This window comes from Lepidochelys kempii, chromosome 14 (genome assembly GCF_965140285.1).
Source record: "Lepidochelys kempii isolate rLepKem1 chromosome 14, rLepKem1.hap1, whole genome shotgun sequence".
Classification (NCBI taxonomy): domain Eukaryota; kingdom Metazoa; phylum Chordata; order Testudines; family Cheloniidae; genus Lepidochelys; species Lepidochelys kempii.
Genome location: NC_136393.1, coordinates 45,451,441 through 45,554,726, shown reverse-complemented (window position 1 = coordinate 45,554,726; position 103,286 = coordinate 45,451,441). Strand labels below are relative to the sequence as shown.

The window sequence follows — 103,286 nt, the reverse complement described above, 5'->3', positions numbered from 1 at the left end:
TTTAAGGAGGGCTTCTCCCGACATTCACAGGATATTTCCTATCTCTCTCGTTATTTGGCTCTGTTATTGACGAAAGTTTTAGCATCATCGCAGAGAAAGAAAGCTAAACTAGCATCCTTCCCATCAGCAAATAGTCTGCGCATGGCAGACAGAAGCCCACAGCTACTTTTACCAATAGATGGCAACTGGGATTTATCCTCAGGAAGATCACCCCCGCGGTGGGATTCATTACATTCCCTCTCCAGGTCCCGTTTCGTTCCCGGCCCTTGAGAGTCTGCTTTAGGATCCAAGAAATCAGAGTGTGGTTCCTAAGCGTGGCGAGCGGAGAACGCTGTGGAATACGAACAGTCTGGGAGTGGTAGGGATAGAACGGGGAGCGGATGAACGCTCCAACGCTGGGACAGACACCGTGGTGTCGAAGGCAGACCCTGATACTGAGGCAGAAGGAAGAAATCTCTTGGCCTCACCCCCATCATGCTCAAATAAACCAGAGGTTGAAATTGAGCTTTTTACTCTCCCTGCTCAAGCTCTTTTAGACTCTGTTTTATTCCGTTTATACGAATGAGAAAGGGCAGAGAAAATAAATGTTTTTCAGCACATCCCCAACTCAACGGGACAATAATCAGGGATGAGACAATCTACCCCAAAGGGGAAACTTAGCAGCTCTAACATTCACTCTGCTAAAGGGGGTGGGGGCCAGAGCAGACTAAATGAGATGTTCAGGGTCGATCTGGACTAGGAAAAGTGGTGGAGGGTCAGGGGGAAATGTGCGAGTTAACCCAACCACTTTTCTCAGTCGGGACAAACCCAGTTTCCTGCTGAAGCAGAGGTAGGATCCCCCAGGCCTCTGGGCCTCTCACAAAAGGCACTGTGGGAATTAGTCCCTCTCAGCAGTGCTGTCTGAATGCAGAGGGGACAGGGAGAAAGGCCAGAGGGGGTGAGTGATAAGGGTCTTATTTATGATCCCCAAATGTTCAATAGCCCCAGCACCCTGCTCCTTCTGATTCCCAGCTCCACCAGCCCCACCCATTCAATCCCGCCATTCTCTGCCCAACATCCTCCCTCCTGGTCCCTTAGCATTTAATCCCTCAGAGCGCAGCGCCCTGGGGGATTTGGGGAGGGGAGGAGTTACCAGCCCCCAGGGACACTCCCCCTGCAGGGAACAGCTCCAGGTAATTGGGGGAGCCCAGCCTAGGGGCTGGTGGAAGATGTGGGGTGGGGACAGGTGTATAGAGTGAAGGTGAGGTCTGACGCAAGTGCCCTTCTCCTCATCTCTAAAGAAGGGGGATCCCATCTGGGAGGGGAAGGGAGAGGGGGGAACTTCAGCCAGGCAGATGGAACGGCTGGAGGCGTTTCTCTCTCCCTTCCCCAACCTGTGGCCCATCAGCTCAGCAGCCAGGGCTGCAGTGGGAGGAGAGGTAATGGGGGCTTCTCCTTCTCTGCCTGGGGTTGGAAACAGGACCCCAGCACAGTGGTTCTTGGAGTTAATGCTCTATTAGGTTGCATGGGGCAGTTCTGCCCTCTGTGGTCTTAGTCTCTCTGCAGACTCAGGCAGATCTTGCTGCACCAGTTATGGTTGGGTCTCGGTTTCAAGTTTTCCGCTGCAAACGTGAGGGCTCTAAACTTGCTCCAGGGTGGTTTTATGTAATTAGTTATTTTATTTATGAAAAGCAAAATGCTGATCTAATCAGGTGACTCCAGGAGGTGGGGCCTCATTGTCTTCTCTACTTTTCCTATTCCCTCATTTTGACTCCTTTTCTTGTAATCTGCTGTAGATAAAGTTTCACTCCTTTAAATTATTTTAAAATGTTATTTTTATTCCTCTAAGCACTTCATCATTAACGTCGTGAACATTGTGCCGATGGATGTTATTGTGCTATTTAATTTGTATTTTTAATAGCAAATAATCATGGGAAATACTAATAATTGCTAGCAGCTTGAGCAACGAGATTTCACAGCGTTTCTAGTGTAACATTTCCTGTTTGTATTGCAGTCTTGTAACTGGCAGTTTTCCTTTCTAAATTTTTGTTCTTTTTTTCTGTTTTTGATAAAGCTCACTCTTTGGGATCTTTTGAGTTTGAGGCTGACTGATTTCCTGGGCTGGTGTCAAAACTGCTTCAGCAAAAAGAATGAGGAGGACTTGTGGCACCTTAGAGACTAACCAATTTATTTGAGCATAAGCTTTCGTGGGCTAAAACCCACTTCATTGGATGCATGATGTGGAAAATACAGTAGGAAGATAGATAGATATATACACACACACAGAGAACATGAAAAAATGGGTGTTGCCATACACACTATAACGAGAGTGATCAGTTAAGGTGAGCTACTATCAGCAGGAGAAAAAAAACCTTTTGTAGTGATAAACAGGATGGCCCATTTCCAACAGTTGACAAGAAGGTGTGAGTAGCAGTAGGGGGGAAAAATAAGCATGGGGAAATAGTTTTACTTTGTGTAATGACCCATCCACTCCCCATCTTTATTCAAGCCTAATTTAATGGTGTCCAGTTTGCAAATTAATTCCAATTCAGCGGTTTCTCGTTGGAGTCTGTTTTTGAAGGTTTTTTGTTGTAATATTGTGACTTTTAGGTCTGTAATCGAGTGACCAGAGAGATTGAAGTGTTCTCCGACTGGTTTTTGAATGTTATAATTCTTGACGTCTGATTTGTGTCCATTTATTCTTTTATGTAGAGACTGTCTGGTTTGTCCAATGTCCGTGGCAGAGGGGCATTGCTGGCACATGATGGCATATATCACATTGGTAGATGTGGAGGTGAACGAGCCTCTGATAGTGTGGCCGATGTGATTAGGTCCTATGATGGTGTCCTCTGAATAGGTATGTGGACACAGTTGGCAACGGGCTTTGTTGCAAGGATAGGTTCCTGGGTTAGTGGTTCTGTTGTGTGGTTGCTGGTGAGTATTTGCTTCAGGTTGGGGGCTGTCTGTAAGCAAGGACTAGCCTGTCTCCCAAGATCTGTGAGAGTGCGGGATCGTCCTTCAGGATAGGTTGTAGATCCTTGATGTTGCACTGGAGAGGTTTTAGTTGGGGGCTGAAGGTGACGGCTAGTGGCGTTCTGTTATTTTCTTTGTTAGGCCTGTCCTGTAGTAGGTGACTTCTGGGTACTCTTCTGGCTCTGTCAACCTGTTTCTTCACTGCAGCAGGTGGGTACTGTAGTTGTAAGAATGCTTGATAGAGATTTTGTAGGTGTTTGTCTGGTGCCACAAGGACTCCTCGTTCTTTTTGCTGATACAGACTAACACGGCTACCACTCTGAAAACTGCTTCAGTTTCCTTTGATCCACCAATGGGGATTGCCTTAATCCACTGTTATTTTCCATTGTGCTTTTTCACATGTCACAGCTTGTGTGTAGAAAGAACTTGGTTCTCCAATGTTCATGGAAGGCCAGAATTTGAAAAGTTGACAGCCACTAGATCCTTTTAAAAATCCTACAAGGCGCCTAAATTCTCTTAAAAATCTGACCCTTAGGGCATTTGTATAAAATCCTTCTCCAAAGGAAATTTCCACTATATTTTTTACTAAACATACAACCCCGAGATGGATTGAGAATCACAAGAACTGAAAACTCATGTTATACCCCCAAAAGTCATAAGATAAAGAAAAAATTAAATGCATTTTTTATTCTTTTTGTTTGCCTGTCCGTGCCTTTAGGGTGCATTCATACTTTTGCTGTTAGTTCTCCCAAAGGACCCATATATCTAAAGTGGTTGTACAATCCTGTACCATTTGATGCCATTTTGCACTTCCAGTAATGTGATTTCTCCCCTTTTCTAACTGAAAATTTCTGTGAGTAACCCTCCATCCTGCACACATTGAAGTACACACTTTACTCTTCTATGACTTCATTTATTGCAGATATAAAAGGCAGTTTTTCTACTGATTTCTTTAGGCTTCCAATTGTCTGTTTTAATTTCATAGCCTTGTATGTGTGTTACCTAGTTTGTTATGATACGTTTCAGGGATGTTCTTCATTCTGACACGTTTACTGATTTGTACTGCCTATATCAAAGACTTTTTCACTTTTTAAAAAAATTATCCTGTTTCTCCTCAGGTGGCGGGAATAGTGCTGACCTCACTTAGTTTGCCTTTTGGTGAAACCAAAGGGCCTTTCCTCCATTATGTTTTTGCAGTGGGATAGCTAAAGCATGTTAGTTAAAAACACCCATTGTCTTAGCACTGCAGATACAGTGACTATAATGTTGACTGTGACGTTAAATGGGTTTGCGGGCTAAAAACTCTGATACGGATTGTATGGCTACTATTCCTGCTCCTTTGGCAGGGGTTGCATCTGAATGTCTGCACCCATTTGTGTGGGTGTCCTGGAAAACCAGTTAAAGCATTTAAAACTAAAGGAATTAGTGCCCCCCCTCCCCAATTTCCCTTGTTCCTTTCCTTTTACTTATTCATGGCTTGTCTACCTGGTGTGACACTGCAGGTGTGAAGTTAATGCAAATAACTTACAGATGTTCTCATTAAGAAGTAAGGTGGCCTTAATTTTGACAGTGGCAGTCAGGGCAATCACAGAAGATTGCAGAGAAGGAGCGAAGCCGTGGGGCGCTCAGCTCATCTTCCCTGAGTGTTGCGCTCTGTAGAAAAGCCATTAGGCTATTTCACAGGTGTCAGTTTTGGCCTGGCAGAATTTCATTAAGGCTGAAATTCAAGGTGATCTCGCTCCTCCTCTCGCTCCTGCAAAGGACAGGACATCTTTCATGAGCAGGAGAATGGAAGCCGGATAGTGTCATGGATCCTGCTGTGCCCACAGAGGTTGTTGGCCTGACTGTACAGTGATCCCCTTTATAAGCAATATAGACAAAGTGGGGGCACTTTTGTCCCATGGCAGTGAACCAGTTGATCCACATATCACTTCCAAGTCTGTTACCCCTCTTACGCTATGATGGCCAGATTAGTAAGCCCACGACTGTGGTATTCATCAAGGTGTGAGGACGCCCCCAGCCAGGCATAGCAAAAGTATTTTCAGCTCACATCAAACATTGTGATGTGTCTCGGCACATATGCAGAGCACGGGGCTAATCTGGCTCAGAAGCATCCACAAATAGGGTACGGCTGCAGTTACTAGACATGCGCTGTGTTTGTTTCTGAAGCTGTGTCGGCTGTTTTCGTTGTCGGCAAACCACCTGGCGTGGCCACTCCCTGTTTTTTCACCTGATAAGGGAGGCAATCAGAGGTTAAGGCAAGGGTTGGGAAAATGTTCTAAATATATCTGCTTAGAACAGCCCTGGGATATCAGCGACTGCTCAGTGCAGGAGCATGCATGAATGCTGGGTGGGATGGGTTTGCTGACAGCGCTGAGCAGTGTTTTGAGAGGAATGAGGCACCATATTCTTCAGATCTGATGAAGCCAGGTGGCTACGCTACTTGTGGTCACGTTATAGAGACTTAGGGGTAGATTCACAATGGTACACAGGCACCCAACGCACCCACACCCACCCCGGCGAAGCTCAGAGGTCTGAGTTTAGGTATTTAAGTCCCAGTTTAGGATCCAGTGAGAGATACAAAACTCCTGACGAGCCCCAAAACCTATACTTTCAAGGTAGAATTTCCCTAAGGAGCCTTAGTTTCTGCCAATGAGCATGAGCCCTGCTGCCTTCCTGTGGGCATCTGGATGCCTGTTTCCTGCCGAAGCCCCAGAGTGATTCAGGAACAAGGGAGAGGACAGGCAGGTGAATCTCTCTCTTGCCTTCAGGACACAATCCGATAAGTGTGCTCACAGGCCCACTGACTGGATTGGGTCCCATTCAAAATCTGGCTGGAAAAGGAGGCCCTGGGGTTGTTATCCAACTTCTAGCCCAATGGTTAGTGCACTTGCCTGGGATGTGAGAGACCCAGGTTCAATTCCTGCCTCAGAGAGAGAGGAAGGCTTTGAGGAGGGGTCTCCGACATCTCAGGCGAGTGTGGTAACCACTGGGTTAAAAGTGATAAGGTGGCACCCTTCTCCTCTGGCTGTTTTAGGAGGCGCCTGCTCTAGCTTGTTCTAACAAGGAACGGCTTAGGTGCTTGAGCCGCCGGACTCCAGGAGCAGGGCACCTCCCTGCAGTGGGGACTTAGGTACCAAACTCCAGGAGATGGGCAGGGTTTAGAACATGGCCCTGTGGTCAGTATCTCCAGTTGGTTAGCTTAGGCCAGTGGTCCCCAAACTGTGGGGTGCGCCCCGCTCCGTGGCTGGAGCCAGGCCAGCCCCACAGCGGTCAGGGAGGGAGCGCCACCCAGCCATGTCCCCGCCACCAACCGTGGCTCCCAGCTCCGTTCCCAGCCCCTGACCCAGACCCATCCCCGGCTGTGGCCCCAGCCTCAGCTCCCTTACCCCGTCCTGGTTCCCCCTCCCGCCCCCCACGAGCCACGGCCCGGCTCTGGCTCCCGAGAGGGTTGGGGCCCAGACAGGAGTAATGAGCGGGCCATCACCATGAAAAGTCTGGGGACCACTGACTTAGGCGACTCCTTGCCTAGTGGGCTGGCTTTTTCGGATGCCATTCTAAGGCACCCATCTCTCCCTATTCACTGTATAGGAAGCCTAGGCACCTAACTCCGCTTTGTGGATCGCAGTGATGTTCCCGTGACTTCCTAGGTGTCTAACAGTTAGGCATCGCGACACTCAGCATCACAACACCTCAGTCCCTTCGTGAGTCTAGCCCAGAGGCCTGTCCGTCACTGCTGAGAGAGGTGGTTTTTGTTCTTTGCTTTGGGGTAACTAAGGAGCAGGAGTGATGCTGAGGTAAAAACACAGCGAGGATAAGGCAGTTTGACTTTCGCAGTGAGGAAAAGGCCTGAGGAAATAGCTGGGAAATAAGATCAGAGAGGAACTTGTTAACATAAGTGTGCCAAAGTACAGACCTGCAGATATGTGTTACAGTGACAGTAGGGGGATAAGTCAGTCTAAGGGTATGTCTACACTACAAAATTAGGTCGAATTTATAGAAGTCGGTTTTGTAGAAAGCGGTTTTATACAGTCGATTGTGTGTGTGTCCACACAAATGCTCTAAGTGCATGTCATCGGCAGAGTGTGTCCACAGTACCGAGGCAACCATCGACTTCTGGAGTGTTGCACTGTGGGTAGCTATCCCACGGTTCCTGCAGTCTCCACCACCCATTTGAATTCTGGGTAGAAATCCCAGTGCCTGATGGGGCTAAAACATTGTCGCGGGAGATTCTGGTTACATATCGTCAGGCCCCCCTTCCCTCCGTGAAAGCAAGGGCAGACAATCGTTTTGCGCCTTTTTTCTTGAGTTACCTGTGCAGACGCCATACCACGGCAAGCATGGAGCCCGCTCAGCTCACCGTCACCGTATGTCTCCTGGGTGCTGGCAGATGCGGTACTGCATTGCTACACAGCAGCAGTTTATTGCCTTTGGCAGCAGACAGTGCAGTTTGACTGGTAGCCGTCATCGACGTATTCCTGGGTGCTCTTTTAACCGACCTCGATGAGGTCAGAGGCGCCTGGGTAAACATGGGAGTGACTCAGCCAGGTCATTTCCCTTTTTAAGTTTCGTTTCATGGCGATTCAGTCCTACCGGTAGTGCACTGTCTTTTAACCTCCAGCCAGCAGAAGACGATGGCCAGCAGTCATACTGCACTGTCTTCTCCCGAGCACCCAGGAGATGACGATGGCTAGCGGTCGTACTGCACAGTCTGCTGCCAGCAAGATGTACAAAGATAGATGAATTTTCAGAGTAACAGCCGTGTTAGTCTGTATTCGCAAAAAGAAAAGGAGTACTTGTGGCACCTTAGAGACTAACCAATTTATTAGAGCATAAGCTTTCGTGAGCTACAGCTCACTTCCTCAGATGCATATCGTGGAAACTGCAGCAGGCTTTATATATACACAGAGAATATGAAACAATACCTACTCCCACCCCACTGTCCTGCTGGTAATAGCTTATCTAAAGTGATCATCAGGTGGGCCATTTCCAGCACAAATCCAGGTTTTCTCACCCTCCACCCCCCCACACAAATTCACTCTCCTGCTGGTGATAGCCCATCCAAAGTGACAACTCTTTACACAATGTGCATGACAATCAAGTTGGGCTATTTCCTGCACAAATCCAGGTTTTCTCACATCCCCCCCATCTCACCCCCATACACACACAAACTCACTCTCCTGCTGGTAATAGCTCATCCAAACTGACCACTCTTCAAGTTTAAATCCAAGTTAAACCAGAACATCTGGGGGGGGGGGGGTAGGAAAAAACAAGAGGAAACAGGCTACCTTGCATAATGACTTAGCCACTCCCAGTCTCTATTTAAGCCTAAATTAATAGTATCCAATTTGCAAATGAATTCCAATTCAGCAGTTTCTCGCTGGAGTCTGGATTTGAAGTTTTTTTGTTTTAAGATAACGACCTTCATGTCTGTGATTGCGTGACCAGAGAGATTGAAGTGTTCTCCGACTGGTTTATGAATGTTATAATTCTTGACATCTGATTTGTGTCCATTTATTCTTTTACGTAGAGACTGTCCAGTTTGACCAATGTATATGGCAGAGGGGCATTGCTGGCACATGATGGCATATATCATATTGGTGGATGTGCAGGTGAACGAGCCTCTGATAGTGTGGCTGATGTTATTAGGCCCTGTGATGGTGTCCCCTGAATAGATATGTGGGCACAATTGGCAACGGGCTTTGTTGCAAGGATAAGTTCCTGGGTTAGTGGTTCTGTTGTGTGGTATGTGGTTGTTGGTGAGTATTTGCTTCAGGTTGCGGGGCTGTCTGTAGGCAAGGACTGGCCTGTCTCCCAAGATTTGTGAGAGTGTTGGGTCATCCTTTAGGATAGGTTGTAGATCCTTAATAATGTGTTGGAGGGGTTTTAGTTGGGGGCTGAAGGTGACGGCTAGCGGCGTTCTGTTATTTTCTTTGTTAGGCCTGTCCTGTAGTAGGTAACTTCTGGGAACTCTTCTGGCTCTATCAATCTGTTTCTTTACTTCTGCAGGTGGGTATTGTAGTTGTAAGAAAGCTTGACAGAGATCTTATAGGTGTTTGTCTCTGTCTGAGGGGTTGGAGCAAATGCGGTTGTATCGCAGAGCTTGGCTGTAGACGATGGATCGTGTGGTGTGGTCAGGGTGAAAGCTGGAGGCATGCAGGTAGGAATAGCGGTCAGTAGGTTTCCGGTATAGGGTGGTGTTTATGTGACCATTGTTTATTAGCACTGTAGTGTCCAGGAAGTGGATCTCTTGTGTGGACTGGACCAGGCTGAGGTTGGTGGTGGGATGGAAATTGTTGAAATCATGGTGGAATTCCTCAAGGGCTTCTTTTCCATGGGTCCAGATGATGAAGATGTCTTCAATATAGCGCAAGTAGAGTAGGGGCTTTAGGGGACGAGAGCTGAGGAAGCGTTGTTCTAAATCAGCCATAAAAATGTTGGCATACTGTGGGGCCATGCGGGTACCCATAGCAGTGCCGCTGATATGAAGGTATACATTGTCCCCAAATGTGAAGTAGTTATGGGTAAGGACAAAGTCACAAAGTTCAGCTACCAGGTTAGCCATGACAGTATCGGGGATAGTGTTCTTGACGGCTTGTCTCAAAACAAGAAATAGACCAGATTTGTTTTGTATTCATTTTCTCCTCCCTCCCTCCGTGAAATCAACGGCCTGCTAAACCCAGTTTTGAGTTCTATCCTTGAGGTTTTGAGTTCTATCCTTGAGGGGGCCATTCTGTTTCTCGCAAAGCCACCCCTTTGTTGATTTTAATTCCCTGTCAGCCAACCCTATAAGCCATATCATCAGTCGCCCCTCCCTCTGTCAGGGCAATGGTAGACAATCGTTTCGCGCCTTTTTTCTGCGCAGACGCCATACCACGGCAAGCATGGAGCCCGTCAGATCACTTTGGCAGTTAGGAGCACATTAAACACCACACGCATTATCCAGCAGTATATGCAGCACCGGAACCTGGAAAAGCAAAACCGGACGAGTAGGCGACGTCAGTGCTGTGATGAGAGTGATGAGGACATGGACACAGACTTCTCTCAAAGCACGGGCCCTGGCAATGCGGGCATCATGATGCTAATGGGGCAGGGTCATGCGGTGGAATGCCAATTCTGGGCTCAGGAAACAAGCACAGACTGGTGGGACCGCATAGTGTTGCAGGTCTGGGACGATTCCCAGTGGCTGCGAAACTTCACATGCGTAAGGGCACTTTCATGGAACTTTGTGACTTGCTTTCCCCTGCCCTGAGGCACAAGAATACCAAGATGAGAGCAGCCCTCACAGTTGAGAAGCGAGTGGCAATAGCCCTGTGGAAGCTTGCAACGCCAGACAGCTACCAGTCAGTCGGGAATCAATTTGGAGTGGGCAAATCTACTGTGGGGGCTGCTGTGATGCAAGTAGCCAACGCAATCAAAGATCTGCTGATATCAAGGGTAGTGACCCTGGGAAATGTGCAGGTCATAGTGGATGGCTTTGCTGCAATGGGATTCCCTAACTGTGGTGGGGCCCTAGACGGAACCCATATCCCTATCTTGGCACCGGAGCACCAAGCCAGCGAGTACATAAACTGCAAGGGGTACTTTTCAACAGTGCTGCAAGCACTGGTGGATCACAAGGGACGTTTCACCAACATCAACGTGGGATGGTCGGGAAAGGTACATGACGCTCGCATCTTCAGGAACTCTGGTCTGTTTCCAAAGCTGCAGGAAGGGACTTTATTCCCAGACCAGAAAATAACCTTTGGGGATGTTGAAATACCTATAGTTATCCTTGGGGACCCAGCCTACCCCTTAATGCCATGGCTCCTGAAGCCATACACAGGCAGCCTGGACAGTAGTCAGGAGCTGTTCAACTACAGGCTGAGCAAGTGCAGAATGGTGGTAGAATGTGCATTTGGATGTTTAAAGGCGCGCTGGCGCAGTTTACTGACTCGCTTAGACCTCAGCGAAACCAATATTCCCACTGCTATTACTGCTTGCTGTGTGCTCCACAATATCTGTGAGAGTAAGGGGGAGACGTTTATGGCGGGGTGGGAGGTTGAGGCAAATTGCCTGGCCGCTGGTTACGCACAGCCAGACACCAGGGCAGTTAGAAGAGCACAGGAGGGCGCGGTGCGCATCAGAGAACCTTTGAAAACCAGTTTCATGACTGGTCAGGCTACAGTGTGAAAGTTCTGTTTGTTTCTCCTTGATGGAAACCCCCCACCCCTCCTCGGTTCACTCTACTTCCCTGTAAGCTAACCACCCTCCCCTCCTCCCTTCAATCACTGTTTGCAGAGGCAATAAAGTCATTGTTGCTTCACATTTATGCATTCTTTATTAATTCATCACACAAATAGGGGATAACTGCCAAGGTAGCCCAGGAGAGATGGTGGAGGAGGGAAGGACAAGGCCACACAGCACTTTGAAAGTTTAAAACTTTAAAACGTATTGAATGCCAGCCTTCTGTGCTTGGGCAATCCTCTGGGGTGGAGTGGCTGGGTGGCCAGAGGCCCCCCCACCGCGTTCTTGTGCATCTGGGTGAGGAGGCTATGGAACTTGGGGAGGAGACGGTTGGTTACACAGAGGCTATAGCAGCCGTCTGTGCTCCAGCTGCCTTTTCTGCAGCTCAACCATATGCTGGAGCATATTAGTTTGATCCTCCAGTAGCCTCAGCATCCTGCCTCCTCTCATCACGCTGCCACCACCTTTCAGCTTCAGCCCTCTCTTCAGCCCGCCACCTATCCTCCCGGTCATTTTGTGCTTTCCTGCACTCTGACATTGTCTGCCTCCACGCATTCGTCTGTGCTCTGTCAGTGTGGGGGGACAGCATGAGCTCAGAGAACATTTCATCGCGAGTGCATTTTTTTCACCTTCTAGTCTTCGCTAGCCTCTGGGAAGGAGAAGATCCTGTGATCCTTGAAACACATGCAGCTGGTGGAGAAAAAAAAAGGGACAGTGGTATTTAAAAAGACACATTTTATAAAACAGTGGCTACACTCTTTCACGGTAAACCTTGCTGTTAACATTACATACATAGCACATGCGCTTTCATTCCAAGGTCACATTTTGCCTCCCCCCACCGCGTGGCTAGCCCCTCATCTCTCCCCCCTCCCCATGGCTGACAGCGAGGAACATTTCTGTTCAGCTACAGGCAAACAGCCCAGCAGGAACGGGCACCTCTGAATGTCCCCTTAAGAAAAGCACCCTATTTCAACCCGGTGACCATGAATGATATCACTCTCCTGAGGATAACACAGAGAGATAAAGAACGGATGTTGTTTGAACACCAGCAAACATACACTGCAATGCTTTGTTCTACAATGATTCCCGAGTACATGCTACTGGCCTGGAGTGGTAAAGTGTCCTACCATGGTGGACAGAATAAGGCTGCCCTCCCCAGAAACCTTTTGCAAAGGCTTTAGGAGTACATCCAGGAGAGCAGCGAATGCCAGGGCAAATTAATCATTAAACATGCTTGCTTTTAAACCATGTATAGTATTTTAAAAGGTACACTCACCAGAGGTCCCTTCTCTACCTGGCAGGTCCGGGAGGCAGCCTTGGGTGGGTTCGGGGGGTACTGGCTCCAGGTCCAGGGTGAGAAACAGTTCCTGGCTGTCGGGAAAACCGGTTTCTCCGCTTGCTTGCTGTGAGCTATCTACAACCTCATCATCATCATCTTCCTCGTCCCCAAAACTTGCTTCCGTGTTGCCTCCATCTCCATTGAAGGAGTCAAACAACATGGCTGGGGTAGTGGTGGCTGAACCCCCTAAAATGGCACACAGCTCATCATAGAAGCGGCATGTTTGGGGCTCTGACCCGGAGCGGCCGTTCGCGTCTCTGGTTTTCTGGTAGGCTTGCCTCAGCTCCTTAAGTCTCAAGTGGCACTGCTTCGGGTCCCTGTTATGGCCTCTGTCCTTCATGCCCTGGGAGATGTTGACAAAGGTTTTGGCATTTCAAAAACTGGAACGTAGTTCTGACAGCACGGATTCCTCTCCCCATACAGCGATCAGATCCCGTACCTCCCGTTCCGTCCATGCTGGAGCTCTTTTGCGATTCTGGGACTCCATCATGGTCACCTCTGCTGATGAGCTCTGCACTCACCTGCAGCTTGCCACGCTGGCCAAACAGGAAATTGAAATTCAAAAGTTCACTGGCCTTTTCCTGTCTACCTGGCCAGTGCATCTGAGTTGAGAGTGCTGTCCAGAACGGTCACAATGGAGCACTCTGGGATAGCTCCTGGAGGCCAATACTGTCTAATTGTGTCCACAGTACCCCAAATTCGACCCGGCAAGGCCAATTTCAGCACTAATCCCCTTGTCGGGGGTGGAGTAAGGAAATCGATTTTAAGAGCCCTTTAAGTCGGAAAAAAAGGGCTTCGTCGTGAGGACGGGTGCAGGGTTAAATTGATTTAACGCTGCTAAATTCGACCTCAACTCCTAGTGTAGACCAAGGGACAAAGACAGACTTTCTGCCTAATGGCTTGTGTTTACAAGGTATTCCCAAGACTGTCTAGAAAGCATTACACCCTTCACAGTGTTTTGTGTGCATTAAATGTTTGTTCACTATAGAATCATAGAATATCAGGCTTGGAAGGGACCTCAGGAGGTCATCTAGTCCAACCCCTTGCTCAAAGCAGAACCAATCCCCAATTTTTGCCCCAGATCCCCAAATGGCCCCCTCAAGGATTGAACTCACAACCCTGGGTTTAGCAGGCCAATGCTCAAACCCCTGAGCAAATGCCCACGGGAACAGGACAGTAGTCAGTTCTCCACGGCAGAGGGAAGGTGATAGAAACAGAGAGTGAACAGACTGGAAGGGGCAGCAGGAACAGTAAGTGGGGAGGGAGGTTCCCAGCTCCCAGCCCTGCCCAGATCCATTCCCTGCACACCCTGGGCAGACTGACTCTCCTGGAAACAAGGTGAGGAGCTGACAGAGCAAAAGCCACTTCCTGTCCCAGACGAGTGCTGGGGGGATGCGCTGCCCTCTGGGCCAATGTCAGGGGGATCCCCAAAATGGCTCCTTTGATTCTGCTCTTTTTCCAACATTCTGCTCAGAGATGCTCTTATGAGGAGGGTTTAATGATGTCCTGGTGGGGTTAGTTCTGCTGGGAGGGGCCTTGCCTGGGTGGTAGTAAACTAACTGGGTTTCTTCCCAGCATGGCAAAGTCCGGAGAGTCTGTCTCCAGGGAGAGAGCCTGGGGGGAATCAGGCTGTGACATGGACTCAAGCCCCTTCTGAAACCTCCCCCATCGCACCTCTCGCCCCAACAGGCTAAAGAATCACATCTACATTTCGCTCCAGATTGTCCTGTCTTCCGGGAGACGAGGAAGAGAAATGGCTGTGATGGAGCCAGCTCAGGTAGGGGATTTTCAGGGAGCTGCAGCGGGGAGGGGTGCTGCAGATGAGGAGGGGCAGGAAACACACAGGGTGAGGCAGGGAGGGGACAGGGTGTCATAAACCTGCCATGATATGTTCAACCCGGGACCTGATTTTCTGAACAGGCCCATTGGCGGGGGGGAACATTCCCCCATTTCTAAACCAGGAAATGCCACCCTGGGCAGGGCTGCGAAAACTGACCAGACTCCCAGTGCTGGAGCCTAAACCAACTTGGAAGAGGCTGCTGTGAAATACAAAGGGAAGCTTTTGGAGTTCCTGTCCCCGGCTCAGAGCTCTGCTTCCTGTATCAGCCTGTGTCTGGCAGGCGTGTGGTAAATGAGAAGACCCTGCCCTGCTCCATGTGCGGGGGGAACAAGGTGTCTGGCTGGTCTGAGACCTGGGGTGAGATTCTGTCTCTGGCCTTTGTTGTTTCAGATGCCGGTGACCTTCGAGGAGGTGGCTGTGTATTTCACGCAGGGGCAGGGGGCTCTGCTGGACCCCGCTCAGAGAGCCCTCTACAGGGACGTCATGCAGGAGAACTATGAGACGGTGACCTCGCTCGGTAAGGGTTTCCTGTCCTCTCAGTTATTAGAAGATGCAGGGTCTGCATATCTGAATCTAGACAGGTTCTTCCCTGGTCAGTTAGATCGGAGGGGAATGGGCTCCATAATGCACAGCTGCTGTGTGAGAGAAACTTGCATCTCCGTGCCCTCTCCAATGGGACTAACTTAATGGACATGCTAAACCATCACCACCCCTCCAGCTTTCAAAGGGGCAGAAGCCATGTATTGTCCTATCTATATTGTTTCTCATTTCCCCACAGAATCCCTGGTCACCTCCCTCCTTGGGAATAGCTCCAGCCATGGGGAATGCTCTGCAGGTTTAGAAATAGGAATGGATTTAACATTAGAGCTCTGTGTGTATCAGCAAGGCCCACAGAGTGCACAGATCCTGGAAACTCCTAGTGAGGGCATGACAATTCTCCTCACCTCCCCAGACATCTGCCTCTCCCAAGGGGGTTCTGTGACCATGTTCCCGTCCTCTTGAATTGCATGATCCCCCATCACAGACACAGGTTCAGCTCATGGAATGCCCTTTGTGTCAGAAAAAGAAAAGGAGGACTTGTGGCACCTTAGAGACTAACCAATTTATTTGAGCATAAGCTTTCGTGAGCTACAGCTCGCTTCATCGGATGCATTGTGTCAGATGCTCTCTCAATCCTCTGTGCACCCTGATCTGGTCTGATTTCACCCCCTATGCAGGATTTCCCATTCCCAAACCTGAGCTGATCGCCCAGCTGGAACGAGGGGAGGAGCCGTGGGTCCCAGATCTCCAGGCCTGCAAGGAAAGAGAGATCCTGAGAGGCACCCGCACAGGTGAGGACTGACACAGAAACCATCTGGGGAATAAAGGAAAAAGCTGAGCATCCCAAAATGTGGTGTGAGTGAGTGCCCCCAGTTCTTCCTCATCTCACCCAGGGCAGGGCTGTAGTCAGCAGATATCGCTCATGACTTGCTACCCATCCTGTTAGCTGCAGGAGTTTACTTCCCAACTTTTCTTCCCTGTGAGTGTTTGGCTGGGAAGTGGAGGCAGAATCCAATTGCTCAGTCTTCACAGCATTAGCATGTTGGGTTTTCCCTCTGTGCTATTCCTCTTTCTCCCCAGCACAATGACTCCTTTCTGGATTGTCTCTCTCCCAGCAGGTGATGAGCGAGGGAGTGAGAACGAGGAGGGGAATCATCATGAGGATGTTCCTAGGGAAGTGGAATCACAAGGGACCTTTGTGGGAAGATCTGAAGGGAATTTTTCCCAGTGCTTGGAACAGGGAGAAGCCTGGGGAAATTGGCACAGGTCAGAGAGGCTGCTGGGAAACCACCCAAGGAAAAAAGTGGATGAATCTATTATATGTGGGGGAGGAGACAAGGATCCCACAGCCCAGCAGACAAATCCCAAGGAAGAGAAACCCTACCACTGCCTGCAGTGTGGGAAAGGATTCATTCTGAGATCACAGCTTGTTACACATCAAACAATCCATAACAGCTCAGACTTTAATACCCATGGGAGAATCGACACAGGAGAGAGATGCTATCAATGCCTCAAGTGTGGCAAATGTTTTAATTGGACGTCAGCACTTATTACACATCAGGCAACCCACATGGGAGAGAGACCCCATAAGTGCTTGGAGTGTGGGAAAACCTTCAGTAACAGCTCAAATCTTACTAAACATCGGAGAATCCACATGGGAGACAGACCTTATAAATGCCTCGAGTGTGGGAACTGCTTCAGTCAGAAGACCACCCTTATTATGCATCAGAAAACCCACACAGGAGAGAAACCCCATAAGTGCTTGGACTGTGGGAAAAGTTTCACACAGAGATCAGCCCTGAGTACACATCAAACAATCCACACAGGAGAGAGACCCTATAAATGCCTCGACTGTGGGAAAAGTTTCATTCAGCGCTCACACCTTCTTCGACATCTGAGAATTCATACTGGGAATAAACCTCATAAATGCCTCCACTGTGGGAAAAGTTTCATTCAGAGAACAAACCTTATTTCCCATCAGACAATCCACACAGGAGAGAAGCCCTATAAATGTTTGGACTGTGGGAAAAGTTTCAAGAACAACTCCTACCTCACTAAACATCGGACAATCCACACGGGAGACAGTCCCTATAAATGCCTCCTCTGTGGGAAAAGTTTTGTTCTCAGTTCTGACCTGATTGTGCATCAGAGAATTCACACAGGAGAGAAGCCCTACGTATGCTTGGACTGTGGGAAAAGCTTCAAGAACAACTCCTACCTTACTAAACATCGGAGAATGCACACAGGAGAGAGACCTTATAAATGCCATGATTGTGGGAAATGTTTCAGTCAGAAGTCATCCCTTAGTACCCATCAGACAATCCACACTGGAGAGAGACCCAATAAATGCTTGGACTGTGGGAAAAGTTTCACCCAGCGATCAGCCCTTGTTATACATCAGAGAATCCACACAGGAGAGAGACCCCATAACTGCTTGGACTGTGGGAAAAGTTTCACGCACAGATCAGCCCTCCTTAGACATCAGGCAATCCACACAGGAGAGAGACCCCATGAGTGCTTGGAATGTGGGAAACGTTTCATTCAGAGATCAACCCTTATTAGACATCAGGCAGTCCACACAGGAGAAAGACCCCATGGGTGCTTGGATTGTGGGAAATGTTTCACCAACAGATCATCCCTTATCAGGCATCAGGCAATCCACACAGGCGAGAGACCCCATAAGTGCTTGGACTGTGGGAACAGTTTCATTCAGAGATCGAACCTTATTATACATCAGAGAATCCACACGGGCTATAAACCTCATAAATGTCTGGCCTGTGGGAAAAGTTTCAGGAAGAGCTCGTACCTTACTAAACATCTAAGAACTCACAAAGGTGTGGGAGACCCCAGGAACAGCTTGATTGCGGAAAAAGATTCAATCCTAGCTCACACATCAGTGATCCACAAAACGGAGCGACCTTAAACATGGGGGAAGCTTCATTTGGTGCTCCCAGAGTATCAGACATCCGCGAATCCGCACAGGGAAGAAACCGCTGAGATGTTCTCAGTGTGGAAAATGCTCCGAGAGGAGCTAACACCATGTGGGACATCAGAGACGCCCCCACACAGCCAGGAAATTCTCTGAGTGCCCTGACTGGGGCTGGCCATGGAGACCAACCCATTTCCTCATTTCCCACACACATCAGGGACGTTTGGCTTCCAAGGATCCAGCAGCCCATTGCTGGGGTGAGGATCCAGCAGCAGCTGAGCATCAGCTGGTCAGTGACCTTCTGGCTCTGCCTGGTCTAAGCAAACCCCAGGCAGAGGAGAAGCTCCCATCAGCCCCTCCTCCCTGCTGCAGCCTTGGCTGCTGAGCTGATGGGCCACACGTGGGGGAAGGGAGAGAGAGAAACTCCTCCAGACACTCCCCCTGCCTGGCTGAAGTTCCCCCCCCTCCTTTCCCCTCCCAGACGGGATCCACCTGCCATGGCGATGAGGAGAAGGACACTTGGGCCAGGCCCTACCTTCACTCTAGACAGCTGTCCCCACCCCCCATCTTCCACCAGCCCCTGGGCTGGGCTCTCCCACTTACCTGGAGCTGTTCACTCCCCTGGGGGCTGGTAACGCCTCCCCTCCCCAAATCCCCCAAGGCGCTGGGTTCTGGGGGATCAAATATTGAGGGACCAGGGTGATGGATTCTGGGGTAGGAAACTGGGGATTGAATGGTTGGGGCTGGTGGAGCTGGGAAGCAGGGGGAGCTGGGTGCTGGGGTATTGAGTGTTTGGGTTTCATGGATAAGGGGCGAGGGAGAGCACAGGGGTAGAGAGGTGCCTCTCCTCACAAGCCTCCTCTGCCCCTTCCCCCTGCCCCTTCTGCATTCAGACAGCGCCGCTGAGAGGGGCTGATTCCCACAGGGCCTTTTGTGGAAGGCCTCGAGATCCCACATCTGCCTCCGCAGCATCAGCTTCTGAGCGTCTGTCTATGGTAGAAAATGTGATCGGGATCAGCCAGAGTATCTCTATGACCCTGCACCAGATTTTGTGGTGTAAACTGTGTGACACTGGCCGACCAGATGCCAGCTCCTGCCAGAGCCCTAGGCCAATTCACTTGTGTATTAGGCTAGATTAAAGAGATGGTTAAATATATAAGAGTGTATTTGGTGTTTAAACTTCATGAAAAGCAATGGGATGTTACTTGCATTGTTTTCACTTAACTATATCTTGTTATAATGTAGTAGTGAATATTTTGCATTGCGTATACCCCTGTAACGAAATAACCCATCAAATGCGGAAGAAGCCTTGTGGAATGCAAATGAACTTAAACAGAAAAAAGCTAATTTCAACGCAAGTGGGCATTGTGTGTTATGACCGGAGGTCAAAGACTCAAAATGCGTTCCTCGCTCTCTGTCATCAGAGGAAGAGCCAACGTGGGTAGTGACCCTGTCAGCCTGTTTTTTGTGAGAAGAAGCTATAAGTATGGATTTAAAGAAAGATCCTGGATCTCTGGACTGTTTGGACTCTTACAGGGAAGTGTATCAGATACAAAGCTGAGACCCCAAGGGATAATCTGGATGCTCTGAAAAGACTTTTGGGAAACTGGCAGTTTATTACATCACTGCCACCCTTTGGAGTAACAAAGTGTGACTCACCTGGGCATGCATCTTACCTGCTTTAACCTCTCCATAACTCTCACTTCCTTTTCTTAACTAATGATCCTTTACTTAATTTACTATAGAACTGGCTACCAGCGTTGTCTTTGGTGTAAGATCTAGGATACCAATTGCTCTGGGGTAAGTGCCTAGTCTCTTGGGACTGGGAGCGACGTGATGTGATTTTTGGTGTAAGTGACCTTTCATCACAAAGTCCAGTTTCTCTGAGTGGCAAGACAGACTGGAGAGTCTAAGGGGACTGTCTGTGAGTCTAGGGTAAGACTGGGATAGTGATCCAGGAGTTCACATTTGTCACTGGCTTGGTGAAATCTAATTACAGGATGAACCAGCAGCTTGGGGGGGTGTCTGCCCGGTTTTCTGCCAGTCTGCCTGGAGGTCGGCATGCCCAGTTGTGAACCACTCCAGACAGTGTGACAAACTCACCTGGAGCATTTTATCTCTTCGGATCTCTCCCCCTCGCCCTCCCTCATTAGCAGTGATCATTAGTCCCTGAGTTTCCCCTGTGGGGCTGGATTGTCTCATTCCCAGATAGTCTCACATTACTCCAGGCCCTACTGAAAAGCATTTAGTGTTCGTACATTTTCTCCCTTATGGGCCAGAATTAAAAAACATGTTTAAAGAATGGGAGCAGGGACAGTGAAATGTGGTGTTTTAGCTTCTGTGCTATTTCAGGGTGATAGGGTGAGACTGAGGGATTCCCTCCTTCCCCCAGCACCGTCACACTCCACTCTCAACAGAGCAGCCTCTGTCCCAGCAATGGAGAGTTTTATCCTGTCCCCGTTCTACCCCTCCACCTCCGACGGTGTCATTTACCACCCTGTCCCTGGCTCTCCATGCCTTGGAATCACAGTTTTGATGTCTATGATCCTAAGTCAGATCCCTGAGGGCTGGAGAAAGAAGGGTCACAGACCTGGAAGGGAATCCAAATGAACCTCAAAGCACATTTTGACCTTTCTGATCTTATATCCCCATTTGCCTTTCTTGGTAAAATTGCTTCCAGTTTTTGTCTGGGCTAGTCCAGATCATTTGTAGACGGGAAGCTGGTTTGTGAGGTTTTGGTCTATTAAGATGATGCAAAAACTTTTGTAACTAACATGACCAACTGTGGTCGTGGTCACGTGGTCATGAGGTGAGAAGTCAAGCAGGTTTAGCCCCTTTAGAAGAAAATGGGTTCACTTATTGTCTGGATTTTGAGTCTTCAGATTCTCTGGAACTTCACTTTCTGAATATGAAAGTGTGTTGTAACTCGCCCTGCATTGTGGCTTTTTCTCTGTTCCCGAAGACCTTTTGGTCACATACAGTAACTCCTCCCTTAAAGTCGTTCCGGTTAACGTTGTTTCATTGCTGATTAATTAGGGAACATGGTCGTTTAAAGTGGCTCAAGGCTCCCTTATAAAGTTGTTCGGCAGCTGCCTACTTTGTCCACTGCTTGCAGAAAGAGCAGCCCGTTGGAGCGAGCTGGTGGGGGCTTGGAACCAGGGTGGACCAGCAGCCCCCCATCAGCTCCCCGCTCCCCTAAGTTCCCTGTGTGGCAGCCGTCCAGCAGGCTATCAATTACCTGGAGTTCAGCTGTCCCTCCCCACACTGCCATGTGCTGCTCCTGCCCTCGGCCTTGGAGCTGCTCCCGGAAGCCTCCTGCTTGCTGGGGGGGGGAGGGGGTTGGGGAAGAGGGGGGCAAATGTCAGGTTGTCCCCCTCCCCCCTGTTCTTGCCCCCCGCTTACCACATCTCTACACAGCTGGGGCAGGGACACAACAGGGCTCAGGACAGAGGGAGCTTGCTGGCAGCAGTTGCTGTCTCAACTTGCTGATCTACTTAAAAAGGCAATGTACTTAGGGTTGGGTCAGTGTACTTAAAGGGGCAATGCTCATCTCTCACACACAGTGTGTGTCTCTGTCTGCCATGCTGTGTCTCTTTCCTCCACTTGTGCTGCCTTGTAGAGTGAGAGGCTACATTAACAATGTGTTAACCCTTGAGGGCTCAGCTGAGTGCTAGTTCATCATTTAGCAGTAAGGCATTCCCTGGGAAATATCCCACCCCCTTCCACCCTCTAACTTCACCACCTCAACCAAGCTTCACAATCATCGTTGCTGTGCATAATATTAAATGGTTTGTTTAAAACATATACTTTGTGTGTGTGTGTGTGTGTGTATATATATACATATAGATATATATATAGATATATATTATATAAAATACAGTCTTTTGTCTGGTGAACAAATTTTCCCTGGAACCTAAGCCCCCCCCTCCCCATTTACATTAATTCTTATGGGGAAATTGAATTAGCTTAACATCGTTTCGCTTAAAGTTGCATTTTTCAGGAACATAACTACAACATTAAGCAAGGAGTTACTGTACTTGGATATTAGATTAGTAGCTCAGATTTGCTGAAGGCTTCATGGGGCAAATTTTCATTTGCCAGAACAGTCCTTTTCAATTTAATTTTGAACTTTTTCTACCCTTATTGTGTGATTTTTTTTTCTTTGAACAATGACAGTGAACAATGGCTGAGGGTGTGAGCTAGATTCACACTCCCAGAGGCAGACACTGAAATGGGGAAGCAAGTTACTGCCTGGTCCCTGCAGTGATGTGAGACACAGTCAGGAGGGGTAGAGGGTGGCAGATGGATATGAACAGAGCTGGGAAACTGTTGGGTTTGTTCCTCAGAGCCAGGCAGCTGAGGCTGAGAACTGTGAACTTGCTGCATCAAAGCCAGAGAGACACAGGAATTATCCTGCGAGTGTCGGGTCAAGCCCTACCTGAATTGTATAATGTTGTGAGTCCTGCCCAAGAGGAATGTTGTGTGGAGGGGGCAGCATCTCCTGATTGCTGAGAAGACAAGGCTGGGCCGAGACGAGAAGGCCAGGGGTGTCAGGGGACCTGGGCAGCTTTGAAGCCAGGCAGACTCACATCGTGGAAGCCAGAGGGAGATGAGGAGCCATAGAGACCAGCTGCTCACCCCTCCCCATCTACCACTGTGCCCTGTGCGGGGACGATAGCAACTGTCTCTGCCCCACTCACCTCACACTGCATCCCTCTAACTTGAGCTCTTTGGATTCCCTGCTTTCGGGGTGTTTGCTTTTGTGATGGGTTCTCATCATTCTTCATGGCTTCTCGGCACTTTTCTCCCCATGTGTAGATGTTGCTCGTGCATGGGGGAGTTGGGTGGAGCAGTGGGCTGGGCTGGGACTGAACTGGGCTGGGCTGGGGGTGGGGAAAGGAGTCTGTCTTTTGCTTGTCTGTTTAAATAATAAAGTAGAATTTAGTTTCTCCCACTCCCGGTCTCCGTTGTTTTGCATGAAATGGCTGCCAACTGCAGAGGTAAGGTGAAAGGTTAAAGCAATGCAGACGTGGTCTGGAATGGAAATGCACAGGGAGGTCACCCAGCCAACCTCATCCCTGCCCTGTCACAGGCTCCTCAAACTCCCCTTAGAGATAAAACTCTCTTAAGTCTTGTGCCCCTCTCCCTGACCCCAGTACAAATCAGGAACACTTTGACAGCTCATGGGCTCATCCCCTTCTCCCTCACCCAGGTGCTAGGCAGGAGTAATTCCACTAGGCCACGTGACCTGTCTACACCAGTGTGAAGTTGTTGTGAGGGGAGAATCAGATACTGGCCTCTAGGTCTGTTTGCAGGAGATACAGTCACACATTGTGCGATGATGATTCTGATCGCTGAGCTGGGCTTCAGCCCAGTGCCCCTGTTCTCACAACCTCACCACCTGCCTACTTCTAGCTCAGTCCCATTGCAATCACTGGGGCTAGGGGCTGAAAGACTGGAAATGGGAGGAAATGTTATAGCTGAAACTACACACGTGTGTTTTGAAAGCTTAATGTTAATAGGATCTGCTTCACTCTCCTGCTTGGAAATTTTCTCTGGAGATCCCGGGGACGTAAAGGAGCGAGCGTTACCATCTTGGCTGCGAATCCCCACTGTGACTATCTACACCAGTGGCTCTCAAACTATGGGGTGGGCCTCCCATGGGAGGCACGACCAATGTCTCTGGTGGGGGTTTTTAAGAGCACCGGCTGTCTGCCCCGGGTGGCTGCGGCTCACGACGGAGGGCTATGCACATCTGGAAGGCGGGGATAAAAGGGACAGCTGGAGCTGTGCCACTCAGGCTCGGGCTCTCCTCCCTGCCCTATCCCTCACCTGGAGGAAGAGGGGCTCGGGCTGTCAGCTCCAGGTGGAGCAGCAGCAGAGAAGTCAGGGTGGCAAGGGGGTGATAAGTCTGCTGTGAACAGCGATATTGAGGAATATCACTTTTCACGTGGCCACCCTTCCTTCTGGGCTGCTTCTGGCGCTGATGCTGCCTTCAGAGCTGGGCGCCCGGCCAGCAGCCGCTGCTCTCCGCTCTGCCTTCAGAGCTGGGTGGCGGTATATGTACTTGGGAGGGTGGGGGCGTAATGTCCATGGACACAAAGAAGGGGGCCCGAGGAAATAAATTGGAGACCCACTGGTCTACGCTCTTATGGTCCCCACTTTTACAAAATGATGATAAATCTTGCACAAAGTATGTCTTGTGAGGAGGGATAGTTCAGTGGTTTGAGCACTGGCCTGCTAAACCCAGGGTTGTGAGTTCAATCCCTGAGGGGGCCATTTAGGGACCTGGGGCAAAAATTGAGGACTGGTCCTGCTTTGAGCAGGGGGTTGGACTAGATGACCTCCTGAGGTCCCTTCCAACCCTGATATTCTATGATCCTCTGAAAAGTCATTGTCTGTTGAATATTATTGTCCTGTTAAAATGTGTGTGTCAATGTTATGAGGTTTTGTTATATGTTTGTTACTGAAACATGCTGTAAACCAGGGGTCTCAAAGTCCCGGCCTGTGGGCCATGTGCGGCCCAAGAACCTCCCCACTGCGGCCCACGGAGGAGAGATGCCGGCAGACACGCGGCTGGCAATGTCTGCTGTAGGCACCGCCCCCTGCAGATCCCATTGGCTGCGGGAGAGGGACAGTGACACCATCACTCGTCGCCGGGCAGAGTCAGCCATGGAGGCAGCATCACTTTTCCCCACAATGAATATAAACAAGTCCAAATATCAGACACAACTCTCTGATGTCCACCTCGCTGCAGTCCTGACAGCTTCAACGGCCCGGTCACCGAGGCCAAGCAGCCACAAACTGACAGAACTGAAGCGTTGCCAGGTGTCTTGAAAACACTACAAACTCTGGCATGCGAAGAACTGTATAAAGTTGTACGACAGTTTTATTATTTCTAAGAAATTTGAAATCAAAGCCACAATACAAACGTTGTCTTTTCTGAACACCATCTTCAGTGACATTATTGGCCCGCTGGGAGGAGTTGAGGACTAGCCCTGGCCCTAAGGTAAATTGAGTTTCAGATCCCTGCTGTAAATCTTGAAAACGCCCACAGATTCGCTCCTGAGAGCCAGGTGCTAGGTGGGCATTAATTGCTTAGCCAGCCATTCACCAGTGGAGTTGGGGGAGTCGTGAACAAGAAATTTGCAATTCACCTGAAGGATGGTTGGAAGCTCACATGTGCCACAGACTGATTGTCGCCTGCCCCCTACATCTGGGGGTGAACCTCAAAGAGAAGAGTGGTATAAAAGCACAAGGGAGAATTGCCTCCATTTTCACCTCTCCTCTCCCATCTTTACAGAAGGCAACAAGATGGCTTGAAAGACAAAAACAGGAGCATTGAACTGGGGAGGGTGGACCAAGGCTGGAAGGAAGTCGGCCTGGATGCTAAGAACTGTAAACTGTCTGCAACATCGGGCGGGTTGAGAAAAGCTGTTTGGTACAAATCTTACTGAGCGTGGTAAAGTTTGGGATTTAAGATGCGTGTTTACCTTTTATTTTTGCGGTAATCAATTCCAACCTTTTACGCCTTTGTCACTTGTAACCACTTAAAATCTACCTTTCTGGGGTTGATAAACTTGTTTTATCTAAACCAGTGTGTTTTCATCGAAGTGTTTGGGGAATTTCACTTCAGAGAACAAGGCTGTTGTCTGATCAGCATCCTTTGTGGAGATGACAAACTAACTAATGAGCCTGTACAGCACAGTGAAAGGGCTGGACACTATGAGACTCATGTTTCTGTGGTGCAAGGCCGGGACTAGGGAACTGGCTGGTGTTGCTCTGTAGTTTACTTCATGAGCGGCTGTGAGCGGCTGCACTCAGTCCTGTGTAGCTGGGAGTGACTTTGAAGGCTGGTGGCTGTGTGGGAGAAGAGCCTAGAGGGGTTTCTTGTTCACACAGGGAAGCAGTGTGAAAGATGCCCTGGGGTGGAGAAATCAGCAGTTCAACAGTCCCAATTGTACCCTAGGGTATGCCTGACACCCGCTGTCCCCTGGGACTCAGCATGGCACCATTGGGCTCTCATCATCCTGATGCTGAAAGACGACCTGAGCAAGGCTAACCAGAGAGGGGGAACCAGTGGACATCCTCAACTCCACTGACTTTGGCTAAATCCTGAACTTCCCCCTGGGATATGAGACTTGGGGGTCTGCTGTCACCCTTCCCCTCCCGCATCATTTCCCTTCCCCACCTTACTTCTCCTCTCTCTCCTTTTGCTTTCTGGCTCAGCCCGTCCAGTCAACGCCACCTTTTGCACCAGTGCTGGTGGCCTGTGACCGGAGAGGCAGCTCAAAGCAAAGCCTTAACCTGCCCAAAGCGAGAAGTTTTCCAAGTCTCACAGGGACTGATCAGCTGGTGGCCTGTGCCCGGGTTTCTCCTGCAGGGAGGCTGCAAGTGAGACTGAGCCATGGCAACAGAAGCCTCTATGCAGGATGTCCCCTTAATGCTGAGAGAAGCTGGCCAAGCGCAGGCCAGGTGGGGGCCCCGGGAGGCAGTGTCTGGGGCAGGGGGCTGCAGCGCGGTGGGTTGATCGCTAGGACCCAGGAGCGGCTGGGGGGCGGCTCTGGGGGGAGGATCGCGGGGCTCAGGCCCGGCCCAGAAGTGACTCGCAGCCGCTGCGGGGACTCTGGCTCCCGGCGAGATCCCGGAGCCCCGGCGGCTGGTGCTGGGAGCCCGGAGCCCGGGCTGCAGCCGGGAGAGGGGAACCTCCAGCCGGGCCCTGCCCGCTGCTCCCCGGGAGCCTCTCCCAGGGCAGAGCCCCCAGCCCGGCCAGGGCCCCTTCCCGGCCCGGCCCCTGCCCCGGGGGGGCCCCGCTCGGAGGGAAGGTAAGAGAGACCTGCCCCCGCCCCGGGAGCGGTGCCACCCGGGCAGCAGGGGGCGGTTTTGTCCCCAGGCTGCTCCCCGCGGAGCCGGCTGCGATTCCCTGCCCTGGTTCCGGGAAAGCTGCCGCCAGCCCCCGGTGTGTGCGGGGCGGGGGGAGCCAGCCCGCACCGTGCTGGGGGCTGGGACAGCGACATGTGTGGGGCAGAGGCGGGGGAGCCGGGAGGGGACGGAAGGGGGGCGGGTGTGGGCAGAAGGGGATTGAGGGGGGAACAGGGATGCGTTAGGCGACAGAAGGTCCTGGATGGGGACGCAGGGGATAGGCTGGGGGGCAGGGAGGATGGGGCGATGCAGGGGAATCGGGGGGGGGGGATTATGGGGCTGAGGGGAACGAGGCTGGAAGAGAAGGAAAATGTGACTGGGGGGCACTGCGAGGGAAAGGGGGGAGGTGGGGAGGGGACGGTGAGAGCAACAGGAGACAGGCCTGGGGAGGGGAGCGCCCGGGGGCAGGGAGCAGGCAGAGGGGTGGGGAGAAATACAAGGCAGCTCCCCCGCCCCATGGGGTAGGACAGGGTGGGGGGCTGCCCCTCCCAGCAGCCAGACGGACATTTTTTCCTCTAAACTGGTCAAACTAACATTGTGCTGGGCGGGGGCAGGAGACTATCCTCTCACGGCTCAGAAACTACAGGGCAAATATCCAGCCTCCCCCCAGTTTGTTAAAGACACACCCGTGCTGGTGGGGTCTGTCTCCTGAGCGTTCGGGGCTGCCCAGGGCCCTGGTCTGATTTCCAGGCAGGATCCAGATCTCAACCACACCGGAGTCAGACCGGAGTCACTGCTGGCTCTGAGCGCGGTCGGGCCAGCGGGATCCGCCTCCGCCTGCATGTCCCTGGGGGCTGCAGGGGCAGGACAGGGAGGCTCAGGCATGAGCTGCTGCCACCAGAGGGCTCCCGGTCTGGCTGAGGGAGAGGAGGAGGCTGGCCCGTGGGTCTCTCTGCTCAGGATACAGCTCTGGAGTGGAGCTCCCTGGGTCAGAAGCTGCTGCCTCCTGCATTTAGACCTGGGAGCCCAGACTGAGACGCTGCTTGTTACCCAGCAGAGGAGAGACCTTTGTTAAAGCCTCTCTGTGCCCAGCCCAGGTGGGGAATTTCTCCGGTGGCTGGAACCAGCCCCTGGGGCAGCCCCGGGCTCTGACGACACCAGCCCCTGAGCTGCAGCCTGCAGGTGATGGGGAGACCCCGGGGACAGGGCTGAGGCCGGGCAGGAAAGTGACTCTGCACAAAGGGCCACTTTCCAGGACCTGCTGGTGAGTTTGGCCTATGTGGGGAGGGGGCTCCCTGTGTGTCTGCAAGTCCCAGAGCTGCTGCCCTCATGGGCACAGCCAGGTTCAAACCCCTGTTAGCCATGGCAGTGGCTGATCTGCCTAATGAGAGCAAAGGCACATGTCAATGGGGGAGTCATTTGTTCTCCCAGGGCGAGGGAAGATGATAAAAAGGGAGAAAGGAGAGACTGGAAGGGGCAGCAGGAGCAAGAAGTGGGGAGGGAGGTTCCCAGCCCTGCCCAGATCCATTCTCTGCATCCCCCTGGGAAGACTGACTCTCCTGGGAACAAGGCGAGGAGCTGAAGGAGGAAAACCAGTTCCTGACTCCGCTGAACACCACATGACTTGGGGGAAGAGTGGGAGTTAGAGGGGGTGACACGACAATGTCAGGGGGTGACATGAAAATGTCAGGAGAAATCCACCAAAGTAGCTCCTTTGAGTCTGCTCTTTTTCCAGAGTTTGGCTCAGAGATGGTGTTACGGGGAGAGTTTAAAAGTACCTCGATGGGTTTAGTTCTGCAGGGAGGGGCCTGGCCTGGGTGGTAATAAACTAGTTGGGTTTCTTCCCAGCGTGGCAGAGTCCAGAGTGCCTCGCTCCAGGGAAAGAGCCTGGGGGGAATCGGGGTGAGAAATGGACTCAAGCCCCTTCTGAAACCTCCCCCATCACCCCTCTTGCCCTGACAGGCTGAGGAATCACATCCACATTTCGCTCCGGATCGTCCCCGTCCCGTCATCTGGGAGACAGGAAAGGGAAATGTCTGTGATGGAGCCAGCTCAGGTAGGGAATTTTCAGGGAGCTGCTGGCAGCGGGAGGGAGAGGCAGGGAGGAGACAGGGTGTGAGAAACCAGCTGATTTTCTGAACAAGCCCATTGGCGGGGAACATTCCCCCATTTCTCAAACAGGAAACAAACCCCCTGGGCAGGGCTGGGAACATTTCCAGTGCCAGAGCCTGGACCCACTAGCCAGAGGCTGCTGTGAAATACAAAGGGAAGCTGTTGGGATTCCTGTCCCCTGCTCAGAGCTCTGCTACCTATATCAGCCTTTGGCTGGCAGGCATATGGTAAATGAGAAGACTCTGCCCTCCTCTGTCTGCTGGGGAGGACAAGGAGCTCTCACCTTCTCCCCACCCCCTAAAGCCTCCTGGCTGCTTTGAGCAAGGTGTGGGTGAGATTCTGCTACTCTGGTCCTCCCAGAGCTTCCAAGATGTTTTTCTTTTTCTTTCTTCCTTTCCCATGTGACTAGCTGGACTGTGGCAGGGGCAGCAGGTGCTGAGAGGGGGACTCCTGTTGTTTCAGATGCTGATGACCTTCGAGGAGGTGGCTGTGTATTTCACCCAGGGGCAGGGGGCTCTGCTGGACCCCGCTCAGAGAGCCCTCTACAGGGACGTCATGCAGGAGAACTACAAGACGGTGACCTCGCTGGGTAAGGGATTCCCGTCCCCTCAGTTATTAGAAGCTGTGAGGTCTGCTTTTCTGACTCTGGTCAGGTTCTTCCCTGGTCAGTTAGATTGAAGGGGAATGGGTTCCATAATGCACAGCTGCCGTGTGAGAGAGACTTGCACCTCCATACCCTCACCAAGGGTGTCAAAATCTAATGGACATGCTAAACCCTCCCCACCCGTCCAGCTTTCAATGGGGCAGAAGTTGTTCATCGTCCTCTCTGTATTGTTTCTTCTTCACACACAAAATCCCTCTTCACTTCCCTTCTTGAGAATAGCTCCAGCCCTGGGGAAGACTCTGGGCTCGGCAGGTTTAGAAATAGGCAGGGGTCTAACTCCAGAGCTGGGTGTGCATCAGCAAGGCCCCAGAGCGCACAGATCCTGGGAACTCCTTGTGAGGGCGTAACAATTCCACTCACCTCCCCAGACGTCTGCCTCTTCCAAGGGGGCTCAGGGACCAGATTCCTGTCCTGATGGAGTCCATGTTCCCCCAGCAGAGCATGGCCACAGGTTCCACTCACGGAATGTCCTGTGTGACAGACACTCTCCCAATCCTCCATGCACCCTGATCTGGTCTGATTTCACCCCCTGGGCAGGATTTCCCATTCCCAAACCTGACCTGATTGCCCAGCTGGAACGAGGGGAAGAGCCGTGGGTGCCCGATCTCCAGGCCTGCGAGGAAAGAGAGATCACGAGAGGCACCCGCACAGGTGAGGACTGACACAGAAACCATCTGGCAAATGAAGGAAAAAGTTGAGAATCCCAAAAATATAGTGTAAGAGCCCTCAGTTCTTCCTCATCTCAGCCAGAGCAGGGCTGTAGTCAGAAGATATCATTCACACCATTCCACCCAGCCTGTTAGCTCCAGGAGTTTCCTTCCCATCTTTCCTTCCCTGTGAATGTTTGGGTGGGAAGTGGAGGAAGAATCCAATTGCTTAGTCTTCACAGCGTTAGCGTGTTGGGTTTTCCCTCTGTGCTATTCCTCTTTCTCCCCTGCACAGTGACTCCTGTCTGGATTGTCTCTCTCCCAGCAGGTGATGAGCGAGGGAGTGAGGAGGAGGAGGGCAATCATCATAAGGATGTTCCTGGGGAAGTGGAACCACAGGGTACCTTTATGGGAAGAGCTGAAGGAAATTCATCCCAGTGCTTGGAGCAGAGGGAAGCCTGGGGAAATTGGCACAGGTCAGAGAGGCTGCTGGGAAACCAACCAAGGGAGCAAGAGGAGGAATCTATTAAATGTAGGGGAGGAGATAAGGATCCCACAGCCCAGCAGACAAACCCCAAGGAAGAGAAACCCTACCACTGCCTCAAATGTGGGAAAGGATTCATTCTGAGACCACACCTTCTTACACTTCAGACAATCCATACTGTAGAGAAACCACTTCAATTCTTGGACCATGGGGAAAGCTTTAATAACCATGGAAGAAGCCACAAGGGAGAGAAACCCTATCAATGCCTCGAGTGTGGGAACTGTTTGAATCAGAACTCAGCACTGATTACGCATCAGATAAGCAACACAGGAGGGAGACCCCATAAGTGCTTAGAATGTGCAAAAACTTTCATTCGGAGGTCAGACCTTGTTAGACATCAGGCAATCCACACAGGAGAGAGACCCCATAAGTGCTTAGACTGTGGGAAAAGTTTCATACGGAGGTCAGACCTTGTTAAACATCAGGCAATCCACACAGGAGAGAGACCCCATATGTGCTTGGACTGTGGGAAAAGTTTCACACGAAGCTCATCCCTTCTTCAACATCAGGGAATCCACACAGGAGACAACCCCCATAAGTGCTTAGACTGTGGAAAAAGTTTCATATGGAGGTCAGACCTTGTTAAACATCAGGTATTCCACACAGGAGCGAGACCCCATCTGTGCTTGGACTGTGGGAAAAGTTTCATTCAGAGGTCAGACCTTGTTAAACATCAGACAATCCACACAGGAGAGAGACCCCATAAGTGCCTGGACTGTGGGAAAAGTTTCATACGGAGATCTGACCTTGTTAAACATGAGGCAATCCACACAGGAGAGAGACCCCATAAGTGCTTGGACTGTGTGAAAAGTTTCATATGGAGGTCAGACCTTGTTAATCATCAGGCAATCCACACAGGAGAGAGACCCCATAAGTGCTTGGACTGTGGGAAAAGTTTCATACGGAGATCAGCCCTTGTTAATCATCAGGCAACCCACACTGGAGACAGACCCCATAAGTGCTTGGACTGTGGAAAAAGTTTTATTCGGAGGTTTGACCTTGTTAAACATCAGTCATTCCACACAGGAGAGAGACCCCATAAGTGCTTGGACTGTGGGAAAAGTTTCATACAGAGGTCAGATCTTGTTAAACATCAGGCAATCCACACAGGAGAGAGACCCCATAAGTGCTTGGACTGTGGGAAAAGTTTCATACGGCGATCAGCCCTTGTTAGTCATCAGGCAATCCACACAGGAGAGAGACCCCATAAGTGCTTGGACTGTGGGAAAAGTTTCACACAGATATCACACCTCACTAAACATGAGAGAATCCACACAGGATCTAAACTTCTGTGACACATGGCCTGAAAGGGTTAAGAAACTTTCAGGCTAATTGACCCAGATTCAACCTTTAGAGACACATTCGAAAAGTGTGTAAATGGTATTGATGGCTATTCCACGTTAGATAGACTGAAATGTAAACTTGTATTGTTAAAGAATTGGAAGAAGATGGTAACTGTAGTAGTCTATATTTACCTATATCTTGTTAGAGATTAACAGTATAATCAAACGGTTCCTGTCTAGGGCTCTATTCTGTTAATTTAGAGATCAAAGGGAAATATTAACATTTAGATGAAATTTGTGTGTCGTAATGTCATTGCCTCTTTTTTTATTTCTGGTAAACTCTCTATGAACTGCTTTATGGATAAATGTCTTACGTTAATGCCTATAATTAATTACCGTTGATGTTTAGGAACTAGACAGTTACTTCAACAGCCTATTGTTCACCCAAGGGCTGCGTGCTGACCGGAGGCTGCAAAAATCTCTTGAAAAGCTTTTGGGACCTGATCCTTTTCTCTCAGATCTTTGTTAGCTTTATTCAGGGGGGTGGGGGGGTGGGGGGCGTTTGATTCGTAAGACTGAGATCTTCCGTCCCATCCTCACTGCCCTGATAGTGAACATTTGGACATTGGACTAGAACGTGATTAAATGATTCTGAGAAGGATTCTTTGCAATTCTAAAACACCATCTCTACTATGAAACGGCCCTAAGGACTCTAGGCATGTCTGTATGTATAATGAGCTTTTAACCAATACATTCTCTCTTTTCTTCTTTTAATAAATCTTAGTTTAGTTAATGAGGATTGGCTGCAAGCGTGTATTTGGGTAAGAACTGAAGTATTCATTAACTTGGTGGGTGATGTGTCTGATCCTTTGGGATTTATAGAACTTTTTATCTGATGAACCAGATTTTCCGTAATCCCTATCATATTTCACTGGGCTGTCTGGGAGGGAACCCAAGGCGGGGTTGCTTTAAGGGAGCCGTGCTTTGGCCTCTGTGTAGCCGGTAAAGCGTTGTAGAAGCTGTTTTGTTGCTGGCTTGGTGAATTGAAGTATTGGAATATCCACCAATTTTGAGGATTGTTGGCCCCATTCTTTACAGTTTGCCTTAATTGGCTCCCAAGGATCCAGCTGTCTAAGCAAACCCCAGGCAGAGGAGGAAAAGCCCCGATCAGACTCTGCAGCCCTGGCTGCTGAAGTGATGGGCCACAGGTTGGGGAAGGGAGAGAGAGAAACTCCTCCAGCCCCTCCCTCTGCCTGGCTGAAGTTCCCCCCTCTCCCTTCCCTTCCCAGCCGGGATCCCCCTGCCATGGCGATGAGGAGAAGGACACTTGTGCCAGGCCCCACCTTCACTCTAGAGACCTGATCCCAACCCCCATCTTCCACCAGCCCCTGGACTGGGCTCCCCCACTTATCTGGAGCTGTTCCCTACAGGGGGAGTGTCCCTGGGGCTGGTAACTCCTCCCCTCCCCGAATCCCCCAGGGCGCTGGGCTCAGGGATTAAATGGGGGAGGTGATCAGCTGTTTCCTGCTGTCGAGGACTTGAACCCCAGTCGGCAGGGTTTGTTGTCTGTCTGACCGGAGAGAGACAGGCAACACCAGCAAGGTCTGAACTCAAAGCTCTTTATTGAAGAGTGCACACAACAATAGAGAGCAGCCCGTCTCCAAAGAGAACCAGCCAGCCTCGAAGTAAAACTCATAGGTTTTTATAGACAGTCCCGTCGCGACACAGATTTATTCATAAAGCAGCCCACCCCACCCCATGTTAGTTGAAATTGGTAAAAATGCTAAAGAAAAAGAAGTTTTACTTCGAGGCTGGCTGGTTCTCTTTGGAGACGGGCTGCTCTCTGTTTTTGTGTACACTCTTCAATAAAGAGCTTCGAGTTCGGACCTTGCTGGTGTTGCCTGTCTCTCTCCGGTCAGACAACGAACCGTGCCATCTTGGGTTCGAGTCCACAACAATTTGGCGACTCCGCCGGGACCCGTCTGACTCTCCGGCGTGGGGTCAGACTCTAAAGCAACGCAGCGTACATCTTCCGGTTTCGAGGAGCCTTGCCAGTGATCTGATCCCTGCGTCGGCGATAAGGCGTGTTCTGTGAACCAGCAGGAGCCCATAGAAATCCAGCAACGTCCACCTACCGGTTGACTAGGCTCCAGATTCAGGTCTTCGGGGTTTGAGTCCCTGGAGGAGATCTTCAGGGTTCGAGTCCCTGGAGAGGTAAGCGATCGCTTGATAATAAGAGTTGGGGATTGTGGGTTTGAGTCCCCTTTCCACCTAGGATGGGACAATTTGGCAGTAAATGCCAAGGGGACGTCCCGTTGTCTCTGATACTCAGAGATTGGAAGGGAATCTCTGGAACTACTGGTTTAACTAAATCAAAAATGAATAATTTATGTCAGGTTCAATGGCCAGCTTTCACCACTCATTTGTCCCTGACTAAAGATTGGCCAGCCTATGGAACTCTTTCCGCAGACAGGATGGATTCCTTAAGAGATATTTTGGTGGATCTTAGACCGGGACAAATGGATTATTTGTTTGTATGGTATAATTATAAGCCAAAAGAAGGACGTCCTCTTTCCTCCTCCTTTTCTTATTCATCTCAGGGGTCTCCAGCCCCGCTCTGTGCTATGCCTGCTTCTGCCCCTCCTCCGGCTTTCCCTCGGCTTTCTGACCTACGCCCAGGACCAGTTGCAAGCCTTAAGAAAGGACTTCCAGGCAGAAAAGGAATCACTGGCTAAGCAAGTACCAGTCCTTCAGAGACTTGTCAAAATTTAACCTTTTGTGCTCAGCATATGCCGTAACAACAGTGTGTCTGCCATAAGAGGAACTTATATAGTTAAACCGTCAATTGGCCGTGCATTCTGTCCAGGTGACAAGCCTCCCGGGGGAGGACTCGGGTAGCCCTTGTGAGTGAGAATATTTAAGAGAAGAGACCAGGAGGGCTGGGGGCTAGTTAAGAAGCCCACCCTCCTTGTGAAATTGGTAGTGGAACAAAGCTGGTGCTCATGGAAGGGACAGTTCGGAGAGAAAAACAGGATCGAGCCCAAGCGGGCAGGCAACAGATAGAGAGATTGGAAAACAGGTTAGAAACTTGGAGGGCGTAGTGAAAAAAGAGGAGTAAATAATTACAGGAATGGGAAACGTAAATCCCGAAATAATACCTGGAATGGTAAAATCTGAGTTGATTGGGGTGTCGTTTTGGAAAATAAGCAAGTGATTTAAGGAAAGAAAGTGAGAAGTGAACTCTGTAGTTGCTGGAGGGAATTATGCTAAAGAAAAAGAATTTTTGGTTTCTTTGCAGCCATTCTGAAGGGAAAATGGGCCTTTTTTTCAAAGAAATGTCTGTAAATAAATCCAGGCAAAGAGACTATGTGATTGAAATCATTTGGCTCTGAAAAATTTAGTCAAATTAGCTAAAAGAACATAAGGGGTTTTATTGGAACTTAACCGCCCAAATGTATAAAGGAATGTAAATATATAGTGCTACTTAATTAAGATCCTATTAGACTCTAAGGGGCTACAATGGTTGGTGTTTTCCTTTTTAGAGTTGTGTGTTGTGAAAACAGGAGTTAAAAGTAAAAGGCAATCAAAAGTCTGGTAAAGTTTATTGTGCCCTTTTAAAGTAAAAGTCTTTAAGCTGTGGATCCAAAAGCAAGCCGGAAAGCATTTGTTTTAATGTAAATTACCTAACTGATAAAGCCACTGAAACCTGGGCTGCCTATGAAACAAATACAAGAAAATATGGGTAATTCCTCTGTTTTGCCTGCAATTAACAAGGGTATTTGTATAAAAAGGAAATATTTTAAGCAATGACTGACTGCCCAGAAGGGGTAGATCTGTGTTCTTTTTGTCTTTCAGAAAATCAGAGAAAACTGATGCCAGCTGAAAAGCAATTCAACATCTCATGAATTTACAGGCACAATAGGAATTCTGTTCTGTGTTCTATGTCCTGTCTTGTGGTGTTTTGTCTTGTGGCCAGAATTGCTGTGTTTAATTTTTCATAGGACAGTTTAGTTTAAAACTAAACAGAAGGGTTAAATCAAAATGCAGATGCTTGTTTTATTCAACTTGGAATACAAAGTGTTTGGATAATATCAGGAAAGTGTGATATACTAAAGTTTAATACATTTGCTTAAGAAAGAAAAATAAATTTCATTGGCCAGATCTTTTAATTGAAAAAAATTGTTGTTAAAATTCACGCACCAACAGTCTTTGGAAGCAAGGACATGAAAGTTTAACCCACTCTCCATATTATACATGGGATCCTTCTGGCTGCCTCAAATTTCTAGCCAGGCTGAGGAGGGAGGAAAGCTATTGGACACCAGAGGTTGTACCAAGTGGACTCCTCAAAAGTGGGTGTGCTTGTCCTGGCTTGTTGCTCCAAAGCTCTGTAATAAAGTCATTTTCCTCGAAGGGTGTATGTGGCATACATTGAACAGTAAGACGAAAGTGCTGTATAATGGGCAATGTATATGTGTTCATTTTTGAACAAAGGTGTGTGAGTGGAAAATGAAAGTTTCCTTTGCAGGTTAATAGAAGCCAAGAAGGGGAGAAGGAAAAGAACAGAAGACAAGCTAATTCAACGCTGTAGCTGGCAGGCTCGGTCCAAAGATAAGACGCTGGCCTGCCCAAGGACACCACTCACCGCTAGGATTTGGCTGACGGCCAAGAAAGAGGGGGGCTTGAATGTGCCCAAGCAGCTGTGAGATCTGCAAAACACTGCCAGACATTAATGAAATGTGTTAGGTCTCTGTAGTTACAGGTGAAAGAAGTCCTACTCCAAGGATCCTGAGCAAACCTGCCATTTGTTAAAACCGGGTGACTGAGTCTACATAAAGGTCCATCAATGAAAGACTATTCTGGCCCCGTGCTGGAAAGGCCCTTATTAAGTCCTGCTAACTACCAACACTGCTGTGAAGTGCCAAGGACTGACTGCCTGGACCCATGCTTCTTACTGCAAAAAGACCCCTCCACCTCCAGATGACTTCACTTCGACTACTGGTCAGCCTGTCCCTCCTTCTGGGTTTTTTTCTTTCCTCCTTTTGGACAGCAGGGGAAAGGACAAGGTGAAGTGCTAGTAACCTCTCCCTTGTCCACTGACAGAGATAACCTGTATTGCACTGCTAGGGAACCTGACCTGGAAAAAGGTTCCCCAGAATCAGACAGCATCGGACTTCGAGGGAGCCACGCACGTTCACCCCACCGTGAACCGGGTGAATCAGAAGCAGACGACATCTGTGCTCAAGACAAATGGACTGCCACCCCTTTGGGCGACCTGAAGCTCCAGCTGCAGCTAAAAAAACCTTGAGTTGGTGGTGTCCTCTCAGGGAAAGATGGCCCCGTTCTCTAAGCTGTGTTCTTGTGTTTTTAATCTGTTTAGTATTTGTTACCTTTCTTTTCTGGTGGTACGGGGAGTTGAGACTATAGAATCACACAGTTCTAACACATTTATACGTCTTGCCCATGAAATGAAATCTCGTATGCCAGCCCTACAAAACACTTCATGCTGGATGTGCTCATTAATACCAGCAGATAGCCAAAAAGGTCTTCCCATGGTTTCTATTCCCTTTAGTGCAATGAATATGACCTGGACCCCGTCCTGAAAAAATTCTTCAGGTAATTGAAATATTACCTGTGCTGATACCAGCATCTCTGAAAGCAGGTATCTAATAGTTTGGAAACAAGTTAGTCAATGGTGCCTCTTGAAAGAAGGGAAAATAGCTTTGGGTAATAGTGAGTGCAAAGCCTACTTTAATGGCACTCATTTTGGGAGTAAGAGAGGTCCTAATATCTCTCTCCTGGATGGGGCAACCTCTTGTACCTCCGCGTGGCATAGTTTCACGGATGACAAATGCAGTCTGCATGGGGAAGAACACTTTTTGTATAAAGGTCACAAATTGATTGAGCATTACGTTATAAATTGTACACTTGGGTATAACCTGCCAACTCATACTATGTGTTTATGTTCCTCGAATGCCTCCGCGGCTAAATTCTCCCTCCTCCCATCTTGGACCGGATGGTACGAACTTATTAATAATACCTGGTCCAAAGTCACTCCTACCCTTTTTGGAGTATACTGGGTGTGTGGTAACAAGGCATACCTAGCCCTCCCTCCTTCATGGAGTGGATCCTGCTATTTGGCTTGGTTAGAACCACCTGTAGTTTATCGCGCACATCTTCCTACAGGGAAAATCAGATATGTAAGAGGGGCTGAGGAAGATGTTATGGACTCTCGCCCCCTTACTTGGCGTGCCCTAAATGATTGGATGGGTGCTTGTGCGGGATTCGTCTTTGCCTGTGGAGGTGCCACCTGGCATATTGGAGAAGGAGTCATGAGACTTCAGGGAGTGTTGGAGATGATGGCAAATACTACTGCCGATGCCTTGGTAGATCTGGCAACCAAACAAAAAAAACTAAGGCAGATGGTTCTCCAGAACCGCTTGGCGTTAGATATTTTGCTGGCCTCTCAGGGAGAAACATGTGCATTAATCGGACAAGAATGCTGTGTATATGTTCTGGATGTTTATAACGCCACCTGGGAAAGAGCAAACCACCTTATACAAGTTGCAAAAGACCATGGAGGAGAGCGGGTTGACTCGTGGTGGAGCAATTTGTTCAATTGGGTTCCAGACGTAGGTGGCTGGCTACATAACTTGCTTCACAGTGCTGCTGTTGTAATTGTTTGTGGCCTAATAGTTTTGTATGTTATGCTAAGATGTGGCTGTTGGATGGGTACCAAGTTGTGCCCTACCAAGCAGTGAATATTTCTAACTCACTACTCACAGTGGCCAGTGTGTCTCAAGAGTTCCCTTACAGCACTCTGGGGACAAAGGGGGGACTGTTAGGTGAGAATAATTAAACAAGAAGCAGTTATGCCAACCGAACCAAAGTCAGGCCAATAAAGGTTGCTGGGAAAGTCCCTGAACGAGATAAGTAGAATGAAAGAATACTTGTTTAAGTTGCAGGGAGTGAGATAAGGGGAGACCTGCATTCCTGCATTTTTGTACCAGATGTTCTGAGAAAAGTTTTAGATAAGGAGACACACTGTTTCCACTCACTGTTTCTGTTCTATGTCTGTTCTTAACTCCTCGTCTCCTGTTTGACAACCATACTGATAAGAAAGTTTGGTGAGGCATTATGACTTGCTAAAAGCTATATACAATAGGGGGATAGGTATGCATGCATAATAGAGAAAGAGAACTTTTAACTAACATGGGGGGGGGGCTAAATGAATAATCTGTGACGCGAGGGAACTGTCTATAAAAACCTACTAGTTTTACCTAAAGAGGCAGCTGGTTCTCATTGGAGACGGGCCACTCTCTATTGAGTAGTGCACGCAACAATAATGAGCTTGTGTTTGGACCTTGCGGCTCTCTGCGGTCAGACAACGAACCGTGCCGTCTGGGGTTCGAGTCCTCGACACTCCCAAGATATTATTTGGTTGTTTTTTTTCCTCAAGACAGACTCATGGTCTGGGGGCTCTGATTCTTGAGTGTTGGGGGCTGCCCAAGCCCCGGTCTGATTTCCATGCAGGATTCAGATCTCAGCCACACCGGAAGACACTGCTGGCTCTGAGCCTGGCAGGGGGTGAATGTGGATGGGCCAATGAGATCATAGAATCATCATAGAATATCAGGGTTGGAAGGGACCTCAGGAGGTCATCTAGTCCAGCCTCCTGCTCAAAGCAGGACCAGTCCCCAATTTCTGCCCCAGATCCCTAAATAGCCCCCTCAAGGATTGAACTCACAACCCTGGGTTTAGCTCAATGCTCAAACCACTGAGCTATCTTTCCCCCCAGGGATCCTCTTCTATATTTTCCAAGCCGTTCAGTCCTTGTTGAAAAAGAGTATAATGAAGCCAGTCTTTTTTCGTACTTTTCCAACCTATTATACTTTCAGGTACAAGTATTTTATCATTGTATATGCTTTTAAAGTGTGTATTAATGTTGCAATTTCAATTCAACTTTCCAACCAATGACTAAATTGGCAACACTGCGTGTAACTAGTTGACCACTGTGTGTGTGTGTGTGTGTGGTGGGGGGGGGGAGAACTTGGGGGTGTCTGTGTAGGGAAGTCCCTATTTCACTGAATTAAGTCTCCTGCAGCACCTTAGTACATTACACCAGACAGAAAGGAGCTGTAGTGACTCGTCATTGGGATGCCCGTGCCTTTGAGAACCCAGCCCTGGGAAGCCCATGCTGAGAGGCGCTGTCTGTGAGAGGAGAAATAAAAAAGCCCCTCTCCTCCCCCTCCCCCCCGCACCACCACCCTATTTTGCAAAAACTGGTGTCTCAGTCCACCAGGGTAAATGTTCCCCCTCTGACCCTGCCTGTGCCAGGGTTTTACCCTCTGGCAGGGCCTTACCCCTCAGCTTAATCCCAGCTCCTTCCCCCGCAGATTTTGCCCTTCAGCCGCTATCCTAACGCTGCTTCCAGCTGCTTGACACCCCCCCCCCGACCAATGAATTTTTGCCCCCTGCTCAGAATCTGGCCAACACACACACACCCTGATTTGCCCCCCTTTTTAAGCCCTGTAAAAAGCAGTCTGCAGAATCTTATGGCTAATAAAGGCTGGGTGAAGGGCAGTGACTTCAGCAGCTGTTACTGAGCATGCTCGGTTCTTGTGAACACACTCAGTACACCCTAAGTAGCAAATTCCTACAGGGAGCAGTTTCTCCTACTACATATGGCAGGAAAGTGACTCTGCACAAAGGGCCCCTTTCAGGGACCTGCTGCTGAATTTGGCCTTTGTAGGGAGGGGCTCCCCCTGTGTCTGTGAGTCCCAGAGCTGCTGCCCCCATGGATACAGCCAGGTTCAAATCCCTGTTAGCAGTGGCAGGATCTGCCTAATGAGAGCAAATGCCCACTCAATGGGGCAGTCACCAGTTCTCCCAGGGAGAAGGAAGATGATAAAAAGGGAGAGTAGAGAGACTGAACGGGGTAGCAGGAACAGTAAGTGGGGAAGAGAAGTCCCCAGACCTGCCCAGATCCATTCCCTGCATTATCCTGGGCAGACTGATACTCCTGGGAACAAGGGGAGGAGCTGAGAGAGGAAAAGCCAGTTGCTGACTATCTTGAATCACTGCGCTGCTTGTAGAGTTGGGGGACAGGCGCTGCCTTTGGGGATGGTGTCAGGGGGAATCCCCAAAACTGGCTCCTTTGATTCTGCTCTTTTTCTAACATTTGGCTCAGAGATACTGTTACTGGGAGAGTCTCAAAGTGTCCTGATGGGTTCAGTTCTGCTGGGAGGGGCCTGGCCTTGGTGGCAATAAACTAACTGGGTTTCTTCCCAGCGTGGCAAAGTCAAGAGCATCTGACTCAAGGGAAACAGCCTGGCGGAATCGGGGTGTGACATGGACTCCAGCCCTTTCTGAAACATCCCCCATCGCCCCTCTCAACCCGACAAGCTGAGGAATCATCCAGATTTCGCTCCAGATCAACTCATCTTCCAGGAGACAGGGAAGGGAAATGGCTGTGATGGAGCCAGCTCAGGTAGGGGATTTTTCAGGGAGGTGCTGGGGGCGGGAGGGTGCGGCAGGGAGGAAACAGAGTGTGATAAACCTGCTGATTTTCTGAATAGGCCCATTGGCAGGGGGGAGCTTTCCCCATTTATGAAACAGGAAACAGGGCTTGGAACATTTTCCAGATTCCCAGTGCTGGAGCCTGAACCCACTAGCCAGAGGCTGCTGTGAAATACAAAGGGACGCTGTTGGGATTCCTGTCCCGGTCCCCGGCTCAGAGCTCTGCTTCCCGTCTCTGCCTGTGGATGGCAGGTGTGTGGGAAATGAGTAGACCCTGCCCTGCTCCCTGTACTGGCTGGAGGGGCGGGACAAGGAGCTCTCACTTTCTCCTCACCCCCTGAAGCCACATGGCTGCTATAGGGTGGGAGAGGGATTCTGCTTCTCTGGCCCTCCCAGAGCTGCTGCTGCTTCTTTTTTTTCTTCCTTTCCCGTGACTAGTGGGATTGTGGCTGGGGCAGCAGGCGCTGAGTGGGGGACTCTTGTTGTTTCAGGGGCCAGTGACCTTTGGGGATGTGGCTATTTATTTCACCCAGGGGCAGGGGGCTCTGCTGGACCCCGCTCAGAGAGCCCTCTACAGGGACGTCATGCAGGAGAACTACGAGACGGTGACCTCGCTGGGTAAGTGACTCCTGTCCCCTCGATTATTAGAAACTGGGGGGCCTCCGTGTCTGAATGTGGTCAGTTTCTTCCCTGGTCAGTTAGATCAGAGGCGAATGGGTTCCATAATGCACAGCTGCCATGAGAGAGACTTGCATCTCCGTACCCTCTCCACTGGGACATGGGAGTCAAAACCCAATGGACAAACTAAACTATCCCCACACCTCCAACTTTCAAAGGGGTAGAATTCATTCATTGTCCTGTCTGTATTGATTCCCAGTCGCACACAGAATCCTTATTTACCTCCCTCCTTGGGACTAGCGCCAGCCATGGGGAGGGCTCTGGCCTCCGCAGGTTTAGAAATAGGCAGGGGTTTAACTCTAGAGCTGGGTGTGCGTCAGCAAGGCCCACAGATTGCACAGATCCTGGGAACTCCTAGTGAGGGTGTAACAATTCCCCTCACCTCCCCAGATTTCTGCCTCTCCCAACGGGGCTCAGCAACCCTGTTCCCTTTTTCTTGGATTCCACATTCCTCCAGCACAGCACCAGGACATGGAATGTCCTTTGTGCCACGCAGTCTCTCAATCCTCCATGCACCCTGATTTGGTCTGATTTCACTCCCTGTGCAGGATTTCCCATTCCCAAACCTGACCTGATCTCCCAGCTGGAACAAAGGGTGGAGCCGTAGGTCCCAGATCTCCAGGCCTGCGAGGAAAGATAGATCCTGAGAGGTACCCGCACAGGTGAGGGCTGACACAGAAACCATCTGGGGAATGAAGGAAAGAGTTGAGACTCCCCAGAATGTGGTGTGTGGAAGCACCCTCAGTTCTTCCTCGCCTCGGCCAGCGCAGGGCTGTAGTCAGCAGATATCGCTCATGCCATTCCGCCCAGCCTCTTTGCTCCAGGAGTTTCCTTCCCAACTTTCCTTCCCTGTGAGTATTTGGGTGGGATGTGGAGGCAAAATCCAATTGCTGATTCTTCGCAACTTTAATGTGTTGGGTTTTCCGTCGGTGCTATTCCTCTTTCTCCCCTGCACAATGACTCCTGTCTGGATTGTCTCTCTCCCAGCAGGTGCTAAGAGAGTGAGTGAGAATGCGGATCGTAATCCTCATGAGGATGTTCCTGGGGAAGTGGATGAATCTATTATATGTGGGGGAGGACACAAGGATCCCACAGCCCAGCAGAGAAATCCCAATGAAGAGAAACCCTATCAGTGCCTCGAATGTGGGAAAGGATTCATTCTGAGATCACAGCTTGTGACACATCAGACAATCCATACTGGAGAGAAACCCCTTCAATGCTTGGACCATGGGGAAAGCTTCAATAATCGCTCAGACCTGAATAACCATGGGAGAAGCCACACAGGAGAGAAACCTTCTCGATGCCTCGAGTGCAGGAAATCTTTCTACTGGAAGTCAGCACTAATTACACATCAGAGAGGCCACACAGGAGAGAGACCCCATAAGTGCTTGGACTGTGGGAAAAGTTTCATATGGAGGTCAGACCTTGTTAAACATCAGGCAATCCACACAGGAGAGAGACATTATAAGTGCCTCAACTGCGGGAATGGTTTATGTTGGAAGTCAGACCTTATAACACATCAGAGAATTCACACAGGAGAGGAACCCCACAAATGCTTGGACTGTGGTAAAAGTTTCACACAGAGATCTGCCCTTGTTTCATATCATACAATCCATGCAGGAGAGAGACCCCATAAGTGTTTGGACTGTGGGAAAAGTTTCAGACACAGATCAGTCATTGTTTCACATCTGAGAACCCACACAGGAGAGAAACCCCTTAAGTGCTTGGACTGTTGGAAAAGTTTCACACAGATATCGGGCCTTGTTAAACATGGGAGAATCCATACACGAGAGAGACCCCATAAGTGCCTGGACTGTGGGAAAAGTTTCACACAGAGATCACACCTCATTAAACATGACAGAATCCACACAGCATCTAAACTTCTGTGATCCATAGCCAGAAAGGGTGAAGCAACTGGCAGGCTGATTCAACCTTTAGAGCCATGCTTCGTAAGTGTGTAAATGGTATTTAGGGCCATTCCATGTTCTATAGGCTTGAGCTTTGAAATGTATATTTGTATTCCTAAAGAATTGGAAGAAGATGGTAGCTGTAGTAGTCTCTGTTTACCTATATCTTGTTAGAGGTTAACAATATAACCAAACGGTTCCTCTCTAGGGCTGTATTCTGTTAATGTGGAGATCAAAAGGAAAAATTAACATTTAAATAAAACTTGGGTGTAATAATGTCATTGTCTGCATGTCTCTGTAAAGTTTGTGGTAAACAGTCTATGAACTGCTGAATGGATAATCACCTTATGTTAATCCATGTAGTCAGTTGCCGCTGATGTTTAGGAAATATAAGGTTCCTTCAAAAGCCTATTGTTCACCCCAGGACTACGTGCTGTTGAGAGGCTGCAAAAATCTGTGTGAAAGCTGTTGGGACGTGATCCTTTTCTCTCAGATCTTCTTAAGCTTTATTCGGGAGGAGTTTGAGTCATAAGACTGAGATCTCCAGTCCCCTTTGGACTGCCCTGATATTGAACATTTTGACATTAGACTAGAACCCGATGAAATGATTCTAAAAAGGACTCTTCAATTCTAAAGCACCATCTCTGCCATGAAACTGGCCTAAGGACTCTCTTCGTGTCTGTATGTATAATGATCAAGACTCATTCTTTTCTTCTTTTAATACGTTTTACTTTTGTTAATCAGAATTGGCTGTAAGCATGTATATGGGTAAGAACTGAAGTATTCCTTAACTTCTTGGCTAATGTCTCCGATCCTTTGGGATTGGTAGAACCTTTTAGATGATGAACAAGATTTTTCACTAATCCGCATTATATTTAACTGGGCTGTCTGGGAGGGAGCCCAAGGCTGGCTTGGTTTAAGGCAGGGGTAGTCAATAGGCAGTCTGTGAGCCAAATCTAGATACCTGGATGCTTTTAAACGGAACCCTGAAAATTTAGTATTTATTATTACTGTTGTGGGTTTTTTTATTATTATTTTCTCTGGAGTGTGGACCTTGTCTATACCTTGACAAAGAAATTTTGACCTTGACAAAAAAGAATTGACTACCTGTGCTTTAAGGGAACTGTGTTTTTGGCTTTTGGGAAACCAGTAAGATATGCATAGAAGGTGTTTTATTGCTGGCTTGGTGAATGTAAGTATTGGAATATCCACCCGTTTTGGGGATTGTCTGCCCCATTCTTTGCAGTTTGTCCTAATTGATCAAGCTCAGCATGCTCCCCTAACCCCTCTGGGAGCCTGCTCAGAATTTCATAAATGCCTTGCCTCTGGGAAAAGTTTAATTCAGCTATCGCACCTCATTAAACATCAGAGAATCCGCAAAGATGTGAGAGACCCTAGGAATAGCTTGACAGTAGGAAAAGATTCAATCTGAGCTCACACACCAGTGATCCAAACAATGGAGGGAACTTGAATGTGGGGGAAGCTTCATTTGGTGCTCCTGGAGTATCAGGCATCTACAAATCCACACAGGAAAGTAACCTCTGAGATGTTCTCAGTGTGGAAAATGCTCCAAGTGACGGTAACCCCACATTGGACATCAGAGACTCCTCTGCACAGCAGGGAAATTCTCCGAGTGCCCTGACTGGGGCTGGCCATGGCGACCAACCCATTTCCTCACTTCCCACACACATCAGGGGCATTAGGCTCCCAAGGATTCAGCTGCCCGTCACTGGGGTGAGGATCCAGCAGAAGTCAAGCAGCAGCTGGTCAGTGACCCTCTGGCTCTGCCTGGTCTAAGCAAACCTCAGGCAGAGGAGGAGAAGTCTCAATCAGCCCCTCCTCCCTGCTGCAGCCCTGGCTGCTGAGCTGATGGGTCACAGAAGGGAAGGAAGAGAGAGAAACTTCTTCAGCTGCTCTCTCTGCCTGGCTAAAGTTCCCCCCTCTCCCTTCCCCTCCCAGCCAGGATCCCCCTGCCATGGAGATGAGAAGGACACTTGGGCCAGGCCCCCCTTCACTCTAGACACTTGTTCCCACCTCCCATCTTCCACCAGCCCCTGGGCTGGGCTCCCCGACTTACCTGGAGCTGTTCCCTGCAGGGGGAAGGTAACTCCTCCCCTCCCCAAATCCTCCAGGGTGCTGGGCTCCAGGGGATCAAACGTTAAGGGACCAGGCCAATGGGTTCTGGGGATTGAATGGTTGGGGCTGGTGGAGCTGGGTGCTGGGGATATCGAGTGTTTGGGGATCATGGGATAGAAGCGAGGGAGAGCACTGGGGTAGAGAGGTGCTGGCTCTCCTCACTCTCCCCTTCTGCCCCTTCCCCCTGCCCCCTCTGCATTCAGACAGCACCACTGAGAAGGGCTGATTCCCACAGGGCCCTTTGTGGGAGACCTGGAGATCCCACCTCTGCCTTCGAGGGTCTGTCTATGGTAGGAAATGTGGTCGGGATTAGCCAGCCCGTCTCTGTGACTCTCCACCAGATTTCCTATTGTAAACACTCCCTGAGCATCTTATGCGTAGGGCTAAGATTTTGTCATGGATATGTTTAGTAAAAGTCATGGACAAGTCACAGGATCAATGATCAGGGGGGCAGCTCTGAGCCACCACGGGCTGCGTGGGGACTCCAAGGCTCCGAGCCAAACGGGGTGAAGTCACGGAGGTCTCTGGTAGTCACAGATTCCGTGACTTCCGTAACAAAATCGTAGCCTTACTTATATGTTCTGACGCCCTCCCAACTATCGGAGTGATTGTTAGTCCCTAAATTCCCCCTTTGGGGCCAGATTGTCGCATTCTCAGATAGTCTCAGATTACTCCAGGCCATGCTAAAAAGCATTTACTGTTTGTACATTTTCTGTCTTATTATGGAGCAGAATTAACTAGATGCTAAATAAATGGGGAGCAGGGACAGTAAACCGTGGTGTTTTAGCTTCTGTGCTATTTGAGGGTGATGGGGTGAGTCCAAAGGATTCCCTCCTTCTCCCATCCCTCGACACTGTCCCAGCAATGGACAGTTTTATCTTCTCCTCAGTCTACCCCTCCGCCTCTCAAGGTGTCACTTACCATCATGTCCCTGGCTCTCCATACTGAGGAATCACAGTTTTGATGTCTGTGATCCTAAATCAGACTCTGGAGGGCTGGAGAAGGAAGTGTCACAGACCTGGGAGTGGGTGGGGAAATCCCAATGAACCTCAAAGCAGAATTTGACATTTCAGATCTTATAGCCCTCTTTCCACCTACTGGTAGAGTTGCTTCCAGGCTTTTTCTAGGCTGAGTCCAGATCTTGGTCCAGGTTTTTTTTTGTCTTTCTTTTTCTTTTAATACAGTGCTGCTAAAACTTTTGCAACTAATACAACCAAATAATGAGGGGAGAAGTGAAGCTGGTTTTGCTACTAAAGAAAAAATGGGTACATTTATTTTCTGGATTTGAATCTTGAAGGATTCTCTGAGAACATGAAAGTGTCTTATAGCCCACCCTGGATTGTGGGTTTTTCCCTCTTCATGAAGGCCGTTTGGTCACATGCATTGATATCAGTTGAGTTTGACAGAATGTAACTCAGATTTATTGAGAACTTCATGAGACTAATGATAATTTGCCAGAATAGTATTTTTTTAGATTTTATTTTATTTTAATCTTTATCTATCTTTATCTTTATTTATCTTTGTTATGAGGTTTTTTTGGTGGGGTTTGAACAATGATCATTATCTCACAGCACAAACGCTGAAGGTGCAAACTAGATCCACACTCCAAGAGGAAGAGATTGAAACAGAAATGAAGTTGCTGCCTGATCCCTGCAGTGATGTGAGATACCGTTGGGAGGGGGAGAAGGTTGGGGCAGGGGGAGTGGGGGAACAGAGCTGGGAAAATGCTGGGTTTGCTCCTCAGAGCCAGACAGCTGGGGCTGAGAACTGTGAACTCGCTGCATCAGAGCCAGAGAGCCACTAGACTTGGCCTGTGAGTGTCATGGGAAGCTGCCCCTGAACTCTGAAGGACCAAGAACAACACCCCAAACAAGGATTGGGGGAGGGGGCAGTGTTTCCATATTGCTGAGTTGCCGAGGTTAGGTGCAGGCAGGAAGGGAGCTGGGGATGTCAATAGACCTGGGCAGCCTTGAAGCCAGGTCGACCCCCATTGCTGAGACCAGAGGGAGATGAGGAACCTGACAGCCCAGCTGGTCTCCGCCTCCCCCTCACCGCAGTGTCCTGTGTTGGGATGACAGAGACTCTCTTTGCCCCACTCCACCCAACACTGATCCCTCTTGTGACTAACCCCTGCTCTCCATGTTCACCACTTGTGTAGGGTTCTGATATATTGTGCACAAAGTGTGCCTGGTGTGGGATCGCTGGAAAACTCATGATCTGCTGAATATTGTGCCGTTGAAATGCGTGTAACACCACTGCATGTAGGGTGAGATTTCACTGTACGTTTGTTACTAGGGTGACCATATTCCAGGTGCCCAAAAAGAGGACACCGCTGAGGGGTGGGAACTGGGGGGATGGGGAGCTGTGGGTTAGAGGGGTTGTGGTGGGGGTATTCATAAGGTGAGGGCAGTGTCAGTCACTGTCACAGTGGCAGGGTGCTTGAACAAGCCCACAACACCGTGACAGCTATCAGTCAGGGCCTATCTGCAGGCCGCCCTCCTCAGGGCGGGGGCCTGGGGGGTTGGGATCCGGCAGCAATTAATCAGCTGCAGGTGTGCAGGGGAATGGACCAATCAGCTGTGGGTGCAGGAGGGGAGCCCAGTTGGGTAGCTGACCAATCAGGGCTGTTTCTGAGCTACAGTGTGTCTGCTCTGCAAAACCCCCGGACATTGGCTGTTATGGGGAAATTGCTCGGTCAGAGAGAGCAGGCTAAATAAAGAGGCTCTGTCTGGTAAATCCCAGACATACGGTAACCCTATTTGTTACTGAAATATGTCATAGTTCTGGGGAACACCCACAGACTAGCTCCTCAGAGATGACAAAGGACTGGCCGTCGGTGTTAGAAAACTATTATCTGGCCATCCACCAAGAGGAAGAAAGGGGTAAACAAAGACACGTACAATTTATCTGTAGGGCCATAGGCGCTGACTCCGTGGAAAAATTGCTCTGCACCCACCGGCAGCCAAGCTCCCCTCACCCCACCTCGCCTCCGCCTCCTCCCCTGAGCGCGCCGCGTCCCCACTTCCCCTCCCAGCGCTTGCCGCTGCAAAACAGCTGTTTCATGGCATAACAAGCTCCGGGAGGGAGGGGAGAGGAGGCAGGGCCAGGGTGGGGATTTGGGGAAGGGGTTGGAATGGGGGAGGGGGTGGGGCAGGGGCAGAGTGGGGTCAAGCACCCACCAGCGCCAGCAGAAGTTGGCACCTATGGGTAGGATGCTTTAGAGCTCACATATGCCATGGAGTTGCCTGATTCCCTGACCCAGCAAAGACCTTGCCAGTATAAAGGGTCAGAGTATAAGAAGGGGGGCAAAGCCTCTGGCCATCTCCCCTCCCCCATCTCTACTGAGGGCAGCAAGATCCCTTGAAAGGCAATAGGAGCATCATTGAGCTGGGGGAGTGGTCCGAGCTGGAAGGCTTTCCAATGAGCATGGACTGCTGAAAGCTTTTGGGTGAGAGAAATCCTTTTGCTTGTAAGGGTACGTCTACACTCCAAACCTAAATTGACCTATATTAGGTTGACTTACAGACACCACAGTAATGACTGCTGTAGCCAATGTTCACACTATCCTGCTTGGGTCGCTAGGGTGCGTCCTCACGAGGGCCGCTTCCACGACCTAAGAGGGGCAGTGTGGGGAGCTGAGAGCCTGGTCTCTTCTGACTGTCCCACAAGCTCTGGGTGGGCTTTTCCCCCTAAAGAGTGGAGGAAGCCACCTGGGGCTTCTCCCCCTCCCCGCATCATTCCCCTCCCAGATTGACACCAGACCATTGATAACTACTCTGAGTGCAGTCTTTAGTTGTGCACCCACCTTACAGTAATTTATATAGACCAACAAATTCCTCCCTGCTGGTCAGAACTGAGTCTAACCCAGCTTTCCCATGGTTAGTTCCCCCACCATCAGAAAGCAAAAGTTGTCCCCGACGCATTCCCAGCACTTATTGCATATTGGGTGCTGTTAGGGTGGCCAGTCAAAAAGGGGACCTGACACTTGTCTGGTCAAATCTACTGACCGGACATCCAAAGTCTAGTTACTGCGGGCGGGGAGGCACCAGGTCATCACCCTCATCAGCCCCTATTCAGCCGGGCAGCTGCATCTCCCAGCCCTGACTCCACAGGCAGTCCCTCCTAACCTGGACAGGGAGGGGGGAAGAGGAATGGATGGGGGAGGAGCCCCAGGGGACGAGGCAGGACCTTGGGGAGACTAGGTAGGGTAGGGGTGGGACCTTGGGGAGAAGAAGCAGGGCAGGAGAGGTTCTGGCACCCTCCTGTAGTATCTGGTTTTAAAATATTACCTGGTTGGCAACCCATGTTGCTGGCTGAGAGGCTGTGAAAAATATTAACCAACATATAAATATAACTTTTAACAGCAGCAGAGTTACTAGCTAACAATAAATAAATTACAATTATTTTGATGTGTATCTGAGTAAGGGGAATGTTGGCCCCTCACTGAAACTTAGTTGGGGGGGCTTTGGTTGGCCCTCTCCCAAAAGAAAGAGGAAGGGCCAGTGAGAAATAAATACCTTGAGATTAGTCCCAAGGGCCAATGGGGAGAGACTAATGCTCTTGGTCAGTCTCTTTAGCAGGACAGGCCGGCCAATGAGGGAGTCAGGAGCCCATCCTCTGTGTGAGCTGGAGCTGCTTGCCAGAGAAGGGCAGAGCTAAGGGGAGAGCAGCAGCCTGAGCTGTGCCGGGAGCAGAGCAGCACCAGCTAGAAGCAGAGAGGAGCAGCCCAGGGAGCTGAGCTGGAGGCAGAGGGAAGCTGGAGCCGTCCAGAGCCAGGTGCCGTGAGCAGATGGGGAGAGTGAGGGAGACCCCAGGCAGAGGGATCAACACAGAGAGACGCCCCCAGCCAAAGGACCTTGAAGGCCAGACTGGAAGGGGGATTGTAACCCCGACAGGAGGGGCCTGACACTGGGAAGAAGGGTCCTGCCACCTAGAGCCTGAAGGCACGGGTCCACTGTCAGAGCAAATGTTGGACCCACCGCATCTCTGCAGCACAGACAGGGCCTGAGGAGGAGGCCTGGGACGTAGGAGGAACAGACTGTGAACTGCCCTGGCATTCCAGAGATGCTGGTTGTGGTTCCCCCATGCCGGGTGACGTGTTTTCCTTTAGCTTTTCCCATTTTTTCCCCTTAATTTTTTTATTACTTGCTGTTTAATAAATTGCATTTGTTCTGAACTCTATACAATGCTGAGTGGAGACATCAGGGAAGTGTCCGGAGTGAAGAGAGAACCCTGGACTGGGGATACAACACCCTAGCCCAGGGGTTCTCAAACTGCAGGTCGGGACTCCTCAGGGGGTCTCGAGGTTATTACATGAGGGGTCGCAAGCTGTTAGCCTCCACCCCAAACTGTGCTTTGCCTCCAGCATTTACAGTGGTGTTAAGTATATAAAAAAGTATTTTTAATGTATAAGGGGGGTTGCACTCAGAGGCTTGTTGTGTGAAAGGGGTCACCAGTCCAAAAGTCTGAGAACCCCCGCCCTAGCCTCTGTCCTGAGTGATGGCAACAAGATTGGGGATGTAGCCCCCCTCAGAAACCTTGGGTCCAGCATCATCAGGATTACAGAGACTAGAGTGGAAGGGGAGCCCTGGAGGTCAGACAGGCTCTGAGTGAAGGGAGTGGGAGCGAGGACTCAGATCCTTCTGCTATTTAATTCCACTGGGGTGGTGTATAAGCCAGGAAAGTGCAGGGAGGCTGCAAGCGAGACTGAATGCTGACTGAGACGTTTCTATGCAGGATGCTCCCTTAATGCTGGGAGAAGCTGCCGGAGTCCAGGAGTGGTGGGGTTCACAGGGCGCAGGGGGACTTCTGGCTAAGTCCTGGTGCGTTTATCACTAGGACCCAGGAGCAGCTGTGGGGAGCGATCGCGGGGCTCAGGCCCGGCCGCAGGAAGTGACTCGCAGCCGCTGCGGGGACTCTGGCTCCCGGCGAGATCCCCGCGCCCCGGCGGCTGGTGCTGGGAGCCCGGAGCCCGGGCTGCAGCCGCGAGAGGGGAACCTCCAGCCGGGCCCTGCCCGCTGCTCCCCGGGAGCCTCTCCCAGGGCAGAGCCCCCAGCCCGGCCAGGGCCCCTTCCCGGCCCGGCCCCTGCCCCGGGGGGCCCCGCTCGGAGGGAAGGTAAGAGAGACCCGCCCCCCGCCCCGGCACCCCTGGGCTGCAGCGGGAGGGTTTGGCCCCAGGCTGCTCCCAGCGGAGCTGGCTGCGATTCCCTGCCCCGGGCCCAGGAAAGCTGCCGCCAGCTCCCGGTGTGTGCGGGGCGCAGGGGGCAGAGGGGGGTGAGAGCCGGGGCACAGGCCCTGCCAGGCCGTGCGGAGCGGGAAACCCGGGAATAGGGTGGGGCAGAGGGGATAAAAATTCCCCCAGATGGGCTGAGCCAGCTGCAGTGGTTGGAAAAAAATAAGTGGGGGAAGAGGCGTTTTCCTGCCAAGCTTCCCTAGGATTTTAGCTCCCATTTCCCAGGGCCGTGTCCTTAAAGGCCCAGTGCATCGCAGAGCCTGGACAGGGCCGCTCTCCCCCCGGTATAAGATGTTACTGAGCTGCTAAAAGAGACTTGATCCAGTGAAATATTTACAGACACCGCCCCAGATCTCACTGTCACAGCTGCTTCAAGTGTTTAAAAAAATCCAGGTCTCAGTTCCTGTGTCTGCGTAAAGCTCCTAGCCCCTGTCCCTGTTCCCCTGAGTTTCATTCCTTTGAAATCCAGTCTGGGCAGTTTCACTCCTTTACATTAGTTCCTTCTGAAAATATTCTTTTTATTCCTCTGAGCTCTTCATCTTGCATCCGACTAAGCGAGCTGTAGCTCACGAAAGCTCATGCTCAAATAAATTGGTTAGTCTCTAAGGTGCCACAAGTCCTCCTTTTCTTTTTGCGAATACAGACTGACAGGGCTGCTACTCTGAAAACCTGTCATTAATAGTTGCGAGTAGCTTCAGCACTCACATCTCACGGTGACACCGTAAGAGTTCCTGTTTCTATTGCAATATTGTAATTTGAGGGCAGTGCTGACTGATTTAACAGGCTGGTCTCAAAACTCATCACATGAGTGAAGTGAGCTTAATGTGTGTTTGTTACACCTGCCAGACTGTGCCTCACACCTTTGTGAGCATGGCCGTCACAGCCACCCTGATATGACCATCCCCACGTACGACAGGGGTAACAGACAATGCTGTAAAAAGAACGAGGAGTATTTGTGGCACGTTAGAGATTAACACATTTATTTGGGCATAAGCTTTCGTGGGCTAAACCCACTTCATCAGATGCATGCAGTGGAAAATACAGTAGGAAGATAGATATATATACAGAGAACATGATAAAATGGGGGTTGCTATAGCAGCTTTAACAAGACTAATCAATTAATGTGGGCTATCAGCAGGAGAAAAAAAAAGTTTGTAGTGATAATCAGGATGGCCCTTTTCAAACAGTTGACAAGAAGGTATGAGTAACAGTAGGGGGAAAAATTAGCATGGGGAAATAGTTTTTAAGTTCGTGAAATGACCCATCCACTCCCAGTCTTTATTCAAGCCTAATTTAATCGTGTCTAGTTTGCAAATTAATTCCAGTTCTGCAGTTTCTCACTGGAGTCTGTTTTTGAAGTTTTTTTGTTGACGAGTTGCAACTTTTAGGTCTGAAATTGAGTTACCAGGGGGTTGAAGTGTTCTCCAACTGTTTTTTGAATGTTATAATTCTTGATGTCTGATTTGTGGTCCATTTATTCTTTTGCACAGAGACGGTCCAGTTTGGCCAATGTATATGGCAGAGGGGCATTGCTGGCACATGATGGCATATGTCACATTGGTAGATGTGCAGAGGAACGAGCCTCTGATGATATGGCTGATGTGTTCAGGTCCTATGATGGTATCCCTTGAATAGATATGTGGACAGAGTTGGCAATGGGCTTTGTTGTAAGGATAGGTTCCTGGGTTTGTGTCTTTGTTGTGTGGATGCTGGTGAGTATTTGCTTCAAGTTGGGGGCTGTCTGTAAGCAAGGACTGTCCTGTCTCCCAAGATCTGTGAGAGTGAGGGATCGTCCTTCAGGATAGGTTGTAGATCCTTGATGATGCGTTGGAGAGGTTTTAGTTGGGGGCTGAAGGTGATGGCTAGTGGCATTCTGTTACTTTCTTTGTTGGGCCTGTCCTGTAGTAGGTGACTTCTGGGTACTCTTTGGGCTCTGTCAATCTGTTTCTTCACTTCAGCAGGTGGGTATTGTAGTTTTAAGAACGCTTGAGAGAGATCTTGTAGGTGTTTGTCTCTGTCTGAGGGGTTGGAGCAAATGTGCTTGTATCTTAGAGCTTGGCTGTAGACAATGGATCGTGTGGTGTGGTCTGGGTGAAAGCTGGAGGCATGTAGGTAGGAATAGATGTCAATAGGTTTCCAGTATAGGGTGGTGTTTATGTGACCATTGCTTATTAGTACTGTAATGTCCAGGAAGTGGATCTCTTGTGTGGACTGGTCCAGGCTGAGGTTGATAGTGGGATGGAAATTGTTGAAATCATGGTGGAATTCCTCAAGGGCTTCTTTTCCACGGGTCCAGATGATGAAGATGTCATCAATGTAGCGCAAGTAGAGTAGGGGCATTAGGGGATGAGAGCTGAGGAAGCGTTGTTCTAAGTCAGCCATAAAAATGTTGGCATACTGTGGGGCCATGCGGGTACCCATAGCAGTGCCGCTGACTTGAAAGTATACATTGTGCCCAAATGTGAAATAGTTGTGGGTGAGGATGAAGTCACAAAGTTCAGCCACCAGGTTTGCCGTGACATTGTCGGGGATACTGTTCCTGATGGCTTGTAGTCCATCTTTGTGTGGAATGTTGGTGTAGAGGACTTCTACATCCATAGTGGCCAGGATGGTGTTTTCTGGAAGATCACCAATACGTTGTAGTTTCCTCAGGAAGTCAGTGGTGTCTGGAAGATAGCTGGGAGTGCTGGTAGCGTAGGGCCTGAGGAGAGAGTCCACATAGCCAGACAATCCTGCTGTCAGGGTGCCAATGCCTGAGATGATGGGGCGTCCAGGTTTATGGATCTTGTGTAGCAGATAGAAGACCCCAGGTCAGGGCTCTAGGGGTGTGTCTGTGCAGACTTGTTCCTGTGCTTTTACAGAGAGTTTCTTGGGCAGATAGTGTAGTTTCTTTTGGTAACCCGCCTGCTGATAATAGCCCACCTTAATTGATTAGTCTCATTAGAGTTGGTATGGCAACCCCCATTTTTTCATGTTCTCTGTATTCCTACTGTATTTTCCACTGTATGCATCTGATGAAGTGGGTTTAGCCCATGAAAGTTTATGCCCAAATAAATGTATTAGTCTCTAACGTGCCACAAGAACTCCTCGTTCTTTTTGCTGATAAAGACTAACACGGCTACCACTCTGAAACCTGAGACTAAGTTACATTTCCCTGGCAGTGCCTAATTACAAGGCAAATATTCACAGGCAACCCCCTCCCTTCCTGCGCACACACACACTGCTCCAAGCTTACATTGGATTTATTAAAAAAAGAGAAACTCATGATATTTGGGGCTCTGATTCCTGAGTATTAAGGGGTTGCCCTGGGTCTTGCTCTGATTTCCATGCAGGATTCAGATCTTAGCCACACCGGTGTCACTCCTGGCTCTGGCATGGTGGGGAGTGTGGATGGGCCAGTGGGATCAGCCTTTGCCTTCCTGTCTCTGGGGGCTGCCGGGGGAGTCCAGGGCAGCTCATTCTTCAGGTGTTGCCCCCAGAGGGCTCAAACTATTGCTAAGGGGGAGGGGTTTACACTGCAATGGGGGGAAATCCCCCAAAGTGGCCCCTTTGATTCTGCTCTTTTTCTAGTATTTGGCTCAGAGATGCTGTTACTGGGAGGGTCTGAAGAGCCTGGGGGGGAATCGGGGTGTGACATGGACTCCAGCCCCTTCTGTAACCTCCCCCATTGCCCCTCTCGTCCCAACAGGCTGAGGAATCACGTCCACATTTTGCTCCAGGTCGGCCCCTCTTCCAGGAGACAGGGAAGGGACATGGCTGTGATGGAGCCAGCTCAGGTAGGGGATTTTCAGGGAGCTGCTGGGCGGGGGTGGGAGAGGCAGGGAAGAGACAGGGTGTGAGAAACCTGCTGATTTTCTGAGTAGGCCCATTGGCTGCTATGAGACACAAAGGGAATCTGTTGGGATTCCTGTTCCTGTCCCCGGCTCAGAACTCTGCTTCCCGTCTCAGCCTGTGGATGGCAGGTGTGTGGGAAATGAGAAGACCCTGCCCTGCTCCGTGTGCTGGGGGGACCTTCTCCCCAACCCCTGAAGCCTCCTGGCTGCTCCGACGGGTAGGGGTCTGATTTTGCTACTCTGGCCCTCCCACAGCTTCGAGTTTTTTTTCCTTTCCCATGACTAGTGGGATTGTATCTGGGGCAGCAGGTGCTGAGTGGGGGACTCTTGTTGTTTCAGATGCCGGTGACCTTCGAGGAGGTGGCTGTGTATTTCACCCAGGGGCAGGGGGCTCTGCTGGACCCCGCTCAGAGAGCCCTCTACAGGGACGTCATGCAGGAGAACTACGAGACGGTGACCTCGCTGGGTAAGAGATTCCCCTCCCCTCGGTTATTAGAAGTCATGGGTCTGAGTGTTGGACTCTGATCAGGTTCTTCCCTGGTCAGTTAGATCAGAGGCAAACGGGTTCCATAATGCACAGCTGCCGTGAGAGAGACTTGGATCTCCGTACCCTCTCCAATGGGATACAGGTGTCAAAAGCTAATGGACATGCGAGCTCACCCCCATCCCTCCAGGTTTCAAAGGGACAGAATTCATTCATTGTCCTGTCTGTATTGATTCCCAGTCAGACACAGAATCCCTGTTCACCTCCCTTCTTGGAAATAGCTCCAGCCATGGGGAGGGCTCTGGGCTCTGCAGGTTTAGAAATAGGCAGAGGTTTAATGCCAGAGCTGGGTGTGCGTCAGCCAGTCCCCCAGAGAGCACAGATCCTGGGAACTCCTAATGAGGGTGTAAAAATTCCTGTTGCCTCCCCAGATACCTGCCTCCCCCAGGGCAGCTCAGTGACCATGTTCCTTCCTCTTAGATTCCATATTCCCACCTGCACAGCACAGGGACAGGTTAATTTCACACAGCGCCCTTTGTGACAGACACTCCCCTAATGCTCCATGAACCCTGTGCGAAGAGTTCAGTCACAGAGACCCTCTTGGGACTGTTAGTTCCAGCAGACATCTTGGGTGATAAGCAGGGGTCTCCTCACCACAACCAAAAGCTTCCTTGTATAGATTTGGCAAAAGGCGGGAGTCCTTTGTTCCAGCTTGACGCCCTTCCCTGTTCTTTATGGAAAAGTCCACCGTTTAAAATGGATTTAAAAGTCCACGGTTTAAAAGGTGACATGGTCACTGTGACAGGGTTGGGACTCACCACCTCAGCGCCTCCTGTTGTTCACTCTGGGAATTAGCTCAGTTCATGCGGAGCGCCCTCTGCTGGTGGTGTCCCGTCCATCTCTCTCCCAAGGTTGGTGTTTCAACCCGCTTTGCTCCCAGCTTGCCGGGTCCTCTTCAAGACACTGCCCTCTGGCAGTGCCCACTGCTCCACTCTCACCCCCTTTCAGGGGTTTGATGTTATCAGCAGTCCTTCTCTTCGCCCCAGCCACAATGGCCAACTCCACTCCAAAGTCTAACTTTGTTTGGCAGGGGTCTGGTGCAGTCCGTGATGGCCACTCCAAACGGCCAGGTGGAAGTGCAAGGGGGGGACCCAGGCACACCCTCTACTCTGGGTCCCGACCCAGGGACCCTTTGGCAGCAGCCTTCCTACCTGCCCTCCTTCTCTCCCTTTGCCCATCTCTCTCCCTGGGCTGTTTCCCCTTCGGCCCCTTTGCACCAGCTAGGCCCTTTTTCTCAGGGCCCGGCAGGTACCGGGCAGGAGTTCCCTTCTGTTCTGTTCTGCCCTGCCCTGCCCTGCCCTGCCCGCTAATCTCCTCATGCAGGAGATAGACCTTCACCCTCTGAAGACCTGAAAGAGATTGCCTGCTCCTATCCTGAGCAGCCTTTAAAAAGGCTTAGCCTAGCCCTGATTGGCTGGCTGTAATACTGGCCCTGATTGGCTCTCTAACAGGCCCTCCGTGGTTGGCTGCCGCCTTGCACAGCTGCTCTGGCCTGTTGTAGCTCAATCTGGCCTGGTGGTGGGGCACCACCCCACCACAGTCACATGCCTCTGTAAGACACTAGTCTCCATTTTTCATGGGCTGATCCTCACCTACACAGGAAGATTTAAAGGTAAACAAAACCATTCTCAGCCCATTGTTCTGGATAAATGGAGCAAACAAGATCCTAAAGTATCATTAATGACCCTCACTTAGAATAATCACAATAGGACCTTAGATTTGTACTTCATATTCCTAACTTTAAATATAAGAGTGATACATACATACAAATAGGAAAACTATATTCGGTAGATTACAGCGTAGATTACAGCTTTTCCAATGATGCCTTACGTGGGACCTTTTGCATAAAGCATGTTCCAGTTATCTCATGTTCATATTGATAAGCATATTTGCAGAAAGCATATGGAACACCCCGTAACACCCTGATCTGGTCTGATTTAACCCTTGCGCAGGATTTCCCATTCCCAAACCTGAGCTGATTGCCCAGCTGGAACGAGGGGAAGAGCCGTGGGTGCCCGATCTCCGGGCCTGCAAGGAAAGAGATATCCCAAGAGGCGCCCACACAGGTGAGGACTGACACAGAAATCATCTGGGGAATGAAGGAAAAAGTTGAGAATCCCCCAGTTCTTCCTCCTCTCACCCAGGGCAGGGTTGTAGTCAGCAGATATCGCTCATGCCATTCCACCCAGCCTCTTAGCTGCAGTAGTTTCCTTCCCTGTGAGTGTTTGAGTGAGAAGTGGAGGCAGAATCCAATTGCTCAGTCTTTGTGTTGGGTTTTTCCTTGGTGCTATTCCTCTTTCTCCCCAGCACAATGACTCCTGTCTGGATTGTCTCTGTCTCCCATCAGGTGCTGAGCGAGTGAGTGAGAATGAAGAGGAGAATCATGGTGCAGAAGTTCCTGGTAAAATGGAACCAAAGGAGACCTTTCTGGGAAGTGCTGCATGGAATTTTTCCCAGTGCTTGGAACAGGCAGATGCCTGGGGAAATTGTCACAGGTCAGAGAGGCTGCTGGAAAACCACCCAGGGAAGAAAGTGGATGAATCTATTAACTGTGGAAGAGGTAACGAGGACCCCAGAGTGCAGCAGACAAATCCCAAGGAAGAGACACCCTGGGACTGCCTGCAGTGTGGGAAAAGATTCATTCTGAGCTCACAGCTTGTAACACATCAAACAATCCATACTGCAGAGAAACCCTCTCAATGCTTGGACCATGTGGAAAGCTTCAATAACTCCTTAGACCTTAATAACCATGGGAGACGCCACACAGAAGAGAAACCCTCTCAATGTCTCGAGTGCAGGAAATGGTTTTTTTGGAAGTCAGAACTAATTACACATCACACAAGCCAAACAGGAGATAGAACTCATAAGTGCGTGGACTGTGGGAAAAGTTTCAGGCGGAGGTCAGCTCTTTTTAAACACCAGGCATTGCACACAGGAGAGAGACCCCATAAGTGTTTAGTCTGTGGGAAAAGTTTCATATGGAGGTCAGACCTTGTTAGACACCAGGCATTGCACACAGGAGAGAGACCCCATAAGTGTTTAGTCTGTGGGAAAAGTTTCATACGAAAGTCAGACCTTAGTAAACATCAGAGAATCCACACAGGAGAGAGACCTCACAAATGTATGGACTGTGGAAAAAGTTTCATACAGAGATCAGACCTTGATAAACATCAGAGAATCCACACAGGTGAGAGACCTCACAAGTGTATGGACTGTGGAAAAAGTTTCATACAGAGGTCAGCCCTTGTTAAACATCAGAGAATTCACACGGGAGGGAGACCCCATAAGTGCTTAGATTGTGGGAAAACATTCAGAATCACATCAGCCCTTGTTTTACATCAGAGAATCCACACAGGAGAAAGCCCCCATAAGTGCTTAGACTGTGGAAAAAGTTTCATATGGAGGTCAGACCTTGTTAAACATCAGAGAATCCACACTGGAGAGAGACCTCACAAATGCATGGACTGTGGAAAAAGTTTCACACAGAGGTCAGACCTTGCTAAACATCAGCGAATCCACACAGGAGAGAGACCTCACAAGTGTATGGACTGTGGAAAAAGTTTCATACAGAGGTCAGGCCTTGTAAAACATCAGAAAATCCACACAGGAGAGAGACCCCATAAGTGTTTGGACTGTGGAGAAAGTTTCAGAATCACATCATCCCTTGTTTTACATCAGAGAATCCACACAGGAGAAAGCCCCCATAACTGCTTAGACTGTGGAAAGAGTTTCAGACGGAGGTCAGAGCTTGTTAAACATCAGGTAATCCACACAGGAGAGAGACCCTACAAGTGCTTAGACTGTGGGAAAAATTTCGTACGGAGGTCAGACCTTATTAAACATCAGGCAATCCACACAGGAGAGAGACCCTACAAGTGCTTAGACTGTGGGAAAAATTTCATACGGAGGTCAGACCTAATTAAACATCAGGCAATCCACACAGGAGAGAAGCCTCACAAGTGTTTGGAATGTGGAAAATGTTTCACACACAGATCACATCTTCTAGCACATCATAGGATCCACACAGGAGAGAGACCCCATAAGTGCTTGGACTGTGGGAAAAGTTTCACAAACAAATCAGCCCTTGTTTCACATCAGAGAATCCACACTGGAGAGAGACCCCATAAGTGCTTGGTCTGTGGGAAAAGTTACACACAGAGATCACACCTCACTAAACATGAGAGAATCCACACAGGATCTAAACTTCTGTAACACATGGCCAGAAAGGTTAAGCTACTTGCAGGCTAATTGACCCAGATTCAACCTTTAGACACATGTTAGAAATGTGTGTAAATAATAATTAGAGCCATCCACATTAGATACGATAGAGCTTTGAAATGTAAACTTTTATGGTTAAAGAACTGGAAGAAGATAGTAATTGTACTAGTCTATGCTTACTTACATTTTGTTAGAAGGTTAACAGTGTAACCAAAGGGCTCCTGTCTAGGGCTGGTTTTTGTTCAATCTGAGATGGACAGGAAATATTAACAAATAGAGATCACTTGGGTGTAATAATGTCATTGTCTACGTCTCTGTAAAGTTTGTGGAAAACTGTCTGTTAACTGCTTTATGGATATTTACCTTATTTTAATCCATGTAATTAATTACCTTATGTTTAGGAAATAGAAGGTTACTTGAAAAGCCTATTGTTCACCTGATGAAGGGATTCTGAAACAGTCTCTCTTAATTCTAATGCACCATCTCTACAGTGAAACTGACCTAAGGACGCTATTCATCTCTGCATGATCTTTACCCAGGCACTCTGTCTTTTCTTGTTGTAAGAAATCTTAGTTTAGTTACACACTGACAGCCAGTTCCTGTTATTTCGGTCAGAACTGAAGAAATCATTAAGTTGCTGGGTGATGTGTCTGATCCTTCGGGATAACTTAGGCTTGAATAGAGACTGGGAGTGGTTAAGTCATTATGCAAGGTAACCTATTTCCCCGTGTTCCCCCCACACACACACATTCCACAGACGTTCTTGTTAAACCCTGGATTTGTGCTGGAAATGGCCCACCTTGATTATCATATACATTGTAAGGAGAGTGATCATTTTAGATAGCTATTACCAGCAGGAGAGTGGGGTGGGGGGAGAAAACCTTTTGAAGTGATAAACATCCATTTTTTCATGGTCTGTGTGTATAAAACATCCTCACTGCATTTTCCACTTTATGCATCCGACAAAGTGAGCTGTAGCTCATGAAAGCTTATGCTCAAATAAATTGGTTAGTCTCTAAGGTGCCACAAGTCCTCCTTTTCTGATTGGTAGAACTTTTATATGATGAAGAAGATTTTCAGTCTTCCCCATCACGTTTAGCTGGGCTGTCTGGGAGCGAGCCCAAGGCTGGGTTGATTTAAGGGAGCTGTGCTTTGGCCTCTGTGTAGCCAGTAAGGTATTGTAGAAGCTGCTTTGTTGGTGGCTTGGTGAATCTAAGTATTGGAATAGCCACCAGTTTTGAGGATTGTCGGCCCATTCTTTGCAGTTTGCCCTAATTGAGTAATCTCTGTGTGTCTTCCCTGCAGGACCCTGGTCACAAGTTCAGAAATGCCTTGCCTGTGGTTAAAGTTTCATTCAGCTACCACACCTCATTAAACATCAGAGAATCCACAAAGGTGTGAGAGACCCTCGGAATAGGGGCGCTGGGTGCTGGGGCTATCGAGTGTTTGGGGATCATGGGATAAGAGGCGAGGGAGAGCACCTGGGTAGAGGGGTGCTGCCTTTCCTCACTCTCCCCCTCTGCCCCTTCTCCCTGCCCCCTCAGCATTCAGACAGCACCACTGAGAGGGGCTTGTTCAGAGCTGGAAGGCCGTATATCTACTTGTGAGATGCGGGGGGGCGGTTAAATGACGACAGACACAAATAAGGGGGACCTGGTGAAATAGATTTGAGACCCACTGGTCTACGCTATTTTGGTCCCCACTGTTACAAAATGATGATAAATCTTGTACAAAGTACAAGCCCTGTGAGGTGTCCTATGGAAAGTGATGGTCTCCTGCATATTTTTGTCCTGTTAAATCGTGTGCATCAACATTGTGTTTGGAGGTGTGAGATTTTGTTATGGGTTTGTTACTGAACCATGCTGGAAATCTGGAAAATGCCCACAGACTAGTCCTCAGAGCCAGGTGCTAAGTGGCCATTAATTGCTTAGCCGGCCATTCAGCAGCAGGAGTGGGGGGTTGGGAACTAGAAATCTATAATTCACTCGAAGGACGGCTGAAAGCTCACATATGCCACAGCACAGACTGATGGTCACTATGAGAGTTTGCTCTATGTTTGCAAAGCTGGAAAACACCCACAGACTAGCTTCCCAGAGACAATGGTACTGACAAACCAGCTAGGTGCTAAGTGGCCATTTATTGCTTAGCTGGCCATTCACCAGCTGTGGAGCTGTGAACAAGAGAACTGTGAACTGCCTGCAACAGTGGGTGGGGTGAGAAAAGCTGTTTCCTTCCAGTCTTCTTTAGGGTGGTAAAGTTTGGGATTTAAAATGTGTGTTTACCTTTTATTTTTTGTTGTAACCAATTCAGACCTTTTACGCCTTTCTCACTTGTGATCCCTTAAAACCTACCTGGCTCTAGTTAATAGACTTGTTTTTATCCTAACTGGTGTGTTTTCATTTAAGTGTTGGGGGGATTTCACTTGAGATAACCAGGGTGTTTCCTAATCACCATCCTTTGTTGGGATGAGGAACTAATGAGCTTGTACCCCACAATTGATACCAGTCAGCCCTGTGTTCTTTGGGAACCAGGGCCCAGTATCCAGCCTGCCTGACTCATGAAAGGACACCCCCCATCACCACCAGCCTCTGCTTCAACCAAAACGGATCAGAGACAAGACTTGCAGAGGGCAGTGAAGGGTGGGGGGATACACACCTTGACCCCTCCTGACAAGATTAAGGCAACTTCCCTAGCCTCATCTGCATGAAAGATGGGACAGGGAGGCATCTTCATTAGCATACAGAATGGAGACCAGAGATTCCAATGCAAGAACCGCACTGAACTCTGGGACCAGAGGAGCAAGGAAGCACTGCATCATGCGGGATCTCTGCTCCATATGTTAATGATCCTACACCTGCACACACCCAGCTCCGCAGTTATTGGACCAATTCTAGTAATAAATCCTTCATTGATATCCAGAATACTGAAGCAGCCTAATTGCATTGTGAGCTCCCTGGAAGGAACACCACCCATAGCCTTGCATAATGACAGGTTTCAGAGGAACAGCCGTGTTAGTCTGTATTCGCAAAAAGAAAAGGAGGACTTGTGGCACCTTAGAGACTAACCAATTTATTTGAGCATGAGCTTTCGTGAGCTACAGCTCACTTCACTTGATGAAGTGAGCTGTAGCTCACGAAAGCTCATGCTCAAATAAATTGGTTAGTCTCTAAGGTGCCACAAGTACTCCTTTTCTTTTCACCCATAGCCAAGAGTGGTCAGCTCCTATTGTCTAGCCTAAAGAAAATGCTTGAGTCATCGGTTTGCCCATAAACAAATCTAGTGTTTTCCCTTGAACCATTGTATTTTTCCTACAAAAACCCCATCTCACGCTCCAGTCAGTGTTCTGATGCATGGATCCAATCTCTGCAACAGTTCCACTGGGACTCCGTCTTCTCCTGACTGATCGTGCTGGGGGCTCTGCCTGTCTCCAGCACTCAGGACCCTGAGCTACCCCCAACACCTAGGAACCCCAACCAGTTCAAGTTTCATAGAAATGGTGAGATTCTCTCTCTCTCTCTCTCTGTTTTCTTTTCTACCTCAGCCAGGTATAGTTTTCTGTATATAACTTTTGTAGCCTTTAATAATGTAACTGTCTGTTTGTTTAGGCTCTCTTTGTGTAGTTATCACTATTATTCAATAAATAACTTTTATGGTTAAGCTGGTTGCTTCTCTCTCTCTCTGAACTTTACTCTTTTGTGTTTTTAGCTTCCCCATTTACCCTGCAGCAACGCTCGTCTTACCTAAGCTAGGTTTCAGAGTAGCAGCCGTGTTAGTCTGTATCCGCAAAAAGAACAGGAGGACTTGTGGCACCTTAGAGACTAACCAATTTATTTGAGCATAAGTTTTCATGAGCTACAGCTCCCTTCATTGGATGCATTCATGGGTTACTACCTGTACAATAGTGATGTGAAAGTGGGGATAGGGACATGCTGAACCTGTGACATATGAGGGTGGCAGCTTGGAAGTGCGGCTTGATCTGGTCCACTCAGACTTGCTCTGTTAATGTGTGTGTGTGTGTTCATCCGGTTCTGGGGCTGGAGGAGCCCAGCCCTTGGGAACCTAGGCCCTGCAGGATAGTTCCATTGGGAGGGGACTTGCAGAAGGGAATCATAGAATATCAGGGTTGGAAGGGACCTCAGGAGGTCATCTAGTCCAGCCCAATGCTCAAAGCAGGACCAATCCCCAATTTTTGCCTGAGATCCCAAATGGCCCCCTCAAGGATTGAACTCACAACCCTGGGTTTAGCAGGCCAATGCTCAAACCACTGAGCTATCCCTCCCCACCCCATGGAGAAGTAGAACTCCATATAAAAACACAAGCAGTACATTGATAGAATTACAGAACCCCCCACCCCAGAAAAGTAACACTGATAAATAAGCATACCCCAAAGTAACGGGCACATCTGGTAACAGCGTACAGTCTGGACAGTAGAAGACGCTCAGCCGGGGTGCAAGCCTGGAAGTAGAGAACAGACTGGTGTTGCTATGGGCTTTAATTCATCCCTGGTTGGCAAGTCGCACTCAGTGCTGCATAGCTGGGAGTGACTTTGAATCTGTTGGCTGGCTGGGTGTGAGCAGAGCGTGGAGGGGTCTGTTGTTCACTCAGCGAAGCAGTGTAAAACATGTCCTGGGACAGAGAATTAAGCAGTTCAACAGTCCACACTGTACCCTGGGGTATGTCTCACCCACCATCTCCTGGGACCCAGCATGGCCCCACTGGTCTTTCGTCATTCAGCTCAACTTTCAGCATGAGAACAGGGCTAATCGGAGAGAGGGAACCAGCCAACATCCTCAACTGCACTGGCTTTGGCTAAATGCTAAACACCCCCGGGATAGGGATTGGGGCTCTGCAGTCAGCCTTCCCCTCAGGCCTCATTCTCCTTCCTCACCTTGCTTCTGTCTTTCCTGTTGCCTTCTGTCTCCTACAAGTCTCCTACCTTAGTCAGTCGAGACAGCACCACGTTTTGCAACAGTTCAGCTTGCCTGTGACTGGAGAGGCAGCTCAAAGCAAAGCCTTAAGCAGCCCAACACAGAGAGAAATTTTTCAAGTCTCAGAGGGGCTGATCAGCTGGCAGGCCGTGCCCGGGATTCTCCTGCAGGGAGGCTGCAATTGAGACTGAGCCCTGGTAGCAGAAGCTTGTACTCATGATGCACCCTTAATGCTGAGAAAAGCTGCCCACCTGTAACCGTGCCTTTGTGGGTCACAGCTGAGAATACCACATTCAGGTCACACTGCTGAGAAACAGGATAAATACACCCCAAAATGCTGTTGGTTTTTCTCCCAAAAGATATACCAAAAGAAGTTTGACTGTTAAAATAAACTCACAGTTAGTTTTCCAAACATTTTTATAGCTCTACGCATTCTTTTAACTTTGCCAGTTTCCGTAGCGAGTGGGGAACGTAGCTTCTCAAAGTTAAAATGGATCAAAACATATCTGCGTTCAACAATAGTGCAAGAGAGACTTGTTGGACTTGCCATAATGATAATAGAGCATGAAATAGCTGGAAAACTGGACCTAAAAGAACTAGTGACTGAATTTTCAAAACTTAAAGCAAGAAAAGTCATGTTTTAAGAGCACAGAGTGTTTTTTTTTGGAGTGTTTTGTAAATACAGGTTAAAGTTCATTGAAGAGTTTTCTTATTTCTTTCTATATTGGATGTGGTGGTGATGGCAGTTAAAGCAGGATAGGGCAATGGATGATTTTGAATTTGTAATAATAAAAATTATAATTAACATTTCTAATGCATTTTTATTTGAAATCGGACTGAAATATCATCTATCTCTCATGTACAAATCTATTCTGAAAATTTCGTGTCTCTGTTTTATCTGATCTCAGAAACATTGGTTGGACAGATGGACGGATGAACAAACCGAATAGTTTAAAAAAACCCCAATGCTTAAAAACATTAAAGGGAAGAAAGGGGCAAAATGTTTCCCAGTTTACCAAAAGCTGATTGCATGGTTCGCCTAGGGCACCAGTTGCTGACAGCTAGTCTAGGGCCGCTTCTGAAGAGGACACCCTGTGCTGGGTTTGCCTGATTCCCACCTGTCCTGCTGAGAGCCAGCTGGGCTGAGGTCGGGGGCAGGTAGGTGAGCAGCAGTGTCTGGAGAGACCCCAGTTGCAGGGGGCTGTTGGATGAGGAGCTGAGCCAGGTGATTCATCTGGAAGCAGGGGTACCCCACTCCGCCCCTCCCCTGCTCAACTGCTCCTGCCTTTGCCCTCTTCCTCACTGGAGCCCCTGGCCAGTCTGGGCTGGGAGCCCCTCCTGTCTGCTGTGTGTTTGAAGTCAGGGTGTCACCCCCCATCTGGGTACTGGTCTCCAATGCGCTGGGGTGACGGCACAGGGGGATCTGTGGGTGCTGCAGCCTCCCTGGGTCTGGAGCTGCTGGCAGCTGCTTGTGTCCGAAGGGGCCTTCAGGTTCCTAACTCAGACTGGTTTCTTAAAGAGACAGTGCACTCCTACACTCACTCAGGCAGACACATGCTCCCCCACCCCCCACCCCCAACACTGGGGCTCCCTGCATCCAGGTTACTTCCCACCTGGGCTGTGCTATGAGGCAACAGCAGCTGTTGCTCTGCTGCCCTCTGGGGAAAGTGACCTGGAGGCAGGGAGCCCTGAGGGGGCTCCTGGCTCCCCGGCCTCACAGGGTGGAGGAGCAGCAGGTCAGCGAGCAGCGATGCCCACTGCCTTACGCATCCAGGGCAGTTTCCCCACGTGGGGGCAGGAGGGGGATGCGGGGTTAGGGTGAGGGGAGACTCAGAGTGCAAGGGTTAGGGGTGCAAGAGGGGAATGCAGGGACTGGGGTGAGGGGCACGCACAATGGAGGGATTAGGGTTGCAGGATGGGTACAGGCGTTGGGGTGGAGGGGGAAAAGTGCAGAGGTTAGCAGTACAGGAGAGGGGAGGGCTTGGGGTGAAGGGGGCATGCACAGAGCAGGGGTTGGGGTGACGGGGCACGGTACAGGGTTGAGGGCTACATTAGGGGGCAGGAGCAGGGGTTGGGGTAAAGGGGCGATTGTATAGGGGTTAGGGGCACAGGAGGGGAGTGCAGGCATTGGGGTGAAGGGGGAACGCACAGAGCGGGAGTTGGGGTGCAGGAGGGGGCAGGGGTTGGGGTGAAGGGCAATGCACGGTGCGGGGTGCACAAGTGGGGAATGCAGCCTGCATTCCCCAATTGCTGCACTGTGCATTGCCCTTCACCAGGAGTTAGGGGTACAGGAGGGGGCAGGGGTTAGTGGGGAGCCAATGGAGGGCACCAAATGCAAGTTTGCCAGGGTGTCATTTTCCGGTGCCAAGGCGGTGGGTTGATCGCTAGGACCCGGGAGCGGCTGGGGGGCGGCTCTGGGGGGAGGATCGCGGGGCTCAGGCCCGGCCCAGGAAGTGACTCGCAGCCGCTGCGGGGACTCTGGCTCCCGGCGAGATCCCCGCGCCCCGGCGGCTGGTGCTGGGAGCCCGGAGCCCGGGCTGCAGCCGGGAGAGGGGAACCTCCAGCCGGGCCCTGCCCGCTGCTCCCCGGGAGCCTCTCCCAGGGCAGAGCCCCCAGCCCGGCCAGGGCCCCTTCCCGGCCCGGCCCCTGCCCCGGGGGGCCCCGCTCGGAGGGAAGGTAAGAGAGACCCGCCCCCCCCGTCACCCCCGGGCTGCAGGGGGCGGGTTTGGCCCCGGGCTGCTCCCCGCGGAGCCGGCTGCGATTCCCTGCTCCGGGCCCGGGAAAGCTGCCGCCAGCTCCCGGTGTGTGCGGGGGGCAGAGAGGGGACTGGGACTCGCACGGGGTGGGGTGGGGTTGGGGGGCAGAGAGGGGGAGGCGGTGGGGGGACATTAGGGGATTGAGGGGGAACGGGGATGCTTTAGGGGACAGAAGGTGGGTGATGGGATGGGGGGCAGGGAGGTTGGGGCGATGCAGGGGGATCAGGGATCGGGGGGAAAGATTGTGGGGCTGAGGAACGGGGCTGGAATGGGGGGAAGATGTGAGGGAAAGGGGGGATGTGGGGAGGGAAGGCTGTGGGGAGACTGGCGGGGGAAGGGAGAACGGGGGGGGGGACGACACAAGGCAGCTCCCCCGCCTCATGGGGTAAGGGAGGGTGAGGGACTGCCCAGTCCAGCAGCCAGCTGGGAATTTTTTTCCCTGTAGCTGGTTAAGCAGCCATGGGCGGGGACTAATGTCTCAGGGCTCAGAAACTATTTGGCAAATATCCAGACCCCTGCCACGCCCCACTCCCCTCCTTCCAGTGTATTATCGTCAGACACACCCGTGCTGGTGGGGTCCGTGTCTCCTGAGTGTTGGGGGCTGCCCAGGGCCCTGGTCTGGTTTCCCTGCAGGATCCAGATCTCAGCCACACCGGAGTCAGACCGGAGTCACTGCTGGCTCTGGCAGAGGGTGAGCGCGGATGGGCCAGTGGGATCCGCCTCTGCCTGCCTGTCCCTGGGGGCTGCAGGGACAGGACAGGGAGGCTCAGACATTAGCTGCTGCTATCAGAGGGCTCCGGTTCTGGCAAAGGGAGAGGAGGAGGCAGGTGTGTGTGTCTCTCCCTGCTTGTGTGATTACTGCTCTATGGTATTTTTTACTAAGGATAGATCTACAACCCTGAGATTGATTGGCAACCCCAAGAATTCAAACCTCAAGAGTTATGTATCCAAAAGTCTATAAATAAGGAAATCAATAAATTTTGTTTCTTTTATTACCTTTTTGTGTCTGAGCCTTTGGGGTGTACTCGCTTTACAGTTTTACTGCTATCACTTCCAAGGGATCCATATACCTAGAATGGTTGTACAATCCTATAACGTTCGATGCCATTTTACACTTCTGGGAACATGTGATTCCCCACCACAGTCTTGCAATTGAAAATTGATTTTAAAACCTTATTTCCATAAGTAACCCCCTATCCTGCACACTCGGAAGTGCCCACTTGACTTTTCTATAACTTCATTTATTGCATAGATCAATGTGGATTTTTCTAGCGCATCATTTATACTTTTAATTCCCTGTTTTAAGTTCACAGCCTTTTATGGATGCTACGTTTTTGTTGTGATGCATTTCAGGGCTATTGTTCCTTCTGGCACATGTACTGATTTGTACGGCCAAAGTTAAAGAATTTTTAAACTGAATTGTTCAGTTTTTCCTTTGCATTGGTCAGGCCGAGGAACACACTGTGCTGACCTCACCCCTTCCTTTATGTTTCTGCAGTGGAATAGCTAATGCAGGTTAGTTACCCCATGGGAAAAACATCCATTTTCTTATAGACACAGACAGTGCTGCTGACTCTGATGTTAAATGACCCATTATTGTTCATGGGCTGAAAACTGTGATACTGATTGTGTCTCTCCTGCTTCTGCTCCTGTGCCAGGCACTGCATCTGCATGTCTGTGCCCATTTGTGGGGGCATCATGGAAATAAAATTAAAACATGTAAAACTAAAGGAAGTAGCAGAGACTTCTCCCCACCACCACCTATTTCCCATGTTCCCTTCCCTTTACTTCTTCAGGACTTTTCTGCATGGTTTGATGCTAAAGGTGTGAAGTTAATGCACATAAATTCCAATGCTTAAAAAGCCTCTGTGGTCACTTTCCTTCAGAAGTCAGGTGGCCTTAATTTTGAGGGTGGCAGTCAGGGCAGCCACAGACAAGTGCAGGAGACCTTCCCCTCAGCGCTGGAAATCATCAGGTCTTTGATCTCATCTTTGATCTCTTCTTAAACATTTTTAAAGTTTTGTATCGTCCTGGTGTAACCCACATGCAATTTTTCAAGTCCAAAGAGAAGGCGCGAAGCAGCAGGGCGCTCGTCTCGTCTTCCCTGAGTTTTGCCTTGTGTAGAAACGGCATGACGATATTTCACAGCTTTGTCAAAATTTCATTAAAGGGGTTCAGGTTGAAATGTAAGGTGATCTCGCTCCACCTCTCTCTCCTGCAAAGGAGAGGACATCCTTCATGAGCAGGAGAGCGAAGGCCGGATAGTTTCATGGCAGATCCTGCTGTGCTATACAGGGATCCCTTTTATAAGCAACACAGACCAAGTAGGGGCACTCTTGTCCCATGAGAATGACCTGATTGATCCACAGTTTTGGTGCTTTAAACTCTAAAGACTTCTTTGATCTCAGCCTCTCCATGCTCGCTAACCACAGGGCAGTTAAACTATATCTCTTACTAACTAGGCACTGCCAGGAAAATGTAACTTACAAAGGCAGCATTGTCTGTCGTACTTGAGGATGGTCATGTCAGTGAGACTGACTGTGATGCTCACAAAGGTGTGAGGCAGTCTGGCAGATGTAACAAAAATATACTAAACTCACTTCACACATTTTAATGTTGTGTCTTAGCACATGTGCAGAGCTCAGGGCCAATCTTCTGGTACAGAAGCATCAGAAACCGGGTGGGGCAGTTACCAGACATGCTCTGTATTTGTTTCCAAAGCTGCATTGAATGTTTTCATTGTAGGCCAGCCACCTGGCACGGCCACTCCCTCTTTACTCACCTGAGAGCGGAGGCAATTAGAGCTTGGAGGGGAGATAGGTGTTTACGACAGCCACACGTCAAAGAGTCACAGTCTCCATGCCCTGGGTCCGCTCTGAAAGAATGGAGCCAGGCAAGGCTCTGGTGCAGTGTCTTCCCCCCTTGGGGCACACTCTCACCAGGGCAAGAAGCCTCCTGGGTCTGACCTCATAGTGTTCAGCTCCGCTGTTCACACCGTGAGCTCCCCGCAGGGAGTCCACCTGGATGGGACACTTGGGGAAGCCTGAGATGCCCCTCACGGGCCTTCCAGCCTACCTCCCCCATCAGCCATGACTTTCAGCCAGTTTAGAAAACAGAAGGGTTTTTTAGTCACTGCGAGTACAGTGTAGAACAGATATTGTTAGCACGGAATTCAGGAAGACGCAGAAAAGTCCATCTTGGGGGGGAATCCAGCTTTGGGCTCTCCTTGCTGAGTCCCCAAACTGGAGACTGACCAGCTTCCCAACGCCCAGCCTCAGTCAAGCCTAGTTACCCTCCTCTGTGTTTTGCCTCTTTCCTGAGCAAACAGGTCAGCTGGCCTCCCCCCTCCTGCTGTTCTCCAACACCTTCGGCTGGCTCCTTGTAGGGGACAGGCTCCATCCATCACTTGCCAGGATACAGAGTGTCAGCCATTCTCTATGCCCAGGCAGCCAGTCTGCAGCCACCCCTGCCCTCTAGGGGTCTCCACAATGATCACACATCCTTATCCCTCCAGCTTGATATGAGAAACTGAGGCACGCACACCGTATTCAGAGAAAACATTAAGAACACTCCCATTTCCTCACAACCTGGCATATCAGTGGACTGCTTGGCACAAGAGCATGCTCGTCTCTGCTGTGTGGGAAGGGTTTGCTGACGAGGCTGAGAGGTGTTTTGAAAGGAAGGAGACCCAGATGTTCTTCACATCCGAAGGACCCTGGGTTCTTCTGCTTCATATGGCCATGTTACAGAGACTGCAGGTAGGGTGACCAGACAGAAAGGGTGAAAAATCGGGACAGAAGGTGGGGGGTAATAGGTAACTATATAGGACAAAGCCGTAAATAGTGGGACTGTCCCTATAAAATCGGGACATCTGGTCACCCTAACTGAGGGCTAGATTCACAGTGGCACACAGGCACCCAAACCCCAGGCTAAGCACATAAATCTGGCATTAGGTGCCAAAATCCCAATTTAGGCTCCACGGAAACATACAAAATTCCTGACAAACCCCGCAGATGCCAAAGCTCACTCAGCAGTAGCTATGTTTTCAGGGTAGAAGTTCCCTGGGGAGCCTTAGTTTCTGCCTCTGAGCATGTGCCCTGCTGCCTTCTCCGGGTCATCTGGACCCAGAGATTGGTCACGGCTACCATTAGGAAATTGTGCTCGTGGCCGTTTGGGATGTGATGCCAGTGGGGAGCCCCAGGGATAAGGAGGACGTGAGAGGTTTTGCCAGCAACCCAGTGGTGGGTTAACGTTGCCTGAGAAATAACTGCAGTGATTAACAGGGACAATTCCATGCACGGAAGCCTGGCTGGGGCAGACATAAGGAGACTTTGTCTAGAGACCAGTGTCGGGTGAATCGGACCCTGCAAATCACCAGAGAGAACCCGGTGGCAAAGCACTGACAAGTGACACCTCCATGACCAGGCCCAGGGCTAGTAACCAGCGAGCCTGGTGTGGAGCCAAGAGACCCTGTCTGCCAAACTCCTGCCTGATCCAATGTCTCACCAGAGCAAATCACGCACGGAGTCAGTATCACTGCAAAATGTGTCCCCTGCTGTTCTCTCTAGGACCGGGACCCCCTCACTCCTGAATCCCTGTTGGTATTGGGGACTCTCTGGAACAATCAGGGAGCTCTATAGAAATGCCCCTTCTCCCCCGTCCCCAGGATCTGGATGTCTCCTTTCTGTCCTCCCATTGGCTCGGTGGCTTTTCTGGATGATGCCCCCGTAGTGCTGTGGCCAGGGGACGTGGAGGCTCTGAGGGGCAAGGTTTGGGGCGGGGAGGTTTCAGTGCAATGGGTTTTTTGCTAGGGCACAAAAGGATCTGGAGTGGTGTGGGGAGTGTTACCTGCGCACTTTAGGGGCACCCACCTTTACCCAATTCCTCGGGCTCAGGGTGTACTTTTTGCAGGACCTTTTACCAGCCTTACAGAGTAACATCCTTATTCCCTCTTTATTGACGGCAGAATACACATGCTAAGCATACAGTGCTATACTCTCCAAACCAAGGCGAACTTTCCCTATTGGCCAGGCAAGGTCAGTCTGCTCTGGTCTGGATTCTGGTTGCAGCATGTCAGGGTCATGTGGAGGGTTCTTAGCAGCTTTGATCTTAGGCTGTGTCTTAGAGGTGAGTTCTTCTTCTTCTTCGTCTTCTTCTATATTCTTTTGTTCTTTCTCCTTCTTGGACCCCAGTTTCTACAGTGAAGCTTGAGTCCTGCTTAGCTAGACCTTAACCAATCATTTTACTAACCAATCCTAAGATATTGTAACAAAATTCTCTAACCAATCATCCTCCTTCCCCTTAATTAATTTCCACCTCGCAGAATTAACTGTTTATCAGACAGAAACAATCAAAGAACCAGACAGAGCTCATCCAGACAAACGGAAGAGAAGTGGGGACCATAAAGACAACCTGCTCCCAACCTATTGTTTGATTTAAAAGTAAAAAAAAAAAAGCACAGCCATGATCTCCGGGGGTCTGGATTCTGAGTGTTTGGGGTCTGCCCAAGGCCCTGGTCTGATTTCCTTTCAGGATTCAGATCTCAACCACACCGGAGTCACTGCTGGCTCTGGCCAGGTGTGAGTCTGGATGGGCCAATGAGATCATAGCATCCTGGAAGATTAGGGGTGGAAGAGACCTCAGGAGGTCATCCAGTCCAATCCCCTGCTCAAAGCAGGACCAACCCCAAATAAATTATCCCAGCCAGGGCTTGGTCAAGCTGGGCCTTAAAAACCTCTAATAATGGAGATTCCACCACCTCCCTAGGTAACCCATTCCAGTGCTTCACCATCCTCCTAATGAAATAGTGTTTCCTAATATCCAACCTAGACCTTCCCCATTGCAACTTGAGACCCTTGCTCCTTGTTCTGTCATCTACCACCACGAAGAACAGCCGAGCTCCATCCTCTTTGGAACCCCCCTTCAGGTAGTTGAAGGCTCCTATCAAATCCCCCCCACCCACTCTTCTCTTCTGCAGATTAAATGAGCCCAGTTTCCTCAGCCTCTCCTCGTAAGTCATGTGCCCCAACCCCCTAATCATTTTCATTGCCCTCTGCTGGACTCTCTCCAATTTGTCCGCATCCTTTCTGTAGTGGAGGGACCAAAACAGGACGCAATACTCCAGATGTGGTCTCACCACTGCCAAATAGAGGAGAATAATCACGTCCCTCGGTCTGCTGGCCATGCTCCTACTAATACAGCCCAATATGCCGTTGGCCTTCTTGGCAACACTGTTGACTTCTCCCCAGCTTCTCGTCCACTGTAATCCCCAGGTCCTTTTCTGTAGAACTGCTGCTTAGCCTGTTGGTCCCCAGCCTGTAGCAGTGCATGGGATTCTTCCATCCTAAATCCAGGACTCTGTCCTTGTCCTTGGTGAACCTCATCAGATTTCTTTTGGCCCAATCCTCCAATCTGTCTAGGTCCCTCTGGACCCTATCCTCCATCATTAGAGGTGATGCTGAGAGGGGCTCCCTGTGTCAGCGAGTCCCCGAGCTGCTGCCCTCAGTGACACAGCCTGGTTCAACCCCCTGTTAGCAGTGTCAGTGGCTGAGCTGCCTGATGAAAGCAAAGGCTCAAATCAACGGGGCAGTCACCCGTTCTCCCAGGGAGAGGGAAGATGATAGAAAAGGGAGAGAGAAGAGACTGGAGTGGGCAGCAGGAGCAAGAAGTGCAGAGGGAGATTCCCAGCTCCCAGCCCTGCCTGGGTCCGCTCCCTGCATCCCCTGGGCGCCCAGACTCTCCTGGGAACAAGGCGAGGAGCTGAGAGCAGACAAGCCAGTTGCTGACTCTGCTGAACACTGCACAACTTAGGGAGAAGGGGGAGATCTAGGGGGGGTTACACTACAATGTTGAGGGAATCCTCCAAAGCGGCTCCTTTGATTCTTGCATTTGGCTCAGAGATACTGTTACTGTTACGTAAAGATCCCAATGGGAATGGGGATGTGACATGAACTCCAGCCCCTTCTGTAACCTCCCCCATCGCCCCTCTCGCCCCCACAGGCTGAGGAATCAGGTCCACGTGTCTCTCCAGATCATCCCGTCTTCCAGGAGACGGGGAAGGGAAAAGGCTGTGATGGAGCCAGCTCAGGTAGGGGATATTCAGGGAGCTGCTGGCCGGGGGAAGGGAGAGGCAGGGAGGAAACTGGGTGTGACAAACCTGCTGATTTTCTGAGTAGGTCCATTGGTGGCAGGGAAGGAGGCGACATTCCCATATTTGTCAAACAGGACACAACCCCCTTGTCCATGGCTGGTAACATTTTCCAGACTCCCAGGGCTGGAGCCTGACCCCACTGGCCAGAGGCTGCTGTGAAATACAAAGGGAAGCTGTTGGGATTCCTGTCCCTGCCCCGGCTCAGAGCTCTGCTTCCCATCTCAGCCTGTGGCTGGCAGGCGTGTGGGAAATGAGAAGACCCTGCCCCGCTCCGTGTGCTGAGGGGGACAAGGAGCTCTCACCTTCTCCCCACCCCCTGAAGCCTCCTGGCTGCTCTGAGCAGGGTGGGGGTGGGATTCTGCTACTCTGGCCCTCCCGCAGCTTCACTTTTTTTCCCCTTTCCCATGACTAGTGGGATTGTGGCTGGGGCAGCAGGTGCTGAGTGGGGGACTCTTGTTGTTTCAGATGCCGGTGACCTTCGAGGAGGTGGCTGTGTATTTCACCCAGGGGCAGGGGGCTCTGCTGGACCCTGCTCAGAGAGCCCTCTACAGGGACGTCATGCAGGAGAACTACGAGACGGTGACCTCTCTGGGTAAGGGATTCCGTCCCCTTGGTTATTAGAAGCTGTGGGGGGTCTGCGTGTCTGAATCTGGTCAGGTTCTTCCCTGGTCAGTTAGATCAGAGCTGAATGGGTTCCATAATGCACAGCTGCCATGTGAGAGAGCCTTGCATCTCCATGCTCTCTCCAGTGGGACGTGGGTGTCAAAACCCCATGGACAAGTTAAACCATCCCCACCCCTCCAGCTTTCAAAGGGGCAGAATTCATTCATTGTCCTGTCTGTATCGATTCCCAGTCACACACACAATCCTTATTTACTTCTCTTCTTGAGAATAGCTCCAGCCATGGGAAGGGCTCTGGGCTCTGCAGGTTTAGAAATAAGCAGAGGTTTAACTCCAGACCTATGTGTGAGTCAGCAAGTCCCCAGGGTGCACAGTTCCTGGGAACTCCTGCCGAGGGCGTAACAATTCCCGTCACATCCCCAGATATCTGCCTCTCCCAGTGACCAAGTTCCCAACCCCTTTGGTTCCACGTAGCTCCAGAAGAGCACGGGGACAGGTTCCACTCACAGAATGTCCTCTGTGACAAATTTCAGAGTGGTAGCCATGTTAGTCTGTATCAGCAAAAAGAACGAGGAGTACGTGTGACACCTTAGAGACTAACAAATTTATCTGAGCATAAGCTTTCATGGGCTAAAGCCCACTTCATCAGATGCATGGAGTGGAAAATACAGTCGGCAGATAGATAAATACAGAGAACATGAAAAAATGGGGTTTGCCATACCAACTCTAACAAGACTATCGATTAAGGTGGGCTATTATCAGCAGGAGAAAAAAACTTTTGTAGTGATAATCAGGATAGACCATTTCAAACAGTTGACAAGAAGGTGTGAGTAACAGTAGGGGGAAGATTAGCATGGGAAATAGTTTTTAGTTTGTGTAATGACTCATCCACTCCCAGTCTTTATTCAAGCCTAATATAATGGTGTCCAGTTTGCAAATTAATTCCAGTTCTGCAGTTTCTCATTAGAGTCTGTTCTTGAAGTTTTTTTGTTGAATAATTGCGACTCTTAGGTCTGTAATTGAGTGTCCAGGAAGGTTGAAGTGTTCTCTGACTGTTTTTTGCATGTTATAATTCTTGACGTCTGATTTGTGTCCATTTATTCTTTTACGTAGAGACTGTGTGGTTTAGCCAATGTCCATGGCAGAGGGGCATTGCTGGCACATGATGACATATATCACATTGGTAGATGTGCAGGTGAACGAGCCTCTGATAGCGTGGCTGATGTGATTAGGTCCTATGATTGTGTCCCTTGAATAGATGTGTAGACAGAGTTGGCAGCGGGCTTTGTTGCAAGGATAGGTTCCTGGGTTTGTGTTTTTGGTGTGTGGTTGCTGGTGAGTATTTGCTTCAGGTTGGGGGCTGTCTGTAAGCAAGGACTGACCTGTCTCCCAAGATCAGTGAGAGTGAGGGATTGTCCTTCAGGATAGGTTGTAGATCCTTGATGATGTGCTGGAGATGTTTTAGTTGAGGGCTGAAGGTGATGGCTAGTGGCATTCTGTTACTTTCTTTGTTGGGTCTGTCCTGTAGTAGGTGACTTCTGGGTACTCTTCTGGCTCTGTCAATCTGTTTCTTCACTTCAGCAGGTGGGTATTGTAGTTTTAAGAATGCTTGAGAGAGCTCTTGTAGGTGTTTGTCTCTGTCTGAGGGGTTGGAGCAAATGCGGTTGCATCTTAGAGTTTGGCTGTAGACAATGGATTGTGTGGTGTGGTCTGGGTGAAAGCTGGAGGCATGTAGGTAGGAATAGCGGTCAGTAGGTTTCCAGTATAGGGTGGTATTTATGTGACCATCGCTTATTAGCACTGTAATGTCCAGGAAGTGGATCTCTTCTGTGGACTGGTCCAGGCTGAGGTTGATGGTGGGATGGAAATTGTTGAAATCATGGTGGAATTTCTCAAGGACTTCTTTTCCATGGGTCCAGATGATGACGATGTCATCAATATAGCACAAGTAGAGTAGGGATGTTAGGGGATGATAGCTGAGGAAGTGTTGTTCTAAGTCAGCCATAAAAATGTTGGCATACTGTGGGGCCATGCGGATACCCATAGCAGTGCTGCTGACTTGAAGGTATACATTGTCCCCAAATGTGAAATAGTTGTGGGTGAGGACAAAGTCGCAGAGTTCAGCCACCAGGTTTGCCTTGACATTATCGGGGATACTGTTCCTGATGGCTTGTAGTCCATCTTTGTGTGGAATGTTGGTGTATCCATAGTGGCCAGGATGGTGTTTTCTGGAAGATTACCAATGGATTGTAGTTTCCTCAGAAAGTTAGTGATGTCTCGAAGATAGCTAGGATAGCTACTGGAGTGTAGGGCCTGAGGAGAGAGTCTACATAGCCAGATAATCCTGCTGTCAGGGTGCCAATGCCTGAGATGATGGGGCATCCAAGATTTCCAGGTTTATGGATCTTGGGTAGCAGATAGAATACCCCTGGTCGGGGCTCTAGGAGTGTGTCTGTGTAGATTTGTTCTTGTGCTTTTTCATGGAGTTTCTTGAACAGATGGTGTAGTTTCTTTTGGTAACCCTCAGTGGGATCAGAGGGTAATGACCAGTAGAATGTGGTGTTGGAGAGTTGTCTAGCAGACTCTTATTCATATTCCAACCTATTCATGATGACGACAGCACCTTCTTTGTCAGCCTTTTTGATTATGATGTCAGAGTTGTTTCTGAGGCTGTGGATGGCATTGTGTTCTGCACGGCTGAGGTTACGGGGCAAGTGATGCTGCTTTTCAACAATTTCAGCCCGTGCATGTCGGTGGTAGCACTCTCTGTAGAAGTCCAGTCTGTTGTTTCAACCTTCAAGGGGAGTCCACACAGAATCCTTCTTTTTGTAGTGTTGGTAGCAAGGTTTCTGTGGGTTAGTATACTGTTCAGAGGTGTGTTTGAAATATTCCTTGAGTCGGAGATGTTGAAAATAGGATTCTAGGTCACGACAGAACTGTATCATGTTCGTGGGGGTGGAGGGGCAGAAGGAGAGGCACCGAGATAGGACAGATTCTTCTGCTGGGCTAAGAGTATAGCTGGATAGATTAACAATATTGTTGGGTGGGTTAAGGGAACCACTATTGTAGCCCCTTGTGGCATGTAGTAGTTTAGATAGTTTAGTGTCCTTTTTCGTTTGTAGAGAAGCAAAGTGTGCGTTGTAAATGGCTTGTCTAGTTTTTGTAAAGTCCAGCCACGAGGAAGTTTGTGTGGAAGGCTGTTTTTTTATGACAGTCTCCAGTTTTGAGAGCTCATTCTTAATCTTTCCCTGTTTGCTGTATAGGATGTTGATCAGGTGATTTCAGTTTCTTGTAGAGCGTGTGGCACAAGCTGTCAGCATAGTCTGTGTGGTAAGTAGATTGTAATGGATTTTTTACCTTCATACCTTTTGATATGATGTCCACCTGTTTGCATTTGGAAAGGAAGATGGTGTCTGTCTGTATCTGTACAAGTTTTTTCATGAATTCGGTGGATTTCCATTTCATACTGGTAAATGCACTGCCTTGCCTTGCTTATGGTTCAGTAAATTTGTTTGTCTCTAAGGTACCACAGGTACTCCTCGTTCTTTTCTCTGTGACAAATACTCTCTCAATCCTCCATGCACCCTGATCTGGTCTGATTTCACCCCCTGCGCAGGGTTTCCCATTCCCAAACCTGACCTGATCGCCCGGATGAAACAAGGGGAAGAGCCGTGGATGCCCGATCTCCAGGCCTGCGAGGAAAGAGAGATCCCGAGAGGCCCCTGCACAGGTGAGGACTAACACAGAAACCATCCGGGGAATGAAGGAAAAGGTTGAGAATCCCAAAAATGTAGTGTGAGTGAGTTCCCTCAGTTCTTCCTCATCTCACGCAGGGCAGGTCTGTAGTCAGCAGATATGTCTCATGGCTTTCCACCCAGCCCGTTAGCTGCAGAAGTTTTCTTCCCAACTTTCCTTCCCTGTGAAAGTTTGGGTGGAATGTGGAGGAAGAATCCAATTACTCAGTCTTTGTGTTTGGTTTTCCCTCAGTGGTATTCCTCTTTCTCCGCAGCACAATGACTCCTGTCTAGATTGTCTTTCTCCCATCAGGTGATGAGAGAGTGAGTGAGAAGGATGAAGGGAATCAAGATCAGAAAGTTCCTGAGGAAGTGGAACCACAGGGGACCTTTGTGGGAAGAGCTGAAGAGAGTTTTTCCCAGTGCGTGGAACAGGGAGAAGCCTGTGGAAATTGGCAGAGGTCAGAGAGGCTGCTGGGAAACCACCCAAGGCAGAAAGTGGATGAATCTATTAACTGTGGGGGAGGAGACAAGGATCCCACAGCCCAGCAGACAAATCCCAAGAAAGAGAAACCCTGCCACTGCCCCAGATGTGGAAAAGGATTCATTCTGATATCACAGTTTGATACAAATCAGAAAACCCATACTGGAGAGAAATCCCTTCAATGCTTTGACCGTGGGGAAAGCTTCAATAACCGCTCAGACCTTAATAACCATGGGAGAAGCCACATGGAAGAGAAACCCTATCAATGCCCTGAGTGCGGGAACTGTTTAAATTGGAAGTCAGCACTGATTACACATCACGTAATCCACACAGGAGACAGAGTCCATAAGTGCTTAGAGTGTGGAAAAAGCTTCATACAGAGGTCAGGCCTTCTTAAACATCAGGCAGTCCACACAAGAGAGAGATCCCATAAGTGCTTGGACTGTCAGAAAAGTTTCAGAAACAGATCAGCCCTTCTTAAACATCAGGCAGTCCACATGGGAGAGAAACCCCATAAGTGCTTAGACTGTGGGAAAAGTTTCATATGGAGGTCAGACCTTGTTAAACATCAGGTAATCCACACAGGAGAGAGATCCCATGAATGCTTAGACTGTGGGAAAAGTTTCATACGTAGGTCAGACCTTGTTAAACATCAGGCGATTTATACAGGAGAGAGACCGCACAAGTGCTTAGACTGTGGAAAATGTTTCATACGGAGGTCAGACCTTGCTAAACATCAGGCAATCCACACAGGAGAGAGACCCCATAAGTGCTTAGACTGTGGGAAAAGTTTCATACAGAGGTCAGACCTTCTTAAACATCAGGCAATCCACACAGGAGAGAGACCCCATAAGTGCTTAGACTGTGGGAAACGTTTCATACAGAGATCGGACCTTGTTAAACATCAGGCAGTCCACACAGGAGAGAGACCCCATAAGTGCTTAGACTGTGGAAAAAGTTTCATATGGAGGTCAGACCTTGTTAAACATCGGGCATTCCACACAGGACAGAGATCCCATAAGTGCTTAGAGTGTGGGAAAAGTTTCCTACGGAAATCAGACCTAGTTAAACATCAGGCAATCCACACAGGAGAGAGATGCCACAAATGCTTAGAATGTGGAAAAAGTTTCACACAGCGATCACATCTTATAATACATCAGAGGATCCACACAGGAGAAAAACCCCATAAGTGCTTGGACTGTGGGAAAAGTTTCACAAACAGATCAGCCTTTGTTTTACATCAGAGAATCCACACAGGAGAGAGACCACATAAATGCTTGGACTGTGGGAAAGGTTTCAAACAGAGATCACACCTCATTAAACGTGGGAGAATCCACACAGGATCTAAACTTCGGTGACACATGGTCTGAAAGTGTTAACTTTCAGAATAATTGACCCAGATTCTACTTTTAGTGCTGTGTTAGAAATGTGTGTAAATGGTAATTAGGGCCATTCCGCATTAGATAAGCTAGAGCTTTGAAATGTAAACCTGTATGGTTAAAGAACTGGAAGAAGATAGTAATTGTAATAATCTATGTTTATTTGCATCTTGTTAGAATATACTGTAACAAAGTCACCAAAAGTTTTCTGTCTTCCACTGTATGTTGTTAAATCTGAGATGAATAGGAAATATTAACATATAGATAAATCTTGGGTGTAATAATATCATTGTCTATATGTCTCTGTAAAGTTTGTGGTAAATTGTCTATGAGTTGCTTTATGAATAATTACCTTATGTTAATCCATGTAATTAATTTCCACTGAGATTTAGGTAAGAGAAGGTTACTTCAAAATCCTATTGTTCACCCAAGGGCTGTGTGCTGTCAAAAGGCTGCAAAAATCTGAATATGGGATATGATCTGGGACATGATCCTTTTATCTCAGTTGTGCTTAAGCTTTATTTGGGGTGAGTTTGAGTTATAAGATGGAGATCTCCAGTCCCAGCTGGACCGCCCTGATATCGAACATTTGGACATTGGACTATTCCTGATTAAATGATTCTGAAACAGACTCTTTGCAATTCTAATACACCATCTCTACAGTGAAACTGACCTTGTCATAAATATAAAGGGAAGGGTAAACCCCTTTGAAATCCCTCCTGGCCAGGGGAAAGCTCCTCTCACCTGTAAAGGGTTAAGAAGCTAAAGGTACCTCGCTGGCACCTGACCAAAATGACCAATGAGGAGACAAGATACTTTCAAAAGCTGGGAGGAGGGAGAGAAACAAAGGGTCTGTGTCTGTCTGTATGCTGCTTTTGCCAGGGACAGAACAGGAATGGAGTCTTAGAACTTTTAGTAAGTAATCTAGCTAGGTATGTGTTAGATTATGATTTCTTTAAATGGCTGAGAAAAGAATTGTGCTGAATAGAATAACTATTTCTGTCTGTGTATCTTTTTTTATAACTTAAGGTTTTGCCTAGAGGGGTTCTCTATGTTTTTTTAATCTAATTACCCTGTAAGATATCTACCATCCTGATTTTACAGGGGGGATTTCTTTATTTCTATTTACTTCTATTTTTATTAAAAGTCTTCTTGTAAGAAACTGAATGCTTTTTCATTGTTCTCAGATCCAAGGGTTTGGGTCTGTGGTCACCTATGCAAATTGGTGAGGCTTTTTATCCAACATTTCTCAGGAAAGGGGGGGTGCAAGTGTTGGGAGGATTGTTCATTGTTCTTAAGATCCAAGGGTCTGGGTCTGTAGTCACCTAGGCAAATTGGTGAGGCTTTTTACCAAACCTTCCCCAGGAAGTGGGGTGCAAGGTTTTGGGAAGTATTTTGGGGGGAAGGACGCGTCCAAACAGCTCTTCCCCAGTAACCAGTATTAGTTTGGTGGTGGTAGCGGCCAGTCCAAGGACAACGGGTGGAATATTTTGTACCTTGGGGAAGTTTTGACCTAAGCTGGTAAAGATAAGCTTAGGAGGTTTTTCATGCAGGTCCCCACATCTGTACCCTAGAGTTCAGAGTGGGGGAGGAACCTTGACAGAGCTAAAGACTCTATTCATCTCTGCATGATCTTTTAACCCATACACTCTCTTTTCTTGTTGTAAGAAATCTTAGTTTAGTTAATAAGAACCGGCTGTAAGTGTTTATTTCGGTCAGAACTAAATAATTCATTAACTTGCTGGGTAATGTATCTGATCCTTTGGGATTGGTAGAAAATTTTACGTGATGAAGAAGATTCTCAGTAATCCCCGTCATGTTTAACTGCGCTGTATGGGAGGAAGTCAAAGGTTGGCTTGCTTCAAGAGAACTGTGCTTTGGCCTCTGTGTAGCCAGTAAGGTATTGCAGAAGCTGCTTTGTTGGTGGCTTGGTGAATCTAAGTATTGGAATAGCCACCAGTTTTGAGGATTGTCAGCCCATTCTTTGCAATTCGTCCTAATTGAGCAATCTCAGTGTGCCCCTCACCTCCCGGGACCCTGGTCACAACTTCATAAATGCCTTACCTGTGGGGAAGGTTTCATTCAGTGACCTCACCTCATTAAACATCAGAGAATCCACAAAGAGAGACCCTAGGAACAGGCTGACTGCAGCAAAAGATTCAATTCAAGCTCACACATCAGTGATCCACACAGTAGGCCCAGCTCAGAGATCAGTGATCCACACAACAGAGAGACCTTGAATATGGTGGAAGCTTCATTTGGTGCTGCTGTAGTATCAAGCATCAGGAAATTTGGCCAGGGAAGTAACGTCTTAGATGTTCTCAGTTTGGAAAATGCTGCAAGTGGAGCTAACTTCATGTTGGACGTCATAACAACATAAGAACGGCCACAGTGGGTCAGACCAAAGGTCCATCTAGCCCAGGATCCTGTCTGCCAACAGTGGCCAGTGCCAGGTGCCCCAGAGAGAATGAACGGAACAGGTAATCGTCAAGTGATCCATCCCCTGTCGCTCATTCCCAGCTTCTGAGAAACAGAGGCTACGGACACCATCCCTGCCCATCCTGGCTAATAGCCATTGATGGAAATATCCTCCATGAATTTATCTAGTTCTTATTTGAACCCTGTTATAGTTTTGGCATTCAAAACATCCTCTGGCAAGGAGTTCCACAGGTTGACTGTGCGTCATGTGAAGAAATACTTCCTTTTATTTATTTTAAACCTGCTGCCTATTAATTTCATTTGGTGACCCCTAGTTCTTGTGTTATGAGAAGTAGTAAACAACACTTCCTTATCTGTTTTCTCCACACCAGTCATGATTTTCTAGATCTCAATCAAATTTCCCCTTACCCATCTCTTTTCCAAGCTGCAAAATCCCAGTCTTATTAATCTCTCCTCATACGGAAGCTGTTCCATACCCCTAATAATTTTTGTTGCCCTTTTCTGAACCTTGTCCAATTCCAATCTATCTTTTTTTGAGACGGGGCGACCACATCTGCCCGCAGTATTCAAGATGTGGGAGTAACATGGATTTATATAGAGGCAACATGATATTTTCTGTCCTGTTATCTATCCTTTTCTTAATTATTCCCAGCATTCTGTTTGCTTTTTTGACTGCCGCTGCACATTGAGTAGATGTTTTCAGAGAACTATCCACAATGACTGAGATCTCTTTCTTGAGTGGTAACAGCTAATTTAGACCCCCTCATTTTATATGTATAGTAGGGATTATGTTTTCCAATGTGCATTACTTTGCATTTATCAACATTAAATTTCATCTGCCATTTTGTTGCCCAGTCACCCAGTTTTGAGAGATCCTTTTGTAGCTCTTCGCAGTCTGCCTGGGTCTTAACTATCTTTAGTAATTTTGCATCATTTGCAAATTTTGCTCCATCACTGATTATCCCTTTTTCCAGATCATTTATGAATATGTTGACTAGGACTGGTCCCAGAACAGACCCCTGGGGGACACCGCTATTTACCTCTCTCTATTCAGAAAATTGACCATTTATACCTACTCTGTTTCCTATCTTTTAACCAGTTACCAATCCACAAGAGAACCTTCCCTCTTATCCCGTGGCAGCTTAGTTTGCTTCAGAGCCTTTGGTGAGGGACGTTGTCCAAGGCTTTCTGAAAATCTAAGTGCACTATATCCACTGGATCCCCTTTGTCCACATGCTTGTTGACCACCTCAAAGAATTCTAGTAGATTGGTGAGGCATGATTTCCCTAGATGTTGACTCTTCTTCTATATGTCTGACAATATTGTTCTTTATTATAGTTTCAACCAGTTTGCCCAGTACCGAAGTCAGGTTTACAGGCCTGTAATTGCCGGGATCACCTCTGGAGCCCTTTTTAAAAATTGGTATCACATTAGCTATCCTCCAGTCATCTGGTACAGAAGCTAATTTAAATGATAGGTTGCAGACTACAGTTAGTAGTTCTGCAATTTCACATTTGAGTTCCTTCAGAACTCTTGGGTGAATCCATCTGGTCCTGGTGACTTATTGCTGTTTAATTTATCAATTTGTTCCAAAATCTCCTCTAATGATACCTCAATCTGGGACAGTTCCTCAGATCTGTCACCTAAAAAGAATGGCTCAGGTTTGGGAATCTCCCTCACATCCTCAGCCATGAAGACTGATGCAAAGAATTCATTTAGTTTCTCTGCAATGGCCGTATCGTCCTTGAGTGCTCCTTTAGCACCTCAATTGTCCAGCGACCCCACTGGTTGTTTAGCAGACTTTCTGTTTCTGATGTATTTAAAAAATGTTTTGCTATTACTTTTTGAGTAACTGTTCCTCAAATTCTTTTTTTGGTCTGCCTTATGTATTTTTACACTTCATTTGCCAGTGTTTATGTTGCTTTCTATTTTTCTCACTAGGATTTAACTTCCACGTTTTAAAGGATGCCTTTTTGCCTCTCACTGCTTCTTTTACTTTGTTGTTTAGCCACAGTGGCTCTTGTTTGGTTCTCTTTTTATGTTTTTAAATTTGGGGGGTATACATTTAAGTTGAGCTTCTACTATGGTGTCTTTAAAAAGTTTCCATGCACCTTGCAGAGATTTCACTTTTGGCACTGTACCCGTTAATTTCTGTTTAACTAATCTCCTCATTTTTTTGTCGTTACCCTTTCTGAAATTAAATGCTACAGTGTTGGGTGGCTGTTGTATTTTTCCTGCCACAGGGATATTAAATTTAATTATATAATGGTTACTATTACCAAGTGGTCCAGCTACATTCACCTCTTGGACCAGATCCTGTGCTCCACTTAGGACTAAATCAAGAATTGCCTCTCCTCTGGTGGGTTCCAGGACCAGCTGCTCCAAGAAACAGTCATTTAAGGTGTCAAGAAACTTGATCTCTGCATCCCGTCTTGAGGTGACATTGTACCTAGTCAATATGGGGATAATTGAAATCTCCATCAGAGACTCCTCCCCACAGCAGGGAAATTCTCTCAGGACCCTGACCGGGCCATAATGACAAACCCATTTCCTCATTCCCACACATATCAGGGGCATTTGGCTCCCAAGGATCCAGCTGCCCATCACTGGGGTGAGGATCCAGCAGCAGCTGAGCATCAGCTAGTCAGTGACCCTCTGGCTCTGCCTGGTCTAAGCAAACCCCAGGCAGAGGAGGAGGAGCCCCCATCAGCCCCTCCTCCCTGCTGCAGCCCTGGGAGAAGGGAGAGAGAGAAACTCCTCCAGAAGGTCTCTCTGCCTGGCTGAAGTTTCTCCTCCCCCCCCCACCGCCGCCCTTTCCCTCCCAGCCGGGATCCCCCTGCCATGGCGATGAGGAGAAGGACACTTGGGCCAGGCCCCACCTTCACTCCACCCCCCCATCTTCCACCAGTCAAGTCTGGGCTCCCCCACTTACCTGGAACTGTTCCCTGCAGGGGGAGTGTCCCTGGGTGCTGGGTTCTGGGGGTTGAAATATTGAGGGACCAGGGTGATGGGTTATGGGGAGGACACCAGGGATTTAATGGATAGGGCTGGGGACCTGGGACTATTGAATGTTTGGGGATCATGGGATAAGAGGAGAGGGAGAGTACAGGGGTAGAGCGGTGCTGCCTCTCCTCACTCGCCTCCTCCACCCTTTCTCTCTGGCCCTTCTGCAGTCAGCCAGCACCCTGAGAGGGGCTGATTCCCACAGGGCCTTTTGTGGGAGGCCTGGAGATCCCATGTCTGCCTATGCAGCATCAGCCTTTGAAGGTTCTCTGGTATGTGGTTGAGATTAGCTAGCCCTTCTCTTTAACAGTCCACCAGTTTTTTCTGGTGTAAACTGTGTGACGCTGACAGACCAGGTGCCAGCTCATGCCAGAACCCTAGGCCAATTCATAGAATCATAGGACTGGAAGGGACCTCGAGAGGTCATCACATCCAGTCCCCTGCACTCATAGCAGGACCAGCACCATCCAGAATATCCCTGACAGGTGCTTGTCTAACCTGCTCTTAAAAATCTCCAATGATGGAGATTCCACAGTCTCCTTAGGCAATTTATTCCAGTGCCTAACCACCCTGATAGGAATTTTTTCCTAATGTCCAACCTAAACCTCTCTTGCTGAAATTTAAGTCCATTGCTTCTTGTCCTATCATCAGAGGTTAAGGAGAATAATTTTTCTCCCTCCTCCTTACAGCAACCTTTTAGGTACTTGAAAACGGTTATCTTGTCCCCTCTCAGTCTTCTCTTTTCCAGACTAAACAAACCCAGTTCTTTCAATCTTCCCTTGGAGGTTGTGTTTTCTGGACTTTTAATCATTTTTGTTGCTCTTCTCTGGACTTTCTCCAAATCCTTCCTGAAATGTGGCACCAGAACTGGACACAATACTCCAGCTGAGGCCTAATCAGCGTAGTGTAGAGTGGAAGAATTACTTCTCATGTCCTGCTTACAAGACTCCTACTAATACATCCCAGAACGATGTTTGCTTTTTTTGCAACAGCGTTACACTGTTGACGCATATTTAACTTGTGGTCCACTATGACCCCTAGATCCCTTTCCGCACTACTCCTTCCTAGGCAGTCATTTCCCATTTTGTATGTGTGCGTCTGATTGTTCCTTCCTAAATGAAGTACTTTGCATTTGTCCTTATTGAATTTCATCCTAATTACCTCAGACCATTTCTCCAGTTTGTCCAGATCATTTTGAATTTTCATCCTATCCTCCAAAGGTCTTGTAACCCCACCCAGCTTCATATCATCCGCAAACCTTATAAGTGTACTCTCTACGCCATGATCTAAATTGTTGATGAAGACATTGAAAAGAACTGGACACAGAACTGATCCCCGCGGAACACCACTCGTTATGCCCTTCCAGCATGACCATTGATAACTACTCTCTGGGAGGTTTCAGAGTAACAGCCGTGTTAGTCTGTATTCGCAAAAAGAAAAGGAGTACTTGTGGCACCTTAGAGACTAACCAATTTATTTGAGCATAAGCTTTCGTGAGCTACAGCTCACTTCATCGGATGCGTACTGTGGAAAGTACAGAAGATCTTTTTATACACACAAACCATGAAAAAATGGGTGTTTTGTAGTGGTAAACACCCATTTTTTCATGGTTTGTGTGTATAAAAAGATTTTCTGTACTTTCCACAGTATGCATCCGATGAAGTGAGCTGTAGCTCACGAAAGCTTATGCTCAAATAAATTGGTTAGTCTCTAAGGTGCCACAAGTACTCCTTTTCTTTTTACTCTCTGGGAATGGTTATCCAACCAGTTGTTCGCCCACCTTATAGTAGCTGTATCATTTCGGTATTAGGGTAGATCAAAGTTATTGTTAAATGTACCCGAGTGTATTTGATGTTTAAACTTCATGACAATTAATGGAATGTTACTAGCATTGTTTTCACTTATCTATATCCTGTTATGATGTAGTAGTGAACATTTCCAATCTGTATACCCTGTAACTAAATAACCCATCAAACGAGGAAGAAGCCTTGTGGAATGCAAATGAAGAACTTTAACAGAAATGTGCTATTTCAAAGCAAGTGGGCATTGTGCGTGAGGATTGGAGATCAAAGACTCAAAATGCATTCCTTACTCTCCATTATCAAAGGAAAAGCTCACGTGGGTAGTGACCCTGTCAGCCTGTTTTCTGTGAGAGGAAGCCGTAAGTATGGATTCAGAGAAAGCTTGTTCATCTCCGATCTGTCTGCACTCTTACAGGGATATTTACCTGATACAAAGTAGAGATCCCTAGGGACAATCTGGATACCCTGAAAAGACTTTTGGGAAACTGGCAGTTTATTACATCACTGCCACCCTTTGGAATTACACACTGTGATTCACCTGTGTCTATATTTAACCTGCTCTAACCTCTCCATAACTCTCATTTCCTTTTCTTGGCTAACGAACCTTCAGTTAATTTACTACAGAATTGGCTACCTGCATTGTCTTTCGTGTAAGATCTAGGGTACCAATTGCTCTGGGGTAAGTGACTGGTCTCTTGGGACTGGGAGTGACATGTTGGGATGTGATTTTTGGTGTAAGTGACCTTTCATCACAAAGTCCAGTTTGGCTGGCTGGCAAGACAGACTGGAGAGTCTAAGGGGACTGTCTGTGAGTCTAGGGTAAGACTGGGATAATGATCCAGGAGTTCACATTTATCACTGGCTTGGTGAAATCTAATTACAGAACAAACCAGCTTGGGTTGTCTGCCTGGTTTTCTGCCAGTCTGCCCGGAGATCAGCACTCACAGTTGTGAGCTGCGCCAGACAGCATGACAAACCAACCTGCAGCACCTTAACTATTCTGATCACCCCCCATTACAAGAGTGAGCATTAGTCCTTGAGTTCCCCCTTTGGGGCCAGTTGTCTAATTCCCAGATATTCTCACATTACTCCAGGCCCTGCTGAAAAGCATTGAGTGTTTGTACATTTTCTCCTATATGGGCCAGAATTAAACAGATGCTAAAAAAGGTGGGAACTGGGACAGAAAAATGTGGTTGTGACATTCTATACCTTGGGGGAGCATCCTGTAACCCCTGTATTCCTCATTTATTCATCATTGTGATATTGCATGTAAAGCAGGCCATGTGAGATATCAGGGGAAAGGCTATGATCTGCTGAAAGTCACTGTTCTATCTAAATATATATACCATGAATGCAGGTGAAGTTATGAGAATTGTGTTGTATGCTTGTCAGCAATACATGCTGTAAATTTGGGAAGCGCCCAGATGCTAGCTCTCCAGAGATAATGACATGAGAGGTAACCAATACCCCAGTGGATGCTAAATAGATATGACCAGCCATTGTCCAGCAAAGGAGTTACAATTCAATGACTCACCTGCATAAGGCCACAGGAGGGGTATTGCTCAACCATGTCTGGGCCAGCAACGCCCACCAGACATGCATGTCCATGTCCATGTGCATCCGCAAATCCGCACAGGGAAGAAACCTCTGAGATGTTCTCAGTGTGGAAAATGCTCCAAGTGGAGCTAACACCATGTGGGACATCAGAGACCCCGTCTCACAGCCGGGAAATTCTCTCAGGGCCCTGACTAGGGCTGGCCATGTTCACGAACCCGTTTCCTCATTCCTGCCCACATCAGGGGCATTTGGCTCTCAGGGATCCAGAAGCCCATCGCTGGGGTGAAGACTCAGCAGCAGCCGAGCAGCAGCTGGTCAGTGACCCTCTGGCTCTCCCTAGTCTAAGCAAACCCCAGGCAGAGGAGGAGAAGCCTCAATCAGCCCTTCCTCCCTACTGCAGCCCTAGCTACTGAGCAAATGGGCCACAGGTGGAGGAAGGGAGAGAGAGAAACTCCTCCAGCTGCTCCCTCTGCCTGGCTGAAGTTCCCCCCCCTCTCCTTTCCCCTCCCAGCTGGGATCCCTCTGCCATGGCGATGAGGAGAAGGACACTTGGGCCAGGCCCCACCTTCACTCTAGACAGCTGTCCCCACCCCCCATCTTCCACCAGCCCCTAGGCTGACCTCCCCCACTTACCTGGAGCTGTTCCTTGCAGGGGGAGTGTCCCTGGGGGCTGGTACCTCCTCCCCTCCCTGAATCCCCCAGGGTGCTGGGCTCTGGGGGATCAAACGTTCACTGACCAGGGCTTTGGGTTCTGGGGAGGACACTGGGGATTGAATGGCTGGGGCTGGTGGAGCTGGGAAGCTGGGTGCTGGGGTATCAAGTGTTTGGGGATCATGGGATAAGAGGTGAGGGAGAGCACAGGGGTTGAGAGGTGCTGTCTCTCCTCACTCACCCCCTTGGCCCCCTTCCCCCTGCCCCCTCTGCATTCAGACAGCTCCACTGAGAGGGGCTGATTCCCACAGGGCCTATTTTGGGAGGCCTGGAGATCCCACCTCTGCCTCCGTAGCATCAGTCTCCGAGCACCTGTCTATGGTAGGAATCGTGGTCGGGTTTAGCCGGCGCATCTCTGTGACCCTGCACTGGGTGTCTGAGTATAAATGCACTGTGAGCATCTTATGTGTAAGGCTAAGAGATTATCCTGGATGTTTTTAGTAAAATCAGGGACGGGTCACAGGCAATAAAGCTAAATTTGCAGAAGCCTGTGATCTGTCTGTGACATATACTAATGATATCCATGACAAAATGGGGAGGGAGGAGGCTCCAGCACCCATGGCTGCTGTGGCTCTGGAGTCCCATGGTATCTGGGCAGCTGTGAGGGTCTGGTAGAGGGCTGCAGAGGCCCCATGGCTGAGAGCCTCAGAGGCCCCCAACACCACTCGTGACAGCTAGGAACTGCAGGACCCCTATGGCCTGCAACAGCCCCGAGCTCTGGTGGGCAGCTCTTGGCTGCAACAGTTGGCAGGGGGACCCTGCACCTCCTTCCTGCCATGGTCTGAAGCCACCAAGGTCTCTGGAAGTCACAGATTCCATGACTTCTGCGAGCTCCATAGCAAAATTGTAGCCTTACTTATGTGTTCTGACCCTCTCTCATTAGCACAGTGATTGCTAGTCCCTGACTTCCCCCTTTGGGGCCGGATTGTCTCATTCTCAGATAGTTTCACATTTTTCCAGGCCATGCTGAAAAGCATTTACTGTTTGTACATTTTTCCCTTTATGGGCCAGCATTAACTAGATGCTAAATAAATGGGGAGCAGGGACAGTAGAATGTGGTGTTTGGGCTTCTGTGCTATTTCAGGTCAATGTGGTGAGTCTGAGGGATTCCCTCGTTCCCCCCTCACCATCATCCTCAACTCCTGACACTGTAACATCTGCCCAAGCGATGGAGAGATTTATCCCATCCCTGTTCTACCCCCCGCCTCCCAAGATGTAACTTATCACTGGGTCCCTGGTTCTCCATGCTAAAGAATCACAGTTTTGATGTCTAGGATCCTAAGTCAGACTCCGGAGGGCTGGAGAAGAAAGTGTCATAGACCTCAGAGTGGGTGGGGAAATCCCAATGAACCTCAAAGCACAGTTAGACCTTTCAGATCTCAGAGCCCTGTTTCCACCTATTGGTAAAATTGCTTCCCGGCTTTATCTAGGCTTAGTACAGATCATTTGTAGATGGGAAAGTTTCTCTTTCTTCTTCTTTTATTATAATGATGCTAAAACTTTTGCAACTAATACAACCGAATAATGAAGTGAGAAATGAAACCGGTTTGGCCACTTCAGAAGAAAATGGGTGTTTATTTTCCTGATTTTTGAATCTTGAAGGATTCTCTGAGATTTCTCTTTATGAATGTGAAAGGTTTTTATAGCCCACCCTGGACTGTGGGTTTTTCTCTTTTCGTGAAGGCTGTTAGGTCACATACTTTGATACTAATTTAGTTTGACAGGATGTAGCTCAGATTTATTGAGGACTTCACGAGACAAATGATCATTTGACAGAATAGTCCCTTTTTAGATTTTATTTTATTTCAAGCTTTATCTAATTCTTTGTCATGAGATTCTTTTGTGTGGTTTGTACAACGACAGTGATCAGTATCTCTCAGCAGGAACACTGATGGTGCAAACTAGATCCACACTCCGAGAGGCAGAGACTGAAATGGAAATGAAGTTACTGCCTGATCCGTGCAGTGATGTGAGATACCCTTGGGACAGGGAGAAGGTGAAGGGGAACAGAGCTGGGCAATTGCTGGGTTTGCTCCTCAGAGCCAAAAGGCTGAGGCTGAGAATTGTGCACTTGCTGCACCAGTGCCAGAGAGCGACTAGACCTTGACCTGTGTCATGTGAAGCTGGACCTGAAATCTAAAGGCCCAAGAGAAATGATGGGAGGAGCGAGCAGCATCTCCCTATTGCTAAGATGCTGAGGTTGGGCGCAGGCAAGAAGGGAGCCGGGGATGTTAGGAGACCTGGGAGGTTTGAAGCCAGGCCGATCCCCATCACTGAGGCCAGATGGAGATGAGGAACCTGACAGCCCAGCTGGTCACACTCTCCCCATGTCCCGCCGTGTCCTGTGTTAGCATGACAGAGAGTTTCTTTGCCCCACTTACCCATCACTGCATCCCTCTTGTGACTAACCCCTGCTCCCCATGTTCACCACTGCGTAGGGTTTGGATATGTTGTGTACAAAGTGTGCCTGGTGAGGGATCATTGGAAAACTCAAGATCTGCTGAATATTGTGCCATTGAAATGCATGTAACACCAGTGCATGTAGAATGGTGAGATTTTAATGTATGTTTGTTTCTAGGGTGACCATCTTCCAGGTGTCCCAAAAGAGGACACTGATTGGGGGTGGGAGCTGGTGGAAGGGGGGTGTTGAGTTAGGGGTGCTGGAGGGGGTAAGGTGGGGGTACTCATGAGGTGAAGGCACTGTTGGCTGCTGTCTTAGTGAAAGGGGGCTGGCAACAGCTTTCAGTCAATGCCGACCTGCAGATCCCTCCCCTGGGTTGGGAGCCTGGGCCTGGCTGGGCGGGATCCTGCAGCAATCAATCAGCTGTAGATGCAGGGGCATGGACCAATTGGGAAGTGACCAATCAGGGCTGTTTCTGAGCTGCAGTCTGTCTGCTCTGCAAGGCCACCCCCCTCCCCCCATCCCCCTGGACATTTGCTGTTATGGGAAAACCCCGCCCAGCAGGCTCAAAGGAGAGGATCTGTCCAGAAAAACCCAGACATATGGCAATGCTTTTTGTTCCTGGAATATGTCATAGCTCTGGGGATTGTCCCACTCAAACTCCTCAGAGACGACAAAGGACCTACCGTTGGTGTTAGAAAACTCTTATCTGGCTATCCATTACCAACGGGAAGAAGGGGGTAAACAAAGAAATTTATAATTCATAAGAATGTAAGAACGGCCATACTGGGTCAGACCAAAGGTCCAACAAGCCCAGTATCCTGTTCTCTGACAGTGGCCAATGACAGGTGTCCCAAAGGGAATGAACAGACAGGTTATCATCAAATGATCCATGCCCTGTCACCCAATCCCAGTTTCTGGCAAACACAGGCTAGGGACACCATTCCTGCCCATCCTGGCTAATAGCCATTGATGGACCTATTCTCCATGAATCTATCTAGCTCTCTTTTGAATCCCATTATAGTATTGACCTACACAATACCCTCTGGTAAGGAGTTCCAGAGGTTGACAGTGTGTTGCGTGCAAAAATACTTTCTTGTGTTTGTTTTAAACCTGCTACCTATTAATTTCATTTGGTGGCCCCATGTTCTTGTATTATGAGAAGGAGTAAATAACACTTCCTTATTTACTTTCTCTACACCACTCATGATTTTATAGACCTCCATCATATCTCTCCTTAGTCACCTCTTTTCCAAGCTGAAAAGTCCCAGTCTTATTAATCTCCCCTCATACGAAACCGTTCCATACCCCTAATCATTTTTGTAGCCCTTTTCTGAACCTTTTCCAATTCCAATCTATCTTTTTTGAGATGAGACAACCACATCTGCACTCAGTATTCAAGGTGTGGACGTACCATGGGTTTATAAAGTGGCAATATGATATTTTATCTATCCCTTTCTTGATGATTCCCAACATTCTGTTGGCTTTTTTGACTGCCGCAGCACACTGAGTGGATGATTTCAGAGAACTCTCCACAATGACTCCCAGATCTCTTTCTTGAGTGGTAACAGCTAATTTAGACCCCAACATTGTATATGTACAGTTAGGATTATATTTTCCAATGTTCATTACTTTGCATTTATCAACATTAAATTTCATCTGCCATTTTGTTGCCCAGTCACCCAGTTTTGTGAGATCCTTTTGTAGCTCTTCGCAGTCTGCCTGGGACTGAACTATCTTGAGTAGTTTTGTATCATAGGCAAATTTTGCCACCTCACTGTTTACCCGTTTTTCCAGATTGTTTATGAATATGTTAAATAGGACTGGTCCCAGAACAGATCCCTGGGGAACACCACTATTTACCTCTCTCCATTCTGAAAACTGACAATTTATACCTACCCTTTGTTTCCTATCTTTTAACCAGTTACCAATTCATGAGAGAACATTCCCTCTTATCCCATGACTCCTTATTTTGCTTAAGAGCCTTTAGTGAGGGACCTTGTCAAAGGCTTTCTGAAAATCTAAATACGCTATATCCACTGGATCTCCTTTGTCCGCATGCTTGTTGACCCCACAAAGAATTCTAGTAGTTTGGTGAGGCATGATTTCCTATACAAAAACCATGTTGACTATTTCCCAACAAATTATGTTAATCTATGTGTCTGAAAATTTTGTTCTTTACGATAGTTTCAACCAGTTTGCCCAGTACTGAAGTGAGGCTTACTGACCTGTAGCTGCCAGGGTTACCTCTGGAGCCCTTTTTAAAAATTGGCAGCCCTTTTTAAAAATTGGCATCTCATTAGCTATCCTCCAGTCATTTGGTACAGAAGCTGATTTAAATGATAGGTTACAGATGACAGTTAGTAGTCCTGCAACTTCACATTTGAGTTCCTTCAGAACTCTTGAGTGAATACCATCAGGTCCTGGTGACTTATTACTGTTTAGTTGATCAATTTGTTCCAAAACCTCCTCTAATGACACCTCAATTTGGGATAGTTCCTCAGATCTGTCACCCAAAAAGAATGGTTTGGGAATCTCCCTCACATCCTCAGCCATGAAGATTGATGCAAAGAATTCATTTAGTTTCTCTGCAATGGCCGTATCGTCCTTGAGCATCCTTTAGCATCTCGATCGTCCAGTGGCCCCACTGGTTGTTTAGCAGGCTTTCTGCTTCTGATGTGTTTATTACTTTTGGAGTCTTTGGATAGCTGTTCTTCAATTTTTTTTTTTTGGTCTTTCTCATTATATTTTTACACTTCATTTGCCAGAGTTTATGCTCTCTTCTATTTTCCTCATTAGGATTTATCTTCCACTTTTTAAAGGATGCCTTTTTGCCTCTCACTGCTTCTGGAGAGAGAGCAGCAGCGGTGCTGAGGCAGAGGGAAGCTGGAGCAGTCTGGAGCTGGGTGCAGGGAGCAGCTGAGGGGTACGAAGGGGGGACCCTGGGCAGTGTGGGATGACATCATGTTTTCCTTTCCCATTTTTTCCTTAATTTTTATTACCCACTATTTAATAAATTGTATTTGTTCTGAACTCTGTACAATCAGGGAAGTGTCTGGAGTGAAGAGAGCACCCCAGACTGGGGATCCGACACCCTAGCCTCTGTTCTGAGTGATCGCAACAAGATTGGGGGTGAAGGTCCCTCAGGAATCCTGGGCCCAGCCTTGTTGGGGTTTCAGGGACTAGCGTGGAAGGGAAGTCCTCCAGGTCAGGCAGGCCTCGAGTAAAGGGAGTGGGAGCCAGGACTCAGATCCTTCTGCTATTTGATTCCATTGGGGAGGTGTATAAGCCAATAAAGTTCCCCACAATACCAGGAGTGTTCCCCAGCCTTCCTTACTTCTGTACCTATTTATTGGTTTCTCCTAAAGTTAATTAGGATTATAGGAGGAAGTGTCAGAGCGGCCACCAGGGAGAGTTGTTGGCCACACTGTGAGGCCACCAAATTTGGCCGTGAGAATCCCTGGGCTAGATGCTCATGATGGTCCCCGTCTGACCTTAGAGCCTGTGAGTCCAACAGATGCCAGACAGAGAGAGGCAAATCGCGGGTACTGGGTTTATCGCTAGGACCCAGGAGGAGCTGGGTGGGAGCGATCGCTGAAGTCCCTCATTCCCCGGCCGCAGGAAGTGACTCGCAGCCGCTGCGGGGACTCTGGCTCCCGGCGAGATCCCCGCGCCCCGGCGGCTGGTGCTGGGAGCCCGGAGCCCGGGCTGCAGCCGGGAGAGGGGAACCTCCAGCCGGGCCCTGCCCGCTGCTCCCCGGGAGCCTCTCCCAGGGCAGAGCCCCCAGCCCGGCCAGGGCCCCTTCCCGGCCCGGCCCCTGCCCCGGGGGGCCCCGCTCGGAGGGAAGGTAAGAGAGACCCTCCCATCCCCCCCTTGCAGCGGCCCCCCCCGGTCACATCTGGGCTGCAGGGGGAGGAGGATAAAGAGGGGCCGGAGGCGGGTGCAGGGGATGCCGGGGGCAGGCTGGGATGGGGGCAGGGGTGCACGGAAGGGAAGATGGGGCAATGGAGGAGGATCGGGGACTGTGGGGCTGAGGGGAGCGTGGTCGGGAATGGGGGAAGACGTGAGTGGGGGGCACAGCGAGGGAAAGGGGGGATGTGGGGAGGCGGGCGGGGGGAGATGCCCAGGCAGCTTCTCCGCCCCATGGGACACGAGGTGGGAGGGGCGGAGAGAAGCTCTTCTGGAACTGGTCAAACCAGCTTTGGGAGTGATCAGGGGACTAACCCCTCAGGGTGCAGAAGCTACAAGGAAAAAACCCAGCGTCCCGCCCCCTCCCCCACGACACACACACCCGGCTCTCAGTGTATTATTGTCAGACACCCCTGTGGTGGTGGGGGCTGCCCAGGGCCCTGGTCTGATTTCCCTGTAGGGTTCAGATCTCAGCCACACCAGAGTCAGACCGGAGTCACTGCTGGCTCAGGCAGGGGGGTGCGCAGATGGGCCAATGGGATCAGCCTCTTCCTGCCTGTCCCTGGGGGCTGCCGGGGGAGTCCAGGGCAGCTCAATCTTCAGGTGATGCCACCAGAGGGCTCCGGCTATTGGTAAGGGAGAGGGGTTTACACTGTAATGGGTGGAAATCTCCCAAAGTGGCCCTTTTGGTTCTTTCCTTTTTTTTAGCATTTGGCTCAGAGATGCTGTTACTGGGAGGGTCTGAAGAGTCCGGGGGGAATCGGGCTGTGATATGGACAGAGGACCCTTCTGTAACCTCCCTCTCGCCCTGACAGGCTGAGGAATCACGTCCACGTTTCACTAAAGATCGGCCAGTCTTCCAGGGGACAGAGAAGGGAAATGGCTGTGTTGGAGCCAGCTCAGGTAGGGGAGTCTCAGGGAGCTGCTGGGCAGGGGAAGGAGGAGACAGGGTTTGATAAACCTACTGATTTACTAAATAGGCCCATTGTGGCAGGGAAAGAAGAAAGGGACATTCCCCCATTTCTCAGGCAGGATATAACCACCTCGGCAGGGCTGGGAACATTTTCCAGGCTCCCAGTGCTGGAGCCTGACCCCACTTGCCCAGGGCTGCTGTGAAATACAAAGGGAAGCTGTCGGGATTCCTGTCCCTGTCCTCAGCTCAGAGCTCTGCTTCCTGTCCCAGTCTGTGGCTGGCAGGCGTGTGGGAAATGAGAAGATCCTGGCGTGCTCCGTGTGCTGGGGCGGACAGGGAGCTCTCACCTTCTCTGCCCCCTGAAGACTCCTGGCTGCTCTGAGCAGGGTGTGGGTGGGATTCTGCTACTCTGGCCCTCCCACATATTCACGTTTATTTTTCCTTTCCCATGAGTAGTGGGATTGTGGCTGGGGCAGCAGGTGCTGAGTGGGGGACTCTTGGTGTTTCAGATGCCGGTGACCTTCGAGGAGGTGGCTATTTATTTCACCCAGGGGCAGGGGGCTCTGCTGGACCCCACTCAGAGAGCCCTCTACAAGGACATCATGCAGGAGAACTACGAGATGGTGTCCTCGCTGGGTAAGGGATTCCTGTCCCCTCAGTTATTAGAAGCTGTGGGGTCTGCATGTCTTAATGTGGTCAGGTTCTTCGCTAGTCAGTTAGAACAGTCAAATGGGCTCCATAATGCACAGCTGCCATGTGAGAAATATATGCATTTCGGTGCCCTCTCCACTGGGACATGTGAGTCAAAACCCAATAGACAAGCTAAACCATCCCCACCCCTCCAGCGTTCAAAGGGGCATAAATCCGCATTGTCTTGTCTGTGTTGTTTCTTGGCTGCACATACAATCTCTGTTCATCTCCCTCCTTGGGAATAGCTCCAGGCATGGGGGGGGGGCTGTGGGCTCTGCAGGTTTAGAAAGAGGCAGGGTCTTAAGTGCAGACCTGTGTGTGAGTCAGCAAGGCCCCCAGAGCGCACAGATCCTGGGAACGCCTAGTGAGGGTGTAGAAATAATTCAACTCACCTCCCCAGACAACGTCCTCTGCGCAAGGGGACTCAGTGACCCTGTTCCCATCCTCTTGGATTCCACCTTCCTCCAGCAGAGCACAGGGACAGGTTCCACTCACGGAACGTCCTTAGTGACAGACCCTCCACCAATGGTCCATGCACCCTGATCCGGACTCATTTCACCTTCTGCACAGGATTTCCCATTCCCAAACCTGAGCTTATCGCCCGGCTGGAACGAGGGGAAGAGCTGTGGGTGTCCGATCTCCAGGATTTCAAGGACAGAAGGCTTCTGAGATGCACCAGCACAGGTGAGGCCTGACAGAGAAATTCCATCTAGGGAATGAAGGAAAAAGTTGAGAATCCCAAAATATGATGTGAGTAACGCCCTCAGTTCTTCTTCATCTCACCGAGAGCAGGGCTGTGATCAGCAGATATTGCTCACGCCATTCCACCCTTCCCGTCTCTCCTTCCTTGTAAGCGTTTGGGTGGGATGTGGAGGCAGAATCCAATTGCTCAGTCTTTGTGTTGGCTTTTCCCTCAGTGCTATTCCTCTTTCTCCCCAGCACAATGACTCCTCTCTGGATTGTGTCTCTCCCAGCAGGTGCTGAGCGAGGGAGTGAGAAGAAGGAGGGGAATCATCATGAGGCAGTTCCTGGGGAAGTGGAACCACTGGGGACCTTTTTGGGAAGAGCTGAAGGGAATTTTTCCCCTTGCTGGAATCAGGGAGAAGCCTGGGGAAATTGGCACAGGACAAAGAGGCTTCTGATAAACCAACCCAGGAAGAAAGTGGATGAATCTATTAATGGTGGGGGAGGAGACGAGAATCCCAGAGAGCAGCAGACAAATCCCAAGGAAGAGACACCCTGGCACTGCCTTGAGTGTGGGAAAGGATTCATTGTGAGATCACAACTTGTTACACATCAGACAGTCCATACGGGAGAGAAACCATTTCAATGCTTGGACAGTGGGGAAAGCGTCAATAAGTGCAAAGATCTTAATAATCATGGTAGAAGCCACACTGTAGACCAGCCCATTCAATGCGTTGAATGCGGGAAATGTTTCAGTTCAAAGTCAGCACTAAATTCACATGAGAAAAGCCACACAGGAGAGAGACCCCATAAATGTTTGGACTGTGGAAAAAGTTTCAGGTGGAGGTCGGCGCTTGTTAATCATCAGGCAGTCCACACAGGAGAGAGACCCCATAAGTGCTTTGATTGTGGGAAAAGTTTCATATGCAAGTCATATCTTGCTAATCATCAGGCAATCCATAGAGGAGAGAGACCCCACAAGTGCTTTGACTGTGGGAAATGTTTCATACGAAGGTCAAACCTTGTTCAACATCAGGCAATTCACACAGGAGAGAGACCCCACAAGTGTTTGGACTGTGGGAAAAATTTCATACAGCGGTCAACCCTTGTTAAACATCAGGCAATCCACACAGGAGAGAGACCCCACAAGTGTTTGGACTGTGGGAAAAGTTTCAAGCGGAAGTCAGACCTTGTTAATCATCAGGCAATCCACACAGGAAAGAGACCCCATAAGTGCTTGGAGTGTGGGAAAAGTTTCACATGGAGAGCAGGCCTTTTTAATCATCAGAGAATCCACACAGGAGAGAGACCCCATAAGTGCTTGGACTGTGGGAAAAGTTTCAAGCGGAAGTCAGACCTTGTTAATCATCAGGCAATCCACACAGGAGAGAGACCCCATAAGTGCTTAGACTGTGGGAAAAGTTTCACATGGAGGTCAGACCTTGTTATTCATCAGGCAATCCACACAGGAGAGAGACCCCATAAATGCTTGGATTGTGGGAAAAGTTTCATTCAGAGGTCACACCTTGTTAAACATCAGGGAATCCATACAGGAGCAAGACCCCACAAGTGCTTGCACTGTGGAAAAAGTTTCATAGAGAGGTCACACCTTCTTAATCATCAGGCAATCCACACAGGAGAGAGACCCCACAAGTGCTTGGACTGTGGGAAAAGTTTCATACAGAGATCAAACCTTGTTAAACATAAAACAATTCACAAAGGAGAAAGATCCCATAAGTGCTTGGACTGTGGGAAAAGTTTCAAGCGGAAGTCAGACCTTGTTAGTCATCAGGCAATCCACACAGGAGAGAGACCCCACAAGTGTTTGGACTGTGGGAAAAGTTTCACATGGAGGTCAGACCTTGTTAATCATCAGGCAATCCACACAGGAAAGAGACCCCATAAATGCTTGGACTGTGGGAAAAGTTTCATACAGAGATCACACCTTGTTCAACATCAGGCAATCCACACAGGAGAAAGACCCCACAAGTGCTTGGACTGTGGGAAAAGTTTCACTTGGAGATCAGCCCTGGGTTATCATCAGAAAATCCATACAGGAGAGAGACCCCACAAGTGCTTGGATTGTGGGAAGAGTTTCATACGGATGTCAGACCTCATTAAACATGGAAGAATCCACACAAGATGTAAACTTCTGTGATGCATGGCAAGAAAGGGTTAAGCAACTTGTATGTAATTGACTCAGATTCAACTTTTAGACAGAGATTTGAAAAGTGTTTCCGCCTTCATTAAGCTAGAGTTTGAAATGTAAACATGATAAAGACTTGGAAGAGGGGTAACTGTCATGGTCTATGTTTAGCTATATCTTTTTAGAGGTTAACAATTTATGCAAAGGGTTCCTGTATTTTGCTAATTCAGAGATTATACCCATCACCCATGTCACCTGCCCCATTCCAGCTCCCTCTCCTTGAAATCACTGAGGTTAGGGGCTGAAGGATGGAGGGAATGTTTATAGCTGAAATCACTGAAATCTGTTTTGCAAGGTTAATATCAGTGAGATCTGTTCCTCTCTCCTGCTCGGATATTTTCTCTGGGGATCCCGCAGACAGAAAGGAGCAGGTGTTACCATCTTGGGTTCCAATCACAACGGTGACTGTCTACACTAGTAATTCTGAAACTGTGGGGCACGTCCTCCCAATGGAGGCACAGGAATATGTCAAGGGAGACATGACCTCTGGCTGGGACTCTTGAAGAAGGAACTGGCCTATCTGGGAGGTGGGGATGAATGCTCAGGCTCTCAAAAGCCAGGTGGAGCAGCAGGGCAGAAGTCAGGGTGGCAATGGGGTGATAAGTCTGCTGTGAACAGTGATATTGAGGAATATCACTTTTCACTCGGTCACCCTTACTTCTGTGCTGCTGCTGGAGGCCTTCAGAGCCGGGCGCATCGCCAGCAGCGACTCTGCCTTTAGAGCTGGGTGGCCATATATGTGCTTGTGAGGGCGGGGGCGTAAATGACGACACACACAAAGAAGGGGGGGCCAATGAAACACTTTTGAGAACCACGGTTCTACACTCTTATGGTCACCACGATTACAAAAGGATAAATCTTCTCCCAAGTATGTCTTGTGAAGTATCCTAGGAAAAGTCATTGCCTGCTGAATATTA

The 103,286-nt window shown here is 49.2% G+C and overlaps 6 protein-coding genes across 8 annotated transcripts; all 6 read left to right on the top strand.

The window, feature by feature from the left end:
• Positions 1–14,361: 14,361 nt before the first annotated feature.
• LOC140897874 (uncharacterized) lies at positions 14,362–33,373 on the top strand. The gene is made up of 4 exons (XM_073311067.1): positions 14,362–14,874; positions 15,575–15,688; positions 16,013–17,695; positions 30,896–33,373. Exons 1-4 carry the CDS (start codon positions 14,649–14,651, stop codon positions 31,948–31,950), a joined length of 3,078 nt encoding a protein of 1,025 aa, XP_073167168.1. The 5' UTR covers positions 14,362–14,648; the 3' UTR covers positions 31,951–33,373.
• On the top strand, positions 26,571–30,519 carry LOC140897870 (zinc finger protein 707). Its single transcript, XM_073311063.2, has 4 exons — positions 26,571–26,651; positions 28,651–28,744; positions 29,263–29,389; positions 30,002–30,519. Exons 2-4 carry the CDS (start codon positions 28,721–28,723, stop codon positions 30,124–30,126), a joined length of 276 nt encoding a protein of 91 aa, XP_073167164.1. The 5' UTR covers positions 26,571–26,651; positions 28,651–28,720; the 3' UTR covers positions 30,127–30,519.
• A 7,144-nt stretch (positions 33,374–40,517) lies between the features above and the next one.
• Positions 40,518–45,325, top strand: LOC140897867 (uncharacterized). The gene is made up of 3 exons (XM_073311056.2): positions 40,518–41,425; positions 41,946–42,072; positions 43,120–45,325. The coding sequence occupies exons 1-3, from the start codon at positions 41,402–41,404 to the stop codon at positions 44,019–44,021; spliced, it is 1,053 nt and encodes a 350-aa protein (XP_073167157.1). The 5' UTR covers positions 40,518–41,401; the 3' UTR covers positions 44,022–45,325.
• Positions 45,326–55,518: 10,193 nt separating this feature from the next.
• On the top strand, positions 55,519–83,185 carry LOC140897875 (uncharacterized). Its single transcript, XM_073311069.2, is given in 6 exon segments — positions 55,519–56,183; positions 56,580–56,706; positions 58,737–58,850; positions 59,132–60,918; positions 81,194–81,961; positions 81,963–83,185. Coding segments are annotated over 6 exon segments (3,354 nt in total). The 5' UTR covers positions 55,519–55,733; the 3' UTR covers positions 82,071–83,185.
• Positions 73,489–80,598, top strand: LOC140898005 (zinc finger protein 707). Of its 3 annotated transcripts, none has more exons than XM_078848554.1 (5): positions 73,489–73,813; positions 75,686–75,773; positions 76,302–76,428; positions 80,074–80,187; positions 80,445–80,598. In XM_078848554.1, exons 2-5 carry the CDS (start codon positions 75,759–75,761, stop codon positions 80,483–80,485), a joined length of 297 nt encoding a protein of 98 aa, XP_078704680.1. In that variant the 5' UTR covers positions 73,489–73,813; positions 75,686–75,758; the 3' UTR covers positions 80,486–80,598. The 3 variants fall into 3 exon arrangements, with proteins under 3 accessions (XP_078704680.1, XP_078704681.1, XP_078704682.1); XM_078848555.1 differs by having other exon boundaries at positions 73,490–73,813; positions 80,486–80,598; XM_078848556.1 differs by having other exon boundaries at positions 73,495–73,813; positions 80,467–80,598.
• Positions 83,186–98,018: 14,833 nt separating the features above from the next.
• On the top strand, positions 98,019–102,456 carry LOC140897865 (uncharacterized). Its single transcript, XM_078848373.1, has 4 exons — positions 98,019–98,030; positions 99,299–99,425; positions 100,050–100,163; positions 100,457–102,456. The coding sequence occupies exons 1-4, from the start codon at positions 98,019–98,021 to the stop codon at positions 102,319–102,321; spliced, it is 2,118 nt and encodes a 705-aa protein (XP_078704499.1). The 3' UTR covers positions 102,322–102,456.
• Positions 102,457–103,286: the final 830 nt, after the last annotated feature.

Excerpts from the sequence above, each read along its gene's own strand:
- LOC140898005 (XM_078848554.1), top strand. Across the intron at positions 76,429-80,073 it reads CGAGACGGTGACCTCTCTGG|GGTTTCCCATTCCCAAACCT; the intron begins GTAAGGGATTCC and ends CCCCCTGCGCAG. Across the intron at positions 80,188-80,444 it reads CCCGAGAGGCCCCTGCACAG|TGGTATTCCTCTTTCTCCGC; the intron begins GTGAGGACTAAC and ends GTTTTCCCTCAG.
- LOC140897865 (XM_078848373.1), top strand. Across the intron at positions 99,426-100,049 it reads CGAGATGGTGTCCTCGCTGG|GATTTCCCATTCCCAAACCT; the intron begins GTAAGGGATTCC and ends CCTTCTGCACAG. Across the intron at positions 100,164-100,456 it reads TCTGAGATGCACCAGCACAG|GTGCTGAGCGAGGGAGTGAG; the intron begins GTGAGGCCTGAC and ends CTCTCCCAGCAG.
- LOC140897870 (XM_073311063.2), top strand. The coding sequence starts at position 28,721 with ATGTCTGTGATGGAGCCAGCTCAG. Across the intron at positions 28,745-29,262 it reads CTGTGATGGAGCCAGCTCAG|ATGCTGATGACCTTCGAGGA; the intron begins GTAGGGAATTTT and ends CTGTTGTTTCAG. Across the intron at positions 29,390-30,001 it reads CAAGACGGTGACCTCGCTGG|GATTTCCCATTCCCAAACCT; the intron begins GTAAGGGATTCC and ends CCCCCTGGGCAG.
- LOC140897867 (XM_073311056.2), top strand. The coding sequence starts at position 41,402 with ATGGCTGTGATGGAGCCAGCTCAG. Across the intron at positions 41,426-41,945 it reads CTGTGATGGAGCCAGCTCAG|GGGCCAGTGACCTTTGGGGA; the intron begins GTAGGGGATTTT and ends TTGTTGTTTCAG. Across the intron at positions 42,073-43,119 it reads CGAGACGGTGACCTCGCTGG|CAGGTGCTAAGAGAGTGAGT; the intron begins GTAAGTGACTCC and ends TCTCTCTCCCAG.
- LOC140897874 (XM_073311067.1), top strand. The coding sequence starts at position 14,649 with ATGAGAAGACCCTGCCCTGCTCCATGTGCGGGGGGAACAAGGTGTCTG. Across the intron at positions 15,689-16,012 it reads CCTGAGAGGCACCCGCACAG|CAGGTGATGAGCGAGGGAGT; the intron begins GTGAGGACTGAC and ends TCTCTCTCCCAG. Across the intron at positions 17,696-30,895 it reads TGGGAAAAGTTTCAGGAAGA|CACTGATTACGCATCAGATA; the intron begins GCTCGTACCTTA and ends ATCAGAACTCAG.